This window comes from Talpa europaea (assembly GCF_964194135.1).
Source record: "Talpa europaea genome assembly, chromosome: 10".
NCBI lineage: Eukaryota > Metazoa > Chordata > Mammalia > Eulipotyphla > Talpidae > Talpa > Talpa europaea.
In genome coordinates, this window is record NC_140077.1 from 60,213,513 (window position 1) to 60,357,691 (window position 144,179).

A 144,179-nucleotide genomic window follows, 5' to 3' on the forward strand; every position below is an offset into this window, starting at 1 on the left:
TGCCATGTGTGTTAGCTCCCTGGTATGGCATCAAAATCAGGCCTCAATGACTGTTGTTAGCTTGATAGTGCTGAGACTTTAACCCCTGTGCCATTAGAGGTCCTGCTCTCATATTTTATTTTATTTTTGTTCTTTAAAGATTTATTTGTTTATGCATACAAGAGCTGGGGTACAGGCCACAGGTGGTGGGTCAGATACAGAGTGGGAAACGGAACAGGCAGATTGACCGAAGTACACTGTGGAGGGGAGCAGTGGGCGAGTCAGGAGAATCTGCAGCACCATGTAGGTCACGTCCCTGGTCAGGGATTGAACTGGCTGTGGATAGCTTCATAGGGTGCATCTTAACCCTTTGTGCCACCAGGGAGGCCTGTCTTTCTCCTTTACAGAGGGAGAAAAGGGGAACTCCCTGGTGGCACAAGGGCTGAAGTATCAGCACTATGAAGCAATCCGAGCTACCGCGGCACAAGTTCGATCCCGGCCAGGGAGTTGACCCATATGGCACAGCAGACCTCTCCTGTCTCTACCTTGCTCCCCTCCACAGTGTGTTTCAGTGGATCTTTCTGTTCTGTTCCCCACTCTGTCTCTCATCCTCTTATCCCCCACACCTCTGGCTTGTACCCCGGTTTTTGTATGCATAAATAATATATCTTTTAAAAAAAGTTTAATAAGGCAGTAATCAAAACACTTAGGGCCTCTCTGGTGGCACAAGGGGTTAAGCACAGCACTGTGAAGCTATCCGCAGGCTCTGCAACATGAGTTTGATCCCCCACCGGCCAGGGATCTACCCACATGGCACAACAGACCTCTCCTGTGTTGCCTGCTGCTCCCCTCAGCAGTGTATTTCAGTTTATCTGCCTGTTCTGCTCCCTACTCTGTCTCTGGTGAATCCTCTCACTCCTTGCACCTCTGGCCTACAGCCCAGTTCTTGTATGCAAAAATAAATCTTTAAAAAAATAATTTAAAAAATCTTTTAAAAAATAAAAAAATAAGAGGGAGAAAGGGCCACTTGTGGAGTAGGGCCACTTTACTACACTAGTTTTCAGGTAGGTGAAATTTATGTGTAGAAATCAAAAGCCTGTGGGCCTCCCTGGCGGCACACACGGTTGAATGCAGCACTGTGAAGCTGTCCACAGCCTTTGCAGTACCAGTTGGATTCCCGCCGGCCGCAGAGATGCCCACATGACAAGGCAGGCCTCTTCTGTCTTGCCTGCTGCTCCCCTCAGCAGTGTATTTTGTCACTCTGCCTGTTCGGTTCCCCTCTCTTTCTCTGGTGAATCCTTTCACCTTCCTGCATGTCTGGCCTATACCCCGGTTCTTGTATAAATAAATAAATCTTTAAAAAAAAAAATCAAAAACCTTGAATTGATCCCCTTAAAACATTCTGAGTGCCTCAGTTTTCTAGTTTGAAGACTACTACTACGAATTTTATTTTTTTCCTAAAGATTTATTTATTTATGCATATAAGATCTGGGGTGCAGGCCAGAGATGCGGGGGGTAAGAGGATTCACCAGAGACAGAGTGGGGAGCAGAACAGGTGGAATGACTGAAATACACTGCTGAGGGGAGCAGCAGACAGGAGAGGTCTGCTGTACCATGTAGGTCACTTCCCCAGCCAGGGATTGAACTCTTCCTGCAGTAGCAGCAGATTGCCTCATGGTACTAATGCTTAACCCCTTTTGCCACCAGGGAGGCCCTCTATTAATTTTATATCTAGAAGTGGACAGTGTTGGAGTTTCCTAAACTGTATGATGACTGTTCCACTGAATTCAAATCCTGGAGGATATTGCTGTGCTACTGAAGGACTTGGGAGAAGTCCCTGTAAACCTCCCTGTAAAGGTTTACAGGAGTTTTCTAACCTTAGGGAAGTCCCATGTTGACTTTATTTAAAAATTGATGACCAATGAGTAGTAACTCACCAGAGTTTCATGAAACACTTAATTTATTTCTGTAATTTGCTTTGTGACGTATTTGGAAGTATTTTACTCATGACTTTATTTGTTCAAAGGGCATCCTTAATCTACCTCAATCAAGATAATACAACCTAACTTTTTTTTTTAAAGATTTATTTATTTATTTATAGAAGCACTGGGTACAGTCAGAAGCGCAGGAGGGTGAGAGAATTCACCAGAAGGAGGGTGAGAGAATTCACCAGAGCCAGAGCTGAGAGCAGAACAGGCAGACGGATGAAATACACTGCTGAGGGGAGCAGCGGGCAGCAGGAGAGGTCTGCACGCTGTGTGGGACCATTGCCGGTGGCCAGGGATGGAACCAGTGCTGCGGAGGCTGCAGGCGGCTTTGTAGCCCAGTGCTCAACGGCTGCACCACCGGGGAGGCCCCTATACAACCTAACTTCTGATAGCAAACCCAAGCCAATTAAGCTATCAAAGTAAATATATTACTAAGGAAGCTTACTCTTAGAGCAAGAAATTTCTGGTTTGCAAATTTCTGTATGTCATTGAAAAGAACAGTATAGGAGCTCCCTAGTGGTGCAGGGGTTAAAGTCTCAGTGCTATCAAGCTATCACCAACCACTGCACATGAGGCATGAGTTAGATCCCGGGCCAAGGAGCTAACCCACATGTTGCAGCAGACCTCTCCTGTCTCACCTGCTGCTCCCCTCAGCAGTGTATTTCAGTACATCTGCCTGTTCTGCTCTCCACTCTGTCACCCCTCTGGCCTATAGTTCTGCTATGTATAAATACATAAAATAAATCTTAAAAAAATAAAAATAAAAGATTATTATAAAGACTTAAAAATAAAATATAATATTTTATAGCTAGCAAGTCCAGAAGAACACATTAATAATAAAAGACATCTTGGGCCTCCCTGGTGGCACAAGGAGTTAAGACGCAACCTATGAAGCTCTCCACAGCCATTGCAGCACGAGTTTGATCCCTGGCCAGGGAGCTACCCACACACTGCAGCAGACCTCTCCTGACTCTTCTGCTGCTCCCCTTAGCAGTGTACTTCAGTCAATTTGCCTGTTCTGTACCCCACTCTGTCTCCGGTGAATCCTCTCACCCCCCTGTCTCTCTGGCATATACCCCAATTCTTGTATGCATAAATAAATAAATCTTTAAAAAATAATAAAGGACATCTTTTTTTATTTTTAAAGATTTTATTTATTTATTTATTTATTTATTTATTTATTTATTTATGCAAGCTCTGGGTACAGTCAAAAGCACGGGAAAGTGAGAGAATTCACCAGAGCCAGAGCAGGGAGCAGAACAGGCAGAAGGACCGAAGTACACTGTTGGGGGTAGCAGTGGGTGCAGCAGGAGAGGTCTGCACGCCATGTAGGACCCTCGGTGGTTCCACCGGGGATAGAACCAGTGCTGCGGAGGCTGCGGGCAGCTTCGCAGGCCAGCTCTCAATCACTGCGCCACTGGGGAGGCCCTAAAGGACTTTTTAATGAAGACCTGATAACTTGCTTAAACAGGTGGTATAAGAAAAGAGAGGTCCTAAGGGCTTCCTTGCCCCTCCCTGGCCTGGTTCCATCGGCCTGGGAGTCCCACTTTATTTCTGTTCCTTTTCTCCTCAATAAACTTTTTCTTTCTCTAAACAAAAAAAGAAAAAGAAAAAGAAATGAGTGGTCCTATGAACCAACAACCAATGACCTGGGACTACACTTTGGGAAGCAACCAAGACAAAGGCTCTATTTCTAGAAAAGAAATTTCATATAGAACTTATGACTCAGAGCAAGATAAATATGTTTTTTTTTCCTTTAGAAAATAGGCTGCTTCTATCCACTAGTCTTCTTCCAGTTCCCTGTCTTCATGAAATTTATGTAAAAGATTTGAAATATTCCCAAATTAATTTTTAAGTATCATAACCTTTACTTTCAAACTTCCTTTTCTTTTAGGATTTCCTGAAATGTAAAACCTATGTATCTTTTTAGGAAATGCAACACATTTAAAAGTATAGTTAAGTAGCAAAAATACATAAAAAAGAACTATTCATCTATTATATTTAGAAAAGATAAAATCTCACTTCTAACTTATGACTAACAGTATTAGGTCTTTCTATGGTATCCCTTCTGAAGTTCTTTCAAAATAGAAACCCCTAAATCACAATGAGAAGAGTACCTTTTGAATTTGTTAATCCTAAAATATTGTTAGTAAGAAACTTATAACTGATAGGGTATAGAATTTTTTTTATTTGTCATTAAATAAAACCATAGAATGAAATAGTGGTCTACCATTGGATCATTAAAGTTAGCTTTAAAAAATTAAATATGAATAAAAGATGTTACATTAATGCATTGAAAAGTTCAAAAGCATGAAGCAGTATCACATACAAGGTGAATTGTAACCTTTCAAATGATTTAACTTGTCAGTCCTCTAAATGTCACCTTCACACTTGGTCTCCAAACCATATCAGTTTCTGTATATTAATGAGAATCTCTTTTAAAGTTATGGTTATTGGGCCTCCCTGTTGCGCAAGGGGTTAAGTCTCAGCCCTATAAAGCTATCCTCAGCCACTGAAGCAGAGTTCCATCCCCAGCCAGGGAAGTGACCTCCATGGCACAGCAGACCTTTCCTGTCTTGCCTGCTGCTCCCCTCAGCAGTGTATTTCAGTCAATCCACCTGTTCTGTTCCCCAGTCTGTCCTCTCATCCCCTGCACCTCTGGCCTGTACCCCAATTCTTGTATGCATCAATAAATAAATCTTTAAAACTTTAAAAAATAATAAAGTTATGGTTATTGAGGTACCATTGATTTACAACACTGTATAAATTTTAGGGTGATTGGTTCATATCTCTGCAAAGGTATATATTTTTTTTTATAGAGGCATGTTTTTATTTATTTATTTATTATGTTTGTTTGTTTGTTTTGTTTATACATGCACTGGGTACAGTCAAAAGCGCGGGAGGGTGAGAGAATTCACCAGAGCCAGAGTGGGGAGCAGAGCAGGCAGAAGGACTGAAGCACACTGCTGAGGGGAGCAGCGGGTGGCAGGAGAGGTCTGCGCGACGACATGTGGGATCCTCCTCCCGTCTAACCAGCGCCGCAGAGGCCGCGGGCAGCTTTGCAACCCAGCGCTCAACCGCTGCGCCACCGCCACCGGGGAGGCCCTACAAAGGTATATATATTATCACGCCACACCCACCACCACCACCACAGTACCAATAACCTTCCAACATAGTAATGAGGAGAATCTTGAAACGCAGAGGTGAGGAGGAGGAAAATGGGAATAGGAAGAAAGAGAATGGCAAGAAAGAGGGCAGAAGAAGGAATTGAAGGACCTAAGGAGTGTGTCTTAGTTGTTTTGGCTGCTATAATAAACTACCACAGATTGGAGGATTTAACAACAATAGAACTTTATTTCTCTGGAGGCTAAAAGTTTGAGGTCAGGTTGCGAGTATAATCAGGTTCTGCTAGTGTGGGCTGTATTCTAGAGGCATCCTTACATGCTATGATGTAGGGGAATAGAGTACTCTTGGGGCCTCTTTATAACAGCACTAATCCCATTCATGAGTGTGCTGTCTTATGATCTTAATCACCTCCTAAAGGCCACTCCTAATCATCACTGGGGGTTGGATTTCAACTTAAGAATTTGGGTTGGACCAGGTTCTGAAAATTCTTTCACAGCCCAACTTCATTATTCTTTATAATGAGGACTTCCCCATGCATTGTCATAACATTTGCAGTGAGAGAACTTGTTTCCCTGATTTTGAAAGAGATCAATAAAAACAAATTGAAATAGAAAAAAAAATAATTTGGGGTGGGGGTGGGGGGAACTTTCAGACCACAGCAGAGAGGTTGTATGCAAAGGATAAGCAATTTTTCCATTCCTCTTTTATGTTGTCCTTTCTTTGTAGAGCTTCTCCCCACTTCCCAAAGTAGAACATTCCTCTTCGGTATATTATTTTTTGGGGTCTGGGAATGCTCAAAAACTTTCCCATATAAATTAATGGTAACAGTGTTCCCAGGCCCAAGAAATAACCTATAAAATCATATAAAATAGGAATGTTCTACTTTTAGATAGCAGGGGAAAGTGGTATGTATATCTTTATATGAGTAGAAGAAATGAAAAAAAATAAAAGGGAAAGAAACATTTTTCTGGGGAAGAGTAGTAGTGAGCCCCTGGGAAATTTTTACCACATGAATGTATTACTTGAATAAACTTTGAATTGTTCTTTTCTTTCATAGCATTCTTATCTAGACTCAAGCACATATATTTTATTATTTTGATATTTAGATTTTGGGGGAAAATTCAGAGCTATTAGGCACATATATATTTGTGTAAGAAAAAAAAGCAGGGATTACAATTTCATACCAGACAGAAACAGACCTTTCTCTGGAAAGTTGGCCTAAAGAAATCGAGAATTAAACTTTATCTCTGCACTGACCTGCTCAGACTACAAATATAATACATCTGTTAACTGATTTCAAGCCCTGCTAAAGTTGCTGCCTCTAACTTTGTGGAACCATTTTCATTGTCTCCAAATCTTCAGCAGGTGGCAGTGTTCCCCTCTACTCCCTGTGGGTTTTGGCGTTTCCTTCCTTTCAAAAGAGCATATTTCTTTCTTTTTTTTTTTTTTTTTTCCAGTTCACATATAATGGCTGCCTCATTTACATCCTTATTTTGGAAGATCCTCTTCCAGTGATCTTAGGAACTGAGGAGGAGAAGCAAATTTGTAACAAACATCATGCAATTCATGTTGTTAAGTTTGATCTTTTTTTTAAAAAAGATTTATTTTTATTTATTTATGCATACAAGAACTGGGGTGTAAGCCAAAGGTGTGGGTAGTAAGAAGATTCACCAAAGGCAGAATGGGGAGCAAAACAGGTGGATCTACTGAGATACACTGCTGAGGGGAGCTGCAGGCAAGACAGGAGAGGTCTGCTGAGCCATGTAGGTTAGCTCCCTCCCTGACCAAGGATCAAACTCATGCCACAGTGGCTGGTAATAGCTTGATAGTGCTGAGACTTTAACTCCTGTGCCACCAGGGAGGCCCATGTTTGATTTCTAAACCCTAATACTGTTACAGGGCAGGGAGAGAGAGCAGGAAACCTGGAAACTTCCCCCTTCCTGGAGACCACCCTGTTACAATATTCATGGTGTAATTTCAAGATACTTAAGAGTAGAGAGGGAGCTTATTGTTTATTCTTATTGTTCACTTATACCCATCTTTCCCTATTCCAAACCCTATATATCGTTTCTACTTGGTGTAATTGTTCCCTTCATTCACCCCTGTCCAATTGTTCCCTTCATTCACCCCTGAAATGATCATTATCATTGATATTATCATTAAAAGCCAGCATAGTTAAATTTCTTTCTAATTAACTTGTTTAGGCTTCTGTAAAAGGAATATTTTTATCCCATCTTTGCCAGATGATGGGGTATCAGGATCTAATTCAGTTTCCGTCACTGAACAGTTATGTAATTTGAACATAGAAATCCATTGGAACATCAGTTTCTTCATTTGTAAAATGGGATTAGTGAACTAAGTGATCTTTGAGGCTACTTCTAGCCTTTATGCACTTGGATCATAAAGTAGTTTGCTGCTGCCTTGAATGGAAATGGCACTATGGTACCAGATTATTTTCTGGAGGATCTTTTCCTTGAGCAGCATTAAGTAGTACAAAAAATGAAGAGTAAATCTAGAAGAGGAAGGAAAAAAAGGTGCTCAGAGTAAGATACAACCCATCACTTGACAGTATCTCTACCAGACAGTATTTTTTTATTTAAAGATTTATTTATTTATTTATTTATTTATTTATTTATTTATTTATTTATTTATACAAGAACTGGGGTACAGGCCAGATACACAGGCAGGTGAGAGGATTCACCAGAGACAGAGCAGGAAACAGAACAGGCAGACCGAAGAAATACACTACTGAGGGGAGCAGCAGGCGAGACAGGAGAGGTCTGCAGCGCCATGTGGGACCCTCGCCACTGGCCTGCATCGGACCGGCGCTGCAGAGGCTGTGGAAAGATTCACAGCATGGCGCTCAACCGCCTGCACCACCAGGGTAGGCCCTCTACCAGGCAGTATTTATGACAGGTATTCTCCTGTATTTCTGTGCTTCAGTAAATACCAAACAGACCTTTATAGAGATTACTTTAAAAAGTGAAATTAGAGTTGAGTTCTCTCCTGGTTTATTTGCTATATATTTTTTTAGAGATTTATTTATTTATGCATACAAGAACTGGGGTACAGGCAAGAGGTGCGGGGAGAGGATTCATCAGAGACAAAGTGGGGGACACAACAGGTGGATCTACTGCAACACTTTGCTGAGGGGAGCAGCGGGTGAGACAGGAGAAGTCTGCTGCGCCATGTGGGTTACCTCCCTGGCTGGGGATGGAACTCATGCTGAGGAACTCATGCAGCGGCTGAGGTTAGCTTCATAGTGCTGTGACTTAACCCCTTGTGCCACCAGGGAGGCATCTTATTTGCTATATTTTTGTTAATAAACATTTAGTTTTAGTCTTAGTTCTGTTGGATTAAATTGTTTTACCTTATGAAAATAATAAATGATCATTGTGAAAAATCTTTAAACCATGTGGAAAGTAATAAATGAAAAGAGAAATTTCTTTCCCTTTGAAGCCTCTGCCCCTATCCTGTCCTCAGAGATAATCAGTGGTATAAAACTTTCAAATATTTTCATTGTGTTTATACACACATTCCTACACATCTCTATTTAATCATTTTTGTTTTATTTCACTGAAATTTAATGAAAGCTATTGTGAACTATATTAATCCTGGAATAGAATTATGCATTTAAAATAAATGAGCAGGGCCTCCCCTGGTGGTGCAGTGGTTGAGTGCTGGGCTGCGAAGCTGCCCGCAGCCTTTGCAACACCAGTTCGCTCCCCGGCCACTGGCAAGTGTCCCACATGGCGCGGCAGACCTCTCCTGCCGCCTGCTGCACCCCTCAGCAGTGTATTTCGTCATTCTGCCTGTTCTGTTCTCTGCTCTGGCTCCGGTGAATTCTCTCACTCTCCAGTGCTTCTGACTGTACCCAGTGTTTGTATAAATTAATTAATTAATTAATTAAAAAATTATTTTAAAAATGAGCAAATGAAGAAACTACAGGATTAAGAAACTACAGAACATTCAGTTACTAATTAAATTTCAACTGATAGTGAGGATTCTTAAATGATAGGTTCTACATAGAATCCACTATGGGAAATTGCTTTGATGAGGAGAGGGCAGAGTCATGGTAGTATATGACCAACAACAATTTCTCCATCTCCCTACTTGCTGGACGGTGATGGAGTCCATTTCCTTTCCCCTGAAGTTTGACAGCCTCTGCTACTTGCTTGGTCAATAGAATGAGGCAAAAATGATATTTTTGCAGTTCTGGGTCTAGACTTGGCAACTTTGCTTTATTCTCCTGGGAAAGAAACACCATGTAAAGATATCTGACTGATCTGCTGAAGAGAAAAACTGGCAGCCGTGGATATGATGCTAAGGAGAGATCCAGTCAGCCCCTAGCAATACCAGTACTCCAACTGAGTCCTAAGCATGTAATTCATGCTATCTTGGGTCCCACTGAAGCATGGTGACCTGAGATAAGCAACCTGAGGGTCTTAATAACAACCTTTTGCTTAGTTCCTGGTATGCAACTTAGTCCCTGGTGTGAATCTTGCTTCATGTACCACTATGAGGCAGAATGGACCTGGGGGGGGGGGGTCCCATGACTACTGACCCTTTACTCACTCCTTGGTATGCAACTATACAACTCACCTCTTGGTATGTAGCCACATCATATCTGACTAGGTGCAGCTGCCAGTGCAAACCCACCCAGAACCTTGTGGAAACTGAAAGTGTATATAAGTCCCTGACTTCCTACAGACAGGGCTCAGCCTTTGGATGAGAATCTGCTGAGTCAGCGCCAGTGCAATTAAACCTGTTTCTTCTTAGCCCTAGTGTCTTAAGTTTCCTTTGTGCCACATAACACCACAACCCAAATCAAGCCATCTCACCAATACTACATGAAACAGAGACAAGTTATCTCCAGTCACCTGTCCATGTGGCAGAATAGTGAGCAAGAAAATTGTTGCTGTTTTATGGTAGTACATTTTAGGATAGGATGAGTTATGCCCAATAGCTAACAGATTCATATCTGAAAGTTGGGTACTGGCATAACAAAAATCTAAAATCTGTGGCACTGGCTTTGGCACAGGGCATGGATAGAGGTTGGAAAAGCAAAGCGGAAACTAACTCTCTTGAAAAAATTAATTTGATTTTTAAAAGTGTTATTTTGAAACACCTGTAGATTTACAGAAAAGTTGCAAAAGTGGTTGAGTTCATGTACACTTCTTACCCAGCTGTTCTAATAGAAATAAATTATATAGCCATAAAATAATTATCAAGGGCCTCCCTGGTGGCGCAGGGGATAAAGACAGCACTACCAAGCTATCTGCAACCACTGCAGCACAAGTTTGATCTCTGGCCAGCCAGGGAGCTACCCACATGGCACAGCAGACCTCTCCTGACTTGCCAGCTGCTCCCGTCAGCAGTGTATTTCAGTCAATCCACCTGTTCCGTTCACCCCACTTTGTCTCTGGTGAATCCTCTCACTCCCCAAACCTCTTGCCTATATCCTGGTTTGTGTATGCATAAATAAATAAATCTTTAAAAAAATAATTATCAAGGGCCTCCTGGGTGGCACAGTGAGTTGAGTGCAGTGCTGTGAAGCTGTCCGCAGACTCTAGAGCCCCAGTTCAATTCCTGGCCGGCCAGGGAGATTCCCCCATGCTGAGGCAGACCTCTCCTGTCTCACCGGCTGCTCCCCTCAGCAGTGTACTTTGGTCCTTCTATCTGTTCTGCTCTGTACTCTGTCTCTGGTGAATTCTCTCACCCTCCTGCACCCCTGGCCTGTACCCCAGTGCTTGTATAAATAAATAAATCCTTAAAAAATAAAAAAATAATTATAAAAACTAGGAAGTTAACATAAGTCTTTATAAGATTCACCTGTTTTTCTAGTGATAGTCTTTTTCTGTTCCATTGTCCAATCTAGGATCTCAGGTTTCCAAGTGGTTATGTCTTCTTAAGCTGGGGAGGAGACTCTTAATGGAGGTTGTAAAAGTAGCAAGGAAATTGCTATCCAGAGGGTGGAGAAATGGTGTTATGTAGTGGTAAAATGTTTGGCAGCATTTGTATGCAGTAAAACATAGACGATAAAACATGTATCTAATGGACTTACAGATTTCGCAAGGGAGATTTTTCAGATTGAATGTTCAAAGTGTCATTTGGCTTCTTTCAGTGACGCATGATAGTATCACCAGAGAGAGAGATGTGTTAAAAACAAGAAAGGAACTATTCAGTTTTGAAGCAGAATGGTAGAGAAAATATACAGGACCTAGGAGAGTAAAAAAATGGCCTTGGTGGCCTGCCTTGTTGCCTCAAGGTAAAGATCAAATCAAGATTCTGTATTAAGACCTTTAACATTTTTAAGATAGTGCCCCATAGACAGTCTCATTTAGACAAAAGCACTTCTAAGAATCTTAAGGTGGCCCAACAATAGATACCTCAACAAGATCCAAAGTAAATTAAGGTTTGTTTCTGAAAAAAATTGTATTTGTTGCTTTGTAGGCAAGAAATGAACTCTTAATTAGAGCCATAGACCCAAAAATTTAAACAGAATTCTATTGATAAAACCATCACCAGCTTAAACTAAAGAAGAATGACACAGTTGAAAATGAAACAAAGCAGGAAGCTATAGGCATGAAAAAGGCTGAGAGAGCTATTCAACTGTAAAGGGCAGGCAGTTTCTTATGGAAATGGCAGATTGAGTCAGAAGCCCTGGTAGTTAGGACCCCAGTGGGAAGCCAAAAACAATGAATTAGGGCTGGATTCCCAGGGAGAAGAAACAGGCTCTACCGGAGAATTAGATCCTTCCAGTCAGGGGGACAGTGCTTGACTGGCTTTCAGAATGCCAGCCTGTTATGTGCCTTCTATTTTCCCCTTTTTTGATTAGGAGTGTCCATTTCAGTTATCCCTGTTTCAGCACTGTATCCTGTTTATCTAACTTGTCTTTTTAGTTCACAGATCTCTAGATGAAGAGGAGCAGCTTCTGAAATGCCTCGTCTACATCTGGGTCTATGTATATTACTAGGTCCTGGGTCTTACAGCCAGTGCTATACAGAACAATAATTTGGGGAAGGAAGTGAGTGTATTTTGCATGTTTGCATGTGGGCATATATGTCTGAATTATAGTGGTCAGAGGGTGGATTATCGTAGTTTCTAAACATGATTGCTAATTAATTCTTTCCATTCCAGTCACAGTCCATTAAAAAGCAGAGTAGTAGTCTCCATCTTCTCACCTTGGATTCTGGCTGGTTTTCTGATTTGATTTGGCTAAGAGAATACAATGAAAGCCATGTTCTGGGACTTCCAAGTCCTGGCTTGTAGGGGCCTTATAGCTTCTGCTTTCTCCCTCTTTGGAACTGGCATGATGTAAATAAGTTTGGTTTGGACCACTGACTGGTGAGTGATCTCACAAAGAGAGGGAGACCTGCAGCCCTTTTGTTATAAGGCAGCCCCGATATTGAACGGGTTGCCTGGCTGTGGGTCCTCACCCGCGCGCTTAAAAAGGACTTATTAATACTCCACTACAGGCATACACAAAAGGTTAATAAAAGGTTTATTTACAAGGGAAAAGGAAATAAGAAAAAATGTACAACTCAGGGGGAAAATAGGGAAATAAAGTCTTTAATGCGTCCTACCCGATCCACCGACCTGGAAACCCAAAGGCACTCTCAGAGCTGGCCGGACGCTGCTAGCTGGTGGAGAGCCAAAATAGGGGGACCCCTCCAAAGCCCACGTGTCTGCCTTATATCAACCTGGCTGCTTAACCCCACCCTCAGGTCCCAGCCACCTTCCCTTTGGTGGTGATGGGATTTGGAGTTCCCAGTGTCTTTGGCTTTGGCCTGGGGTGGGGGTGGAGTCCACAAAGCCTGTATGGAATTAGCTTTAGGACATCCTTTTCCCCCTAACACTTTCAGCTGCCCTACTTGAGGTGTCAGACATGGGGAAGTCATCTTGGCTATTCCAGCCCCTGTCACATGCATAGCTAAAAGCAACCACATTTCTGACTCCAGCTGACATCATGGGGGAACAGAAGAACTGTTCAGTTGTGCGCTTCCCAATCACAGAATTATGAGAACATATAATATATATTGTTATATTGCAATGGGTAATTGAATCAGTTATTAAATATTAGGATGCTTTAACTTTATACCATTGGCAGTGAAAAGGTAGTAAATATCAGACCAAGAAGTCACGTTCTCATGGAGACTAAATTCCATAAGGCTGTACCTGTATGCTATAATTATTGTTCTGTCTGCAGAGCTTGGCATAGTACTGACATATTATGATAGACTCGCAAATGTTTGTTGACTGAATCATTAAGTGAATGAATGGAGGCAAGCCCAATGTCATCAAGAAGACAGATTAAAATTCTTTAAACATAATTTGTACAGTGCAATTTCCCTTTCAAAAGGTGTTCTTTCTTAGGAAAAAAATGAAGCCTCAGCTGGACTGTGATGGAGGATTATTTGGGCTTTGGTGGTAGGTATAGTGTGATAATATACATTTATAAAGGCGTGAATCATATACCCCTAAAACACATACAGTATTGTAAACCAACCAATGTTCTTCAATAAACATAATTTAAAAAATAAAGAGGTCATGTGAATAAAAGATTAAAGATGGGTGGCAAGAGACAGTAAATGGAAGGTGTAAGTAGAAGGAGGGAAGGTGGGGAAGATTGAATACGAGAAGTTAGAAATATTGGGCCTCCCTGGCGGTGCAAGGGGTTAAGCGCAGCCCTGTGAAGCTGTCCGCAGCCTCTGCAGCCCATAAGATCCCCGCAGCCCATTAGATCCCCGCCCTGCCAGGAAGCTACCCACATTGCGCAGCAGACCTCTCCTGTCTCACTCACTGCTCCCCTCAGCAGTGTATTTCAGTAGATCTGCCTGTTCTGTTTCCCACTTTGTCTCTGGTGAATCCTCTCACCCCCCACATCTCTGGCCTGTACCCCAGTTCTTGTATGCATAAATAAATAAATCTTAAAAAAAAGAAGTAAAAAATATTTAGCACTTTTAAGGACATTTTTGTGTTTTGGGGGGCCTATAATAGAGAATTAGAAGATACAAATACAATAAGTGAGGGCCCAGAAGCCATAAGGATGTTCTGAATGGAAAGATTTGTAGGAGACAGGCCATGGTCATCACTGACTCCTTCTCAATATCCCTCTTATAGCTGGACAAATGAGAGCTATTCTTTTTTTAAAAGATTTATTTTTATTTAATTATGCATACAAGAACTGGGGTATAGGCCAGAGGTGCCGGGTGGGGAGAGTGAGAGGACCCACCAGAGACAGAAGGGGAGCAGAATAGGTGGATCTACTGAAATACACTGCTGAGGGGAGCAACAGGCGAGGCAGGAGAGGTCTGCTGCGCCATGTGGGTTAGCTCTCTAGCCATGATTAAACTCATGTTGTAGTAGCTGGCAATACCTTGGTGGCACTGTGTCTTAACCCCTGTGCCACCAGGGAGGCTGAGAGCTACGCTGTAAAGCACCTGGTTAATGCCCATTGCCTGCTGGAATATAAAAACTATCCTTTTATATTATTGAAAAAGCAGAAAAAGCAAAATATGCGTTCCATAGGGCTAAAGTTAGAGTTAGTATTAGGAATATCTACTATTCATTGTTAGATCGGAGACTAAAATATCAAAGCTGGGACTTCCCTGGTGGCGCAAGGGGTTAAGACGCAGCACAATGAAGCTATCTGCTGCCATTGCAGCACAAGTTAGATCCCAGGCCAGGGAGCTAACCCACATGGCGCAGCAGACCTCTTCTGTTTCGCCTGCTGCTCCCCTCAGCAGTGTATTTCAGTACCTCTGCCTGTTCTGCTCCCCACTCTGTCTCTGGAGAATCTTCTCACCCCTAACACCTCTGGCCTGTTCCCCAGTTCTTGCATGCATGCATGCATGCATGCATGCATGCATAAATACATCTTTGAGAAAAAAATAAAATAGTCAAAGCTGTCATGTCAGGTTGGGTCTTTTTTCTTATCACTCTCCAAATCACATTTCTTTAGTAATTCTTATTATTTTTTAATTGAAATATATTGAACATAATATGTAAATTTAAGGTATACAGCACATTAATTTGCTATACCTATATATTGTAATATATTGCCATTATGATGACAGCGAGCACCCTTATCATTTTATATAAATACTATTTCTTCTTAATAGCTGGCATAATTAAGTTCTAGTCTCTTGGCAGGTTTGATTACAATACTGTTATGCATATTCACTGTACTATGCATTATACATACTCATTGTCAGTTTGTACTCATAAACACATCTGTCCTATCCTTTACCCTTCATCCTTTATATACTTCTTTTTATTCTTTGTTATCACAAGTTTGGCTTTTTAAATATTACACTATAAGTGAGATTATACAGTGTGTGTCTTTCTTTGACTTATTTCACTTAGCATAATGCCCTCAAGGTCTATCTATGTAGTCTTAAGTAGAAGGATGTCCTCTTTTCTCAGGGCTTTCTAACATTAAATTGTATATATGTGGGGTGCATGTATTCTTTTTGAGTTAGTGGTTCATTTTCTTTTGCTAAATGCCCAGAAGTAGAATTGCTAGATCATATGGTAATACTATTTTTAAATTTTTGAGGAACCTTCATACTGTTATACATAGTAGTTGCATGAAATTACATCACCACTGACAGTGCACAAAGGTTCCCTTTTCTCCACATTGTCACAAGCACTAGTTGTCTTTTGTTTTCTTGGTAATAACTATTCTAACGTGTGAGGAGATAACTCATTGTGTTTTTTTTTCATTTCTCTCATATTTAGTGATGTTAAACATTTGTTCATGTACTTAGTGATCATTTTATATGTCTTCTTTAGAGAAACGCCTTTTTAGTTCTGCCCATTTTAAGTTCAGATTGTTTTTAAAATTGAGTTTTATGAGTTCTTTACATATTTTGGATATTAACTCCTTATCAAACTTATGGTTTGTAAAAATTATCTTTTATTCTGTAGGTTGTCTTTTCATTTTTTGAATTGTTTCTTTTGCTGTGCAAAAGCTTTTAAGTTCTATGCAGTCCCATTTATTGATTTCTACTTTTGGTGTCCTATCAAAAAAAAATCATTGCCAAGACCAACATCGCGCAGCTCTTCCCTACATTTTCTTTCAGGAGTTTCATAGAATCAGGTCCAGTGTTTAAGTTCTTCATTACAAGTAATTTTTTTGTGAATAATGTAATGGGCCCAATATTATTGCTCTGAATGTGTTCATCCAGGTTTTCCTAGCAGCATATTTTTTTCTTATTTTATGATTTTTTTTTTAGATTTATTTATTTATACAAGCACTGGGGTACAGGCCAGAGGCGCAGGAGGGCAAAAGAATTCACCCAAGACAGAGCAGGGAGCAGAACAGGCAGAAGGACTGAAACACACTGCTGAGGGGAGCAGTGGGCACCACAGGAGAGGTCTGCCATGCCATGTGGGAATTGAACCTGCACTGCAGAGGCTGTGGACAGCTCCACAACGCAGCGTTCAACCGGCTGAGCCACCAGGGAGGCCCCCCTAGCAGCATTTCTTAAACACTGTCCTTTCCCTGCTGAGTGCTCTTGGCTTCCTTGTTGAATATTTGTTGAACTGTATAACATGGTTTTAATTCTGGCTTATCTGTTGTGTTCCATTGCTCTATACTTCTAATTTTGTGCTGGCACCATGCTGTTTTTATTATTGTAGCTTTACAGTATAGTTTGAAACCAGGAAGTAATGATACTTCTAGCTTTGTTTAGGATTGCTTTGGCTATTTGGGGTCTTTTATACTTTTATACAAATTAGAAATTTTTTCTATTTTCTGTGAAGAATGCCTTTGGTATTTTGATAGGGATTGCATTGAATCTCTAGATAAGGTTGAAGAGAATGGATATTTTAACAATATTGATTCTTTTGACTCATAAACATGGGACATCGTTTCATTTATTTGCTTCTTTTTCAATTTCTTTTTTTTAAGATTTATTTATTATTTATGCATACAAGAACTGGGGTACAGGCCAGAGGTGTGGGAGGTGAGGATTCACCAGAGACAGAGTAGGGAACAAAACAGGTGGATTGACTGAATTACACTGCTGAGGGGAGCAGTGGGTAAGTCAGGAGAGGTCTGCTGCCCCATGTGGGTAGCTCCCTGGCTGGGGATCAAACTTGTGCTGTAGTGGCTGCGGATAGTCTTATAGGTTGTGTCCTAACCCCTTGTGCCAACAGGTAGGCCCACCAACAGTTTTTTTGGTTGAGTCTTTTGGATTTTATATATACAGAATCATATCATCTACAAATAGTGTTAAGTCATACTTTCTGACCAGTTGGATACAGTGAGTACCTGGTATGCTCTGTGGGTCCTTTTTTTTTTTTTTTTTTTAAGATTTATTCTATTTATTTATGCATACAAGAGCTGGAGTGTAGGCCAGAGGTGCAGGGGGAGAAGGAGTGAGAGGGCTCACCAGAGATGGCATGGGGAGCAGAACAGGTGGATTGTCTGAAATACACTGTTGAGGGGAGCAGCAGGCAAGACAGGGGAGGTCTACTGCCCCATCTAGGTTAGCTCCCTGGCTGGTGAACTTGTGCTGCAGTGGCTGGTGATAGCTTCATAGTGCTAAGACTTAACCCCTTGTGCTACCAGGGAGGCCCTGCTCTTTGGGTCTTGCAGGAGTACCAACTTAACCCTTATTTCTCTGAGAGTGATACTTTCATATAGCACACCTTTCTACTAACTTCTGAAAAGAGACACAAGAGCCATCCAAAATAGCTCCAGAAGAGATACAGGACAATAGAAGATTCTAGACAAAAATGGAAAATTCTCTTTTTGGAAATATTTTCTTGTATGATCCATAGCGGTGCCTTCTAGAGAAATGTTCTGGGCAAAATATCTCCATTTAAAAGAACACCAATTTTTGTAATTAGGATAAATGAAATAATAGAAAAGCTTTCAGACCATTGCAAGAATGGGTGACATAGCTAAACCTATAATTATAATATTTTCTATTCTGTATTGTTTAGGAAACAGAGGTTAAAGAGATAAAAATAGAGAAGATTGCTTAAAAATTAAAGCCATTGATTTAGATCTCTATATGAAAGGTCAGTGTGTGGGAAATGAGAAAGGCACTAAAGCGATCAGAGTGTTCAACAAAAGACGTTTTAGCAGCAGTACCTACAAAGAGCACATCAACTATTTATATCACCCACATCAAGTTGCTGGTCATTTCACTTATCAAAGAAAATAAGAAAGGAATTTTCCTTGGACAATTTTTTGGGTAGTAACAATACAGTTTTGGAATCAGCTATTAGAAACTATAATTAAAGCTGATTTATCACATTCACTAATTATTCTATATAGCTAGCTTCCCTGAAGCTTTATATCATTCTCCCTTTTATAAGCTCTGTTTCTCCCTAGGGCACTCTGAATCCAGACAGGTAAATAACTGAGGTACTTGGAAACCAGTGTATTGTCATATCTGTCAAACAGATACTGAACTTGAAAAATTATTTTAAAAGTTTTCTGTACATTAGATAGGGTCAGCTATTTAGAAATTTTAGTTCTACTACCTGGGTTAGGAGATCAGGTGAGTAGAAGGAAAAAACGAAGAAAAACAAAAATTTAAAAAGGAATCATCAGTATTCCCTGAGGAACCTGCTTAACACTGAGAAGGAGGGGCAGGGGGCGGGGAGACTTTTATTTAGATCCAAATAACCACTTGATGTTACTGTCAGACTGGCCAAATATCTTCCAACTGTGGTGATCCTTTCTTTTACCGCTAGAGAGAAGTAGAGGGACCTGATGTTTAGAGTAGCAGCAAAACCCATTTCTTATTTTCTTTCTTTTGCCAAATGGAAGTGGTTGTGGGCTAGTTTCATATTGCTGGCTGTCCACACTCTTTCTTCTCTGGAATAACTATCAAGGGAATTGAAAAGAATTCCCTTTTCTCATACCTAACACCAGCAGGGCAGGAATGAACCCATCTTCAGGACTTTTCAGATGCTGTGAGACTAATCTCACATAGGGTGGGCTCCCAGGGAGAACAAATCAGGCATTGCTAATGACGTTGACTCTGGGAACTAGCTCAGTGCCCTGAGAAACAAACGTGGCTGTTCGTTTTTCCTTCTTTAAACTACTTCCCTTCATTATACTTCGTCTTCATTTTTCCTCTCCCTACCAAGCAGTAGCTGAGTCAATTGAGTATAGCTTAGGTTCTTATCATGACGTCTAGTGGAACACCTAGAAATCTGTGAACCCTTTATTATTATTATAATTTTGTCTAGGATCCTTGATTATTTGTAAAGAAATCCCTGTTTCACACTAGCTGTATGGACAGGATTTGCATCTTTGGAAACCAAGTGGAGCCCTTGTCCTCTTTTCAGGTTGCTCTTCATTTCCTTTTCCACTTGTGGTCCCTGCCCTCCCCCGCGCCCCCCGCCCCGGCCCGCGCCCGCCCCCCCCCCCAACCTGACCGGAATCATGCACAAAACCAGTTTCCAATAAACATCAACACTGAAGATTGAGCAAGTTGCTAACTCATGTGGCGCTATCTTAAAAGGACGTTGTATATAAATGCAAAGTTTTATGGAGCCTCAGAGAACTCTAAGAACACTGTAAATATCCCTGGTTTAATTAGTAGTCTTGGAGTTAGGTAATGGCCTGTGGTTTCTAAGTTAGGTCTCTTGGGGTTTCTAGTCTTCAGGGGCTGCCTGCAACTATGATGTGCTCATATACAATCTTCTGTCTCATACACCACAGAAATCCTCTTTAGACCTTCCTATGCACCTACTCACATTTATTATAACACACATGCAAATGAGTCCCCAGTCTCCCAGATCTAAAAAGGATCCCATGCCTCAGTATGGGTCTCGAGTCAGGTAATTCCTGACTCATTTTTTTCCCCCTGGAATTCTAGTTTCCAGGTGGGGGGAAAAAAAAAAGGAAGAAATCCCGATTGGTGTTGATTGATGCCCATTCTCTCCAAGCAGAGGGTGGACAACAAGCTTTTGTCGTTGATGAGCTCCAATTCTCAGCGTTTCTGAAGCAGCTCTCTCCCGGAGTTAGGTCAACCAGTCGGGGTTGTAAGCCGACTTGACAGGTTTGTTCTGGGCTGACGGCCATTGACGAGGTTCTGCGACCAGAGAACTCACTTGGCGGAATCTACAGTAGGTGGGGCGCGCTCACCAGCTGTGGGGCAGTGATTGGAAGTTTGTTGCAATACCGGCGAATCCGAGCAGCCGGCTGCCGCAGGAGATACCCTTTTGCCCCTGGAGCACAGAACCCAGAGTTCGCCCTAATGGGCAGGGCACTAGCGGGGGAGAAGCGCCAGCCTCCGGGCCCAACCCCTTTTTCCCACAGTTGTGTTAGCCGGGCGGGCGCAAGGAGCCTCCGGTCTCAGCCCTTCGGCTCGCTCTCGTGGGCAGCAAGGGGGCGGTGGGACCACCGCTGGGGAACTCTCGCTCCCTGGTCTGCAAGAGTCAGCGGCGGCCGCCAGCGGTGAGGGAAGGCGGGGGCACGTGCTTGGATGTGGGTACTTGTGTAACCAGCTCCCCGGGCGCCAGCCCCGCCAGCGCTCGGGCGGAAGGCTCGTCTGAGCCTGCCTGTCCGCCGCCACCGGGAAGGCTCCGGGGTCCCGCCGCCCGCGCGGGGCGGGAGCGACCCGGGCGCGGGGAGCGACGCACTTGCACCGGGAGCTCTCACAGGGGAGTGGGAATTTGGAAAGTTCCCCAACTAGGCGCCCACGTGACCCCGCGAAAGTAGTTCCGGCCGCGCTCGGTATCCCTCCACCTCCTTTTGAGCGCTCCTCGGCCTGCTCGGGCCCGCCCACTCGCAGGGGGGAAGCGCCCGCCGTGCGGGACTCCACTCGGGCGCTGCAGCCCGGCGGCCGGCGTGCACGGCGCCGCGGGCGGGGGGCGCGCCGCCAGGCCCCCGCGCGATCCACCCGGCCGGGTTTTCACGCTGGTCCAAAAGGGGCGGGGCGAGGGCGCCTCGGAGGACCGGGCTTGAGTGAGCTCGACGCGGCGGCCAGAACGCGCGCCTCGGGGGGCGGAGAGGGTCGGCGCTGCGGGCTGCGGCCCACCCTGGGGCGCCCGCCTCCAGTCCCCCGGGACGGCCGTCCTTTGAGACGTAGGGCTTCAGGGATGATGGGCTCACACTTGACGCGCTTGGGCGGGAGCTTTCATTTTTAGGGCAAATCAGGCTAGTTGCCGGGGAAGCGGGAGGTGGGGCGGCGCGAGGAGCCGGATGAGGTGAGATGCGGTGGAGACACAATAGGGGGTTGTTCTTTGTGCCGAGACTGACACCTGAGGACCCGGCCTGGGGTGGGGGAGGGGAGGCGGGCGTTCTTGGCAAAGGCTGCGGCAGGTAAATGCCCGCTCGCGGCTGTGACCCGGCCACGGTGCCGAAGGAGAGCGAGGGCGCAGGCCGTGCCGGGGAAATCTGGGGGGCAGGGGGAGGGGCGCCCCCGCTGCGGGGTCCGCCCCAGCGTGTCCCCGCACACCGCCCAGCGCCGGCCCCCGGTCCTTTCCACCTGCGCGCCGGCAGCCCCGGCCGCCGGCCAGTGACACTCCTCAACGCACCCCCTCAGCTTTCCCCTCCGGTTCCCCCCGCCCGCCCGCGGCAGCCCACACGCCCCCGGGCTGGGTTTCTGGGCCCAGGCCGAGGCCCGGCACCCTCCCGCCGCCCTGCGTAGCCGCAGCAGCCGCGGCCAGCGCAGTCACCGGCGGGCTCTCCCCGACAAGCCCGAGCGAGCCCCGGGCAGCCCCACTGGGCATGCTCAGTGGCGCCCGCAGGTCGCGGACTGAGCTTTCGCACCCGGCGCGGCCGCTTCTGCCCCCTCCCTGCCGCCCCGGCCCGGCCCGGCCCGGCCCGTCCTCCCTCCCCTCGGCGCGGTGCCGGCCGCCTCCCGCCGCCCCTGGAGCTCCGGCGGCGCCCCGGCTCCCCGCGCGGCGGCGGAGGGGGCGGGCAGGCCGGCGGGCGGTGATGTGGCGGGACTCTTTGTGCACTGCGGCAGGATACGCGTTCGGGCACCGGGACGCGGCTGCGCTCAGTTCTCTCCTCTCGGAAGCTGCAGCCATGATGGAAGTTTGAGAGTTGAGCCGCTGCGAGGCGAGGCCGGGCGCAGGCGAGGGAGATGAGAGACGGCGGCGGCCGCGGCCCAGAGCCCCTCTCAGCGCCCGTGAGCAGCCGCGGGGGCAGCGCCCTCGGGGAGCCGGCCGGCCGGCGGCGGCGACAGCGGCGACGCTCCTCGCCTCCTCTCGGTCTTTTCTAACCGTGCAGCCTCTTCCCCGGCTTCTCCTGAGAGGGAAGGTGGAAGCCTTGGGCTCGGGCGGGAGCCGGCTGAGGCGCGGCGGCGGCGGCACCTCCCGCTCCTGGAGCGGGGGGGAGAAGCGGCGGCGGCGGCCGCAGCTCCGGGGAGGGGGTCGGCGTCGCCTGTCACCATTGCCAGAGCTGGGAACGCCGGAGAGTTGCTCTCTCCCCTCCTCCTGCCTCCAACACGGCGGCGGCGGCGGCGGCACGGCCAGGGACCCGGGCCGGTTCTAAACCTCCCCTCCGCCGCCGCCGCACCCCCCTCGGCCCGGGCTCCGGAGGCCGCCGGAGGAGGCTGCGGCTCCGAGGATTCTGCGTCTTCTCCCCGTTCCGCTGCCGCCGCTGCCAGGCCTCTGGCTGCTGAGGAGAAGCAGGCCCAGCCGCTGCAACCATCCAGCAGCCGCCGCAGCAGCCATTACCCGGCTGCGGTCCAGAGCCAAGCGGCAGCCGAGCGAGGGGCATCAGCCACCGCCAAGTCCAGAGCCATTTCCATCCTGCAGAAGAAGCCCCGCCACCAGCCGCTTCTGCCATCTCTCTCCTCCTTTTTCTTCAGCCACAGGCTCCCAGACATGACAGCCATCATCAAAGAGATCGTTAGCAGAAACAAAAGGAGATATCAAGAGGATGGATTCGACTTAGACTTGACCTGTATCCATTTCTGGGGCTGCTGCTGCTCTTTGCCTTTCTGTCACTCTTGTCTCCTACCGTGGGAGGAGAAGGATGCGAAAATTTTCCGTAGTTTGGGTGACTATAACATATAACCCTGGTCGAATTTCTAGGTCTTAGGTATTTTGTGTGTCTCTTGAAGGCATTCACGCTAGGGTGTGTTCGGCGAGACCGAACTCTTCTTGCCTGGTTGCAAGTGTCAAGGCGCCGACTGGCTTCTGGGTCTGTCTGTGGGGTCTCTTCCGAAGGGCTATTGTCCGTTAATGCAGAATACAGTGCACTGTTAGTGGATTAGCCAGCTCGGTAATCCGGTCGACTAAGTGAACAGAAAAGTAGACGCTTTGAGGTTCAGCATATTTCGATTAAATCTTGGCTTTAGGCCCTAGATCAAGGGTATAGATCAGATTAAAATGAAAATTAGTGCTGCACGTACGCATATTGCATCAGAATCTTGCAGTGATTGTTTTTAATTTCCTGGGTTGCATCGATAGGTTTTTTTTTAAAAAATGTGAGTTGTGAACTGATTTGCATAGCTTTAAAAGGAGAATCATGTCCTGCATATATGGTGCTCGTTTGAGAGCAAAAAGTAGACTTGTGTGTTTAAACCTCGTTAATTAGAACTTTGAGCTGCATTTCGGAAGTTTGAAATCAATAGTGCAGTAATAAGCCTCACAGGGTGCTCTTGTTAGATCTTTGTTAAATTTGCCTTTTCCTCTCCTGATGGGGTGAGGTAGGATAGAGCATGAAATTTGCAGTAAGGTAGCATTTTTCTATTCAGGGCTCCTGTCGTACTTAATAGAATGGCCATTTAGTGCTTTTTGATCTCATGATAATGTGGTGTAGGTTCAGGGGTATTTTGTATAGCAAATGGTGATTGCAGAGATTAAACTTCAGTTTTCACTTGAAATTTCAGTAGTGCTGTGATGCCAGAATTGCCACTCATCTCACTGAGGTTTCTGGGCCCCGACACCTTTGGGTAGCTGTTAATTTTACTCTGACTGGTGCAGAATGTCCAGTGTAATTGACCAGTTAAAATCCAGAAGTGGTGGCAAGAGTGGATGACTCCAGCTTCAGATTGTAGGTGTCTTAGTTTTTATCTGTAGTGTTTTAAATGTACTGAGTCAGCTTGTCGAATAAGACAGAAACCCAAGAATTTTAACTGTGTGTGTATAGTTTTGGTTATCTCAAAGTTTGGTGTCTGTACTTCAAAAGATAGTGGTTATTGAAAGGCAGTAATTTTTGCAGTTTCAGGTATAACAAACTGGTTTTGATCAAAGATGGGGATAGAGCCCTCTGTTTTTGCAGAATAGAAAATATCAAAGGAATTGAGATTTACTGGTAGGCAAGTGTATAAGGCATGAAAAACAGAATTAAATTATTGGCCTGAGGTGACTGAAGCATTATATTAAGGGCCCTATTAAAGACCAAAAATTTGGTGATATGAATTGTAGCAATGGACAGTATTTAGTTAAAGTTACATAATTGTGTGTTAATAGAGTACTCTTAATGAAAGTTAATTCTTAACAAATGTAAGTAAACATTTTGCTTTAAAGAGTGATACTAAAGTGTCTATGTCCTAAAATTGTGGGGCAGGTTTTTTTCCTTCGGAGAAAATATTTTATATCAAGATGTTTTATTTCTTTGTATTATGTAGCTGCACAGAAGTGTGCAGAGCTAATTTTGCGCACATTTTTGTTGCGAAATGAAGATAAAAGTTACAGAAGAAGTAGCAATACACAAAAGTTAACAGTTCTCTGTTAAAAGAATATTGTTAAAGAACAGTGGGAAATTTTCAAGATTGCATTAATTGAAAATTTTATTAAGGCTGAACTTGATCTGCTTGTCCAGAAGATAATTAACTATGGAAAAACTCCTGATTTCTAACATATTTCAAAGGTAGTCAATTGTTAGTGTGAATAAATGCCTATTTCATTTAAAGTTTTCATGGTATAAGACTAATAATATTCTGGCAGGTTCTTAAATGTGAACAGTAAGGTGATTGACAGTTTCTCCTTTGAGTTCGGAGTATGTGTGTCTCTAAGTGAAATTCATGTGACTTAAAACTTTCTCTAGAACTGTGCTTTTAGTTATGGAATGCATAGAAAGCGTTATCAAATTCTGCATCAAATGACTAATAACACTTAATTTCTAGAGTTGTGGTTTTATTGAGCCAAATCTTGATATGAAAAAAAAAAAATCGGTTAAGGAAAAGTCAGTGGAGGGCTTGCTTTTTGTGACAGTTGTTCTTCCAATAATTTTGATATACCAAAGTACTTTGATTTGCTTGGTTTCACTTTGGTATTTTGTGTTTATGGGGGGAAAATTAAAATGGTCATGAAGACTGTCTCTGGCAGGTTGTAAAGTTATCTATTTCAGCAGCTAGTCTGTAAGAAGTAAATTCCTTTATGAAAGTAGTGATTGGAATACTTTTTTTCTGAGGAAGATTAACAGTGAAGTGATTTCTCAGAGGAGGATTGAGGACCATGACTCAGATTTAAATATTTTTGAAAAATTGATTATTCTAAAAAGCATTTGTTGGTGAGGTTTTACACTTACTGTTTATCTACTAAACATGAGTCTCTAAAAAAATTAGCATCTTTAGATCCCACAGGAAATTTAGTGTTTTTTTTTTATTGTTTGATAAGTTTGTATCTTTATTCCCCTTGTAGAGGATATTTTTAATTTTAGAGTATAATGACAATTGAAGTTAACTGTATTATCTCTTAAGATTAGGGATTACTAAAATGACCATATTGTGTGTGTTTGTTTTTATAGATTGCATTTAGTTTTTATTTTACACTGTTATGTGTCTGCTAAGTTGTATTTCTTTCCTAAACAACACGATGGGGACACCTAACTTCTACATGAAAATTTACAAACTTCATTTTCGTAAAGCTTTATGTAAGAATAAAGCACACCTGAAAAGAGAGTTATTTACAATTTATATGACTCTTAATCTAAGGAAAAAGAACTTTATAGCTGTGCCTGTAAACGTTTTCGCAGTTGTACAATCAGTGCAATTTTATGTTGCGTATGATATAAATAATTAAACATCATAAAATATGGTGAAATATAACCATGTTAATTTTAAATTTAGGTTCAGAAAGATAAATACACTTGAGTGTCTTACTTTTTAGCATTTCGACATCAGAAAGGTAGCTGGTGCTATTGTAACTTTTATGTGGAAGAATATCACTTTTTGTGCTTTTTACTGGTAATTACATAAAATATGCAGACTTCTTAATAGGAAATTCCTTCCTTTTTGGAAGCAAAGTCTTTAGTTCCTATTTTCACATGTGCTCATTTTGAAATTTGCCCTATTTACTGTTTGTTCATTTAGTGATAACTTGAAGCTTAATAACTATGAGGTATTCTCTTCTGTGACTTTCAATGGAGAAATATTTACTATGGAAAATCCATTAAAAAATTTCAGCATTAATTCACTCTTAGTTAACGTTCTATTTTTAAAATTTGTACCTTAGCCTTTTTAGTAAGGTGAACATGTAGGAAATGATTTAATATTGTATATGAAATTGGAGTTTTTAGAAAGTAGGTTAGAAGTGTGCATGCGTAGTAAAGGTTTTTGCTGAATCAAAATGTTAGGGGTTGGCAGAGCTGTAAGGATTTAGCTTCCATAGGTGCTATTAATTATAGTAAAAGAAATTTATTTGGTTCCATATTTTTTCCCTGTATTTATTTCTTAGAACCTGCCTTCCATTTCATCTCCTTTTCTGTTAAATACATTGGTTTTACATCAGCATTGGAAAATTCTTTTGTGGCCTTTAATGATAAAAGTGTTAGAATTTGTTCTAAGGATATATTTGTATCTACTTATGAGATTGGGGTCAAGAATAATTTCAGTTCTGTTTTACCATTGCTTTCTCATCTGCTAGCTTTGGAATTAATGCAGTTACTATCAGAAATATCAGTAATGTTGAAATTATACTGAGTAATCTTAAATTGGAAAGGACTTGGGGAACACAATGATAATCTTTATTCTTTTATATAGGCCACATTATAGCAACATGCCTTCTTTCTTAGGTGATCAAAAGTATTTTGGTTTGTGAATATTAATTCATTCTCTTTGTAACTATTGAATACATGCACTTATCAATGTACAATATTTTCAGTTGTTAAGTGTGAAATTAGTATATTGGTTTTGACTACTCATCTATTCCCTAGTTTTTCGATTTTTTCCTTACTGGTTATAGAACGGGTATTGGCATTTTGTTTCATTTAAAATAATTTGTCCTGAAATAAAAAACAAAAGACTGTTGGGAAATACTAATATAAGAAGGATAAGCACAGTTTAGGTGAAAATAATAATAATATAAGAATAACAATTTATGTGAATTAGCTTTGAGTGGGAAGTTTTTATTTAACTCTAGGTAAAGGCAGATTCTCCTCATTTGCATCAGTTTGTGTTGAGATGGATAGACAGTGTCAGGGAAATACCATTGGTAGTTTTCTGAATATTGTCAGAAATACTATGACAGCATCTGCCAGCGAAAAAATTTTCTTGTGCATAGTGTGGAAAAGAAAGACTCTGTATTATATTTTTCTTTTTCTTTTTCTCTCTCTTTTTTTTTTAGATTTATTTATTTATGCATACAGACCAGAGATGCTGGGAGTAAGAGGACTCACCAGAGACAGAGTGGGGAACAGAACAGGCAGACTGACCGAAATACACTGCTGAGGGGAGCAGCGGGCGAGACAGGAGAGGTCTGCTGCGCCATGTGGGTTTCTCCCTGGCCGGCTGGGGATCGAACTCATGTTACAGAGGCTGTGGATTGCTTCATAGTGCGGTGCTTAACCTCTTGTGCCACCAGGGAGGCCCTGTATTATATATTAAGTGGTTATACCATTATCAGTAGTCATCACTTCAAATATGATCAGTGATTCTAACATATGTGTAAGTGTTTGAATATTCTTTGTGTGTATATATAGGTAAACATAACGCATACTATCATTTCTAAAAAGAGAGTTTGGTGAATATTGTTTCCTAATTTTCAAATATCATAAGATATTTAAACTATATTAAAATAGTGATTATTGCTTTTCTCTACATATTGTATATTATTTCATTTTAGATTTTAGGGTGGCAGAGTTGACTGTAGACCCAGATTGCTTGAGTTGGAATCCTGGCTCTTCCACTTAGTATCTGGATGATTTTGAGTAGGTTATATAGTCTTTCTCGTTACATAGTCTTTCTCAGCCTATTTTTTCCTGTAAAGTGGAGATAATGTACCTATCCACATAAAGTTTATTTTGAAGAATAAATGAATAATATAAGTAATTTACTTTGCATACTACTTGTCACATTGTAAATATTTAATGGTAACCTCTGCTCTTAAAAATTATAATTTCAGATTACCCTGGCATAAGAAATTACTTGTATTTTCACTTATGGGAAGAGCACTGATTATAATTGAATTTCCTCTTTTGGGAATGTTAGAATTTTAATAGGTTTAAGCTATAGTTTTTTTTTTTTTAAAAGATTTATTTATTTATACAAGAGCTGGGGTACAGGCCAGATGCGCAGGAGGGTGAGAGAATTCACCAGAGACAGAACGGGGAACAGAACAGGCAGACTGACGAAATACACTGCTGAGGGGAGCAGCGGGTGAGACAGGAGAGGTCTGCCACACCATGTGGGACCCTCACCTGCTGGCCGGGATCGAACTGGCGCTACAGAGGCTGCGGTCAGCTTCACAGCATGGTGCTCAACTCGCTGCGCCACCCGGGAGGCCCAAGCCTTAGTTATTTTTTAAAATAGTGATGGTTCTTTAGGAGCTATGGTGTAATGTGTCTGTGATTTTTTTTTTTTTTAAGATTTATTTATGCATATAAGTACTGGGGTATAGGCCAGAAGTGCAGAGGGTGAGGGGGTTCACCAGAAACAGAGTGGGGAATAGAACATGTGGATCCATTGAAATAACACTGCTTATGGGAGCAGTTGGTGAGACAGGAGAGGTCTGCTGTGCCCTGTGGGTTAGCTCCCTGGCTGGGGATCAAACTCATGCTTGATGGCAATGACTTTAACTCCTGCTTTAACTCCTGCGTCACCAGAGGCCCTAATGTGTCTGTGATTTTGCTGTTATATCACAAATAGAATGCAAAACTTGGTTTACTCAGGATTGAGTAAAGAAAAGCTAATCATGCTAACCAAGAAAGATGGAAGCTTTCTATTATTTATTTATTTATTTTTGCGGGGCCCTTGCCGGCTGCTGGGGAATGAATCGGCACTGCAGCTTGCAGCCCAGCGCTCAACCACTGCGCCACCAGGGGAGGCCCTCCTATTATTATTGTATAAGAAAGTAGAAGTTGGAAAATAAAAATTTTTTTAATACTAAATTTTCTTGGGCCTCCCTATGGCGCAAGGGGTTAAGCACTGCACTGTGAAGTGGTTCGCAGCTTCTGCAGCACGAGTTCGATCCCCTGGCTGGCCAGGGAGCAACCCACGTGGCGCAGCAGAACTCTCCTGACTTGCCTGCTGCTCCCTTCAGCAGTGTATTTCAGTCAGTCTGCCTGTTCTGTTCCCCATTCTGTCTCCAGTGAGTCCTCTCACCCCCCCACCCCCAATCTCTGGCCTGTGCCCCAGCTCTTGTATGCATAAATAGATAAATCTTTAAAATTTTTTTTTCTTACAATATTAAAGATAGGTCAGCTTAAATATTACATTTTTATTCAGAATAATCTCTGCCTCAAATGAGAGAAAACTGTCCATGTAAATTTGTGTAAAGTACTTTTCAATAAAGGTGTATTTCTTAGCATTTCTTTTTAAGTTCATATTTTTGGAGGAGTCATAAAGCTTGGAATGCCACATTATATTTATTATAACAAAATTTGCATTTAGTATAATCTGGCAACCTTTGATATAAATTAGGAGATTATTGTTAAACTTTTAATATTTTTACATTTGATCAAGATTCTTTTATTTGTTGGTTTTTTTTTTTTTTAAAGATTTATTTATTCATTCAAGAGCTGGAGTGTAGACCAGAGGTGCAGGGGAGAGGGACTGACAGGATTGACCAGAGAGAGAGTGGGGAGCAGAATAGGCAGAATGACTGAAATACACTGCTGAGGGGAGCTGCAGATAAGACAAGAAAGGTCTGCTGTGCCATGTGGGTGGCTCCCTGGCTGGGGATCAAACTCTGTGCTGCAGTGGCTGAGGATGGCTTCATAGTGCTGAGACTTAATGCCATGTGCACCCAGGGAGGCCCCAAGATTTCTTTTAAGATTTATTTTCATGCATTCAAGAATTGGGGTGTAGGCATTGAGGAGTAGAGAGTGGGATTTGAGAGGATCCACCAGAGACAGAGTAGGGAGCAGAACAGGCAGATTTACTGAAATACACTGCTGAAGGAAGCAGTTGGTGAGACAGGAGAGGTCTGCTGAGCTATGTAGTTTAGCTCCCTGTCCCGGGATCTGAACCCTTGCTGCAGTGGCTGCTGATAGCTTCATAGTGCTGAGATTTAACCTCTTGCACCCCCAGGGAGGCCCAAGATTCTTAAAATTATTCCAAGCCCTTGGGGGGAAGAGATAACAGACTTTTTTTCTCATTCTTATGTGGAATAATGGAATAAGCTCTGTTGAGATCTGATTAATAAAGGCCAGTATGTGCATAGGAATATTCTTTTTTTTTTTCTTTTTTCTCTTTCCTGTACTTGTCTCCCAACTATGTTCTAGTACTCTTAATAGTTAAAGCATTTGATTTTCAGTGAGGTTTTTTTTATTTTTTACTTTTCATGTGTTTGTCTGTCTTTGCAGAATGCATGAACAGCATGGTTGATGTGCTCCTTCCATTTATGTATGTAACTATTTGATTATGTAACTATTACTTATTTTGTTATGTGTTGTATAAGTTAGCTGTAGTTTTGGTCCAAGGGAAGGTCGTAGTATTGAACTGTGCATTTTGACATCTTATGGAAAAATTGAGTTGTCTAAAACACTTACTTTTTCTCGTTCTTTAATGTTACATGCCCCTGTATTTGCTTTATATCATTATGCAAAACTTAAAATTGGTTTAGTATTATTAAAACCCTTCAGCATGGTTCTGAATTTTTTTGTTTGATTTTTGTAGATTTTTCAGCCTAAAATAAGACTCTAGTTATGGCCAAGATTGCATTCTGCTAAATTTTTTTTAAGATTTATATTTTTATTTATGCATCCAAGTACAGGGGTATAGGCCAGAGATGCTGGGGGTGAGAGGATTCACTAGAGACAGAATGGGGAGCAGAACAGGCAGATTGACTGAAGTACACTGCTGAGGGGAGCAGCAGGTGAGTTAGGAGAGGTCTGCTGCGCCATGTGGGTAGCTCCCTGGCCAGGGATCAAACTCATGCTGCAGTGGCTGTGGACAGCTTTATAGGTTGCGTCTTAACCCCGGAGAGGCCCTAAATTTTTTTTTAAAGATTTATGTAGGGCCTCCCCGGTGGCGCAGCGGGTTGAGCACAGTGCTGTGAAGCTGTCCGCAACCTCCGCAGTGCGGGTTTGATTCCTCGCAGGCTAGGGAGATACCCACATGGAGTGGCAGACCTCTCCTGTCTCGCCCGCTGCTCTCCTCAGCCGTGTGTTTAGGTCCTTCTGCCTGTTCTGTTCTCCGCTCTGTCTCTGGTGAATTCTCTCACTCTCCCACGCCTCTGGCCTGTACCCCAGCTCTGTATTACATAAATATGTATGCAAGAACTGGGGTATAGGCCAGAGGTGTGGAGGGGGCGTGTAAGAGGATTCACCAGAGACAGAGCGAGGAGCACAACAGGCAGACTGACTGAAATACACTGCTGAGGGGAGCAGTGGGTGAGGCAGGAGAGGTCTGCTGCATCATGTGAGTACTCCCTGGCAGGCTGGGCATCGAACTCATGCTGCAGAGGCTGCGGATAGCTTAATAGTGCTGTGCTTAACCTCTGTAGCCACCAGGAAGGCCCTCTGCTAAATTTTTGTGTTTAATATGTTTGTTCTTTTGAAGAGGATGTATTAAAGGTATGAAAAGCATTGTGATTTGAATTAATATAGTGTATCCTATAATTACAGAAAACATGTTCAGATTTGCACATAACTGCTTTAAAATGCATTTTCTTCCTATTTAAAATTCTTTTGCTCTCATGTACTAGTGACATTCTTTTTTTTTTTTTTTTTTTGAATATTGTAGTTACTCTGAACTGATTGGAAAGTAAATAAATAGAATTGAACATTTTTTTCTACTTTTAAAATGAAATTTGGGGCTTGATTTTTAGATGCTTATTTTTAGACATGTGTTTATGGATTACTTGACTATGAATCTGTCAGGATGAAATGGAATGCCTGTGCTTTTTTTTCATGTGAAAGTGGTGCTTTGCCAGGCTTAAATTAGCCATGTTGTAAAATTATTTAACATTTTCATTGAATCATACTGAAATATGAAAGAAGAAAGGACTTGAGTCAGGTCTTTTAATGAATGGAATAGAATCAGCTTTCTGTGCCCTAACAGTGTCTTATATTTGTTTAGTACTTTTTTTTTAATCATCAGCTAGTTTAATTTTGCAAAGAAGAGGTAATCTAATTGATAGAGCAACCTTTTTTTTTTTTTTTTTAAATTTTTTTGTAGTACACTAACCGTAGCTTCAATAAAATTAGTAGAAAATTGAGGCCAAACAAGGATTCGGGGTTTTTGGGCACCTGGTGGAGTATTTTCCCATTATTTTTTTTCTTTTTTCAAAAAATTTTTTTTTAAAGATTTATTTATTTATTTATTTATTTATACAAGCACTGGGTACAGTCAGAAGCGCGGGAAGGTGAGAGAATTCACCAGAGCCAGAGCGGGGAACAGAACAGGCAGACTGACGAAGTACACTGCTGAGGGAAGCAGCGGGCGGCAGGAGATGTATGTGCTCCGTGTGGGACCCTCGCCCGGTGGCCTGAGAACAATCTGGCGCTGCAGATGTTACAGGCAGCTTCGCAGCCCAGGGCTCAACCGCTAAGCCACCGGGGAGGCCTCAGTTGTTCTAATTTTAGAAGTATCTGGAGGGCTTCTTAAATCATAGGATACTTGCTCCACACCTCACAATTTCTGATTCACTGGGTTTGTTTTGGAGCCTGAGAATTTGTATTTCTAGCAAGTTCCTAGGTGATGCTGATACGGGTGGTCTGGGGATCACACTTCATGAACCCATCTATTATATGATCTTCCTTTAAGCAGATCTGTAATGTGTTATCTTCATTAGATTAATAGAATTACACATATATTATCTTACTGGATTTGTAAACTCTAAGTAGCTGAGCATGGCAAATACTGAGTATAAAAAAACAGTAAAACGGAATTAGAAGGAGTATGTGTAAGTTTGGGAGTCAGCTAGATCTAAAGTCTGGCATAAATCCTTGCTCAGCCACTTATCAGTTGTGTAATAAAAGACACTACTTAATAAGCTTTAGTTTTCATATTTCTAACTGATTGTAAAAATCCTTAACCCGTGAGGTGGTTATTGGTTTGTTCGAAAAATAGGTTAGATGTTTTTCAGATTATTGGCTGCCAACTAGGGGTGAACCTTTCCCACTTGAGGCATTTGGCGACCTTTTTGGTTGCAGTTGAGGTTATGGGGAGAGAGATACTATTGGCATCTGCTGGGTAGAGGCCAGGGATGCTGTTAAACATTTTATAATGCACAAGACAACCCTACCACAAGAAAGAATTAGCAGGCCCATGTTAACTGATAAGGCCGAGGTTGAGAAACCCTGGTTTAGAGGTATAAAGTGTCTGCTGTATAAAAAGATAAGCATAATATTTGATAAAAGTCAGTACCTTTGCCCTTAGGTTGTAGTATGTAAGAAGGTCAAATTGCTAATAAATAATGAAGCTAGATTCAATATCTAGGTTTTCTGACTGCTGCTAGGCAGCATTCTTTACAAGAACTTTGTCCACAAAAAAATATTCCTGGCAACAAAAAAGATTTATTTGAAAAGGGCTTATGTGTTATTTGGCTGATTGTGAAAATGTTCCTTTGAACTTCTGTTAGAAATGGGTGAAAATGTTTTCAGTGAATATGTAAGGGTAATGCCTGGTGCGAAGATATTCAGAAGGATGTTACCTAAAACTGTCCAAAGAGGATAGTAATGCTTTATTAAAAGAAAACATTTTTTTTTCATTTTTATAATTGCCAGATATTTTATAGCTTTAATTAGGTTGTTGAGCTGTTGGGTCAGGATGCAATACTCCCAGTATACTTTTTGTTGTCTAAAGAACTTTCTACTCTCTTTTTCATTCTATAGTCAGCTATGTTGTTATAGTCAGATATATTGAAGTTAAATGTGCTGATGTAAACTGGCAAAATTCTGTTAGGCAAACGAGATAACTACTACACTATGGAAACCGAAAATGGCTGATTCTGACAAATTGTAAAAAAGTTTGTTACCTTTCCAGATGAAGAAAGTAGGTCTGACTTTGAGGTTCTTTGATAAGGAGGTTCTTTGATATGTCTATTACCTTCTTTTTGAGATGCTAAATTTGCTCTCAGCCTGCTGGATTACAGTAATTATCTAAATTAGAATTTGTTTTAAAGTGAAGTTTTTAGCATAATTTTGATACAGTTTTGGATTAACCTGGAGATAGAAAGATGCCAAGGGAGTAGTTTTGTGGATTCCAAAAACTATTGTTTTTAAGGTAGACAAACATAACCACAAAAGTATTCTAGGAATAAATTGATTGCTATCGTCTTTTTCTGTTTCCTTGATGTAACAGTTTGCCTCTTTGCAGGAAAATGTCAACCCCTATTTTAAAACTTCATATGAAATTTTGAGTTTCTGGGTGTTAAATTCTTTTGAAATTATAGGAGATATTCAGAAATACTGGTAAATATTTTAAAATTGGGACTGTTAATCGGATGATAGTGAGATTTTTTGAAAACAGCATTTCTTGTAATTTAATTGAGTAAGGCTTATAGTGTTTATTTCAATATAAATAATTTCACTTTTATAAAATAGAATTCTTTTATGAAACATGACTAAAGAGAATTTAAAAAATTACCACTGTCCTGTTTCTCTAAAACTTTGTTCATAATAGTTTCTCATTTGTTCATAAGCATCTTTTTTGTTTTTTATTATTATTTTTAAAAGATTTATTTATTTTTATACAAGAATTGGGGTACAGGCTAGATATGCAGGAGGGGGGGCAGTGTGAGAGGATTCACTAGAGACAGAGCTGGGAACAGAACAGGCAGATGGACCGAAGTACATTGCTGAGGGGAGCAGCTGGTGAGACAGGAGAGGTCTGTCTTGCCATGTGGGTTTCTCCCTGGATGGCCACTTGCTGCAGTGGCTGCGGATAGCTTCATAGGTTGCTTCTTAACCCCTGCGCCACCAGGGAGGCCCAGCATCTTTTTTAAATGTATTTTGTCATAGTGAACTTAAAGGGGTGTTTATGTTTTAACAATCTCCAAAAGCACCTTACAGTTGCCTTAATCATTTTATTTATTTAATAGAGGCATGTTTTATTTATTTATTTACTGATTTATTTGTTTGTTTGTTTGTTTGTACATGCACTGGGTACAGTCAGAAGCACGGGAGGGTGAGAGAATTCACCAGAGCCAGAGCGGGGAGCAGAGCAGGCAGAAGGACCGAAGTACACTGCTGAGGGGAGCAGCGGGCGGCAGGAGAGGTCTGCCTGCCATGTGGGGACTCTCCTCCGGTGGCCGGGGAGCAGCCGGGGATCGAACCTGGCGCTGCAGAGGCCACGGGCAGCTTTGCAACCCAGCGCTCAACTGCTGCGCCACCGGGGAGGCCCATGCCTTAATTATTTTAAATGGTGAAGTCATCAGAAATATTTATTTGCCTGCAGTTACATGTGAAACTTGTTTCCAATATGTGGTTAGTATTTTTCTCTGTTCTTTTTAAATTTTTCTTCAGGGCAAATTAAAGATGACATAAAAGTTTGGAAATGTTGAAGACTTGAAACTTTTCCCCCTCATTGGAAAGCTATTGCATATTTAAAATTTTAAGCATATTTTAGTTACTTGAGACAAAAATTTATCCATATACTTTTGATAGGTTAATTTTTTCCCCCGTATTGTATTGAAATTGAAGCAGATATAGAAGTAATTTGACTAAATGATCACATTTTATACGAATGTGCTTATAACCCTTGAAATGTTGTTTTCCTATCATAAATCAGAAAGATTATTGGCTTGTCATGATGCTACTCTTCCCTGAAGCATATTTATATTGCTTTTTATTGAGGTTACATTGGTTTACAACATTGTATTTGGTTTAAAGGTATAAGCTCACACCCTTCTGGTGTATGTTACCACACCACACTCACTATCAAGTCCCTGAAAGTCTTCACCATAGTCCACTGTGCTCCCTCCTTACTTTACTTTCTGCCTTTGGTAGCCTCAGTTCTACAGTCAGATTTCTAGGGTTTTATTATTGGTTTGGTTTTATTTGACCCTTTGCCTTGTTTCTCTCTGTCCTGGAACATATTTTGAATGATATGTTTCATATTTACATAGTTGCCTTATTAATTAATGAAGTTTTGCCATGCACTTGCATTTGTTATTAATGTTAAATTTTAGTCCTCAAATTTGCCTTTGTTAGTTTATGTCAGATTGTATTTGTAAGGGTCAGATATTAAAATGGAAATAATTTTAACCTTAATAGCTAAGTGATAATTCTGTCTCAGTGAGTTTACTAATTCATATAGTGGGAAAAAATGTGGGAGAAAACTTCTGTTTTTTAAAGAAAATTACTTGTTAGAGTAGCTTTTTTCCAAATGAGATAAGATTGTTAAATGTAAGGAAATTTTGATTTAGGTATGGTATTTTCCTTGTTGTAATATACTTAGTGCAACTGAAGTATGATATAATTTTGCACATCTAGGTTCTTTTCATTGTGATCAAGATTATCTTTAATAATGTAAAATATGCTAAGGTACTGGTTATTAAGGCTATTTGGATTTTTTTTAATACTGAAAAGGTCACCCAGATTGAGATTATTGCATAGTGTCCAAGAACGAAGTCTTGCCATCTGTTACTCAAATATAGGAAAAAGTTAAGATAATCTAGTGATATAAGTGGTTTTGACACTTCTGTTTTTGGAATCATCAATTACGATTTTTAAAGACTAATATGAAATTTTAAACTTTTGCAAAAACGAAACTTAATAGTGATGCTGGTGTTTATATTTTTCCTTCTAACATAAAGGTACTAGTCAAGAACTAAATATTATGTAACGAAATTCTGGTTGTTAGTCATTAGCTTTTACAGAATTGTTTGGCTATTTAAGTGGAAACATGTTTTGACCTGAGACATTAATTATGAAAGATTTGGTATTTTTAAGCTGTAGTTTTTCTAATAGTTGATATATAAAAATTCATTTTTATAGGAATTAAGCAGGGGATTGATTTAAAAAGTATTCCTTAAAGATTTGCTTTAGGGCCTCCCCGGTGGCGCAGCAGTTGAGCGCTGGGTTGCGAAGCTGCCCACCGCCTCTGCAGCGCCAGTTCGATCCCTGGCTGCTCCTCGGCCACAGAGGAGGGTCCCACATGGCGCGCAGATCTCTCCTGCCGCCCGCTGCTCCCCTCAGCAGTGTACTTCTGTCCTTCTGCCTGCTCTGCTCCCTGCTCTGGCTCTGGTGAATTCTCTCACCCTCCTGCGTTTCTGGCTGTACCCAGTGCTTGTATAAATAAATCTTAAAAAAATATAAAAAAAGATTTGCTTTAAATATTTTTTAGATTTTCTGCTTTTTTCTACAACTCGGTTTTTGTCTGCACACTAGCAAATGAGTTTCCCCATTTAAAATTTTGCTGTTGCATTTTGAACCACTCCAGAAGTTTTTTTCATCTGCCCCAAGAACTTGATCTTCCCAAGTTACATTTAAATCTTGAAAATTGCCTGTTGGGCTTGAAAATATCTGTTTAATTTTGATCTATGTTGTTTTATTATGTTGGCTTTTATTTATTTATTTATTTTTTGCTGAGAAGCTTTCTGTCATGCAAAATAATTATTACTGAAAATATTTCAGTTTAGCTATAATTTTGAATTTATGTTCTTAAATGTGACTTTTTGTCTGGGGCCTCTTTTTTTTGTACAGGAAACATCTTGCCAATTTCAAATTAATGTTGGGTGAAAGTTGATTGTTTCACAAGCATCAGTTTATAAAATTTGCTCAGATCTGAATTGTAGGCCATGAAAAGAATGATACCTTTTTGAATAGACAGCTGTGTATATAAATTACATTTCTTACATTAAGTGAAACACATACATACATGAGATTTTTATCCAAACCTTAAAATTTTAAGTCTTTACCATTTAGTTTGCATAGTAGTATTTAAAGAATATGAGGTTCTTAGGAACTCCTTTCCTTTGTTTTAATTCTATCCCTCCCTTCTTCTATTGTTATGTTAAATTTTCATGTTTCTTTAAGTTTATTTGCAGTTGAAAAAAATGTACTCCTCAGATTGTTTTCTTTGCTCAGCTTAACTATTTTTCAAGATTTTTAATTTGTCCTCCTTTAACTGTGAAGATTCCAAAACTAATTGTGTTGCAGTAACTGGATTCATATTAAAATTGTGTCCCTTGAGGGACTTACTCTCACATTAGTATATTTTAAAATTGCGTATTATTAAATCTGTAAAATATGAGTTTTGACTAGTATTTTAATATATATAATTTCAGATTTTTTGGTAATCCATTTATTCAAGTGACTTACAAAATTGATGTAATGATTAAAATATCTTCAGTGGGAATATGAATCATGTTTTGCAATATTACTTAACAAGGCAGTCATAAAATCAGCCTTATGATTCTTCTCGATACAGTAATGAATACTAATGTGTGCCTTCATATTTAAAAATCCATATGTATTTCTAGTTTGGTTTTTTTTTTACTTTTTTTTTTAAGATTTATTTTTATTTATTTATACAAGCACTGGGTACAGTCAGAAGCACGGGAGGGTGAGAGAATTCACCAGAGCCAGAGCAGGGAGCAGAGCAGGCAGACTGAAGTATACTGCTGAGGGGAGCAGCGGGTGGCAGGAGAGGTCTGGGTGGCAGGAGAGGTCTGCGTGGCAGGAGAGGTCTGCGCGCCATGTGGGACCCTCCTCTGGTGGCCCGGGAGCAGCCGGGGATTGAACCAGCGCTGCAGAGGGTGTGGGCAGCTTCGCGACCCAGCACTCAACCGCTCCGCCACCGGGGAGGCCCTCTAGTTTGTATTGTTTTGACTCACTTTAAAATATTGCAGTTAGGCAAAACTGAAAGAAAAAAGCAAATAATTTCCAAATGTTTTCCTAGCTTAAAATATGGAATAAAATTTTTTTTTAAGATTTATTTATTTATGCATACAAGAGCTAGGGTGCAGGCCAGAGATGCGGGGTGCAGTGGTGGGAGAAGGGGTGGTGGGGTAAGGGTGAGAGGATTCACCAGAGACATAGTGGGGAACAGAACAGTTAGACTGAAATACATTGCTGAGCGGAGCAGTCGGTGAGACAGGAGAGGTCTACTGTACCATGTGGGTAGCTCCCTGGCCTGCGGGGATCAAACTCCAGAGGCTCTGGGGATCGAACTCCAGATGCTGTGGATAGGTTCACAGTGCTGTGCTTAACCCCTTGCTCCACCAGAGAGGCCTTAAAGAGACTTGTTTTTCTATTTTTTTCTAAATATACTTTTTACATCATTGTTCATTTTTAAACAAGGTTTGCGTTCCCTCACCCCCTCAGGTGTAGTCCCCATAGTGTTTCCTTCACCAGTGCACTCATTCACCATCACCAAGAGACTTGTTTTTAAAGCCTAATACAAAATGAAGTTAACACAAATTTGTTTGAAAGTTTTCAGGTGGTTTTTTTTTTTTTTTTTTAAGATTTATTTTATACAAGAACTGGGGTACAGGTCAGAAGCACGGGAGGGTTAGAGAATTCACCAGAGCCAGAGTGGGGAGCAGAACAGGCAGAAAGAGCGAAGACACTGCTGAGGAGAGCAGCGGGCGAGGCAGGAGATGTCTGCTGCGCCATGTGAGGTTCTCCCTGGCCAGCAGGGAATTGAACCTGTGTTACAGAGGCTGCAGACAGCTTCACAGCGCGGCACTCAACAGCTGCGCCACCGGGGAGGCCCTGAAAGTTTTCAGTTTTAAAATGGTTTCAAATTAACAGGGCTTTTTTTCTTTGAAAGATAAATTTGTTAGAAGTGTGTTTAAAAAAAATTGTAATTTTGACTTAATAAAGAAAACCTACTTGTAGAAGACACAGTTGTGTTAGAACTTTGTTTTCTTAGTGTCTAGTGTGTGTAGTAGTTTTTAAATACTAGGAAATCATGGTTGCATCTGAAAGATCAGTACAGTTGGAAATTTTGGAATCTATTATCTTTTCAGAATGCAGTTTGTTTGCTAATATTGAGTGAATTGGCATTAAATATTACTGAGTCTTTGTTCTCAAACTACTGACACATCACTTGGCATCTTTTCTATGCCATAGCCGTTTGAATGTCTTTTCTGTAAAAGTTAAAGGCCTTATGTCTTTTTGCATAACTATTGGGCAGCCAAAATCTAGTGTTTTAGATAGATAGTTCTGGTAAAATAAGTGATAAAAGCCATACTTTTATGATAGACTGATATTAAAGAACTTACTTATAAATCTAACATTCACTATAAAGATTAGAGCATAAAAGATACTGTTACATACTTTCATTCTGAATAAATGTCGCTTAATGATCTTTCATATGCTCTATCATGATTTTATTGTAGAAAATGAGCTAGCATTTGACTTAGGTCACGTTTCTAATGTTGACAAGTATGTCTGCTGTGTGTTGAACAATTAATTTTTGGAAGATATGTAAGTTAAAGCTGTATTTTGTTTGATTTGCTATTGGTGGTCAATCTTAGATGTTTTTCAGTAGGAGCAAAACTGTAGAGAGAGTAAGAGCCTGCGTGCGTGCGTGCGTGTGTGTGTGTTAACAGCAGTAGACTTCTGTAATAGGAAATCAGTCTTAGAGCTTTAATCCAGAGGCCTAGGAAGAAAGTAATTGTTCTACTCATTAAAACCAGTTAGTCCAGCAACTTATTTTTTAGAGGCTCACAGATACAGGTTTGAACACTTGTAGACACATTATTTTATAATTAACACCTACTAATGAAGAAAAATTAAATTTGTTGAAGGGACTAAAATTCCTCAGTTAATGCACTAAAATTGTACTTTGGATTATAAGGTGTTGCTGAAATCATCAATGACTTGAGAACAATTTTCTGTTGTTCTAATTTGCTTAAAGTTCAGAGTGCTTTGATTGTTTCTTTTTTTTCTTTAAAGTTAATTTTTTGTAACTGAGTATAGTCTTTAATATATCTGCCTTGAAATGCCTTCACTTCAATAGAAAAAGTTAATTCTATTTCAGATATTTGTCATTGGAACTTATTTTTCCCTCTTCATTAATAGACATGATGCTCATAAGTACACATTTGTAATCAGTGTTTTCATACTGTTGTCTGATTTTTTTTTTCCTTGCACAAATTCATTCTTTTTTTTAATGAGCCCTGAGACAAGGACTCGCGAGGAGGTAGCTTATTTTATTTTATTATTTTTTTAAAGATTTGTTTATTTATTTATACAAGCACTGGGTACAGTCAGAAGCACGGGAGGGTGAGAGAATTCACCAGAGCCAGAGCAGGGAGCAGAGCAGGCAGAAGGACCCAAGTACACTGCTGAGGGGAGCAGTGGGCGGCAGGAGAGGTCTGCGCGCCATGTGGGACCCTCCTCTGGTGGCTGGGGAGCAGCCGGGGATCCAACTGGCGCTGCCGAGGCTGCGGGCAGCTTCTCAACCCAACGCTCAACCGCTGCGCCACCGGGGAGGCCCCACAAATTCATTCTTATCTGTCAGCTACTTGTTATTTTTCAAGTGACATAGGTAATGTTTCATCAGACTAAATTCTGAAATACACTGCTGAGGGGAGCAGCGGGCAAGACAGGAGAGGTCTGCTGTGCCATGTGGGTTGTTCCTCGCTGGGCAGGATTGAACCGATGCTGCAGGCTGCGGACAGCTTCACCAGCGCGGCGCTCAATCGCCTGCGCCACTAGGGAGGCCCTTAAAATAAGATTTAGTCTACATGTTGGGAACACATAAGAAAGGTTTAGGGAGTTATTTTTGGTTATTCTACCTATTTAAAAAATCCAGTTAAATTTTGAGATAAGGTAGACTTATGAGATCTCAAAAGTTGTTTCCTAAAAGATATTAATTAGCTATAACTTACAATATATTTTTACTGTTAAGCTATTATTAGATGCTTAAAATAGCCAATAAGAATTTATTTAGGTCATATAGTAACCACATTGTTTTAGAATAAGCCAGTTATATTATAGGTTAAGTTAACATCTGTGGATAGACTTTAGAACTGAATTACCATTTATTGGTTTTTTTGTTTGGAACAGTATATTTGGTGAGAAGGAACTGGCACTTGAACAGACTATTTGTCTAAATATGAGATCTTTGTATATCTTTACCAGTTTATCAAGTAATTATTTAAGACCTTTATTTTATTATATGTAATTTATGTCTCACTTAAAACACTTTGACCATGTTTGTGTAAAGGGGCTGGAGAGATATTGTTGATAGTATCTCAGATCTCCTATATCTATGGTACCCATCCAACTTAGACAAGATAGAAAATGCCATGTTTGCATTTCTTACACTTCCATATTGTATGTATGGTTTTCACTGATATGGGCAAAGAAGGTTTTTGTTGGAGTAATGTTTTACATATGTTCTCAAGTTAAAGCAAATACTTAAAGGCAAATTGAATAGTAAAGATTTCATAGAGTTAGTTTGTTAACCTTGTTTTTTCAGAAGGATTAGATTATTCAACAAGGCAGTGTCATTAAAAAAAATAGTTGTGATGGTTACTTAATTCTAGGACTGTGCCATTTCTGTTGATAAACAACTATCACTATGTTCTAGACATTTTTCATATATTAACTCCTTAACCCTGTAACAACTGCATGTGATAATTTTATTAGCCTTATTTTACATAGGAAACTAAGGTATAGGATATATAACTTTCCCAAGGTTACACAGGTAGTAAAGCTTATTGTGTCTAGGCAGTGTGAAATCTGGAACAGATGTTCTTTTTTTTTTTTTTAAAGATTTATTTATTTATGCATACAAGAACTGGGGTATAGGCCAGAGGTGTGGGGGGGTGAGAGGATTCACTAGAGACAGAGTAGGGAACAGAACAGGCAGATTGAAATACACTGCTGAGGGGAGCAGTGGGCGAGTCAGGAGAGGTCTGCTGCACCATGTGGGTAGCTCCCTGGCTGGGAATAGCTTCATAGGTTGTGTCTTAACCCCTTGGGCCACCAGGGAGGCCCCTGGAACAAATGTTTTTAACCATTGGGCCATACTGCCTGTGTAGAGTAGATCACTAGATGGCAAAAATATTTCACTTCCTACCTCTATAGTACTTATAAGTCACTAGAAAATTTCATGTTAAATATTATTCAAAAGAATGTCTAGTAAGTGTTGGTTAAGGTTATTCTATATTAGAAATGTATTTTTCTCAATTATTTGATTTTGATGATCTTAAAAATATGTAATTAATGTTTAGGGAAGTCTGATTTATTTAAAGATTATCCAGCATATTGCCTGCTTTGTTAAACTGTATCTGTGCCCCTATAGAATTCCTCTTTTTTTTTTTTTTTTTTTTTTTGTTAAAGAAGGCCAGTTTATTTATCTTATTTTTTTTAAACACTTATTTATTTACTTATACAAGCACTGGGTACAGTCAGAAGCGCGGGAGGGTGAGAGAATTCACCAGAGTCAGAGCAGGGAGCAGAGCAGGCAGAAGGACCGAAGTACACTGCTGAGGGGAGCAGCCGCGGCAGGAGACACTCTATGGGGGACCCTCCTCTGGTGGCCGGGAGCAGCCGGGGATCGAACCGGCGCCGCAGAGGCTGCGGGCAGCTTCGAAACCCAGCGCTCAACCGCTGTGCCACCGGGGAGGCCCTAATTCCTCCCTCTTTAGCTCTTAAAACATCTTTCTCTTACAGATAATAGGGCCTTTGGCACAATTATAGGTTTGTCTGTATGTCTTCCCTGATAGGAACTCCTTGAGTGCAGTAGCCTTTGCTTACTTACCTTTATGTTCTCAGTGCACAGACTGTTCAATATGTGTCTGATTAGGTAAGTGAGAGGGCCACCTGAGTTTTCTGAATGAGTATGTAACATTCCCACTTATGTGAGTTACAAATAGTTTTCTTAAGTTAATTCCTTTGCAACTTTATTATTTTCATAATGCAAGAACAAATTTTAGTTTAGTCCTGGTTAAAATGACTGTATTTTAAGAGATTATATATGTCTATACTTAATAGTTCTTTAAGGCTAAACTCTTACTAGCACTCATCAAAACTAGTGGCTAGGTTTAAGTTTTTTAACAGTAATTATTTCTTTTAATAATAATAGTTCTCTAGTTTTGCTCAGAAAAACTTTGATGATTTCAATTTATATTTTTAGATAAACTATCTTCATAATTTTTTTAGGGAGAAATTCCAGATTGATGACAGTTGCCTCTGCTTTGGGCTTCCTACTGCTGTCTCATTGCTTTCTGGTTGTTCTTTCCCATTTTCTTATGTCTGAACTCTTGACAATTTAAAAAGTGAAGATTATTCATTTTTAGGAATTGTACTATTAGTATACTTGATTGCTCCTTCCCCCCCCCCCCCCCGATGAATGGAAATAATACCTTAAAACTTTTTTTTTTTTTTTAAAATTCTTAGCAGCAGTACTAAGAGTATGAGATTTGGAGCGTCATACCAAATTTTGCCATGTATTGGTGGTGACACCTTGGGTAGTTCTTTTTTTTTAATTTAAATTTTATTTTTATATTCCTCATACAATTACAACCCCCTTATTTTGACCCCAATCCCTCCTTTCCCCGCCCCCAACCCCCATAGAGTGTCTCTGGTTCATAGTTGGTTGTTGATTTTGTTATTTTCTTTCTTAAAGTTGTTCTTTTTCCTGGTCCCTTATTTAAGTTTTCTAAATTTCTGCTATGAGTGAGACCATCTGGTATTTTTCTTTTTCTTTCTGGCTTGTTTTGCTGAGCATGATCTCTCCTAGCTCCATCCATGTTGCTGCAAATTGCATGTGTTTATCTTTTTGAATGCTTAGTAATATTCCATGGTGTATATGTACCACATCGTCTTGATTCAGTCATCTATTTTTGGGCATTTGGGTTGTTTCCAAAGCTTAGCTATTGTAAATAGTGCTGCTTCTGTGTCCTTTGCGTAAATACCTAGGAGTGGAATTGCTGGATCATGGGTAGTTCTTTTAACATCTATTTTCTTTTTAAAGATTTTATTTATTCATTTATACAAGCACTGGGTACATTCAGAAGCACGGGAGGGTGAAAGAATTCACCAGAGCCAGAGCGTGGGGCAGAACAGGCAGACTGATGAAATACACTGCTGAGGGGAGCAGTGGGTGGCAGGAGAGGTCTGTGCACCATGTGGGACCCTCGCAGGTGGCCGGGGATCGAACTGGTGCTGCAGAGGCTGTGAGCAGCTTCGCAGCCCAGAGCTCAACCGCTGCACCACCAGGGGAGGCCCAAAAGTTTTTTTTTTTTTTTAAAGATTTATTTATTTATGCATACAAGAGCTAGGGTACAGGCCAGAGAGAGATGTGTGTGTGTGTGTGTGTGTGCGTGTGTGTGTGAGGGGTGGGGAGAGGATTCACCAGAGACAGAATGGGGAACAGTACAGGCAGGCAGGCTGAAATACACTGCTGAGGGGAACAGGAGGGTTCCGCTGTGCCATGCGGGTAGCTTCCTGGCCAGCCGGGGTTCAAACTTGTGCTGCAGAGGCCGTGGATTGCTTCATAGTGTGGTGCTTAACCCTTTCCGACACTAGGGAGGCTCCCTTGAAACATTTTTATAATTGAACAAAAGCTAAGTAAGTTTCTAGGAAAGCATATCTTCTTATTTGTGGATAATAGATGCTAGGTAATTTTGTGATGTTAAAAATGATAGTCCTAGTAGTTTTCTTTTGGACACTTTATAGTAGAGGAACCCTTTCAGATTGTGTGTGAATTATGCATTCCTTAAATAACAAAAATTGTTCCTGGCACACAGTGAATGCTTAATTACCTGAACATTATTACTTGCAGTGCCTTAGTTTGTAACCTTTTTCTATATTGGATATATGTATTTACTAAAATGATACCACACCCTCTGATCATGTTTGAAGCCTTTTTATCAGTTAATCACATTTACTTTTCCATTTCCGTCAGTTTTCATCTCATCCAATATCCTTATTACACTAAAATTTCTCTTGTTGACTTAAAGATGTCTTTTACGGTGGGTTTACCAAAAATAGCATCTGGAACAGCATTGTACCTGTGAACTTGGCTGTTAAAACCCGTAAATCCTTTGAAATCAAGAAGAGCTACCTATCCCTTCCCTCCCCATCTTTTAGAATGTACTTGATTTTTAAAAGATATTTGAAAAAGAGACTAGGTTTTGTTCTTTAGACCTTTTGAATGTGTCCTGATTACTTTGTTATGATGTCATTTAGCTTGTTCTATCCCTTGTGTTTTCTTGAAATTGAAATTTATATACTTGTTGGATTCTCAGGAAGATAACTTGGCTATCATAGATGATACTGTGTCAAATTGAAAACTGATACATTACCTTGGAAGTCTGTGATTGCTGCTTGACTTTCTTGATGCTGAGATTGAACACTGAGATTGAGTGATGGCAATCTTCTCTGCCCATCATTCAATTACATCTGTCTCCTTATATTAGAAAGTATTTTTGTCAGGTGTTATTTTAGCTCTGTAAGTATGTCCAGTTCCTTTTCATCCATTCATCTGTTGGTTTTTTACCATTTGTTGATTCTTGTTTAAGTAAAAATTTTATTAGGGCTTGCCAAAAAGATTTTTCTAATTTTATCCATTTATTTTTATTAACTGGTGTTTGTGAAGTGCAATTTTATCTTGTGAACTGGGGCTATTTGTTTACCCTGGAATCCAGTTCCTCCAGGTAAAGCATGATAACTTAAGTCTCCCACTTCACCAATTTTTAAAGTAAACAATTATTGAAGTGGCCATTTAAAAAAACAGTGATAAAAGGATTTTTTTGTTATCTTGCTCTATCTTCTGTTTGGGTGATATATTTTTTAAAGATTTATTTTTTTAATGCATACAAGAGCTGGGTGTAGGCCAGAGGTGTGGGTGTGAGAGAATTCACCAGAGACAGAGTGGGGAACAGAACAGGCAGATCTACTAAAATATACTGCTGAGGGGAGCAGCGGGTGAGTCAGGAGAGGTCTGCTGCACTGTGGGTAGTTCCTTGGCTGGGGATCGAACTTGTACCGCAGTGGCTGTGGACAGCTTCACAGGCTGCATCATAACATAACCCCTTGTGCCACCAGGGAGGCCTGCTGGTTTTCTTTTTTTTTGTTTGTTTGTTTTTTTAAGAGATTTGGATATTTACATTTTATCCAGGATTTTTTTTAATTGACTGCTATTTAGTTTTTTTCCCCCTTGGTGCTCAGATTGTTACACCTTTAGTTATTAGTGTGTCATCATGCTTTCTCTAAACACCTTCCTTGCTTTCTGGCACAGACAGATATCCCAGGCTAGCCATGTACCTTGTCTGTCCTAGACCTGGTATTCGCTCTTTTTTTCATGGAGTTTGATGCCTTTCAGGATTTCATATTAGATGAAATCTGGGTTCTAAAAGAGTTTATTGCTGGTAAGGGGACATGCTTTTAGACCATTTAGTGAAAAGACCTAGAAAACAGTGTTTTATGAGCATAAATTCATATTGGTATCCAAATAACCCTTGAAATAAATCCTTTCTCCTGGTCACCAGCTTGGTATTAAATCAGGTTTATTCTGATTGTTTTAAACAGATGAAATTAAAAAAAATTTTTTTTTCATTTCTATAAGGTCAAAACTAAACAAACATAGCAATCTTTTTTTTTTTTTTTTTAGAGATTTGTTTATTTATGCATACAAGAGCTGGGGTACAGGCCAGAGGTGCCGGACTGGGGGTGTGTGAGAGGATTTACCAGAGAGAGAGTGGGGAGCAGAACAGGCAGAGTGACTGAAATACACTGCTGAAGGGAGCAGCAGGTGAGACAGGAGAGGTCTGCTGTGCCATGTGGGTAGCTCCCTGGCCTGCCAGGGATTGAACTCATGCTGTAGAGGCTGTAGATAGCTTCATGGTGCTATGCTTAACCCCTTGTGCCACCAGGGAGGCCCCATCTGTAGCAATCTTACTGTTCCTGCTATGCTTCTCCCCTTCTCCCCTTGCACTTCCCTTATTTGTGAAGCAAGTTTCTCTGTGCATGTGCATGCCTCTGTGTGTGTGTGTGTGTGTGTGTGTGTGTGTGTGGTTGGGGGTAGTATCAAAATTTGAGCAAATATAGATTTAAATATTTCTTTAGTCCTGTCCAAAAAGTAGCTTACTATATACAGCACTGTGCATGTTTATTTTATTTCCCATAAAATATTCTATTGATTGGTCCAATTACAACATAGTAATTTGGGGTGCATAAATGGAGTGTAGACCAGAGGTGTGGGGAGGGAGTGGGTATGACTGAGAAGATTCACCAGAGAGTGAGGAGTAGAACAGGTGGATCTACTGAAATACACTGCTGAGGGGAGCAGCGGTGAGAGAGGAGAGGTCTGCTGTACCATGTGGGTTAGCTCCCTTGCTGGGGATCGAACTCATGCTGCAGTGGCTGGCAATAGCTTGATAGTGCTGAGACTTGAATCTCTGTGTCACCAGGGAGGCACTTGATAATTATTTTTTAATTGAAAATAATATTGGAATTAAGTCAATAAGTGAATGCAGCAGGAAGTAAAGAAAAAAAATCTTGAAAAGAGCTCTAGATTTGGTGAATTTTGTATTGTGTTTGGAAGATGACTGGGTTGAGAAGTAGGTGGGCAGAAAACTCTAGAGATATTCTTGAATGAAGGCATTAGGCAGATTCATTTGCCGGGAGTGAAAAGATCTGTGTCAGAAAATCATTAGATTAGATAAGATTGATGGAACCTAAGAAAAATTGATATTTGGTATCTTGGAGAAAATACATAGAAATGTTGCTTAGTGAATTTTATTGTATTTATTAAAAATATTTATTTAAATATATGTTTTTTTTACGTCAGACTTTAAACCCTGAGCCACCAGAAAAGTTCTACATCTTTGGACATTCTTGCATAATGTTTGATTTTCCCTCTCAGGTATAATCCCCATAAAATTCCTACCATCATGTCGCTAGTGAACCATCACTATAGTCACTTGTGCTTTTCCCTTCCACTGCCTTGCTGTATGTCTCCAATTTATAGTTTGCCTACTAGTTTTGTCTTTTTTTCTTTACGTACCCCTTGTTTGGTTTCCCTAAATATCTCCTATAAATTTGACCATCCAATATTTTTGTTTCTTCTGACTTATTTCATGATGAATTTTTATAGTTTGATAAATTCTTGAATAAGAAATTTGTTTTTATGCCAAGTATAGTGTGTAACTTAAGTGAATATAATGGGCATGCTGAATATTGATTACTTTGATTGGAAATAAGAAAAAGTTTTTACCTCTGCTTAGCATTAAGTAATCAGTAACAAGGGCTGGAAGAGATCTTAGTGGTTGTCTTACCCTAATCATCATACTAATAAGAAATTGAAGCCTAGTTGTCATAAGCAACTAGTTAGAGGCATAGCCACTTCCTAATCTGACATCTTGACCTTTAGTTGTATCTGCTTTTTATAACAGTGAAAAACGAGAAGTTTGTACAGCCTTTTTATTTTTATCTTTTATTTTTTCCTCAGGATACTTTATTTCTATGTCTTATGCCTGAGATCTTTCTTAGTTTTTTCATCTACATCAAAGTACTGTCAATATGGAAGTTACTTTTTATCGTGGGTGCATATTTAATATACTAAGTAAAGGGATTTAAACATTATTTTGACATTTGTTTTTGAAATTAATGTGTTTTTACTCATAATAGTTTACAGATAGATATATTTGACAACATTTTATTAGCATAGCTATGATGATGGTTAAACCTTGCTTTCTATAATCAGCTGATGTTTAAAACATGTACTTGTGGTATTGTTGCATGTTTCAGATATTTCCTTAATTTAAATGTGCAGATATTTATCCAAACATTATTGCTATGGGGTTTCCTGCAGAAAGACTTGAAGGCGTATACAGGAACAATATTGATGATGTAGTAAGGTAAGAACACTTAATTTTCTATTTCAAATATTTATGTGTTATACATTCATGTTGTATTTTTATTTAGAAAATAAATTACAGAAAAAGATGGAATTTTAATGTAAACTTTATTGTTGTTTTGTCAGTGCTCCATAACTCCATCCCCCAAGCCCCTTAATGAATCTAACGGACTTTAATAGGATATAACTTATTTGATAAGAGCTGACTTTTTACATAGTCGGATATATTTGATATGATTATTTATTTATTTATACAAGCACTGGGTACAGTCAGAAGCGCGGGAGGGTGAGAGAATTCACCAGAGCCAGAGCAGGGAGCAAAGCAGGCAGAAGGACTGAAGTACACTGCTGAGGGGAGCAGCGGGTGGCAGGAGAGGTCTGCGCTCCATGTGGGACCCTCTTCCGGTGGCCTGGGAGCAGCCGGGGATCGAAAAGGCGCTGCAGAGGCTGCAGGCAGCTTCGCAACCCAGCGCTCAACCGCTGCGCCACCGGAGAGGCCCTATTTGATACGATTTTATGGCCTCCATAAAATGCCTCTTACCAGATTAATTCCTGGGTCCTATTACAATATGATATTTTAAAAAGATTTACTTTATTTATGCATACGAGACCTGGGGTAGACCAGAGGTGGGGGGTGTTTGTGAGAATATTCACCAGAGACAGAGTAGGAAGCAGAACAGGCAGATCTGCTGAAATACACTGCTGAGGGGAGCAGCAGGCAAGACAGGAGAGATCTGGTCTGCACCATGTGGGTTAGCTCCCTGGCGGGGAACTGAACTCACTCATGCTGCAATGCCTGGCGATAGCTTGATAACATTGAGACTTTATCCCTGCCACCAGGATGCCCTACAATATGATTTAACTGCTGCCACCAGGAGGCCCTACATATGATTTTTTATCTTTTATTTCACAATTGGGGCTTAGGTTTAAAATCTTTTAGTGATTTGTTCACTTAAATTTATTCATCCTAAGGCATAGATAACTGTGTTTTTATACCATGTAATTTTACATAAAACAGTTTTAATGGGGCATAAGTGTACCAAAGTAGTGTTTTTTTTTTTTTTTAAGAATTTATTTATGCATGCATATAAGAGCTGGGGTAAAGGCCAGAGATGCGGGGGGTGAGAGGATTTATCAGAGACAGAGTGGGAAACAGAGCAAGCAGACTGACTGAAATACACTGCTGAGGGAGCAGCTGGTGAGACAGGAGAGGTGTGCTGCTCCATGTGGGTTGCTCCCTGGCTGGCCAGGGATTGAACTCGTGCTACAGAGGCTTCAGATTGCTTCATAGTGTGGTGCTTAACCCCTTGAGCCACCAGATAGGCCCCAAAGTAGTGTTTGATACAAGAATCTAGAAAGGAATTGCCAGGCATAACAAAGTCTCATTTTGTCTATTTTATAATTTTGATTACACGAGAGTACATGATGTATTTTATGAGTTTGTCTATTATGTAAATATTCTTAATATTTTTTTTATTTCAAGAAAATGTATGAATAACTGAAAATTGTCAGGAAGACATTTAATTACTTTTAAAAGTAAAATATGGAGTATTCTTTTAAAAGTAAAATCTGGAATATTCCGTTTGCCTTCTTTCATAAGTATCTTTCTTGGAGACTTTCAATTTAAATATTTGTTGGTTATCAGAATTAAATGTTGTAACATGTTGGGTAATAAGCACTTTTTAAAGCACAATGCAGATGTAGAATCATTATATAATAGTTGTATTAGGATATAGGGGCCTCCCTGGTGGCGCAAGGGGTTAAGATGCAACCTATGAAGCAATCCACAGCCACTGCAGTACAGGTTCAATCCCTAGCCAGGGAGCTACCCATATGGTGTAGCAGACCTCTCTTGACTCGCCCGCTGCTCCCCTCAGCAGTGTTTTTCAATGAATCTGCCTGTTCTGTTCCCCACTCTGGTGAATTCTCTTCACCCCCCCCCCCAATACCTCTGGCCTGTACCCCAGTTACCCCAGTTATTGTGTGCATAAATAAATCTTAAAAAAAATAGTTATATTACGATATAAACCTTCCTCAGTGGTTATTGTTTAGCAGTTTCCTTTGAACCATTTTTGCAGTACATTTGTCCTTTAATATCTGTGGGGGATTGGTTCCAGCATTCCCTTGGTTACCAAAATCTGTAGGTGCTCAAGTCCTTTATATAATAAAATGGTATGGTATTCGCATGTAATCTACATACATATCCTCCCATATACTTTAAACAATCTGTGTAGTACTTATATCTAATATAATGTAACACAATGTAAATTGTTATTGTTTGGGGAGTAATGAAAAGCAATGCTCTAAATCTTCAGTACAGCTGTAGGCATTGCAGACCTAACTATATATTATGTAACCATTTGTGGTTGGTTGAATTTGTGGATGCAGAAGTTGTGAATATGGAGGGTCAACTGTGTTGAATTGTGTGCACTTGGTTTTGTATGTTGCTTGTATTGATAATTAAATTTCAGTATCTAAAAAAACTAAAATATCTCAAAACTACTTCTTACAGTTTTATTTCTCTTACAATTATAGGTGGTTCACGAGACTGTCAGAGATACTATTTAAGAGCTTATAAATAGAGAAATGAATTTGCATTCTTATAGTTTAGGCAGGACACAGCGGAATGGTACTTACCACTGCAGATCCATGCAAAGCAGCAGTTTTATATAGCTTAGTCATTGATAATACACATTTACAGAAAATTCAATAGGGTAATAGAAAAAGAATGAGGGAATTAAACTTTGAATCAAGAGTTGAGAATCTGAGAAATCAGCAGGACAGTCACCAGACATGTATTCTCAGCTTTGGTGCAAAAGTGTTTGTTAAACCTCTTTATGACCTAGATGAAATATTGTACAAGGTTATTTCCTTCACATTACTGTAATTTTGAATTCAACCAAGTACTGTCCTATCAAGTCGGATTAATATACGAAGAAAGAGTGGTAGTGGTCTGTATAGAGAACATGTTATCTCTCGTTGTAAAAGTGAACTTGTGGTAAATTAATCTGGTGTGCTAGTTGTTACAATGGTCACTTTTGAATGTGAAGTAGTCTCTTCTGTGAATTAGTCATTAAGGTATAATGATAATTTTTAGGATAATTGCTAAAGTCCAGTTTTTGGCTCTATACATTTGTGGGTTTTTTTTTTAGATTTATTTATTTTTTAAAATATTTATTTATGCATACAAGAACTGGGGTATAGGCCAGAGGTGCAGGTGTGTGTGTGTGTGTGTGTGTGTGTGAAAGAGAGAGAGAGGGAGAGGATTCACCATGCTGCAGTGGCTGCGGATAGCTTCATAGCGCTATGCTTAACTTAACCCTTGTGCCACTAGGGAGACCCCAGACTCTATGCATTTGTTTATCAGAACATAATGTAATTTCATGGAGAAAGCACTGTGTTGAGTATTTTCATCTGTCGTGTTTAGACTTTATAACCCCTGCCTTCATGCCTCTGAATGATTCATACACTTAAGTTTGTAATCAGTAACCAGTGCTTCTATGTATCTGGTTTATTTTATCTAGCCTTAAGAGTTTCACACTTGCTATTACAAAGAAATTGTTTATGCATATGGATTGTTATTTAGCCAGTGGTTGCTTTAGTCCATTGTGGTAATAGTTAAAGATAATAGCATATAAAAATGAAGAATTATCAGCTGAGTATAATAGCTATGCTGTGCTGTTTTTCTTCCTTCCCTCTTTTGCTGCCTGTTTCTATCCCTCCCTTCCTTGAGGAATACATGACCAGTAATGGCTTTGATGGCTTCTGTTGTTCTCCCCACTTCCCTTCATCCTGGAAAGGATTAACTAGTCACCTGGGAAGGAAACTGTAGTCTTTCCTCTGAATTAACAAGAAAATAAATAATTCCTAAGTAATTTGCTTATTAGAATCAACCGCTCAAAGGGAATGATTGTCTTCAGTATATAAATGATTGATTTGTTTGGCTCACACTATATTAGAGATAGTAGTAATAATTGGTAGTTACTCCTTTTTGGTTCAAAGATGATGTCAAAAATATCTTTTTTTACACCTTTTATATGAACAATGTTTTAGTTACTGTTTACTTTGCTCTTTCTTCTATAATTTCACGTATTTCCTGTGATTTCCCTCTCAAATAGGAAAAATTTCAGACATTTTGTTGTTGTTACACATTGTAACAAAATTGATGCATCATGTGTTTAATAGCCATGGCTTCAAAACTCCCCTAATAATCAGAAAAAAGGTTTAAGTAGAGGTGTACTGATTTTTTTTTTAAAGATTTATGTATTTATGCATACAAGAACTGGGGTATAAGCCAGAGGTGTGGGGAGGGCAGGTGAGAGGATTCACCAGAGACAGAGTGGGGAGCAGAACAGGCAGATTGACTGAAATGCACTGCTGAGGGGAGCAACAGGAGAGACAGGAGAGGTCTGCTGTGCCATGTGGCTTACCTCCCTGGCTGGGGATCGAATTTGTCTACAGTAGCTACGGATAGTGCTGACCGTAACCCCTTGCGCTACCAGGGAGGCCCTGAACTGATTTTCTTACTGTAGAACCTTCAGTGTGCCATTGTACATTGTAAACCCCCGAAGATTTAATTCTTATATTCTGCTTTCCTTTTTCTTTTATTCTTTTATTCCCCTCCATGTCTCCCCCCGCCTTTTTCTTTTAGTATATCAAATGCTATCTCTAAAGAGTGTTCCATGCAGCATAATTTGGGAAATATTAAAAATTAAAAGGAATGCATATAACAATAGTTTCCCCTCCTCTGAATCACTAGGAAGTCATTTACTTCTTTATTTTTTATTAGAAAGACTTTAGACGTGGGAAGATTCTCATTTTATTATAAAGAAATGTAAGAACTCAATCTTTTGATGCCTAGTGATTTTATTAAAAAAAAAAAAAAAAAGACTCTCCGTTGTCTTGTATAGTTTAAGTTTTTTTACCAGGCAACTGTACTACAAATTCAAGAGTCCATCTCTTTCCTTTTACATTGTTTTATACATTTTCCTCCTAAAGAAAATATTCAGTGAGTCTTTCAATTATATATTGATCTCTCAGTCAAGTTTAATTGTGTGTTGATTTTTAATAAAAAAAGGAAATGTGTGTCAACATGATCATTATTGACTATTCAGTTAAAAAGAATTAGAAAGATTATTTAGAGGAAAGCTTCAAAATAATTTAGAGGAAAGTATCAATTCCTTTCTTCTAACAACTTTGGCTTCTCCTCACATTGCTGCTTATTTTTTCCTTTTTATTTCTTTATTGAGGTTATCATATTTACTTAAAATTATCCATTTTAAAATGTACAATTCAGTAACATTTAGTATCTTCACAGTGTTTATAAACACCACCTTTATCAAGCTCCAAAAGCATTTTTATCACCCCAAAAGAAAATCTTGTACAAATTGACTGCCTCCCAATTCTTTAGTTTTATTTCTTTATACTTAGCAAAGCCTTGATAGATTTGACAATGTGCCTATTACCTACACCAATTTTTGCGATTTTACTACTGGGTAATATTTATTGTACATTTATTTACATACATGTGTAGCTGTTGTATAAGCAGTTTAAGTGTGTCATCTTATTAAATCTAGAATGTAAACCTATCCTAATTTCATAGATGGCTTTAAAGAAGTTAACTTCCCAAAGTGCCTCAGTGAGATTGAGGTTGATTCCAAGTCTGTCAGATTCCATAGCTGATCCTTAATAACTATATAATGCTGTATAATGGAGCATAAAAACTGGGAACTCTAGAACTACTCTAAACTGCTGATGTCCTTTAACCTAATACAGTGCTGATCTACACACCAGTGTGTGAATCATTAAGAAAGGCATTTTTTGGTACTACTACACTAGAAAATATCTTTATGATTTGATTTTTGTAGACAGAGAAGAGATATATGTGTGTGTATATATGTGTGTCTATATATCTTTTCAGTCTACAGATACATAATACATATATATATGTCACCAATAAAGGAAAATAGGCCAAATACCAGGCAACTTATGAAATTTCTATAAGAACATCAGAAATAATGTCTTAGAAGTGTTTAGGGTTAGATAGGAAGGTTTAGGAATATGAATGGCATCTTCTTGGCCATAGAATTAAAAATAGAAGATGGTGGAGCACTTTAAAGGTTCTGTGTTCAGCCATTCTCTCCAGCCAAAACTCAATCAAGTGCACAATTAGGGGGAAAAAGGCACTCAAAGGCTCAAAAAAAAATATGTCCATGCAGCATTTCTTAGGCGATTACTAGTAGATGTGCTTTAGTAAAACACGGGAATATATAATGGAAGAAAAGAAAAGGTCTTTAGTAAACACAGGATCCAACTCAGAAGCAATAAAGGAAAATCCCAGTATGACAACTGAGCCTTGACCTGAAAACAACCAGTTCTCATGGTAATGTCAAACAGGGAAAGACAATTTGAACTGAAGGGTGGATATTGAAATATTTTTGGGGAAAATGCACTAGATTCTTAGAAAACTAGATGAGTTAAGAACAGGAAGCAAATATTAATTGATTTAACTGAAATCGTGATACTGTCATTTAAGGATGACTAAAAAAGGGAAAAGTGTTGGGGGTGCTACTGGTTTTCTAAGGTTTCTCTACCACGACAGAACATATATAGGTAATTGTTCAATTTATAGGAAGTAGTAGTATGCATATTATATAGGGAAGCAGAATGAAATATCGGGAAAAAGAATCCAAGTAGTTGAGGGTGGATGCTTTTGGGAGAGAAGCAGGATAAAGGTGTGAGAATGAACAGAGCTGGAAAGGAGTAATTTTTTTAACTATGCTAAAATACACATAACATAAAATGTATCATTTTAACCCATTTTTACATGTTCAGTGGCATTAGGTACAGTCACATACCACCACCACTAAAACTTTATCATCTATACTGAAACATTATATCCATTAAACAGTGACCTCTTCTCTCAACTGCTGGCAACTACTGTTCTATTTTTGTCTGTCTGTATTTGACAAGTCTAGGTACCATATATAAATGGGATCATACAGTATTTGTTTTTTTGTTACTGACTTATTTCACTTAGTATAATGTCTTCAAGTTTCATCCATATTGTAAATTCGACCTTCCATCATATGTATATACCACATTTTGTTTATCCATTCATCCTTTGAGAACCTTTGGGTTGCTTCTACCTTTTAACTGTTACAAATAATGTTGGCATAACATGGGTCTACCAGTATCTGTTTAAATCCCTACTTAGAAATTCATTTGGGTTTTTACCCCATAGTGGTATTGCTGGATCAAAGTATGATTCCATGTTTGAAGTTCTGAGGAATTTATGGAATACCATGTAGTTTTCTACAGTGGTTAAACTTTTACAGTCCCACTGGTCAGGCACAAATATTCCAAATTTCTCCACTTTCTGGGCTTTTCATTTTTGTTTTTTTTTCCCCTGATGGTAGCCAACCTAATGGGTGAGCGCAGTGTTTCATTGTGGTTTTGATTTCCATTTCCCTGATGGTAAGAGAAGTTGAGTTTCTTTTCATGTGCTTATTGACTATTTGTTTATCTTTGGAAAAATATTTATTCAAGTCCTTTTCCCTATTTCTGAATTGGATGGATTTTTTTGGTGGTTATTGCATTTTAGGAGTTCTTATATATTCCTGATATTAATCCCTTATCAGATATATGATTTGCCAATATATTTAATGTTTTATAGTTTTCCTTGCACAAGTGTTTTCACCTTCTTGGGTATTCCTGTATATTTTATGCTTTTTGATGCTATTGAAAATAGAATTGAGGGCCTCCCCGGTGGCGCAGCGGTTGAGCGCTGGGTTGCGAAGCTGCCCGCAGCCTCTGCAGCGCCGGTTCAATCCCCGGCTGCTCCCCGGCCACCGGAGGAGGGTCCCGCATGGCGCGCAGACCTCTCCTGCCGCCCGCTGCTCCCCTCAGCAGTGTACTTCGGTCCTTCTGCCTGCTCTGCTCCCCGCTCTGGCTCTGGTGAATTCTCTCACCCTCCCCCGCTTCTGACTGTGCCCAGTGCTTGTATGGATAAATAAAGAAATCTTTAAATAAATAAATAAAACTTTATCTCCCACTTTAAAAAAAAAAAAAAAGAAAGAAAATAGAATTGATGTCTTTATTTTCCAGTTTGGGTTGTTCATTGTTACTGTGTAGAAACCTAATTGATTTTTGCATGTTAATTTTGTAATCTGCTAGTTTTCTGAATTTATTAGTTCTAATAATTTTTTGCATGGAATATTTATAGTTTTCTACATAGAACACAATGACATATGCAAGCAATTTTGTTTCCTTTACAATTTTATGCCTTTTACCTTATTTTTGACTAATTACCCCAACTTGAACATTCAATACTATGTTAAAAAGAGGTGGCAAAAGCAACCCTTCTGTCTTGATGTTTATCTTCAAGGAAAAACTTTTAGTCTTTTACCATTGTATATAGTATTAACTGTGAGTTTTCTTAATAGACTATTTTTTAGAGCCATTTTAGGTCATAGTTTTATTGAGCAGAAGGTGCAGAGGTTTACCATATGCCCCCTGTTCTCACATTATGTGTGGCCTTCCTGCATTATCAATGTCTTCCACCAGAGTGGTGTGTGTGTGTGTGTGTGTGTATATATATATATATATATATATTTATTTATTTATGCGTAGAAGAGCTGGGATACACACCGAGATGGGGTGGATGGGGGGATGAGAGGATTCACCAGAGTGGGCAACAGAACCAGCAGATTGACTGACATACACTGCTGAGGGGAGCAGGTCTACTGTGCCAGGGTGGCCGGCCAGGATTGAACTCGGATTGCTTCATAGTGTGGTGCTTAACCCCTTGCGCCACCAGGGAGGCCCCTAGAGTGGTATATTTATTTATAACTGATGAACCCACATTGACATGTCACTCATCCATAGTTTATATTAGGATTCATTCACTCTTTGAATGGTGTATTCGATGAGTTTGGATAAGTTTATATTGATTTATAATCCACCATTATAGTACAATATAGTTTCAGTGCCCTAAAGTGATCTGGTCCTCCTCCAAACCTCTGGCAACCAAAGATATTCTTACTGCCTCCATAATTTTGACTTTTCCAGAATGTCATGTGGGTAGAATCATTCAGTATGTAGCATACATAAACTCTGCTGCTGTACAATACGGCAATATAGGAGAAGCCCAGTATGTAAAATAGTACTGCCACTTTGGAAAGACAGTTGGTGGTTTCTTACAAAACTAAACATATGCTTACCATGCAATAAGACAATTGTCCTCCTTGGTATTTACTCAAAGGAGTTGAAAACTTATGTTCATACAAAAAAACAACTATACATGGATGTCATAGTTTGTAAATCTCTGGCTTCCAAAAGGTGGGAGGGGGGGAGGAATAGGCTTCATATCTTAAAACCTCCAGAAGCCATTTCAGCATTTCAGTCAGTGGGGATTGCAGCAATGGCAACCTGCATCTGTGTCCTGTATTTAAAAAAACAACAACCAGTGATCAGAATACAAATCTCTGATGTTTGTAAGACAATGTCCCACAAACTGGTGCAGGCAACTCTACAACAGAGTTGCATGGATATCTGCTGGGTGAGGGTCAGGAGTGGTGATGGTGAGGAGTAGGTAACCACTAGCATAATGAGTCAGAATTGACTGAAATGAACTGGTATTTTATGCATGTCTTTTCCTGGAAGCTGCAGACTCTCTAACAGACTCCAGAGTTCCAAGCTAGTTATATCAGATAGATTATGCTAGTACAATTTTTATCTAGATGAGAAGATGGATTCCTGGTGCTTCCTACTCTGCCATCTTCCATTGACTAATGTTTTATTACAAAAAATATAATTTGAAATATGTTTATATATTATTTTGACAAAATATTTAATTTTAAAATGCATTTTTATCGCTTATTTAGAACTATTTCTTGGGGGTTTGTTGAGAGAAGCAAAGACTTTGTGAAAAATACAGACAGTACTGATTCCCAAAACTGCTTTAATGAATTTAGGTTTTTATTTATTGAAATTATTTGAAATATAGTTGTGTTAGAAATATTTGTACTCTATACTTTCCGAGTTTTAAGGGTATTAACTCACTGCTGTTGTCTATCTACATTTTTAGTTTCTACTTTCCAAGTATCTACAGTTAGATTTCCCCATTTCCCTTTGAAAAGTGCAATTTTCTGGCTTTTTTCCGCCTTTCCATTGTATCAAACTTATAAGGCAGTCAGCCAGTTGAGGGCATGAAATACTTGGGAGGAGAGAGGAAGAAGTGGGAGTTGCAGCTATGGAGAATGTTTCCCTGAGCAATATTCAAGTTCTTTGAGAGAACTTCCCCACCCCCCCTTGTAAAAAGCTGTGACTTTTTTCTTTTAATTAGATTGTTTATTTTCCTGCCAGTCTCACTTTGCTCAAGTTCAGATATTAAAAGGGAGTGTACAAAATAGTATGGTTTCACCAACTCTCACTCACAAATAAAAAACCTAGGAAAGTACTATGAAAGAAAAGAAGTCAGGTTCTTGGTTTCACATGACAAAGTAACTAACTTAATCAGAATATTTTTTTTTGAGAAATATTATGTAGCTCATAGCTAGAAAATCAGGCTTGGGAGATTTTCAGAAGATAGGGGCAACAAGACCTGGTCAGAAGCTTGGACACTTCCTGTCCTAGGGGAATGTTTCCAAATTGGATTTGTATTTGGATACTGAGTAATTTATATATTTATTTATTTTAAGATTTATTTTATTTATGCATACAAGAGCTGGGGTCTAGGCCAGAGATAGGGGGGGTGGCGTGGGGTGAGATGGTGAGAGGAATCACCAGAGAGAGAGTGGGAGCAGAACAGGCAGCTCTACTGAAATATACTGCTGAGGGGAGCAGCCAGGAGAGGTCTGCTGCAGCATGTGGGTAAGCTGCCTGGCGTGGTATAGAACTCCTACTGCAGTGGCTGCAGATAGTTTCATAGTGCTGAGACTTAACCCCTTGTGCCACTAGGGAGGTCCTGGATACTGAGCAATTTAAAGATGGCAGATACCCCCTACACATTTCTCGTACTTTACTTATCCTCAGATCTCTTTTCAACAATATCTACAATGAAAAGTTTCATGTTTTTTTCTTAAAAAATTGTTTCCATCTTATCCCCAGTTTCTAAGAAAAACAAACAGGAGCTTACTGCCTCACTTCTCTACGTATTGCTTTTTTTCATTTAATATACTTAGGGATTTTCCTTATCACCATGGGTATACAACTGATTCTTTCATTCCTTTATCTGATCATACCATAATAAATAGTCCGCTTTGACACATATTTGGATTATTTATAGTGTATTGCTATTGGAAACAATTCTCTAACAAACATTTTCAATCTTGGATCTTCATGTCATTTTACAGTTATATCCTTTAAAGGTAAATGCTTAGCAGTGGAGTTGCTGGGACCAGTTGGTCCAGGTTTAAAGTGTTACCCTCAAAAAAGATAATCCTGGGCCTCCCTGGTGGTGCAAGGGGTTAAGACTCAACCTATGCAACAATCCGCAGCCACTGAAGCAGGAGTTCAGTTCCCAGCCAGGGAGCAACCCACATGGCGCACCCACTGCTCCCCTCAGCAGTGTATTTCAGTCAATCTGCCTGTCTGTTCCCCACTCTATGGTGAATCCTCTCACCACCACCCCCACACCTCTGGCCTGTACCCCAATTTTTGTATGCATAAATAAATAAATATTTAAAAAAAGAAGATATTCCCACCAACATGTGTAAAAGTGTTTTTCACCCCTCACAACCTTGGCAAACTGGATGTTATCAAACTTAAACTTGTTTTTTTTAAGTTTGTTATAATTTGATTTTCGATTGCATTTCTTAAGTTGCAAATTAAAGATATTTGCATTGTGATGTTTAATTTGCCACATAGATTTTCTTTGGTTTTCATGTGTATAATGATTGTACCTTCAATTTAGTTTTTTTTTTTTTTTACTTTTCCCTTTAGTCTTTTTTATGAAGTCTTTGAAAAATAAGGAAACTAGTAGTATTCTTTCTTCAAAAAACTTTGTAACACCCTGCCTCTCTCGCCATTTGAATTTTATGACTACAAGATTCAAACAATTGTGACCAAGAACTTGGTGGGTTATCTCTGTTTTGAATTGTTAACTATCTCCTTTACTAATCTGTCTAATCACAGAAGAACAAAGGCTTTTCTGCTGATAGGTATTTGTTTAAGAAATAACTCATTTTAAGAAATGGCCTTGCTTAAATTGCAAGTAGAAAATGCTTTTAATCCAGAGAAATGTCATTCACTCACTACTATTAACTGAACCAGAACAACTGTCTCTTGGATAGAGAAGATTTAAGTGTAAAAGGAATTTTAGTAGTTCCTGCTTTTTTTCCCTGCGTCTAGCATTATATAGCTGTCTAACTTTTTGAATTCTGCCTCATTGCTCTTTTCAATCTAAACATTTACCCCTACTCCAAGGAGTCTTTTTTTTGTTTGTTTTTACCATTTTTATATATGTTGCTCTTGTATTTATCTGATTATTTCCCCCTTTTTAGATATATCTTTTAAATCTGAGCTTTGTTGGTAAATTCTGTGCAGTTGTATTGACTGGTCTTGGATAATTCCTTTCTTTCCTCTTTTTGTCTTTTAAACGAGAATAATTTGTAATTGTTTATATGGAATTTTAGTTTTAAAAGTCTATAGCTTTCCTTTCAGATACGGAGTTATGAATTCAAAGCCTGTTATTTAAATGAAGCGTTTGAAATCCGTTTTACTGATCTGTATCATATCTAACTATGCCAGTATTTCCTTCCTTGTCTGACGTGAACTCTAAAATTATATGAACACTTTCTCCCTGTTTCCTGGCATTTCCACTAAACTTGTTCCTCATTCTTGGTTTGAAATATGTCCAGAGTTGTAGTTCCTCTGTTAATTTTGTTAATGTATTAATGAAATAAAATTACTTAAGCATATCCAAAATTTATTATAAAACTGCATGTAGTAGAAAGTACTTTTTCAACAGTTATTTTGACAGTGTGAAACTACCAGTTATTACTGTTATCTTTTTTCTGTTTCAATTTTTTGTTCTATTCTAAGAATATACTCATTTGCACTGCCTTACTACATAGCACGTGGATTGTGTTTCAGTAGATTTTTTTCATACATACGTATCTTTCAGACTTAAGCTAGCCACTGTGTAGCCACTAGCTACTAGTTATTTATGTTTAAATTTGTCAATTAAAATAAAAGTACTCATTTATTATCATTTGCCTAGTCACATTTCTGTCTTTTTTTGGACTAAGCACATTTCATTTGGCTTAGAGGCTACTCTGTTGGACAGCACAGATGTGAAACATTATCATCATTGTGGAAAATTCTGTTGGATAGTGCTATTTTAGACAGTCCTGTTTTGTTTTTCATCTAAGAAGGCCTAATTCCTAAAGATGTTGTACTATTTCTTTTGCCATCTCTGGTATTAGAGTAAATTTGAGATTTTTAAAAGATAGGTTGCATCTTATAAATTGATAGCCACTTGTGAAAGTCAACTTTATTGAGGTATAATTTATATGTAGTACAATGTCTATAACTCTAGTGCAGTTCAGTGAGTTTTCACATATGTGTATATATATTTATATAAACATCAGTGTAATCAAGATTTTGGACGTTAGTATTACCATAAAATATTTTCTCAGGCCTCTTTGCAATCAGTTCCCAATCCTGGTGCCTGGCAACAATATCTACTTATGTTTTGCCTGTACAAGAATTTCATATAAATGCAGTCATTTTGTATATGCTTCTTTGTGTTTGGCTTCTTTCTCTTAGCATTCTTGAAATTTGTCCCTGTTATTACTTTTATTAATAATTTGTTCCCTTTTGTGCTGAGTAGTATTCCATTGTATGATATGGAATATATAGTTCCATGTCAGTATTATGTACAACTTGTGTTGCATAATAACACAAGTTAGTTTCTCACTTTTGTTGAAATTTGGTTGATTTTCAGTTTGGGCATATTATGAACCGCTATGAGCATTCTGTTTTTTTTTTTTTTTTTAAGATTTATTTATTTATGCATACAAGAACTCCTGTGTAAGCCAGAGGTGTGTTTGGGGGGGGGGGGTGAAAGGATTCACCAGAGACAGAGTGGGGAGCAGAACAGGTGGATTGACCGAAATATACTGCTGCGGGGAGCAGTGGGTGAGTCAGGACAGGTCTGCTGTGCCATGTGGGTAACCTCCCTGGCCGGGGATTGAACTTGTGCTGCAGTGGCTGTGTATAGCTTCATAGTGCAGTGTTTTAACCCTTGCACCACCAGGGAGGCCCCTGCTATGAGCATTCTTATACAAGTTGCTATGAGCATTCATGTGCAAGACATTTGTGGACATATAGTTCTGTTGGTTAAATATCTAATGAGTAGAATTGCTAGGTCATAAAATACGAATCAGTGGAACATGATGGAGATTCCTAAAAAACTCAACATAACCTGTTTTTTTGACAAAGGTGCCAAGATACTTCACTTGGAGAAAGGATGTCTTGATGATAAACATGATACTGGAACACTAGATATGTATTTTACAAAAGAAGATATGTAGGTGGCTAGTAAGTACATAAAAAGATGTTCAAATTCAGTCATCAGGGAAATAAAAATTAAAACCCAACCAGATGCTTTTTCATACTTACTGGCTAAAACTTAAAGGGCCGAGGTTGGCAAGCATGTGGATTAACTGGCACTCTCATCCATGTTGCTAAATGTGCAAAACAATTTAGGAGAAATGTTTCTAGTTCATGTTACTTTTATTTTATTTTATTTTTTTTATATATATAGAGGCATGTTTTCGTTCTTTCTTTATTTGTTTGTTTTTGTTTATACATGCACTGGGTACAGTCAGAAGCGCAGGAGGGTGAGAGAATTCACCAGAGCCAGAGCGGAGAGCAGAACAGGCAGAAGGACCAAAGTACACTGCTGAGGGGAGCAGCGGGCGGCAGGAGAGGTCTGTGCGCCATGTGGGACCCTCCTCAGGTGGCCGGGGAGCAGCCGGGGATCGAACCGGCGCCGCAGAGGCCGCGGGCAGCTTCGCAACCCAGCGCTCAACCGCTGCGCCACCGGGGAGGCCCTCATGTTACTTTTAATAGCCTGATTTTTTTCAGTGAGTTATAGGTCATTTTCTCTACTGATTATTTCTTTTGCCTTTAGTGAGAGAGAGAGAGTAGATTTTTTTGAGTTACATATCACTTCTTTCAGTATGATTCAGTATAAAGCTCTTATTTTTGCTTTTCTATTTAGGAGAAAGCATTTTTTAAAAAAGATTTTTATTATTATTATTTATTTATACAAGAACCCGGGTACAGACCAGATGTGCGGGAGGGTGAGAGGATTCACTAGAGACAGAGTGGGGAACAGAACAGGCAGGCAGACCGAAATACACTGCTGAGGGGAGCAGCGGGCAAGACAGGAAAGGTCTGCTGCACCATGTGGGTTGCTTCGTGGCCGGCGTGGATCGACTGGGCACTGCAGAGGCTGCAGACAGCTTCACAGTGCTGCGTTCAACTGCCTGTGCCATCAGGGAGGCCCCAAGAAAGCATTATTGTGCAGGAGCTAGAAGTACATTTTAAAGGAGATATTTTCCATATATGGGATATATAACTGATTTTAATTTTAACAGCCTGAAGATAAGTAGGTGAAAGTAGTTAAGGACTAGAATATTTGGAGCTTTTCTGAGTTAATGGGATAAAGGCAGAGATGATTTATTTGTTAAGAAAAAGAGCAACTTGGTCTCACTCATAGCAGGAATTTAGAAAACCTAAATAAGGGACCAGGAAAAAGACTAATTAATACAAAGTAAAAATCAAAATCAACAAGCAACTATAAACCAGAGACACACAGTGGGGGGAAGGGAGGGGAGAGGAAGGACTGGGGGGGGGTGCAATTATATGGGGAATATAAACAAAATGATAATGCATACATTGTGCAAAAATGAAAAGTAATGTAAGAATTATATAAAATAAAATATTATTTTAAAAAAATTGTTGAAACACACAATTTGGATGAATCTTCCAGAGAGCATATTAAAAAGTCACATACACAAAAAAAATAATAATAAAAATAAAATGAAATAAAAATTGTATTTTTTCTTAAAAAAAAAAACCAGCAGCAACAGTGGTAAATATATAATATTAGGATTGGAAGATCAAATGTTGATTTACTGTGAATTCAGTAGAACTATAGCTACCAAATAGTAATTAGCTAAAGAAAAATGTAGCAAGTAAGTTACGTGCTTTTTTCTTTTCAGATGCTAATTTTTCTTTTTTATACTTCTTTAAAAAAATTGTATCTCCTTTGTTTTTTCACAGAACAGGATTTCTCCTTTCAGCTGTGGTTGCCATAGTTTTTCCACTCCCCAAACACCTATAGTCCTCCACCATAGTCTGTGTGCTCCCCTCACCCTCCACACACTGCTTTATCCTTTCCCTCTCCTCCTTCCTTCCTGTATGCCTTAGATCTGTGATCAGCTTTCAAGGGTTGGTTTTAAAGTTTGTCTTCGTCTGATCCTTTGTTTGGTTTCTCTATGTTCCACATATAAGTGAAACCATCTAGTAATTATCTTTCTCCTTCCTAACTCACTTCACTTAGGATACGTTTCTAGTTCCATCCATGTTGCTGCAAATGGCATGAAATTTATATTTTTGATTGCTGAGTAATGTTCCATCTTCTTGATCCACTCATTTATTTGGGGGCATTTAGGTTGTTTCCATTTCTTGGCTATTGTAAATAGTGCTGCTATAAACATAGGAGTTAAGGTTTCCTTTTGATTTTAGTGTTTTTGTGTTCTTTGGGAAGATAACCTACCAGTGGGATTGCTGGGTCATATGGTAGATCCACCTTTAGTCTTTTGAGGAATCGCCATACTTCTTTCCATAGAGGCTGGATTAGTTTAAATTCACCAAGAGTGTAAGGGAGTTCCATTTTCACAGGTGTAAGGAGAGAGGGCATTGTGGTTTTGATTTGTATTTCCCTGATGTAAGTGATGATGCACATTTTTTTCATATGAGCTCTGGCCATGTGCATGTCTTCTTTGGAGAAGTACCTGTTTAGTACACCTGGCATTTTTTAAATTGGGTTGTTTGTTTTGTTGAGTTGTATGAGCTTCTTGTAGATCTTATATCAGTCCCTTGTTAGATGTATGGTATGCAAATACTTTTTCCCATTCAGTATTTCAGTAGGGTGTCCCTTTGTTTTAGTCACTGTCTCTTGCTATACAGAAGCTTTTTAGTTTGAAGTAATCCCAGCTGTTTATATTTTCCTTCACTTTCTTTGCTTTGGGGCATGAGTCTGCAAAGTTGTTTATGAAGTTTATGTCATGGTGTGTTTTGCCTATTCTATGTTATTTTATAGTTTTATTTGCTCTTATTTCCAAGTCTTTTGTTTATTTTGAGTTTATTTTCATGTATGGAGTGAAATAGTGATGTAGTTTCATTCTTTTGTATGTGGCATTCCAATTTCCCCAGAACCCCTTATTGAAGAGTCTTTCCTTGTTCCATTGTAAATTCTTCATTCTTTTGTTGTACATCAGTTGTCCATAAATGTGTGGTATTATTTCTGAGCTCTCGGTTTTATTCCACTGGTCCATGTGTCTGTTTTGGTTCCAGTACCATGCTGGTTTTTTGTTTTTTTTTTTTTTGGAACAGTTTTTTTTTTTTTTTTTTAATTTTCTAGAGGCATGTCTTATTTATTTATTATTTGTTTGTTTGTTTGGTTTATACATGCACTGGGTACAGTCAGAAGCGAGGGAGGGTGAGAGAATTCACCAGAGCCAGAGCAGGGAGCAGAGCAGGCAGAAGGACCGAAGTACACTGCTGAGGGGAGCAGCGGGCGGCAGGAGAGGTCTGCTCGCCATGTGGGACCCTCCTCTGGTGGCCGGGGAGCAGCCGGGGATCGAACCGGCTGCAGAGGCTGCAGGCAGCTTCGCAACCCAGCGCTCAACCGCTGTGCTACCGGGGAGGCCCCCAGTACCATGCTGTTTTAATTATTAATGGCTTTATTGTAATTTGAGGTCCAGAAGTGTGACACCTCCATTTTTCACCCTTTTTTAGTCAGGAGACTAAGTCTCCTGATCTCCATTTTCACCATTTTTATAAGTCTTCTGATTAAAAAGCGTTTTTTTATTTTTTATGGTTCCATGTGAACTTTAATTATCTTTGTTCCACTTCTTTGAAGAATGCAGTTGGTATTTGCATTTACATTGGGATTGCACTGAAACTGAATTGCTTTGGGTAGGATTACCATTTTGACAATGTTGATTCTTCCTATCCATGAGCAGGAAATATCTTTCCATCCCATGTGTTTTATATTTAATTTAACATTGTTTTATAAAGTTTTCTTTTTATGGGTTCTTCACCTCCTTTGTTAGGTTTACTCCCAGCTATTTAATTTTTTTTTTTTGGGTGAGATTGTAAATGGGATGGCTTTCTTAATTTCTTTTTTCCCTCTAGCTCATTATTTGTATAAGAAGGCAATTGTTTTTATTGTTGATTTTGTATCCTTCTCCTTTGCTAAACTGTTTTATTGTTTTGATTAGTTTTTCCATTGAGTCTTTGTGGTTCTCTCTATATGTGATATCATCTTCAAATAATGGTAGCTTTACTTCATCCCAATTTGAATTGCTTTTATCTTGCCTAATTGCTCTACCTAGAACTTCTAATACTATGTTGAGTAGTAGTGATGAGTGTGGATATCCTTGTCTTGTACCAGATCTTATTGGAAAGGTTTTCTGTTTTTTACCATTGTTACTAGTTGTGAGGTTTTTATATATGGCTTTTATTATGTTAAGATATGTCCCAGTTATCCCACTTTTTTCATGGGTTTTAATCATAAATGGATGTTGAATCTTATCAAATACTTTCTGAGCATCTATTGATATGATCATAGTTTTTTAATAGTTTTTTTCTTTTTGTTGATGTGGCGAATTACATTGATATTCAGATATTGAACTATACTGTGTTACTGGTATAAATTCTACTTAGTCATGATATAAAATTCTTTTAATGCATGGTTGGATTTGATTTGTAAAGATTTTATTGAGAATTTTTGCATCTGTACTCATTAGGAGACTTGTAGGTTTTATTTTTTTTTGTATTGTCTTTGGTTTTGGTATTAGCATAGTGGTGGCCTCATAAAATATGTTTGAAAGTATTCCTTCTTTCTTAATTTTTTGCAAGAGTATGAGCAGGATATGTATTAGTTTGTCATTAGAAGTTTAGTAGAAGAATGAGTTAGCATTGTAACTTTGCGAAAAGTAAAAAAGATCCTAAGCACAAGGTGAAAGTATATGGCATTTTCATGATCTAGCCTTAGAAATCACTTAATATTGTTTCTGCCACATTCTGTTTGTTGAGGCAATCACCACAGAGGTGTGCTCAAACTCAAGGAGAGACCATAGACTCCACACTTGATGGGAGTAATGCTGAGGTTATTTTGTATGGTGAGCATGTGGGATAGAGATGTCGCAGTTCTTAGTAAATATCGCTGACACATCTTTCTTCTCCTGCCTTCAGTCTTCTTTTAAAACCATGCAGTAGGGGCCTCCCTGGTGATGCAGGGGTTAAAGTCTCAGTGCTGTCAAGCTCTCACCAGCCATTGCGCCATGAGTTCAGTCAACCCACATGGCGCAGCAGACCTCCACTCTCTAGCCTGCTGCTCTCCTCAGAAGTATATTTCAGTGGATCTACCTGTTCAGCTCCCCACTCTGTTTCTGGTGAATCCTCTCACCGCCACCAACGCATCCCCTCCCCCACATCTGGCCTACACCACAGCTCTTGTATGCATAGATAAGTAACATAAAATCTTTTTTTAAAAAGACCATGTATGGGGCCTCCCCGGTGGCGGCGCAGTGGTTGAGCGCTGGGTTGCGAAGCTGCCCTCAGCCTCTGCAGCACTGGTTAGATCCCCCGGCTGCTCCCCTGCCACCGGGTGAGGGTCCCACATGGCGCGCAGACCTCTCCTGCCGCCCGCTGCTCCCCTCAGCAGTGTACTTCGGTCCTTCTGCTCTGCTCCCTGCTCTGGCTCTGGTGAATTCTCTCACCCTCCTGCGCTTCTGACTGTACCCAGTGCTTGTATAAATAAATAAATAAATCTTTTAAAAAAAAACCATGCAGTACATTTTTCTTTTTTTAGATATTGTATTTTTGAGGCCTAGAATTTCTTTTATAGCTTAATCTTTGCTGAGATTTTTGTTTTTCCCTCATTTACTATGGTAACTTTCCTTTACATTCTTGTATTTATTTATTTTTAAGATTTATTTATTTATGCATATAAGATCTAGGGATAGGCCAGAGGTGTGGGGGTGAGAGCATTCCCCAGAGACAGAGTGGGGAGCAGAACAGGCAGATTGACTGAAATACACTGCTGAGGGGAGCAGCAGGCAAGTCAGGAGAGGTCAGCTGTGCCATGTGGGTAGCTCCCTGGCTGGGGATCAAACTCATGCTGCAGTGGCTGCGGATAGCTTCATAGGTTGTATCACTAAGGACTCCCTCTTGTATATATTTATATTAGCTGCTTTAAAGTTCATGCTAATACTGGAGTCTGTTTCTTTTAATTGCCTTTTCCCCCTTGGTCATGGGTTACTTTTTCCTGCTTTTCATATCTAGTAAATTTTAATTGTAGATTATTGTAGATGAAAGGTTGTTAGGGAGTCTAGATTGTTATTTGTTTAAGGGTGCTGAGTTTCATTTTCATAGGCATTTAAATTAATAGATAATTTTCCAGTATTGTCAGGCTTATTAGTTTTCTTTGTTAAGGTAGGTCTAGTTCAGTTTTGGTTTTTTTTTTTTTAAATTTTTTATTTTTTTGTTTTTTTTTTTTTAAAGATTTATTTATTTATACAAGCACTGGGTACAGTCAGACGCGCGGGAGGGTGCAAGAATTTACCAGAGCCAGAGCGGGGAGCAGAACAGGCAGACTGACGAAATACACTGCTTGAGGGGAGCAGCGGGCGGCAGGAGAGGTCTGCGCGCCATGTGGGACCCTCGCCAGTGCCCGGGGATCGAACCGGCGCTGCGGGCAGCTTAGCAACCCAGCGCTCAACCGCTGCGCCACCGGGGAGGCCCTGTTTTTTTTTTTTTTTTTTTAAATAGAGGCATGTTTTATTTATTTATTTGTTTGTTTGTTTGTTTTGTTTATACATGCACTGGGTACAGTCAGAAGCGCGGGAGGGTGAGAGAATTCGCCAGAGCCAGAGCGGGGAGCAGAGCAGGCAGAAGGACCGAAGTACACTGCTGAGGGGAGCAGCGGGCGGCAGGAGAGGTCTGCACGCCATGTGGGACCCTCCTCAGGTGGCCAGGGAGCAGCCGGGGATCGAACCGGCGCCGCAGAGGCCGCGGGCAGCATCGCAACCCAGCGCTCAACTGCTGCGCCACGGGGGAGGCCCGGCCCTGTTTTTTTTTAATGGACAGTTTTATTTAGAAAAGGGGGAGAGAGAGGCACCTGCATAATTACAGGTGGGCAGGAGAGCTGCTGCCCTTGCTTTGCAAAGGGAAAAGGTTTTTCTGTCTTCTTTCTTAGGGCATAACCTTTCCTCCTAAAATGTAGCCTTTCTTTGGTCTCAGCTGAGTATGAGGGAACTCAGTGATATCTCTTCACTCTGGATGGGCCAGAATTCTTTTTCCCAGTACTTTGTACGTCTAATGTCCTCTTCATTATGCTTTCAGATCTTGAACATATTTTAGCTCAACCCTTGCACAAAGACCTGAGATGAATTTCCTTACAGACTTCTGAGGCCCTTCATTTGTTCATCACCTTTTCTTTGGTACTATGTTATACAAACTGTTTACCCAAGCACCCCAGAATGCCAATCTCTGCCTGTGAAATCTTTATTCACTTTTCTTCTGCTCTGTCAGAAAGAACCTGCAGGCTGAAAGCAGGACAATCATGGTGGTTACCTCATGTTTTTCTTTTCTTAAGGACTGTAAGCTTGGTCTGCCTTATTTGTTAGTGTCAAAAAATGATTGCCTCATACATTCTGTCCAGCTTTATAGTTGTTTATAACAAGGGGAAAATTCCTACACCAGATAATCTATAATGGTCAAAAATGTGTATGTGCAACTGACAAAAATTTTAAGGGATGGCCCCTTTATATTAACTATCAACATAAAGAAGGAATTTTAGAAAGAAGTTCTATAAAACCTATTAGAAACAGAACTTTAATCTGGTAGCAGTGACTTTGCTATTGTATAATAACCTATAAAGTTCAAAGTTTACTTCATTGAATTTTTAAAAAAAAAATTTATATGTACAAGTAGGGGGGTGTAGGCCAGAGGTGCAGGGGTGGGAGGATTCACCAGAGATAATAGTGGGGAGCAGAACAGACAGATCTACTAAAATACACTGCTGAGGGTAGCAGCAGGTAAGATAGGAGAGGTCTGCTGTGCCATGTAGTTAGGTCCCTGGCTGGAAATGGAACTCATGCTGCAATGGCTGTTGGTAGTTTGATAGTGCTGAGACTTAACCCCTTGCACCACCAGGGAGGCCCTGGGTTATTTAATTTTATGAAAGGTTACCCCAATAAATATTTTCTTTTCTAGAACTGAAATTTTTTAAAGGCATGTTGTAAATAGTCAAATTGAATAATAAGTCCTTACTACTTTCTAAATGGAAAGTAGATCAGGGATACAGAAATTCTCAACAGTTTTGCACAAAATAAATGTAAGTAATACTTGGGATTTAAAAGTATAAAAAGTGACTCTGAATATACATTTATAGACATGTAATAAAGTAACAAATGAAGTATCTTGTAGTTTAAGAATGTTCTTTCTGTGACTGGAGCCTGTAAAAGGTATCAAATGAGATAACATTAGCATTTTTAACAAATTGTTTGTTTTGTTTGTTAACCATTTCTCACTGAGGTCATATTTGTGATTTTGTGATAATTTATGCCAGTAATTTTTTTAAAAGTGTCCTCAGGTTCAGTATGAATGAAAATATAGTAGAAAAACACTAGAAGATATCAACAGGAATTGTGTGAGTCCCACTAATAAAAGTAATTTTTTTAAGATTTTTTTTTTATTTATGCATACTAGAATTGGGGTATAGACCAGAGGGGGGGGCGGTGAGAGGGTTCACCAGAGACAGAATGGGGAGCAGAACAGGCAGAGCCACTGAAATACACTGCTGAGGGGAGAAGCAGCAGGTGAGACAGGAGAGGTCTGCTGTGCCATGTGGGTCAGCTACCTACCTAGAGATTGAACTCATGCCTGCAGTGGCTGGCAGTAGCTGGCAATAATAGCTTGATGGTGCTGAGACTTTTTACCCCTGCATCACCAGGGAGGCCCTAAAGGTAATTATTTTTCAAGGTAGCCATTGTCACATATAAATACCTCTGGTTCTTATTTTTTCCTAATTTAAAAATAGTATATGAAAGTGTGAATGTTACACATACTTTTAAAAAATATTGTTCGAAAGGAGTTGGACTTCTATTTTTAGTTCCCAAGCTCACATTTTAGAGATAAAATAGTGTGATCTGACTATCAGTTATGTACTTTTTGGGAAAATACAGTATAACAGAAAACTCTTTTTTATTTTTTTTTAAAGATTTATTTATTTATTTATACAAGCACAGGGTACAGTCAGAAGCACAGGAGAGTGAGAGAATTCACCAGAGCCAGAGCGGAGAACAGAACAGGCAGACTGACAAAATACACTGCTGAGGGGAGCAGCAGGCATGGCAGGAGAAGTCTGCATGCCGGTGGCCAGGGATCAAGCTGGCGCTGCAGAGGCTGCGGGCAGCTTTGCAGCCCAGCGCTCAACTGTTGAGCCACCAGGGGAGGTCCAAAAATTCTCTTGTTAAAATAGTATACATTTATGGAAAGTTTTACTAATTACAGAAATGTAGAAAATGAATAGTGGAAACCATATCTCCCTGTAAATCCTTGATTAATCACTAATGACTTTGTTTGTATGTATTCTGTCCATCCTGAGACATCTAGTTTAATAAGTATGCAGGGATGCCACATGTGAATAGAATTCCCTGCACTTAAAAAGGAGTGTGTATACAGCTTAATAAATGTTGGTTTATATATTGGGGTTGAAAACTTAAAGCTGCCAGACAGAATGAACCAAAAACGAACTGTTAATCCTCCCAGAATCTTTTCTTCTGCTCACATTTACATTGTAGGTTTTTTGTGAGAAAATTATATTTTGAGATCAATTCTTTGCATGTTTATTTTCTGTTTGAATAAACACAGGGAGGAAGATATGACAGGTAGCAGTGATGGGTTGTTCTCTGAATTTTATAATCACGATTTATTAATATGAAATTCAAGACCAACATCAAACCAATCTCTGATTATTATAGTAATTTTCTGAGGGTGGTGTAAGTAAGTGGTCTGTTTCTTGATTGGGGTGGTTGTTATAGACTTATGGAATTATACACCTAAGATCTGTATATTTCACCATCTATGCAATTTATCCAAGCTTAAAGAAAAATCCAGAAGTACAAATTGACAAAGACACAGGAATAAAGAGGGTAAAAAGGATACATGTGAAATGTGTAACATAGCACTTTTACCCTAATATATTCATAGTTCAGTAGAAATCTTAGTAAAACTTATGCTTGTTTGGTTAAATGAAGTAGTAGGTTAAAACAGAGAATGCTCAGAAGTCACATTTATCATGAGTATTTACTTTAAAAATAAAAGATGCACATGAAATATCAGAATCCGATAGAGCTACCAGATTTATTACCACCACAACAAAAAAAAGGTAAATCTTTTGTTTTCTTTGATCCCTTAGAAAGCGTTCTTTTTTTTCCCCTTTTCTCTGAAGATTTATTTATTTATTTATACAAGCACTGGGTATAGTCAGAGCGTGGGAGGATGAGAGAATTCACCAGAGCCAGAGCGGGAAACAGTACAGGCAGACTGACGATACACTGCTGAGGGGAGCAGCGGGCACTGCAGGAGAGGTCTGCCCACCATGTGGGACCCTCTCCGGGGGCCGGGGATCGAACCAGTGCTGCAGAGGCTGCGGGCAGCTTCGCAGCCCAGCGCTCAACCGCTGCGCCACCAGGGGAGGCCCAGCAAGCGTTCTTAATCTTACTTTTTTATGCTATGTACCTTTTGGTAATCCTGTGAATTGTATGACCCTTTCTTACAGTCATTTTAAATTTATAAAGTAAAACTTATGGTATTACAGATATACCTATTACATTGATTTGGGTTATAATACTTATGAAAATATTGAAAACCAAGTATATAATAATGTAATGATTAATACAATAAATAACAAAAATCTATTGGTATTCTAATGACTGTTAATTTTGAGTGTTAATTATAAATAACATTTGCAATGTCTGTGCATCTGTATGATAAAAAAATGTGTTTCAGTTAATGACAAAGCTACAAGTACTTCATGTATTACTTGTGTAACATGATTTTTCATATTGACTTTATGAATACTCCGTTCCCCCATAATTCCCATTCAACAACATATATATCTTTTTAACTTTGCCTCCATAAATTGCATAACTTTTTCTCCTACTAGTTGTTATCTTACAATTTTGGCTATATCAGTTTTTTTTTTTTTAATGTGATTATGACTGGATAAATACTATTCTCAGTTAAGTGAGGAAGTATGTCTTGCTTTTCTCACATTTTTCTCTGGAGTTAGAATTCTCAGTTTAGTTTCTAATTCTTAACTTTAATTCATCCTTCATCTTATCCCCAGTTGTATAAAGCTCTTGGCATGTTTGAGCACATTTGGTATTATATCAATTTTATCTTCTCTGCACCTTCTGATCGGCCCTGTTTTGGATGAGTTGTTTCGTAGACTTGCCGTATATGGCTGTCTTTACCATCATTTGAGGACTTTCTGTTCCTCTCAGAAGTTGGATTCTTTAGTTTCTGGAATTTGTCATCACCTTTCATGGTTTCCCACCTTTGTTTTGGTGGAGCACTTCTAGTAACTTCTGTAGAGAAATTATAGACAACAAATATTCTGAGAAGCAAAATTATTTGAGGTTTTGCTTGTTTAAAAATGCTTTTATTTATACAGTCACACTTGATTTACAGTTTCTTTTCAAAGTCTTAAGGTTTTATCTAATTGTTTCCAAGCTGCCAGTTCTGCCCTTAAAAAAAGGGTGGGTGATACTCTGAATCCAGATTCTTTTTATGAAAACTGTTTTCTCTTAGGCAACTTCTAGAATTTTATTTTTGTCTTTTCAGTATTCAGAATTTCCATTAAGATATTTGTGCCTTTATTTAGGTCTATTTTCATCATTTTTGCTGAATATTCAGCGTCTCCCCTCTCAGTTTAGAAATTCATGTTTTTTTTTTTCAGTTGTGGGTATTTTTCTTGAGTTATCTTGGATTTCTTCTGCATTTTCTGTTCTTCTCTAGAACTCATATTTTGAATCTTCTATATTCTGATTTTTAAAAATCTTTTCTGTTTTTTATGTTTTTATTCTGTTTAATCATGTCACTTCCTTATCTTTATTCCTTCTAACCCTTCTATTACCGATCTCATAGAATTAAACACATTTGTATATATTAAGTACTTAAATTAGAGCCTGGTGTGTAATAAGTGCTTGTGTTAGCTGTAACTGTCCTTGCTGTTTAGTTTCTTAAACTAATTGTTCCGGGGCCTCCCCGCTGGCGCAGAGGTTGAGCGCTGGGTTGCGAAGCTGCCTGCAGCCTCTGCAGCGCCGGTTCGATCCCCGGCCACCAGGCGAGGGTCCCACATGGCGCGCAGACCTCTCCTGCTGCCCGCTGCTCCCCTCAGCAGGGTACTTCGGTCCTTCTGCCTGTTCTGCTCCCTGCTCTGGCTCTGGTGAATTCTCTCACCCTCCCGCGCTTCTGACTGTACCCAGTGCTTGTATAAATAAATAAATAAATAAATCTTTAAAAAAAAAAACAAAAAAAACTAATTGTTCCGAAGGAGAGGTCTTTGGTCTTGATTCTTCTACTTAATACCTTAAACAAGTTCTGTAACTTCTTTGCTACCTACTTCCCTCATCTATAAATTGTGAATAAGTTCTACCTCCTATATGTTTGAGAGGCTCAAATTATATATATGTGAAAATGATTACTAAACTTTGTACAAAGTTAATAGTTACTGCTCCCATCTTTCAATTAGTAAAAGCTTTTAATTTGAGAAAAAATAATGACTGAATTTTCTGGATTATTTTGAAGATTATTATTTGACGGTATATGGTTTTCTCAAATCTGTAATAGCTAAGTGAACTTGCAGAATATTAATGTTGCCTTTTAAAATAGTTACTTTGTAACACTCTTCATTAGACTGAAGACTCATATTAGACTGAAGAGAGATTATAAAAATATTCTATTAAAAATCTAGCTTTACTTCAGATTGTATAAATCTGTGTAATGTAATAATTATTAGAGAATAACCTGATTAATAATTTAAACCCATGGAGGGAATATTCATTGGAGTTTATTTATTTGTTTTTCTTAAATGGCATATGAGCTTAGGAAAAATACAATTTGTCTTTTGGGTTTTCTTCAGTAGTATTAATGTAATTTCAAATGTTAGTTCATTTTTGTTAATGGTGGCTTTTTGTTTGTTTGTTTTGTTTTAAGGTTTTTGGATTCAAAGCATAAAAACCATTACAAGATATACAATCTGTAAGTATGTTTTCTTACTTGTATGCTTGCAAATGACTTTCTAAAATAACTATTAAGTGAAAGTTATTTCCTTGTTAAAGTAAGGTAGAATTAAAGATATATTTTGACAGAATTATATTCATAAAACAATTATTTCAAGAAGTCTTATTGAGAGCTTTGTTAGGTCATTTAGACAGTGTAGAAGTCAGGTCAAAAAAATGCTGGCACATATTCATGTTACTTGATCTGCTTTAAATGATTTGGCATCTAGCCCACCTTTGAGCCCATTACCATGTGGTAACTGAAGTTAATTCACAGCAGAGCTTCTGTTAAAAGTATTAATGATATCTTTCATGAGGGTGTGCTCCACAGTGGATATAATGTTTGTTTTGTCTCTTGGTCAATTGATTTAAAAGCCAATAGTGTATTCTCCATCTGTGTATAGCATAAACATAATAACCTAAAATTGTTGAACTGGGTGGTTTCTTTTGTTTGGGGCAGTTGTAAGGATTGTCCGTTTTATTCAGCCTGGTGACTTTACCTTTAAGCATTTGTTTTTTTTCTTTTGACTTTTTGGGTAGAGATGTAAAGAGGAAAAAAGAACGAAAGAAAAATGGAGAAAGTATTTTACCATTTTTGTCCTTGAAGCCTTCTTTTTTCACTAATAAGAAAACCTTTGTTGAGTGCTTTTCACATGCTAGGCATTATAAAACATGGTGGATGTACAGAGATGAATAAGGCGTAGTTTCTGTCCTCAGGTAGCAAGTCTAATGTGAAAGTTAGACAAAATATGGAAGACTGTAATTGTTGTCTGGAAGAGAGCTATGTAAAAAAACAGTAGGATTAGTAATTGTTCTCTATAGGGAAGGTATTATTAAGAAAGTCACATTTGACCTGGAATAAAAAGGCTCAATAAAGGTTGATCTGCAACCTCTATTGTGGCGAAGGGGAAATGGCCTTATAGGCCAAGAGAACAGTGTGTCTGTACACTAGCTTCTTGTCAGCATAGTGTTTAGAATGTGGCACATAATCCATTATGGTCAGAGGATGGTGTGTGTGAATATGTGTGCAATGGGTAAAAAGGTGAAAGAAAATGAAAGGAGCTATAGAAACAAGTTTATGTAGGCCCTAGCTTACAATGATCTGTGCTTGTATCTTCCTCTTTTCTTGATTAACCTCTTCTACAATTAAACCTGTTGCAGATACCGTAGTATTTCTATGGAGGAAAATAAAAACCACAAGGCTTTTTGCTTTTGAACAATTGGATTTAGAAATTAAGTTAAAAAAAGGACAAGAACTGTCAAAAGCTAGAAACCATTAAATGAGTCACTTCAGGCTTAGACTTAAGATTAGGTATTTAGAGAGTATTTAAAAAAAAAAAAGGTCAAAAGATAATAAAGATAAATTCTGCCTTTTTTGAAATTTTATTCAAGTTTAACATTATATCCAAAGAAAAGGGGAAGGAAATTCTTTTCATTCCTGGATGCGGCAGCTTCCTGTTTCTAGAATTTAGGATTTAGGTTTGTACTATCAGTATTGTGAGTTGCTTAACATGATTATGGTGAAAGTTGGCATTAGGATTTAGCCTAGGAATTTGACTGCCTGTTTTTGTATTTGCAGACGTCAGATTCTCAAGTTAATAAACTGTCCCACTATTAGTTGAGAGTTTTTTGTACCTGTATTTTAACCCCATTCCTCCCCATTCCATTTAATGGAGTCATAAACTTTCAGAACTAGAAAATTTCTGAGAGAGATCATTTAGTCCAGCCTTCTCATTTTACAGATGTGGAATCTGAGGCCTAGAGAAGTTAAGTGAGTTGAACAAGGTCACACAGGTACATATGGTAGTAAATCACTCATTGTTTAGTCCAGTATTCCCTTTCAGTTTGTTTTAACCTCCCCAAATTTTACTTCAGAAGTTTCTAGAGCTACCAAGTTGTAGCATGCTTTGATTTGTGATGTTATTTCCCAATCTTTTGTTCACCTTCTTTTCTACCCCGTTTATTTTTCTGACTCTGGATAAGTGAGTCTGGCAAGCAGCAGCAGTTTCTATTTTATTTATTTTTAATATTAATTATATATATTGTTCTGTCTTTGCAAACGAATTGCAAGGTATTACAATATTTGCATTAGATATACCTGTATTAATGCTGTATTAAACTTTTTATGAAAATTATGATATGGAAGAATTTTTAGTGTGGACTTTTTAATAATTGACAATATCGCTTTATCTCTGTATTTTCATTGGGCATTCAATAAGTTATTTTAAGTAAGGACAAAACTAGCCTCATATTAACCAAATTTGTGTATACATATGAGCAAATGAATCAGTCTTATGCAAGAGTGTTTCATTTTTGTATGTTCCTCTGTATAATCTGTATTTTGTTAGGTGAAGAGGAGGAGTAAGATAGGGGAAAAAAGGCATAATATAATTCTCCTCTTTGAGGAACTTAAATATTCACAGGATGCTGATTTTTATAAGGTTTATTGTATCTCATTGTAGATTCTATTTGACATACAGTTCTCCATTATTATGTAAACCCTTAGCTGTTGTTAATGTTATTCAAGTTTTTTATAAGATACAGAGGTCTTCATTGAAGAGAATAAGGAAGGGACTTAAGCATGCCTAGCAGGTTATATGAAAACTCTCACTCTTGGAACTTTTCCTGTTAATCTTATCCCTTTCTTCACTTTCTACTGCCTCTTAAAACCTCCCTCTTCACTGCTTCTTTATTTTTCTTACAAATATTCTTTCTTATTTCTCTTACAAATATGTATGAGGTAATAATTAAAAATGGTATCTTTTAAGTTAAGATTAAGTTATAAGAAAGTATAAATGATTAGATTTACGCGGCATTTGTCTTAGTCTAATCCCGTATGCCATTTGTGTACCTTACCTTCAGTATTGGTTTGCTGAGAGACTTGCCTTATCACTGACATGCTGCAAAAAAAAAAATGTACAAGAAACTTTGTGTATGTGTGTATGCACATGTGCATGCAGTTATCAGAGGTTTTAATTAAGAAGAGAATTTTGATTTTTACCCTACTAGTGCTTCCCCAGGTCGCTTTCATTACCACCAGTCCCGGTATATGGTCATACAGACTCACTATATAGACACCTGTAGAGATTTTTATGACATTTTCATGTTTGACATTATCATGTTGGTTCTGTCATTTGTGCTAAATATTGTACTTTTAGGAAGACAGAATTTACCTAAAATTTATTATTGCTTTTGTTTTTAAAACTTTTCTATTTTTTATTTTAATCAGAATTATGGAGGAGTAGTGGGAAAATTTAGCTTTTGTAATGAGAGATACTGACTTGAGTCCTGGCTCTAGCACATACATGTTATGGTTTGAGGGCATTTTTAAATAATCTTCTAATTCTTAGCATTCATATATATATATTTATATACATGCCATATATCTATACCACACATGCACACACACACACACACACATATAGATAGATATATGGTATATATTAACCACAGTGAAAATTAATTACTATCATGGTTATGAGAATGAATCAAAGAACACGGAAATTTCTTTATAAGATACGCACATCTAGTAGACCTTTAATAACTCATTATTTCTGTTTTCTTCTCCATCTCTTTGAGAATCAGTTTAGAGAGTAATCTTAAGCATTGTTTGTCAAAATTCAAACATTTTGAGTTCCTGAGAAAGCATGGAAATTTTAGAGAAAACTAAAGCTGCCTGAAACACAACATGTTTATTTTTTGTTGTGGTGTTATGAGCCAGCTTCTTAGAATTGTTTCCTACCCTGTATCTCTCCCCTCACCTCTTAAGTCCTTTCTTTATATAATTAATTATAAAATACTCAAGTTTGCATTTTTTGTTACTGATCATAGCTCTTTAATCTATAACAGAAAAAGTTTAAAATGTGGCGGCTGTTATCATTTTTATTAAAGTAATGTTAGTTTACCACACTGGGTTTTAGGCGTATAGTTTCTCACTTCAGCAAATATACGTAACACATCATGCCTACCACCAAATGTCCAAACTCCATCCACCACTACCCTTCCACCTTTTCCCTTTCTCCCTTCCCCCTCTGGTCACCACCATTCTGTTGTCACAGTATGTGACTATTTTCTTGATCAGTGCTCTATTACTATCTGTCATGTTTTTTATGTATGTATGTATGAAATTAGCAAGGATGCATTTATGTGCATATATTATTAAATTTTCTTTTTAGCAAAAGGAGATATATTGAATATACTAAAATGAAAAGGTTTGTTTTGAGTAGTAATATGAAAGTTGATTATTCTGTCTGACCACTTAGAAACCAGTGGATTGCTGTTTATAATTAGTTCAACCTTCACGTAGATTTTGTTTTACTTTTTAAAACAGAGGAACTGTAGATATTTTCACAATTTCTAAATGCTTAATACAGGTAACTGGTTGTTTATATGAAGCTCAGTCTTTCGGGTTTTTCATTTTTCTGAAAAGTAAAATGGAAGCTTAAACTTTGTATTACATAACTCCCCAGTTTGGTTTGGAGCAATAACCTAGAATGAATGTTTGACTCTTCACTTGAAGTGTATTAATTAAGGGCTAAGTACAATCTCATAAGCTCAAAACAGGTTTCAGTATTTGAGTTTGTTGTAAACTGAAGAAAAATGTTAGATGTTTCAGACTTTGGGATTTTGGAATTGCTAAGGAGCTGTAGAGCTTTATTGGGTTTTAAAATGTAATTTTTTAAAATTATATTTTTAGTATTGTTTGGCTAAGAGTTAGAGTTACCAGGTTGCTGCTTAGCACAAACTAATGTATAAAATTTCTTTCTGAGCCTATGAATGTTTATAAACATGACCTGTTAATTATGAGTAAGCCAGTGCATGATAACAAATGGTCATTACTGTTAAAAACAACAAAACTTTTGCATGTTTTCAATAATGCTAAGTTGACATTTTACTGTTCTATATTGATTTTACTTAGTACTCTTTCTTTACTCTCAGACTTTAGTTAATTAAAACTTGTAACCTGGGAGATTAAAAAAGATGACCTTTGACTTATCTAAAAAAAGAAAGGTTTGATTTTAAAAATTTTATTAAGTTTGTGTCTTAGTAGATAAATATTAAATTTCTTTACTTTTCCTTTGCTCTTATGATTTTACTGTTTTGGAAAGGTGTCTTTTTAAATAATAGTTTAAATAATAGGTTGTGTATGTTCAACTGTGAGGTAAATATAATATTGAAACTAATTAGTTGTTTTTACATACTTGTGAAATCAAAAACAATTTCCACTAGTTTATAGAATTTCCTTAAAGGAAATTTGAAGATATAAATGCAACTACATTTGCAGTGCTGTGTATTTGTGGCATAGCAAGTTTTGTTAGCAAATGTATAAGCTCTAATTGTATACCCTTAACCTTTGAAGTCTTGGTTTCCTTAATTGTAAAATGAGGTAATAACAGTACCTACTTCATCGGATTCTTAGGATTAAAAGAAATAGTTAACCTAAAACACTTAGTATAAGTGTTGTAGAGATTCAAAAAAGTTTGTTACTATAATATTTTTTTCTCAAGCGCAAAAGATGACTTTTTATTACATTTAAACTTTTCTTTTAGATGTGCTGAAAGACATTATGATACCGCCAAATTTAACTGCAGAGGTAGGTATAAATGTACTTTATTGTGTAATTTAAAATCAGTGGACTAAATCTTAACTGTACAGTGTTTATGCACTGAGTATAGTAAGTACAGTAATAATTAATGTCAATTATTAAATTAGATAAGTATCTTAAAGATGTTCTTAGAAAATTTGAAAAATGAATTTTGCTGTTGTGTTTAGGAAACAAGTATCACATAAACATGCCAGTAGTACTAGAAAGACTACATTGCAGAATAGACCCAGATTATGAGAAATTCTTAGACTAGCAATAGAATAAGGAAGGGATTATTTATATCTACTGTTGAGGCATTTGGAGTAATAGTAAGAGATTCTAGGGTGAGAACAGAACAATTTAGGAGCATGACCTCTGAAAGGTGAAAATACAGATAAGACAGCCTTATTGGTGAGAGCAGGGAGCTGCTTGAAATGAGTTCTTCACAAGTGTAGGAAATTCTGTTTCAGAGCCCACAAAAACTTCCACTTGTATTTGTGGGATCCCTTGAAGTCGTAAGAGCTGTAGAGCTGAGACACTGCGGATGCTGCTGTGATAATCAAAACAAGAAAGGGGGTGCCAGGAGTTGCAGATTGATTTATTTGCCATTGATCCCTCCCAAAAATCTAGAATGAACTTTCAAACAGTTGGTTTGAGTCACAAGCATTAATGCTGTGAGCCAATATAAATTCACTAAGAATGTTTCTTTTCTGGTGAATTTAGGTTACTGCTTACTAGGCAAAGCATGGTGAGGTTGAGACACCTAGTTTAAACAGACATTTAACAGATTTTTCTGAGCTTATTTTTATGGTAGTGGGGAAATGAGGATGGAATGATAGTAAATAGTTAGGTGGAGGACTAAGTGAAAGCTGTAATGGTAGTCATTGTCTAAGGGGAGGAGCCCTGCTGACACACGAATGAACTGGATTGTACCCTGTACCACAATATGCATGGCATGGCTGAAGATATAAGACCTACTTTATGCAGTTAGGTGACATAGAGACTAATTGGGTACATGGATGTCAATCAGGATTTTTAAGAATCTTAATAGAGTGGAACTGAAGTAGAGTCTAATAACTTAAAATTTAATAGTGATCTACTTACAGTCTGGTTTCTAGACAAATTTATTTAAAACTCAACTCGAGACTGTAGGGAACAGAGAATTTTTGGGTTCTTAATAATGTGAAAGGACCTGAAACATCATTTAATAAACTTTACTATAATTACTTTTTACAAATAAGTGTTTTTTATAAGTGCCTTCAAAGTCTTGTGTATACAACATTAAGGTGCACAAGACCATCCTTAAAAACCACGTTAGCATTTTTATTTAGTATAAAGTGTAAAATGCAGCCCTTTCCATTATTGTATTTATTAGTAAACCATACTTTATTTGGGAGATATATTTTGTGATGATACAATGTAAGTCTTATTAATCCTGTGTTAGAAAGTACTGTGAGAACCCTGACAAGAGGCCCACCAGATGTTTTATTTAAGGTTTATCTCCATCTCTGTTATGTTGTGACATGTGCTAATTCTCCATAGCAGTTTCCTCCTTTATAAAGAAGCAGGAAATAATACTTTGGCCTCGCTGTCTAATGAATAAGTTTGAATTAATTATAGATGATTTTCTATTCAAAAATCAGCAAATTATCAGGCAATAACTTAGTTTTTCTCTAGAGTTCTGTTTTTCTTTTAAATATGTTAAGCTTGTGCAACATTTTTAAAGTTAACCTACTTTTAATAAAACAATTTAGAGAGATTTCTTATTCTGAGGTTATCTTTTTAATGCAGTTGCACAGTATCCTTTTGAAGACCATAATCCACCACAGCTAGAACTTATCAAACCCTTCTGTGAAGATCTTGACCAATGGCTAAGTGAAGATGACAATCATGTTGCAGCGATTCACTGTAAAGCTGGAAAGGGGCGAACTGGTGTAATGATTTGTGCATATTTGTTACATCGGGGCAAATTTTTAAAGGCACAAGAAGCCCTAGATTTCTATGGGGAAGTAAGGACCAGAGATAAAAAGGTAAGTTACCTTTGATGTTTTTTCACTTAGAGATCTCTTTTGTGGTAGATACCATAACCTCTTGTGAATATTTTATTCTACTTAATAATTTTTGAATCAGGAATGTTCTCTTCCAGTTTAGCTATTTTTTTTTTTTTTTAATTCAACTTCAAACAGAAACTTAGTGATTTTACTGATCATTTCGTACTGGGTACTTGTATTGATTTCTGGTTCCTGTTTTTTTCCTCATGTTTTATTTGTCTTTGCAATTTTTTTAACTGTATTTAAGGATGCCAAAATATTATTTACTGGTGATACTTTGAAAATTAAATCTTAGGTATAATTTTGGTGAATATTGATTATGGTAGCTTGCTTTACATTTCTGTATATTATGTGTACCCTATAATGATAGCGCTGCAATGAATTTCAGCATGGAGGACCTTAAATGTTAACTTTGGATCATCCCTTCATCATCTAAAGGGAAATAATTGCTTTCACTGACTAAAAATATAGAAGGTACATTGAGCAACAGCAGCTGAGGAAAAAGAGTTTGAATTGGAAGAAGCCCATAGAAAAATGGGTCAAATTAAAAATACTGTTACCCAAAAGCAGTGGTAGAAATGTAAAACAAGGTTGAACAGCAGACATTTTGATAATGGGGCAAAAATCAGGTGGAAAGAATTTAAAAAAAAAATGGGAAGTTGTGTAATGTGGAGTCAGAACACTGGATTTAAGGTAATGGCTCCTAAGCTGTTTGTTTTATACCTTGTAGAAATATGTTGAAAGCTATAAATACTATACCACCAAAAAAATGTATATGGTATACATGAGCAAAAAACTTTGCTCTGAAAATTATTTTTTTAATATAGAATGTAAAAGAGATCTTTTCTAAGAATCATGTCACATTTTTGTTGTCATGTAAAAATCTTGAGGGCGATGTATAAGTTTAAGTGGTACAAATTAAGTGTTAGTGCTGTTCAGTGGTAAATTGTAATGAATGGCTGCTGTTATTTAACTTTTAAGTAACATGTTGAGACTATGCCATTATCTTTGACTTGGGCAATTTTTAGGTCATCTTTGATAATCAGTTTTGGCTTTGCTTTTGATGAAAACAGGTGCTGAAAACCCTATCTTAGAAAAGAATAAAAGAGCAAATGGAATCTGTAGATTCTTTTGCCAGATGAAAGTAGGCTTGTGTCAAGAAACAAATCTCTAAGATTCTTTAGATAAATTCATGTTGCATCATTTTCTTTGCTTTCAAGTTAATGAGCTCATTCTTTGGCAATATCCTGACATAATGCTATGTTAGAACAGGATCATCACTCCAATTTTAGTTTTAAGATTTAGAAGTTAAAATCTATAAACAAGTTTTTATTTTATCCATGAATAGCAGTCAAAATTCTGACTGTAGAATTTGTCTTCTGAAAGCCCGAGGACTGACAGGTGGCAAAGAACTTGATAGTTGCTCCCACTTCTTGACAAAACCTCATGAGAAGTCCCTAATTGTAAGTCTTGGCTTTCATGAATTTGGCAACTTCCACAGCACATTATTTCATGACAAATCCTTTGTACAGGCTATGATTCAAGACTTGCCACTCATAAAGCAGTAAAATACTTTCACAATAGATAAGATTTCTCTCAGGATTGATTGTGAAGTCTTGCATTCCAGTGTACACTGATAAACAAAGCAGTGAGTCACAATGATAGTAGGGCTTCTGTCTTTTCCAAAGCAGCAAAACCATAGTGTTATCACAGGTACTTAAGTGTAGATCTGCTCTGTCTGTAGAATATTGGGTTTTCTTCAGCAGATTTTTTTTTTTTCCAAAATGTTCATGTCCCCCAAAATTTCCTAATAGGACTCCAAAATTGGAATTTGATGAAAAGTAGTAGTAAGTAAATTAAGGTGGGACCTGAGGTAAATTGAGAAGTCATATGTAAAAGTGTGGTATTTTAAATCCTTGTTTAACCTACTTTGTTGTTTTACCAAAAAAAAGTGATTTTGTTTTTGTATAAAATTGTGATGGAGATACTACAATAGCCCCTTTTTCTAATCTACAAATATATTTGACCATTTCTAAGGCATTTGCCATTACTGTATTCAACTGTGTGGCCATTTTGTTTGTTTGACATCACAGCCAACAGCCTTGTTAAGTGCTTTAATCAAGAAATTTGAGTTGGGGGGAGGAAATAAAAATTCTTGTAATGGTTTAGCCTTCTAGCCTTTACTAACTAAGCTGTGATCTCACACATACTTTCTTTCCTCCCTCTTATACTCATCCACCCTTACACACATGTAGGTTGATTTTTGATGTAGGTGCTTCATCAAAATAGTTGGCTGTATATTTCAGATAGTGAAAATTATCCATTAAGAAGTAATTGGAGTATTCCATCCCACCATGTTGAGGGAGAAAGGTAAAATTCAAGGATATTAAAACTTTATTTTTTGGGTTTCCATTTAGCTTAGATTTAAGAGAAGTTTCCATAATAGAAAAGTAAGGACATATTTTAATTTGTCAGAGGGAAAATATTTTAGTCATCACAATCTGGTAATATTGTCAATGCTGTTTCTCTCGAGGGAGGAAGATACTTAATGAAATGGTAAGCCCAAAAGGATTGTGAAATAGGACCAAAGTTTAAAAGATAGCAAGAAAAGTATTTATGAAAATAAAACATAAAACCTAAAATGTAGTAGTATGAAATAGTACCTATATATCAGCAAAACTGCGCTTTCTGGGCATAGCATATCCTCCATCCTCTAGGAGGTTGGGGTTTCCCCCAAGTGAAAGTGATGGACTAACAGTAAATAGAAAATGGAGTTCTTTATATATTGGTTTTTTTTAAAGATTTATTTATTTATGCATACAGTAGCTGGGGTACAGGCCAGAGATGTGTGTGTGTGTGTGTGTGTGTGTGTGTGTGAGAGAGAGAGAGAGAGAGAGAGAGAGAGAGAGAGAGAGAGAGAGAGAGAGAGAGGATTCACCAGAGACAGAGTGGGAAACAGAACAGGAGGACTGACTGAAATACACTGCTGACAGGAGCAGCAGGTGAGACAGGAGAGGTCTGCTTTGCAATGTGGGTTGCTCCCTGGCCGGCTGGGGATCAAACTCATGCTGCATAGGCTGTGGATTGCTTCATAGTGTGTTGCTTAACCCCTTGTACCACCAGGGAGGCCCCTCTTTATATATTGTTAAGGAGGTACTCAGAAAAACTATGTTTAGTTGTTACAGGATATGAAGACTCAGAGTTAGGTGATTTAACCAAAATTGGTCACTTTTAGCATCTTGGAGTCTACATAAATCATTGAGATCTGCTGTGCTTAACTTATGATTAATTAGTATACTTAGGCCATATTTCTGGATAAATTATATAGAGGTCTAAAGGAGTATCCTAATGTTCTCCTACCTCTAACCCTGCTTGTTTAAAAAGGTAAAAAGAGGAGGAGGAAAGGTGGGAACAAGGAGGGAAGGGGGCACATTGGTCTATGGTAAAGGACTATGGGTGCTTTGATGGTAGAGGTGCAGTGGTAACATACACCTGAAGAGGTGGGATCCTGTATTTCTGAATGCTGTGTAGTGTGGTTAGCCAATGTTACCTCAATAAAGGAAAAGAAAAAACAAAGGCAAGAAGGAATTTATGAGCAGATATTGTTGGCAAAGTTGTCCATTTGCATTTTAGGTTGAAACCACGTTAGAAAGCTCTAGATAGAGTTGATAGAAATGTTTTCTCAAAAATGTTTGTGGGAACATTTCTTTAGCTGATGACAAATCTGAGGCCCCAAAAGATGAAGTGCTGTGATCCAGGTTATCTAGTTAATAACAGCATTTAGAGTAAAATTTGAGTCTTCAAATGTGCAGTTGAATTTATTACTACACTGTCAAGTCCACAAGTCCTAGAACTGCAAAAGAATTTTGAAACCAATCATAATTAATATCTGTGAAGGTGAGATTCTCCTGAAAGGTCATGTAATATAGAGGAAATTGGCCTATTTAGATAGGACTTCTCAGCTTATACCCCTTTTGCAGATGCTGGGACATAATCATGTAGAATGAAATAAAGCGGTGAGGTTGTTGTTTTTATAAATATAATAAATACCGGGCCTCCCCGGTGGCGCAGCGGTTGAGCGCTGGGTTGCGAAGCTGCCCGCAGCCTCTGCAGCGCCGGTTCGATTCCCGGCTGCTCCCCGGCCACCAGAGGAGGGTCCCACATGGTGCGCAGACCTCTCCTGCCGCCCGCTGCTCCCCTCAGCAGTGTCCTTCAGTCCTTCTGCCTGCTCTGCTCCCTGCTCTGGCTCTGGTGAATTCTCTCACCCTCCCGCGCTTCTGACTGTACCCAGTGCATGTATAAACGAAACAAACGAACAAACAAATAAATAAATAAAAAAAAAAAAAAAAAAAAAAAAAAAATATAATAAATACCACGGGTCTCCCTTGTGGCTCAAGGGGTTAAGACGCAACCAATGAAGCTATCTGCAGCCACTGCAGCACGAGTTCAATCCCCGGCCAGGGAGCTGCCCACATGGCACAGCAGACCTCTCCTGATTCGCCCACTGCTCCCCTCAGCAGTGTATTTCAGTCAGTCCGCCTGTTCTGTTCCCAACTCTGTCTCTAGTGAATCCTCTCATCCCCCACATCTTTGGCCTATACCCCAGTTTCTGTATGCATAAATAAATCTTTAAAAATATATATATAATGGGCCTCCCCGGTGGCACAGCGGTTGAGCGCTGGGTTGCGAAGCTGCCGGCGACCTCTGCGGCGCAGCGGTTCGATCCCCAGCTGCTCCCCGGCCACCGGAGGAGGGTCCCACATGGCGTGCAGACCTCTCCTGCCGCCCACTGCTCCCCTCAGCAGTGTACTTCGGTCCTTCTGCCTGCTCTGCTCCCCGCTCTGGCTCTGGTGAATTCTCTCACCCTCCCGCGCTTCTGACTGTACCCAGTGCATGTATAAACAAAAACAAAAAACAAAACAAACAAATAAATAAATAAAAACATGCCTCTATAAATAAAAAATATATATATATAATACTACATTCTCCATTAAAATCTTTAAAATTTAATTGTCTTAAAACTTTCAAGTATATCACATTTACCTAATGGTTAGAGTGCTAGTGAAATAATGTATTTTTAAAAAAAGATTTATTTATTCATCTTAAGAACTGGGGTCTAGGCCAGAGGTGTGAGGCATGAGAAGATTCACCACAGACAGAGTGGGGAGCAGAACAGGATTGACTGAAATACACTGCGGGAGAGACAGGAGAGGTCTGCTGCACCATGTGGGTTAGCTCCCTGGCTGGGGATTGTACTCGTGCTCCAGATAGCTTCTTAGTGGTGAGACTTAACCCCTTGCACCACTAAGGAGGCCCTAAAATAATGTATTTTTATCCTTTATTGAATATAATTAATTTCATCCTAAGAAAACTTAGCTGATGGCAAAGTTGTTATACAACTGTGGAATTCTGTCATCCAAAGTAGTTTTATTCTGGAAACATTTGCTAATAGATTTATTCTCTTGTGAATATTTCCTTTTAGATTGAATATGTGGATTTCCATTTTTATAATTGTGAAGTGCTATTATAGGAGATACATTTTACCCATTTTTCATTATCATAAGTTTTAGAACTTTTAATGTTGTTTTGCTTGTATTGTTAATTTTAGTTATAGAGAAACGTTAAGAAGCTGAAGAAAATTTTGTTCTGGTGACAACTGTATAGGAGCAGAATGTCTCTTCTACTCCTCTTACCTCTCCTTCCCCTCCCATTTGTTTTGAAAAAAGAGGAGCCAGTTGTCATGTTTTGGTGAAGAATTTGTAGACTTTGCAGATTACTAAAAGTAATCTGGAGAGGCTTGACATTTCCTCAGCAGACTTGGTACAAATTAGATGACATGGTGGGTGCCAGCTCACCAGAAAATATGTCATTGTGTTGGTAATGGCCAAATAGTATTATAAGTTTTGAATTTTGCAGAGAAATCAAGCTACAGTTGATAATCTCTTGTGAAGAATGTTTTTTGACATGGGATAACTGCTTGAGAAATGGCTCTTTTTCAATAATTTATAAGATGGCAACAATGTTGTACTCTCCTAGAAGTCATTCTTCGCTGTTTAATCCTTTTACTTCATGAGCATATGGCATATTATTCCAAAGCAAACCTGTCTCTTCCATTCCCACCTCCCATCTGTAAAAGCTTCAGGCACCATAATTCCTGGGTTGGTTCTCTTTTTGTCCAGTGTCTCAGACTGCTCATATCTATATTTATGTTTCAGAATTATAATCAATAACTTGCAATATTTATTGTACAGATGGATAAGAATTAAAACATTCCATGACTGGTTGCAAATATGTATTTTGAAATAATTGTCAAAATTTCTGAATTTAAAGAGGCAAAGGAGTTTATTTTGATTAAAAACTTCAAGGACAAAAATTGAGTTTATAAATTTTTTCATTTTCAAAGCAATTACTAGACTTAAATATTCTAGAAATAACAAAAATGCTACCTTTATTGTAAATGATTACAAGAAGAGGGAATTTTCTAGTTTCTCTAGGAATGAATTTTTTAATGGCCTGGTCATATTAATCAGGTTATTTTTTAAGTAAAACATTTATGAATAAGTGGTTGTAAGGGGCCTCTCCAGTGACGCAGTGGGTTGAGCACAGCACTGTGAAGCTGTACGCAGCCTCTGCAGTGTGGGTTCAATTCCTGCTGGCTGGTGTGATTCCCACATGGTGCGGCAGACCTCTCCTGTCAGGCCCGCTGCTCCCCTCAGCAGTGATTTTGGTCCGTCTGCCTGCTCTGTCTCTGTCTCTGGTGAATCCTCTCACCCTCCCGCACCTCTGGCCTATACCCCAGCTCTTGTATAAAAATAAATAAATCTTTAAAAAAAAAATCAGGTTATTTTTTCTAATCTCTTTACCAATTTTCCCTTATGAGAACCTTTGTAGATGATATTTGTAGATGGGAAAAATAAGAGCCCAAAGATGTTAATGACTGCCTTTGGATCATATCAACTGGTCAATATATGAGATATTGATAAAACTTAGAACACGTAGGTGTTTGAGAATCAGATTCACATTTAGGTTGAGATACTGGTTTTTAGCAAGATGATTATGTGCACTGGGATTATTTTCTTATTTTTAAAATAGAGATGATAGTATCTAGCATAAAAAGTTGTGATAGTGTGGGCTCTATATACTATGTCTAACACAATTCTTTTTAAAGATTTGTTAATTAATTGATGAATTAATTAATTAAGACAAGCACTGGGTACAGTTAGAAGCGTGGGAGGGTGAGAGAATTCACCAAAGCCAGAGCAGGGATCAGAACAGGCAGACTGACGAAATACACTGCTGAGGGGAGCAGCGGGCGTGGCAGGACGTTGCGCCATGTGGGACCCTCGCCGGTGGCTGGGGATCGAACTGGCGCTGCAGAGGCTGCGGGCAGCTTCACAGCCCAGCACTCAACCGCTGCGCCACCAGGGGAGGCCCTGACACAAATCTTAATATACAATAACTATTGTTATATGTTGCCATTGGATTAATAATCAATTCTGAATCATATGTCTTCCTTTGTTGAATTATTTTCATTTAATCTTACTGTGATCATTGTGAATTGTAGATTTCAACGCAGCAAGCAAACTCTATTATTATTTCTAAGTTTAAACGTGCTAGTGAAAAAAGTACAGTAAAGTAGAAAATTACTTTTTAAACTGTGGAATTTAGATTGTGAATTTATCATAGAAAGGATGATCTGAGTGTATTGCTGCACAGACTATGAACAAAACATTATGTACTTTGTGTTCTGGTATCTAGGTAATATTCTATTCTGGTAGTAGTATGGCAGTATTCTAGGTTTGAAAGGTGTATAACCAATACTTTTAAGTTTCTCTCTTTTAAGAGATTAATCATGTACAGGAGATTTACAGAAAACAATTCAGGACAAAATTGATGTTTCATTCAAAGATAGATTCAGAAAAATACAGATTTCTAGGGGAAATTTGAAACTGACAGAATATCAGTATCAAAGTATATTTACAGCAGTAAAGTGTAAAACCAGATCATGACTGTCCTTATATTAACACAAAGTACATTTCACAATGAAGATTTAAAAAGTTGTGAACTATTATGTGTTAAACATAATATCAAAATACATGAAGAAAAAGCTGGAAGAAATGAAGAAAAAATTTATAGAAAAGCAATTATAGTAGAAATCTTCGATGTACTTTAAGATCAAGAAGATATATGACTTAAATAATACAATAACACTAACATATTAGAATTTGTCTTTTTTGATCAGCCACACGACATTTACCAAGGTTAAGACTTTGTTAGGCCAATCACAATCTTTTTTTAAGATTTATTTTATTTATGCATATAAGAGCTGGGGTGTAGGTCAGAGGTTTTTTTTTGGGGGGGGGTGAGAGGATCCACCAGAGACAGAGTAGGGAGCAGAAGAGGCGGATCTGCTGAAATATGCTGTTGAGGGGAGCAGCAGGTGAGACAGGAAAGGTCTGCTGTGCCATATGGGTTAGCTCCCTGGCTGGGGATCGAACTTATACTGCAGTGGGAAGGAGCTAAAATAATTGTGCCGATAACATACTAATGAAGTTGAACATTTCCAGAGGAAATGGGCAGTTTTAAATTACAATGTTCACATAAATGTTTCAATATGAAATCTTAGTAATCATTCAAGAATGAAATATATAAGTGCCTTCAAGAAATACCTCATCTGAAATGCATTATGTGACCGCGATCAAACTTTGAAACATCAAGTACTTGTTATCTAAATTAGTCCAGGTGTTAGGAAATATATGAAACTTGCCAGGTGTATTAAAGAGAGCATATTTAAAAAAGCAGAAAGTACAGTATAGGGGAAATGAAATGCTTCAGTTTGGCCAAAAGTTAGTGTTTATGCAAGGGAATTTTAAGAGGTAAGAGTAAAAAAAAGAATTGGACTGTTTTGTATGTTGTTTGGGTGATGAATTTGTTCTTTTGGGGTTATGCTTTGAGAAACCATTTAACATTTTGAATTAATTGATAATGTGATTAATTTCATTCTTTAATAAAACTTAATAAATTGGAGAACAGATAAAGATGGATACCAATTGGCTATTTAAAAATTGCAGGAGTGTAGGTGGGGGGAAACAAATATTGTCTGAAAATGAACAATGATGTAAAAAATAAATTAAAATAACAACAAAAAATTGGCAGGAGTTGACCGAACCAGAATGACCACAGAAAACCAGAAATAGTATTTTGGGAGGTATTACAGTGTAAAAATAAGGGTTTTGACATCTGTATAGACATGTAGAAATCTAATATGAGTATTCTACTTGAGGTTAACCTCTGGCACAGTATGTGTGCATGCACATGTGTGTTCATGTGTACATATGCATGTGCATAACGTGTATGCACACAAATGCTATGTAGTTGATATGTTGACTGACAATACCAATCTCTGCCTTCACTCTGCTACTTGGACCTTTGCTATAGTCCTGCAGTTCTCTTATTTTTCTCTTTAGTAATCCTGTGTATATTGCTGCTGTCTATTGTTTTTCACTATAGTAGGTAGATAATGACTGTAGCATAGTGAGTTGAATACAAACTATGAAGCTGGACTGCCAGGGTGAAATCCAGTTCCATTACTCTTAAGATGTATGATTTTACTTCATCATTAAAGTGGCATTACCAGTGATACTCATTATATGTGTATTAAACTATTTATGAAAGCATTTAGAACAATGCGAAGGAACATAGTAAGAGTTGATTAAGCAGTGATGGTATTAGAAGAGCTTTCAGGTTCACATACTGGAGAAAAATAGTGAATATCATTGATTAAAAATAACAGGGTTGGCATAAGCAAAAAATATATAAAAGCTTCAGTGTTGGGGTATGTTGTGTGTTAAGTGCTTCTGAGATTACCAGATAGAAATGTTGCCAAGAATTGGAAATTTTGAAATGGAATATAGGTGTATAGTCATATTGAGCATTAATGTATAATATTAATAATTAAACAACTGTAATAGATAGGTCTGACCTAAAGAAGAGATAGCCAAGACCAAATATTTTGAGATACAGCGACATTTAAGGACAAGAAAAGGAGAGAGATCCAGTAAAGACACAAGAAAACCTTTACAGAGTGCCCTATGATAGAAGTAAGGGATTTTTGGCATGGAACCAAAAAAAGAAAAATGAGTCAGGACGGGATTAGGAAAACAGTAAGAAATTTGGTTGTTAAGAAAGCACTAATGACCATTAACAAATCAGCCTCATAGTAATAGATTTCCATGTTGTTCAAGAGTAGAGGCTTCTCCTTTAGAATTTGCTCTTATATAGAAGGAGAGGGTAGATTTTTGAGAGATATGGGGAGAGTTTAGGTTTTTGGTCTTTGAGTTGTTAGCTTATTTTGGATAAGGGATAGGGTTACCTGAGCTGCTTATTAGGAGGATGTAGGTGGAGAGAATAAAAGACGAATGTCAGAGAAGTGATAATTAATAGAACCAAAATAGAACCTAGGTAAACTTGAAGAAGATATTTTATAAAATATCAGGAGTGAAAAGATTTTAAGATGAGAATAGAAAATTTTGTGAGTGCCCATACTGGTTCCCAGTAAAATTAGGGTAGAATTTATTGAAGGATGAAATCTGGTATAAAATAGGGAGAGGTAGTGTGAACAAAGTGCTGAAGTCATTGTGGTCAGGAGCTTATAAGTGCATACCAGAAGAAAGTTACTGAGTGATAGAGATTTGGAATAGGTGAAGACTGAGTATTGTTAGTGGAAAAGGGAATTGAAAGAAATATAGTGGAAGGTACACCAGATATCCTAGTCTGTGAACTTGAGTAATGGCTGCCTTTTGAGATGATGTCCAGGAATGGTGCTAAATTGGCCTGAAGAATCCTAAGTGTAGCTAAAATTAGAATGTTTTGAAAGTTATATTTAAGGGAAAAAGGTTAAGAGTATAAGCATTTTTCTTCACAATTAGTGGAAAAGGGAAATCATTAGTGGCAGAGAGTAAAATGGTACCTTTGTGATACAGTTATAGACCAGTTTTGCATAAAAGTTCTTGGTTAGAGAATAAAACTAATTTTATTAGTCTTAATTTAAATGAGGAATGGAAATTTAAAAAACGTAATTTAAAAAATTTCGAACAGCTTTAAAGTTCAGCCCTTTTTCATATATATAAAGTAATCTTGAAGATGAATAAAATGTTCATTTTTTTAGATATGTATTTTAAATTAAATCTTCATATTCAAAATACTATAGTTAAACATTCCCATAAATCACTGTTTTTGGTATATGCATTCAGGAAATATATTTGAAATGTTGTAAATTGCATTGTCAATTTATTGCAATTTTAACAATTTTATTTCAAATCCTAGTTTATAGCATGATTCACTATATTGTTAAATAAATTTCAGTAATTGTGCATGAGAGACAAGAATAGAATGAAGAGGACATATTAAGATTTATAGTCCATATTCATTTGTGCCTTCCAATTTTTTCGTTTCTGTTAATCTGGACACAGTGAATTTGAGGTGCTGTAATTTAACAGATAAATAAGAATTTCTAAGTCAAAATACAGAAGCCTAATTTTATATAATTTGATAGTGAGATGATTAAGTTTGCAATTGTTTTTAGTGCTTTTCTTGGAATTGTGTAATTTTGGTTCAAATCATGTTGGTACATAAATTACTCATCCAGTGTTGACAGACTAGTAGATCCAGACATTCTCTACGCAGTGTGCTTAGCCCTTTCTCGTAAAGATTAATTGGGTATGTATACACCCGAACTAGAGAAAATGCTATTAATCTTTGCTACTTGGGATAAAGTAAAACTTCGAAAAACTTTTTGTAATGACATACAAACTTATATCACGAGTGGAGATAAGGAGGAAAATATCATCATCATTCTGAACCCCAACAAATTATTTGACAACTTGTCTATTTATAGACTTGTAGTTATTTAAAATGAAAAAAAAATTGTTTAATTTTTGACTAGATAAAACATTCACATAGTTCAAAAGATTTCTTTCCACCCCCATCTTCCATCTGCCATATCTCTCAATCTATTTTGCAATTCTGCATTTTATTTTGATGAATATGAATGACAAATTGTTGGCTGAAGTGGCATTAAGTAATTGGTATAAAAACTCATTTTAAGTATAAATACTTTTTAAACTTAATAATTTTTAGTATTGACTTTTGTAGCTACTCTTCAGATAATACTGTTCTATTCTCTATTGCTGATCTTTAATAAAAATACAGAGAACTAAAATTCTAACTCTCCCAATTTATTTTTATAATTTAAATATAGGTAGAATTTCAGAAACTGTTAATTAGTATTTGTGTAACATTTTGTAATGTTAGCATGCTTTTGTGTAATTGCATTTGGTGTTTGAGATTCAGGAGAATATTATGAAGAAGGTGGGTACATATTATTGTATTTGTATTTTGACTGTCAGCATTTAAATCAAGTCTACTGACCACAAATTATATGGGCTTTTCACTATGATCAAAATCTTAAATCATTTGTCTTAATTTGAAATGACTTTCCTTTATTTTTGACATTTGTTATATTTTAATTGTAATAGTCATGCTAACTTAAAAAATTACTGCGAATACTACAGTGAATAGGTACATACCTGCTGTTCATCTTTTCAGTAGAGAGAGGAAAGGTATTTGTGTCCAGAGCTTTTAACACTTTGGGAGATTTAGAAGCCAATAGTAACTTAGAGAAGTATTACAAATTCTTTTTTTCTTGAGCATACTTAAAACTTTTTCATGTTATTATTTGTCTTATGCTTTGAAGTTAAATGCTTGAATTTTTCTGAAGTCACATTATGTAATTAAGAAATCTTAAACAAGTGCTCGAATACCTCCTTTACTAAGGAACTTCAGTGATTACATTGCTGCACACATTAGATTTTTTTCTTTAGATAAGTCAGGATCCCCTTTCAAATACCATGTGAATTATATGTTTTTAGCATTTATCATACTTACATTTTCAGAAACGTATTTCCCTGGTTTCTTAACAAAGAGGTATATATAGCTCGGGGACCTCTGTAATTACCTCAGTTAAAGATTATTGCTTGCATTTATGTCAGTGGCACGATTCTGTTTTGTTGGCAGCTTCACTTTTTTACTATTGCTATTTCTGCCTCTTAAAGGCAGTATGCTTATGTGTAGTTTGCCAATTCTGATAATGTTTTTGCCTGGAAAATAAGGTAACCAGGTTTGTAAGGAGTTATGTGTTTAATAAAAGTCCATAAATCCTTGTGGGGAACATAGTCAGTAAAAAGTACAGCTACAGTAAAGAGGCTTTTGGATATGTATTGGCCTTTGCTTATTGGATTCATGGGTCAGACCATTGTTGTGACCATTGAATAGATGGGGGCTTTCATAATTTTAAGGGAGAATAGTTATTCTGATTATTTTTTTGCATTCATGTTGCTCTGATTTACTGTTACTGAGTTAGATTTAAATATTAATCACTTAGGTCATATTTCTAATGTACATGTGTTATTCAGCGGTTACAACCCAGTTACCATAACAATTTAGTGAGATAACTGTAATGGAACTTTTCTTTTGAATTCAGCTTTTCTTTTTTTTTTTTTTTTTTTTTTTTTTTCTGTCTACCAGGGAGTAACTATTCCCAGTCAGAGGCGCTATGTGTATTATTATAGCTACCTGTTAAAGAATCATCTGGATTATAGACCAGTGGCACTGTTGTTTCACAAGATGATGTTTGAAACTATTCCAATGTTCAGTGGCGGAACTTGCAGTAAGTGCTCTAAATTCTCATCCGTATATTGGAATACTTTTCTTAACATGTAAAAAAGTTTATATAAAAATCTAGAAAGAAACTTACCACACTTAAAATGTATGCGGGAATATATATTTCTGAAGTATCCAAACTAATTAACTAGCTCAGTTGTTTAGTGCATTGGGCTAAGAAGGTCATGGTTTTAAATGTCTTTGGAGCCCAATTATATTTATCAAAGAATATTCTGTGCTGTAATTACCAAATGCAGCCTAAATTCTGATCAGATGACTAAAACACCTGTCCTCTCAGTGATCCAGCATGAGAGGGATTTATCAGTTTACTGACTCTGGGGCAGAGATCAATTCCTTAATATTTTAAGAAGACCAAGCTAGTGATAGTAATGTGACATGCACTATAAAAAGAAAAAGATAAAATGGTAAGACATGGTGACAAGCTGAAGTGTTTTGAGTGAATAGGGTTGTATCAAGGTGTGGGTTGTTAGAAAAAACCTGGAGTTAGATCCAAGTTTTAGTCTTACATTTTTCATTAATGTACAGTATATCCTTGGGCACATCATGTACCTCTCTTTGTGTTTGCTCGTCAATAAAATGAAGATATTTTGATAGCTGAAACTTTCTAGATAAGTGCTAAGTAGAGATCATGTCTTTGATGTCTGCCTCTGTTTACTTCTCTTACACTAACCTCTGTAAGCCTGTCTCACTCACCATAATTGTACTCTATTTCTTTGTTATAGTTGGCCAGAGTTCTTGACTAGACAGATAGGAACCTTAATACCTGGTTATTCAAGGGAAGATGACTGAGAATTATTTCCAGTCCTGTAAAAGACTGGACTATTGCTGCTTTTTTCTATAGCAGAGATAGTTTAAATTAGTTTTTACCTTGGAAGTGGTCAGTCATGTTTTCATGCTTAAGTATGTTTTATTTATTTATATTTTGTAGTTTATAGATGAGGTATTACTTTAATATTTAATGCCTCTAGTGATATATCAGTAATACTTTACAATTTGTTAGTGGTTTTAGTTTTTGTGTTTTAAAAATGTTCACCTTTGACAGATAGGTTATGATCACCTTCATCAGCTCTTCCATGTATTCTTAGAACAAGGCAACTTTATGAAAGACTACAGATTTATTAATATAGCATGTTAAAGACTTCTAAGAGTGTCGTTGGTGTTTCTGTCATCTCATTGAAATTTTAAAAACTGCTGCATGGAAGGCACTGGGCTGTTAGAGATGATAAACACAGGAACTTAGATTCATAGAGAGGGAGGAGAAAGAAAGAAAAAATACATGCTCTTCCTGTAGTATAGATATCTGTGAAAGAAAGGTATAAAATATCAGGGAGATAATAAGGTAGAGAAAACACTTAGTCCGATAATCATGTCTAGTATAATTTTTATCACATTGACATCGCTAGCAAAAATTTCTTACAGTTCTGTCCTGCCTGGCTGTATTTAAGTGTATTTTTTTCTTCTTAATATTACATTTAAACTTCTCAAGTTATTGATTACTGAAACTCTTTTAATCTTTATTAATTTTCTAGTTGTCTATGTACTGTGATGTAACATATGTAGTGAAACTATTATAACTAGTGTAATTAAGTCAAAGGTTGTATGTATAAATGATAATTGGTACATTCAGAAAAAGTTTCAGGGAGTTGCTCAATCGCTCTCTTTACTGAATATTGAAAAAGCATATAGTTTAGATTGGCATTAAAACTGAAGGAATAGGCAATAGGAATAAAACTGAAGGTAATAGGACAAGAAAAATAGAGGCAGCAAATAGAATAATAAAGGAATGTGTGGCTGGCTGTTTAAGAGGACTCTGAATGTGGGTATATCATACTTGATAAGTATTACATTGTCATTGGTAATACTGGAGGTTTAAGCAGTGTTTTTAAAGTACAATTACACGGGAAGTGGTATTTGCAAGAGGAAGAAAAATGATGGAAAGGAAACCAGTTATGTGATTTGCTTTAATTTCTGTAAGTCGGATGTGTTAGGGCACTCAAGTGGGATTTGATTAGTATTTCTTTGTCATTTATATTTAAATATTTTGTTAAAGTTTTTATTCTGGTCAGGTGAGTAATTCACAAGAGAGGCAAGAAGAAAGAAAAGTAAATCAGATTTGGTAAAATAAATGTTGATATTTTTGGTTTTAACATGTTTTAAATCAAGTAAAGGTGAGCTATTCATATGAAGAGATCCAATGGGTACTTAAAAGTACTCTCTAAGGTGCAAATTAAAATGAATATTTTGTGAAGCAGTTGAACAGAAATGGCAGTTGTAAATAGGGTGTGGGGCTAGGGAAACTCACCTTCAGCAGAAGGTGAGGAATTTCTAGGGCAGCAGTTGGGTTGAAAGAGAAATCAGTGAAGGAAAAAAAATTAGTGGTGACAACTTCTGCAAAGGTGTTAGAGCTTAACAGTCATTATTTTTTATTTGATTAGTGTATTAATAATTCTAAGTAAAGGAAAAAGAATTCTTCATGTCAAACATATGTTCTACAGTCTATAATATATAGTATTACCTGTTATACTATTTAAAAATGTCAATAAAAGATGGTCAAGACTATATCAATATGCGTATGTCCAAGAAAATTTAATCTGAATTTTATTTATTATGTGTGGATTTTGTCATTGTTTTAGAACATAATTGTATCAAAGGAAATATATCAGAATTATGTCATAAGTAATCAAAACAATACTAATAGACTTCTGAAAAGTTAGGTCTCAGCTACCTAAAATGTGAAGTTCATATTATGAACAATTATTTTCTTTAGTGACTTAATAAAATCTTTTTCTAAGGTTTATTAAAACTCTAGCTTAGTTTCTGGGCAGGATTCTAATAACACTGATTTTGATTAGTTTATGAGTTGTTTATATTCTAAAATTCCTTAAGATACATATTTAGGTGTAGTTTAATTGGAATATGGCTTAAGCAGTTAATTTTCTTTTTAAAGTCTAAGGTCAGAATTATAAGATTCTGAATTAGTGGAGTTTGGGTTAATAAGATTACAAGACATTTTCATCGTGACTGATTTTTATCACAGCTTTGAAATTATGCCTTGTTTGTTTGCTTTTTTCATGGTAGACTCCCTAGTAAAATGTTCACTACCACTTAAGCCTTATCAAATGTCTCATTGTACTTTGAATCTTAGTCAAGTAAGTGAAATTTATCAACAGAATGTTAATATACTGTTTCCCTATTTTTGGTGCCCTTTTCTCATCATAAATGTCTCACAAATCTACAGTAGAATAATCCTACATGCTTTTATCAAGCCTATTACTTGTCAGGTGGTTGTTGATACTACATAGATACTGCATAGAGGAGTCATTAGATGTTTATTAAACTGGAAGTTCACCTAGCTTGGAGAAACTTTTGGCCTCGTTTTTAGTTTTTTAAATTTTTTGTTTTTGTCACATTGATAATGTGATGCTTCCCCCCCCCCCCCATCTTTAAATATGATGATTTTGGTGGTGAGGATTTTACAGCTGTTACATATTTCTCATGCACTTTATGCAAGCTTATGTTTTTGTTTTCTTGATTGTCTTGGCATGCTTCTTCCTTCAAGACTCATGTTCTAACTTCTAAAGTTAATTACTGTCTTTTTAAGGAACTCTTGCTTTTTAACTCGTTAGTACACTACAAATGTACATATTATTCATGTAACTTTGATTTTCAAAGTCATAGCATCTTAACATTCATGTCCCTAATTTCTATCATTAATGTAAAGTATGAATGTGTTTAGAAATAGATTTTTAAAATAAAACATAATTCTTCCCTTTCTATACTTAGAGTTTGAATTGTTAATATAAAAGAAGGATACATTTTTGAGAAGTCATATTTTTCCATTTATTTTAAAATATATGTGAGTCAAAGCTAAAATAGTTGTTAAAACAGGGAGTGTCTTTTGGAGGGAGATAATATGTGCTACAATTTTCACTTGATGTCTGTTGCATTTCTTTGCAGACATCTCAAATCTTTATTCTGTTTATCATGATGATGCCTTTGTACACCTTTAAAAGTAAAATGTGAATAATATGTAAAATGAATGATGTTTAATATTTTTATAAATATTGAGACTTGTGTTTATGGAATTTATTATCACATAATTATAAATTATATTTTCTGTTGTGAGCATGTAATGATTTGTATTTTGTTACACAATACTTTATAATACATAGCAAATATGTTTGAAAAGTTGCTTTATTTGTAGTTCATAAAATGTGCCAAGAAGTTATTTTAACTTTTTTATTCTTAAGGTAGTGTATGTAGTCACATGTCACAATATTGGCATTTTGGTCAACATTGGACTCCATAGACGATGATGGTCGCAGAATTCCTATTACCTGGTGTTTTATTCTAGCAACAGCTTCACACCTCAGATTGTTTACTGTTTTTCATATTTCCTTGTGTTCAATTTGTTCTTCATGGTCCCTAAGTGTATAAAATCCTAGGTGTGTAGTAGGCTGTACCATCTGGGTTTGTGAGTACATTCTGTGACATTTCACACAACAACAAAATTGTCTAATGATGTATTTCTCAGAATATTCCCATTGTTAAGTGATGCATGACTGCTGGGAATTTTAGCATAATTTTAATAAAGTTAATTTTTTGATGTTACTGTTCTGCTAGAAATCTAATATTGGAATTTAAACTGTTTATGAAATAGAATTGACTTTACCAGTATTACAACCTTCTACTACTACATACAGTATTATATGCCATAATTTTAACTTTCTAGTACTACATACAGTAGTTATATATAGGTTGGTTATATATTTTTTTTACCCAGTTCTTGCAGTTTATTTTACATCAGGGTTACAGAAGCAGAATTGCTATTTTCTGTGTATTGCTAATGTTAATCATAAAAACAGATTTTGACAATTTTACAGTTAAAGGCATTTCATGTAAAATGATACTAGTATGTATTTAACCACGCAGATCCCCAGTTTGTGGTCTGCCAGCTAAAGGTGAAGATATATTCCTCCAATTCAGGACCCACACGACGGGAAGACAAGTTCATGTATTTTGAATTTCCTCAGCCTTTGCCTGTGTGTGGTGACATCAAAGTAGAGTTCTTCCACAAACAGAACAAGATGCTAAAAAAGGTTTGCAACTTTACTTTTATTGGGAAAAATATCCAAAATTGCCTTACCATGAGGCATAACCTCAGATCTTTTGCTTAAATCCTTTGGCTAGGCAGAAATCAGGTTGTAAGGAGAGATTAAAAGATAAATATATTTTTTATCACTAACATCTAATGAATTATAATTGGTTTTCTATTAGACCTGCATGTGCTTTGCTTACTGTGGCATTGACGAACCATTATAATGTTTTTTTTTTTTTTAAGATTTATTTATTTATGCATACAAGAGCTGGGGTACAGGCCCGGATGCAGGAGGTGAGAGGATTCACCAGAGACAGAGTTGGGTACAGAACAGGCAGACTGACTGAAATACACTGCTGAGGGGAGCAGTGGGTGAGACAGGAAGGAGAGGTGCTGCAGCTGCTGGCTGCTGGATTGCTGATTGCTTAGTAGTGTGGATTGCTTTGTAGTGCAGTGCTTAACCCTTGCGCCACTCCCTTGAACCATTATAATGTTAAATAATTTTATTACAAGTAAAAGACCATATGGCATTATAGTTTGAAATTAGTTTCCCTTAACTTGGGTTATGAAAGAAATTTTGTGCAAATATTGTAAATTCCATACATATCCCAACAGTTAATTATAATCTGCTAAGAAAGGGTGATTATTTAGACAACAGGAAGTTAGCATGGGACCATGAGTTGAAAAAAAATTTGGTCTATATGTATAAGTAATACCTGTTTCGTGGTCTTATTAATGACTCAGATCACTTTTCCCCCATTTTGGGTTTTTATCTTGAGCCTGGGAATTTTATATTTTGCTTCCTCAATTTACTGAGTTTAGAGCTTTAGTTATAAGAGAAATAGGTTTGAAGAGGAAGTAATAAAGACTGGAAATGTGGTATAATTTAAATATTCAGGTTTAGAAAGTTAGTGAGGTTTACATCTTATTGCACTATATTTAGATAATGCAAGAGCTCATTTTAAACAAACTATCTTGGTTTGAAATATTAAGTGTGAACATTTAGGGTGTGCCTACTATCAAAATTTTTAGGTAGTAACAAAAACCTGAGCTTTGTATATATTTGCACTACTTTATTAAACATACTAGGTAGTATATTACCAATCTTTGGACATTCTGATGGGATTTTGTTTTCCTGATTTTTAACTTTTTAAAAAGTTTCATTTACAAAAAATCATACTCTACTTTGACTTACCAGAAGAAATATAATTTCCATTAACCAGAATACAAGTAGTTGGAAAATCACAACATGTTAACCTGATTTTTATTTTAACCAAAATCCCATTTCCTACCTCTCCTGTATAACTGAAAGTTAAATATATCTCAATAATGTTGAAAAAATATATAATAATTCAATAAGGGTTAGCAAATGTTTTAAAGTTAGCGTATTAAGATTTTTTTCTTTTATTCATTGTAAGATTGGTACACATAAAATATTTAGTTTGCTTTTAAAAATCGATATCTGTATCACTATTTCCCTATGCTTTTAGGAATGTATTCTTATTTTAGTACTTATCATCTGTACATTACATTAGCACAATTGAAAATTAAATATTTATCTTTAATTACGGTACATATATTTTCATTTTATGTGTTTTTTCCTGGTCGTTACAAGTTTTTGCTGGGATTTTAACAAAAGCGGTTATGATACAGTCAGTACATATATGGAATTTATGGCTTTGGGAATTTATTACTAGCTTAGTGTCCTCTGACTCTAAATAAAAGATGTATATAGTTACTAGGTCAACCACTTTGCTAAAATAATTGAAATTCACAAATATTTTTAAAATATTTATATGTGAGACTGCTTTGCCAGCTAGGTACAAGGTACAAAGAAATTTAAAACATAGGATACTTTAAAGGTCTTACCATCTTTCTCAGAAGAAAACAAAACTTGAAAATAAATTAGAATAAAAGATTTAAATAGCAATTTAAGGTGCCAGATAAGATGTCACAAGACTGTGTACATCATTAATTGCTAAATGATCCAAAAAGACTAAATTCCAGTAATTACGAGAAGAAAAAGAACATTTTCTATGTTGGCTAGATAAGGTTTAAAGGGATGAACTTCTGATACTGTTTTTGATTAACAAGACCTCATAATATTAGTAGGAAATGATTTTTTTTAAAAAATGGGCATTTTATAACATAAGAAAGGTCAGAACTGCCACCCCCCCATATTTATTATGAAAGTTTTCAAACATGCGTTACTATGCAAGAAACTAGAGCTACTTAATGGTTTGTATTGCTGTAGAAGTAAAAATAATATGTATCTTGCTTCATCAGGAAGTTGACCTTTCAAAAGGAAGTTGATATTTTGTTAATGTAAATTTTGTAATCAATAGCTTGTTGAAGTAGAGAAAATTAAATCTATTTCTGAATTTTTAAAACACATGAATTCAAAAGGTTTTTTTTAAAGCTAATTCTAGACTAGCTAGGAGATATCTTAAGGTTTTGAAACAAAAATAACTTATCTTAGAACTATGGAATTACTTGTTTGGTGTAAAATTTGAATAAAGGAAAAATCACGTGAATGAGAGGCAGCAGAGAACCCATAGATTGCCAAGTGTTAGTCTTTGTGTGGCTATTCAAAATATGAAATGCATGACATTCTTTTTGACTTCTTAGGGCAAATGTTGAAGGTAAATGAGATTTTCTTCTTTTTACAAAAAATTTTAACTAATTTTTTTTTTTTTTTTTTTTTTTTTTAGGACAAAATGTTTCACTTTTGGGTAAATACATTCTTCATACCAGGACCAGAGGAAACCTCAGAAAAAGTAGAAAATGGAAGTCTATGTGATCAAGAAATTGATAGTATTTGCAGTATAGAACGTGCCGATAATGACAAGGAATACCTAGTACTTACTTTAACAAAAAATGATCTTGACAAAGCAAATAAAGACAAGGCCAACCGATACTTTTCTCCAAATTTTAAGGTCAGTTTAAAATGTTTTGAGAAATTACGGTGTATATGTTTTATTCTGACTGTATAGCTAGTGACAGACTTGCTTGACTAAATATTAAATTATTTTGGAAGGAGTATTTATGTTATCAGTAATTTGAGAGTTTCTAATAAAGTCTAGGATACACACAGAGTCCAAAACAGCTGTGTTTTTATTACCCTATTTTTTGTTGTTTGATGAAATTTGGGCAGAGGTTGGGGAGGAATAAGTGAATATGAAATAGGAATGGGGGGAGAAAAAAGTGGAAGGGAATGCAGTCATTTGGGAGTGATTCATATGGAATGTTCTTACTGCTCTACTCTTATCCCTCTCCAGTTTGTTCTCACCCTGGCAGAGCAGTCTTAAAAATAGATTTGATTGTGTCACTCCTGTTTACACTTTTAAGAAACTGTTTTGGTTTTTTTTTTTTTTTTTTTTTTTTGATACGAACTAAATGGATCTTCACAATTTAGCACAACTCTAGCCAACATTCTCTTCCCTGCTCCCTGAGTTTGATCCATAGTCTCTTTTTAGTTCTTCAGATTGATGTTTTTCTGTCTCTAGTCTTTCCCATTTTTCTCTTTTCCCTATAAATCTTAACACATTTTCCTTTAGTCTAGCTTTAACTTCTGTCTCATCTGCTTTGAAAGGCTGTCTCTGATCATCTTACCTGTTACTCTCTTTATAAAAGTATGCCCTTCCTCAGTTAATATGTCTTGAAATTATTTGTCTTGTTTTACTTTTATCTGTATCTGATCTGGGTATGTATTGCTATTCAATTTATGAGATGACAGAAATTCTCCAGGTTAAAAAAATCTAACTTGTAAACACCTTTTTTTTTTTTTCCTTTTTAAAATTCCCTTTTACATTTTTAATTCTACTTGATTTTCCCCCTTCTTTTTACTGTCCCTGTCCTTCCTCGCTCTTAAATCTCTCATACTTTTTTGGGCTTCCTTCCATTTTTATAACATGTAACATATGTAATCATAGCTTATAAGAATATTGCTAGTAATAATTTTTTAGAAGGGGGGGGCTACATGTTTTAAATGAAAATAGGCCTATTGTTAAGTACCTTTAAATCTTACAGTTCTTTTAAATGGTTAGAAGAGTCTTAGAATCCATAGGTTTCCATTTACTTTTATGTATGTCCGCATTTTCCTTAGTCATTAACTTTTTTTTTTTTTATAGAGGCATGCTTTTTATTTATTTATTTATTATATTTGTTTGGTTTTTTTTTTTTTGTTTATACATGCACTGGGCACAGTCAGAAGCACGGGAGGGTGAGAGAATTCACCAGAGCCAGAGTGGGGAGCAGAGCAGGCAGAAGGACCGAAGTACACTGCTGAGGGGAGCAGCGGGTGGCAGGAGAGGTCTGCGCACCATGTGGGATCCTCCTCCGGTGGCCGGGGAGCAGCCGGGGATCGAACCGGCGCTGCAGAGGCCGCAGGCAGCTTTGCAACCCAGCGCTCAACCGCTGTGCCACCGGGGAGGCCCCTTAGTCATTAACTTTTAAAGTGTGACTTCCCCTAGTTTTATTATTTTCTATTTTAATATTATAAGAGGTTTTATATTTTTTAATTTTTAATTTTTTTAAAGATTTCTTTCTTTTTTTTCTTTTAATTTTTTGATTTTTTTTTTTTAAACAGTATTTGCTTCCCCCCACCCACTCTGGTTGAGTTCTCATAGAATTTCCTTCCCAAGGCACCTGTGCACCATCACCACAGTCCCCTGTGCCCCTCCCTCCTCCCCTGCAGTATGTAGAGGTTTTATATTTGTAATTAAGCTTTCAGTTGTCAGTAAACAAATATATGGTAATGCTATGAAAAAATAAAGCAGAGATGGAGCAGAGAATGATCTTGGTGTGTTTTAACTGTATAGTTATAGAAGGCTTCTCCAAGCAGGTGACATGTAGTCAGAGTCATAAATAAAATGAGTGATCTATACTATTATTGGGGCAAAGAGGGAACAGCAGGTACAAAAACTCTTGCACTAGAATGAGGTTGGTATATTTAAAAAGTGATAAGTAAGAAATCATTTTGACTAAAGCACACCATCTCAACCACTGCGCCACTGGAGGAGGCCCTATAGTATTCTTTTTTTTTTTAATAGAGGCATGCTTTATTTATTTGTTTGTTTGTTTGTTTGCTTGTTTGGTTATACATGCACTGGGTACAGTCAGAAGCGCGGGAGGGTGAGAGAATTCACCAGAGCCAGAGCGGGGAGCAGAGCAGGCAGAAGGACCCAAGTACACTGCTGAGGGGAGCAGCGGGCGGCAGGAGAGGTCTGCGCGCCATGCGGGACCCTCCTCCAGTGGCCGGGGAGCAGCCGGGGATTGAACCGGCGCTGCAGAGACCGCCGGCAGCTTCGCAACCCAGCGCTCAACCGCTGCGCCACCGGGGAGGCCCCCTATAGTATTCTTTGTTATCAGAAAATACATTGAATTTCAGATAGTACATGAAATATTTTTTTGAAACTAAACTATTTGTGAATTGAATTTCGTGATCGAAAATATATGAACTATTGGTGAACTTCAGTCTCAGTGCATTAACTGTTGTAGAATTATATAATTCTTACAGGTTATCCTTATTTAAAAATAGTATATCATTTGAACTTTAAGACCAATTAGTGGTCTTACTAGTGGTTACCTGAAGGGAAGGGAAAAGATGGGTAGGTAAATTATAGTGAAGGATAGAATTAGACTTTTAATGGTGAATATAATGTATATTCAGTGATATTCAGTGATGCACACCTGAAACATACAATGTTACAATGTAATGTTACTTTAATAAAAAATAAACTTTGGGAAAGGGAAAAATGTATATTAACATCAGTTTATCTTTTCAGTTTATAACAAGAAATTGTAGGAAATCTTGGGAGTCATTTAAAAGGCTTTTAAAGATCATGTTTGTTATAGTACTTAAAAATGAATCTGTTAAAAAATTTTTACCAAGTAATTTAAGATTAGTGAGATTTATGGATTTTCCATTTAAACTTTTTCTTTTTCTTTCTTTAGGTGAAGCTGTACTTCACAAAAACAGTAGAGGAGCCATCAAATCCAGAGGCTAGCAGTTCAACTTCTGTTACACCAGATGTTAGTGACAATGAACCTGATCATTATAGATATTCTGACACCACTGACTCTGATCCAGAGAATGAACCTTTTGATGAAGATCAGCATACACAAATTACGAAAGTCTGAATTTTTTTTTTATCCAAAAGGATTAGAACAACATGAAACAAACTTGAATAAACTGATAATGGACCTTTTTTTTTTTTTTTTTTTTAAATGGCAATAGGACATTGTGTCAGAGTACCAGTTATAGGAACAATTCTCTTTTCCTGACCAATCTTGTTTTACCCTATACATCCACGGGGTTTTGACACTTGTTGTCCAGTTGAAAAAAGGTTGTGTAGCTGTGTCATGTATATACCTTTTTGTGTCAAAAGGACATTTAAAATTCAATTAGGATAAATAAAGATGGCACTTTCCCATTTTATTCCAGTTTTATAAAAAGTGGAGACAGACTGATGTGTATACGTAGGAATTTCTCATTTTGTGTTCTGTCACCAACTGAAGTGGCTAAAGAGCTTTGTGGCTAAAGAGCTTTGTGACATACAGGTTCACATCCTACCCCTTTGCACTTGTGGCAACAGATAAGTTTGCAGTTGGCTAAGAGGAGTTTCTAAAGGGTTTTGCTACTTTCTAATGCATGTATTTGGGTTAGGGGAATGGAGGGAATGCTCAGAAAGGAATTTATTTTATGCTGGACTCTGGACCATATACCATCTCCAGCTATTTACATGCACCTTTCTTTAGCATGCTACAGTTACTAATCTGGACATTTGAGGATTTGGCCGCTGTCACTGCTTGTTGTTTGTGCATTTTATTTTTTTAAGCATATTGGTGCTAGAAAAGGCAGCTAGAGGGAGTGAATCTGTAACGGGGTATAGGAATGAACCTTCTACAACATCTTAAGAATTCACAAATGAAAGCATATAAAAATAATGTGGTCATAGATAAGAAACACAGCAACAATGACTTAACCATATAAATGTGGAGGCTATCAATAAAGAATGGGCTTGAAATGTTATATAAATTGACAATGATTTATTAAATGTTTTCAATTGTAATGACTGCTCCATCTCCTGTGCAATCAAGGCCAGTGCTAAAAGTCAGATGCTATTAGTACCTACATCAGTCAACAACTTACATGTATTTTATTAGTTTTCAATCATATACCTGCTGTGGATGCTTCATGTGCTGCCTGCAAGCTTCTTTTTTCTCATTAAATATAAAATATTTTGTAATGCTGCACAGGAAATTTCAATTTGAGATTCTACAGTAAGCGTTTTTTTTTTTTTCTTTGAAGATTTACGATGCACTTATTCAATCCAATAGCTGTCAGCCGTTCCACCCTTTTGACCTTACACATTCTATTACAATGAGTTTTGCAGTTTTGCACATTTTTTAAATGTCATTAACTGTTAGGGAATTTTACTTGAATACTGAATACATATAATGTTTATATTTAAAAGGACATTATTTGTGTTAAAAGGAAATTAGAGTTGCAGTAAATTTTCAGCGCTGCACAAATAATAAGGCATTTACATTTCCAGTAGAAATTGTCCCACATAATGCTTTATTAATTTGCTATTGAAAAAGTTTTTTTTTTTTTTTTTTTTTAAATGTGCAGTGTTGAACCATTTCTTCATAGTGCTAGAGTTAGGGCTAGGGCTTCAGTTTCATTTCTTAAATATATATTTGATATGCCCAGACTGCATACAATTTTTAGCAGAGTACAACTATTGTAAAACTAATGTGAAGATACTATTAAAAATAATTTTTCCCAGAAATTTGGTGTCTTTCAAATTATATCTTGACCTTGAAACATTTGAATATCTAACCAATTTCTTTCTTAATGGTGTAAAAATCTCATTTTCGATAACTTATTGGTGCTGAAATTGTTCACTTGCTGTGGTCTGACCTAGTTAATTTACAAATACAGATTGCATAGTACCTACTAGAGCAGCATTTATAGCGTTTGATGGTAAATAGGCAGAACTACATCTAAAATATTCTTAGTAAATAATGTTGACATGTTTTTTCCATACCTCGTCAGTTTCATTTAACAAAGTTTTTAAAATTTTAACAAAGCTCTTAGGATTTACACATTTATAAACATTGATATATCGAAAATTGACTGCTCATAAGTTAAATTGGTAAAGTTAGACAACTATTCCTAAGATATCACCATTGAAATTTATATGCCACCATCTTTCATAAAACCTGAAAATTTTTGACTAAAATGAGAATCAATTTTGAAGATATTTTAGTTATTAATACTGTTATTTGTTATAGTTTTGGGCACAGTATATTAAAAAAACAACCACCACCTTGTATTCTAGTATGTAACATGGAGGGCCAGGTCATAAATAATGACATTATAATGGGCTTTTGCACTGTTGTTTTTCCTTTGGAATGTGAAGGTCTGAATGAGGGTTTTGATTTTGAATGTTTCAATGTTTTTGAGAAGCCTTGCTTACATTTTATGGTGTAGTCATTGGAAATGGAAAAATGGCATTATATATATATTATATATATATAAATATATATTATACATACTACTACTACTCCTTTATTTCAGTTACCATCCCCATAGAATTTGACAAGAATTGCTATGACTGAAAGGTTTTCGAGTCCTAAGTAAAACTTTATTTATGACAGTATTCATAATTAGCCTGAAATGCATTCTGTAGGTAATCTCTTTGAGTTTCTGGAATGTTTTCTTAGACTTTTTGGATGTGCAGCCGCTTACATGTCCGAAGTTACTTGAAGGCATCACTTTTAAGAAAGCTTACAATTGGGCCCTGTTCCATCTCAAGTCCTCTGTAGCTCCTCTTGAACGTTTTTTGCCATAATTATTAAAGGGTAGTTGAATAAATAGCATCACCATTCTTTGCTGTGGCACAGGTTATAAACTTAAGTGGAGTTTACCGGCAGCATCAAATGTTTCAGCTTTAAAAAAAAAAAAGTAGGGTACCAGTTACATGTTTAGTTCTAGGAAATTTGTGCAATATGTTCATAACGATGGCTGTGGTTGCCACAAAGTGCCTCGTTTACCTTTAAATACTGTTAATGTGTCATGCATGCAGATGGAAGGGGTGGAACTGTGCACTAAAGTGGGGGCTTTCACTGCAGTGTTTGGCAGAGTTGCCTTCTACCCTGCCAGTTCAAAAGTTCAATCTGTTTTCATATAGACTATATATACTAAAAACTTCAGTCTGTTAAACAGCCTTACTCTGATTCAGCCTCTTCAGATACTCTTGTGCTGTGCAGCAGTGGCTCTGTGTGTAAATGCTATGCACTGAGGATACACAAAAAAAAAATACGTGTACAGGATAATGCCTCATACCAATCAGATGTCCATATGTTATTGTGTTTGTTAACAACCCTTTATCTCTTAGTGTTATAAACTCCACTTAAAACTGATTAAAAGTCTCATTCTTGTCCTTGTGTGGGTGTTTTATTAAATGAGAATATCATTTAAATTGTTGAAATTAATTGGAATTTTAAATAATGGACAACCAAATGTGATTAAGAGTTTGCTGTAAGGTTTATCTTTTTTTCTGTCTTACAAAGCATATGATTATAAAAATGGGGTATGTCAGCGTGGTATCAGTCACTACTCATGTTTAGAGGCATTTTTTAGGGCCTTAGTCAACACTTAAAAATTGTCTCAAGCACATAAAATAAAATTCTAATTCTGAAAAAAGTTCATGATTCTTGAACAGTTGTACATATTTTTTAAATTAAGCAAGATGTCTAAAAATAGTTCCCCAGAATGACTTTTGATATTTCAGATTTCAATTTTGTGGCTTTTCCATTCTTTATTCTATATTCTGCAGCCAACATATGTGAAGCCTCATCTATTCATTGTGACTTGTGCCATATAAAATTGATACTCTAGTCTGAAGGACTTTGTATATTTGAATTTAATTTTGTTTCTAATATTCTTTAAAGCTTAAATACTAAGGCATATCCTTTCAACAAAGCATAATAAGGTAATTAGTGAAAGTATAGCTTGTACAAATGTTTTGAAAATAACACTTGGTGGAATTTGTTATTTCAAGTTTACATTTTTCAAGTTAATATTACATATGACTTACTGAAAGTAAATGTCATTAATGTATAACAGACGTATGGAAAGTATATACCTTTTAGGAATATCGATAAGTATAGTTGAAAACTACTGAAGTCAAATTCTGATTTGTAAGAATAGTCAGATGGCAAAAATAGCAGTTGCTGGCATTTTTTCCCTTATTGTGCTCATTACACTAATTTAAACTACTTGGTTGAGTGAATGCCATCATCATTTCCATTGAGAATTTTAAAAATCACCAGTGTTTAACATGCAGGCTTCCAAAGGCTCACAAAAAAATCAAGACCCTTTAGTTTATTTGTGAACTTTTTTTTTTATTCTTGCCAGATAGTCACATATCTAAAACTTAGATGGCATGACTTGATTAGCAGTGCCACTGCTAAGAGGTTTGTGAATGGAAGCAATAAGTATTTAATCTTACCTAACTGGTACAAGAAGAGTCCATAAAATATAAGCAAGCAATATAACAGGAAAGAATATTTTAAAAGATGACATGGCAGGGGCTGATTTTCCTATAGAATTACATAGCTGTAGGAAACCTAATGGTTGAGTTGCTTATCAGCGGTTTTAAATTTTAGAGCAAATCTATTCTTTCATGACCATGATTATGCTATTTTTCCATCTTTAGAAAGATTTTCCTTACAGGTATGTCAATGTAAATAGCTACTCTGACATACATATTGGTTGACAGCTTTAAAAGTTTATAATGTGAGCTTTTCCCTTTTGGGGCCATCGCTGAAGCACTGGCGGCCAAAATGAAGTTCAATCCCTTTGTGACTTCTGACCGGAGCAAGAATCGTAAAAGCCATATCAATGCGCCATCCCACATTCGTAGGAAGATCATGTCTTCCCCTCTTTCCAAAGAGCTGAGGCAGAAGTACAATGTCCGATCCATGCCCATCCAGAAGGATGATGAAGTTCAGGTTGTTCGGGGACATTATAAAGGACAGCAAATTGGCAAAGTAGTCCAGGTTTACAGGAAGAAATATGTCATCTACATTGAAAGAGTGCAGCGGGAGAAGGCAAATGGCGCAACCGTTCATGTGGGCATTCACCCCAGTAAGGTGGTTATCACTAGACTAAAGCTGGACAAAGACGGCAAAAAGGTCCTAGAACGCAAAACCAAATCTCGCCAAGTAGGAAAGGAAAAGGGCAAATACAGGGAAGAAACAATTGAGAAGATGCAGGAATAAAAACGTCTTATATACAACTTTCATTAAAAACTGTTAAAATGAAAAAAAAATTTTAAAAAAATAGAAGTTTATAATGTGAAGACAAGAAAGAACAAATTTTCGTTGGTAGTAATATCTTTAGTTCTTAAATTAGCTATTTTGAGAATACCCAAGACAACAAAATCACTTTTAATCCCACCACCTGGGGAGATAGCCTTTATTAATACTTTAGTTATTATACAATAGTTTTTTTTTCTGTAAGTATTTAAAACTTGTGTGTACTCAAAACGATTGAGCTTTTGTCATGGATTATTCGTAGTATGTTAAATCAGAGTGGACTGATTTGATTCTAACACTACAAATGAAGATTATATGCAATTAGAGACCCCTTTTCACTTTAGTGGGTTAATGGGGAATGTTTAAATATTGCTGGCATCAGAATAATATATGTCTAGTTATATTTATTTAGCACAGACAAGCTTAATATTGTAGATATTTCAAAAACCATTTTAAACATTTGCATTTGGAAATATGTGTTACTAGGTTAAAGAGAATGTGTAAAGCACTGTTTTAGTAGTTAACTTCATCACCTTTTATTTCCCTTATAGGTTGGAAAGAAAAGATGAGCTTTGTAGTTCTTATAGTTCCCACACAGTTGCTCAAGTTAAAATGAATTACTTTTAATTCCTGCAAAGAAAAAGAAGAAAGAAGAGCTATGGCTGGTTTATCACCTGGTGGTTTTTATGTGCTCATGGACTTCCATCACTTCAAAAACAATATTTCACAAATGGTTTACTTCCTTTAGCTATGGAACTTAACATGTTTAGTATAATGGGGGGGGTCTAATAACATGCAAAATTCTTTTTGAGCATTTGAGAATTTTATTGGAAATTTAGCTGGAGAGCACTATATAACTTATAAACCAATATATTGCTATTTTAATATTTTTACATATATGAATAAAATCAACTGCCATCTTAGAGCATTATCACATTTTAAAATAAAGCATATTTTTAAATGAATTGTTTAATAAGGATTTACATTTTTCATTTTTTGATGAAAAATAATTCATAACATCTTTGATGTGTATAGATTCCCACCTGTCATTAAATGGTTAGAGATTTTATTTGTATGTACTAGACCATGTCATGACTCTAGTGCTTCAATTTGTCAAATCTATTTACTGCAGTGAAATTCTTAAAATGTTTACGTGTGGCTTTTTGTATCATATCATTTATTGGCTTTTATGTGCACCGTTAGGAATTTCTGCCTACTATACAGTTGTCCAAATGATAACCCACATTTACAAATGCTCTTTAAATTTCTATTTTTTTAAATTGTTTTAATGCCCTAGTGGGCAGTTTATAAGTGTGTTGGTGTGTGCACAGGTGTGCATGAATTTGCATGTGTGTGTGTGTGAATTAGATTTTTGAGAGTGCTGGACTCCAACATTAGCAATTAAATAGTTTAATTCAGGTGAACAGTTTTCTCTCTTCTCACTGGAATGTCACAGTTCATTGTAATGAAAATAATGTTAATCCTGAATGACCTTTAACATACAATAATGAATCTTGGATATTAATGAATTTGTTAGTAGCATATTGATTTGTGCATTTGTGAGTTCTTTTCAAAGTTGTGCATTTAACCAAAGTTGGCATATTGGAAGTGTTTGTGTTAAGTACTATTTGCCTACTGATGGACTTAAAAATAGAAATGCTTTCCTATGGAGAGTATTTTTTCCTTTAAAAATTAAAAATTTTAATTTTGAGTTTTTGGTTTTAAACCTTTTATTCAACAAATATAAGTTCCTGCTATCTGTAACAGATTTTTGGAATACACTAGTGATCAAAACACACACCCTATCTTACCTTAAGAAATCTCTTCTTTAATAGAGGAAATACTATAAATTATTATAATGTGCTATGAAAGGTACATGTGAGACAGTAATCACAAAACATTTCATGTTTTCTTCTAAACTTCTACCCACTTAAGTTAGATGGGGCCATTGTTACCAGTATATTCCAATGAAATAGTGAAGATTAGGTAACATTTCCAAAGAAAGGCATTAAAAATAAATCCCTTGTAAAATTCTTCAGCTTCTCTTCCTCTACCGCAGTGACGGAGGACTTGTCATGTTCCAGATTGTGAAGTTCTGTCAGTCTGGGTCTCGAGCGATCATATGGAGACTCCCTCAAATTCTTTTTTTTTTTTAATTTTCTTAAAGATTTATTTATTTATTCATACATACATACATACATACATACAAGCACTGGGTACAGTCAGAAGCGCGGGAGGGTGAGAGAATTCACCAGAGCCAGAGCGGGGAGCAGAGCAGGCAGCGGGAGGAAGGAGGGGTCTGCGGGCCATGTGGGACCCTCCTCCGGTGGCCGGGGAGCAGCCGGGGATCTAACCGGCGCTGCAGAGGCGGCGGGCAGCTTTGCAACCTAGCGCTCAACCGCTGCGCCAGCAGGAAGGCCCTCTTTTTTTTTCTTTTTAAAGATTGATTTATTTATACGAGAGCTAGGGTATAGGCCAGAGGTGCGGGAGGGTGAGAGGATTCTAGAGAGAGAGAGAGTGGGGAGCAGACCAAGAAGACGGACCCAAAGCACTGCTGAGGGGAGCAGCAGGAGAGACAGGAGAGGTCTGCTCACCATGTAGTCATTTCCCTGGTCGGCCAGGAATCAAACCAGCGCTGCAGAGGCTGCGGAACAGCTTCACAGTGTGGTACTCTACCAGCTGCGCGACCAGGGAGACCCCCTCAAATTCTTTCCCTGCACTAAATATGTAGACATTTACATATGCAAGAAAGAAACTTAATTTACATTCTAGGGCTTTTGTTATAGCATAATTATATTCAGTGATTTGGAAGAACCATGGAAGGGTTTCTTGAACAACAAAGAAGGAGTTTAGAATAAAGCAAAATGAAAAATGACATCTTTAAACAACATGATGCAATAAGAGACTAAATTGCAAGTTAATAGTTATTGAGCAACTGATGTGACAGGCACTATTTTTTTTTTAAGATTTATTTTTATTTATGCATACAAGAACTGTGGCATAGGCCAGAGGTGCAGGGGGTGAGAGTATTCACCAGAGTCAGAGTGGGGAGCTGAACAGGCGCATCTACTGAGATACACTGCTGAGGGGAGCAGCAGGCAATACAGGAGAGGTCTACTATGCCATGTGAGTCAGCTCCCTGGCTGCACAGTGGCTGGCAATAGTGCTGAGTCTTTAACTCCTTCGCCACTAGGGAGGCCCAACAGGCACTATTTAAATGCTTGAATATGACAACTAAATGGATTAACAGTAAGACTCCTGCCCCCATGAAGTTTATATTCTAGCAAGGAATAATGATAAACCAACATACCATATATAAAGTTGTGATTTGGGGGTGGGGAGGGGGGTTGGTGCCCTCCAAATGTGGAACAAGGTTAAGAAAGATCAGGTTTGCAGAAATAATTGTGTTGTTGAATAGTATGGTTCAGAATAGGTCTCTCTGGGAAGGTGAGATTTGAACAAACCCCTGAAACAGTGCTATTAAAAATTTCTTAAATCCTTTCAACTAGCAAGATGCACTCATTTTCCTTTTGCAACTCTGTATTAATTCCTGGGTTTTTAAGATTGTTGCTGGTATGTATAGGGAGGATTTTTTTGGAATGCCACCCAAAATAGTCTCCATGTTCTAAGTTATTTAAATTAGTTTGGAAAAATCTATACAATCGAATTTTTTTTTTTTTAGGTTGCAGCTTTTATTTTATTTATTTTTATTTAAATATTTTATTTTATATAATTCTTACATCTTTTTTCATCTTTGCACAATGTATGCATTTTCATTTTGCTTATATTCCCCCGAAACTTTTTATTTATTTATGCATACAAGAACTGGGATACAGGCCAGAGGTGTGGGGGGTGAGAGGTTTCACCAGAGACAGAGCAGGGAACAGAACAGGCAGATTGAATACACACTGAGGGGAGTGGTGGGCAAGTCAGGAGAGGTCTGCTGCGCTATGTGGGTAGCTCCCTGACCAGGGATCTAACTGGTGCTGCAGTGGCTGCGGAGAGCTTCATAGGTTGCGTCTTAACCTTTTGCGTCATCAGGGAGGCCCCAATCTGCAACTTTTTATATTCTGAGTTGAATTCATTTTAAAAATTTTCTTACCATCTTACTGTGTATGATAATATTTTTAAAATATTTGCTATCACTTTTTAGTAGAAGTTAAAGTTCTGTTACAGTCTTAAACATTTCTGTAAAGCTTAAAGGAAATATTTATGATTTATTGAAGGTATAAATTTTGAGTTACTTGAGAAACAAAAAGATGAAATTTATGAACTAGTGTTATATGTTTTCATTCTTAACTCAAATGCAAAAACCTCTGGAAAATACCAATACCTAAGGAGTAAATATTATTTTCACCAAGTAAATATTATTTTCTCCCCTCTTCTACCCACTTCAGCATCCAAGAAAAATAACTTTGTAATTAAGGGAAAATGGCATAATTAACTTGATATAGTGGAAATTTGCAGCTAAATTAGGGTATTATTTGGTGTTTACTAGTTATTAGTTTCTTTCATCAGGGCAGGTATATCTAATTAGGCATGAAAGTTTGAAAGAAAATGTTAACTTTTCCTTTCATAATTCTTAATTTTTAAGATGTATTCAATGACATTTTCCTTGGCAGTGTTGCATTTTGCTTTTCTTCTGATTTAATGAGATTTATTTTTTAATACTTTGGTTTTGAAAGAATTTAAGGTAGCTGAATGATTTCTCTAAAGTGTGGACAATTGTCATGTAAATTTAGAAATCTTGTATGTATGTTTTGGTCCTGAACTAAAGTTTAAAGACTTTATTTATTTATTTTTTTTTATAGAGGCATGCTTTATTTATTTATTTGTTTGTTTGTTTGTTTTGTTTATACATGCACTGGGTACAGTCAGGGTGAGAGAATTCACCAGAGCCAGAGCGGGGAGCAGAGCAGGCAGAAGGAGCGAAGTACACTGCTGAGGGGAGCAGCGGGCGGCGGGAGAGGTCTGCGTGCCATGTGGGACCCTCCTCCAGTGTCCGGGGAGCAGCCGGGGATCGAACCGGCGCCGCAGAGGCCGCCGGCAGCTTCGCAACCCAGCGCTCAACCGCTGCGCCACCAGGCAGGCCCCTGAACTAAAGTTTAAACTTCACTTAATGAGGCTGTCTCCTGACCCTACCTCAGTGGAATTTGCAAGTACATTCCAGTAGTATTGTGAATTGTTCTTTTAAACATTGATAAATAATACTCAAACTAAATTTTTATGGAAATTAGCCATGTTTTTCTGTAGTGTTTACTCTTCTTGAAATACTTGAGACTAGGAAATAGTTTAGTTATGCTTTTCTTTTTAGTAATCTTCACAGTTAAATGTGACTTGAAGATAATGTGAAAATTATCAAAAATAGCTATGAAAACTGTGTGAATATTCTATGTAATAAAACAAAGTAGTTTGACATTAGATATCATGACACATAAGTTACTATTAGCACATTATTCATGTTTCTGCTTGCCTTTTCAACTATGATCATGTTTTCATTTTCCAATCTTTATTATCTGTAAGGAATAGAAATTTTTTAATTTATTTAAAAATTTTTAAATTTATTATTATTTAAAATTGATTATTTTTTAAAATTTATTTATATATATTTTATATCATTGTTCCTTTTTAAACAAAGGTGCACCATCACCACAGTCCCCTGTGTTCCTCCCTCCCTCCCTCCTTCCAATCCCTCTCCCTCCCCCTCCCCTGATTTATAATTGTCTGTTTTTGTTTTGTTTTGTATTGTTATCATTTCCCCCCTGATGTCTTATTTGGTTCCCTTATATTCCTCCTATAAGTGAAACCATCTGATATTTTTCTTTTTCTTTCTGGCTTATTTCACTGAGCATAATTCCTTCTAGCTCCATCCACATTTCTGCAAATGACATGAGTTTATCTTTTCTGATTGCTGACTAGTATTCCACTGTGTGTATATACTGCATCTTCTTGATCCATTCATCTATAGAAATGTATTTAAATTTACAAGCAGGTGCGAAAATTTAGCAAACTTCTTAGTTTTAGTCAATATTTTCATGAAGGTAACATCTTGGCTGGAAAATGCAATATTCTACATGGTTGTTCACAGCAGGGGACTCAGGTGGTTCATTAATTACTTAGCTAAGACTGTTTACTGTGTAGAGTCATCACAGTTCTTTTAGCTAATACATGGGATTCTTGGGATTGATAATACTATCTATTAAATGAGTGTTTTAAAGGGAAAATAATGTTAGTCTTTGGTGAAAGAGTAGATATGAGGTAAAATTTCTCTTCTTCCAGACTCACTGTATGCCATTTAATGTGTTTGACTGTCCTTGAGAAAACTGAAGCCATTGGTTTCTTTAAAAATACAATAAAGTTAAAATAAAAATATTACTCTGAACATGATTTACTGAGAGAAAAATCTTGGTTAAAAGGTATTTGAAAATTTTAAGTCACTTGAATCTCTCTCAAAAAAGTTAAATACAGTTCTAACTCTGAAAAACTGAAGACATATTTAAAAATCATAAAAGGAGCACACAAAAAAAGAAAGTTGAAGGGGAAAAAAAACCAAGAAAACGGGAGGAAAAGAAACTGGCCAGAGTACAAACTAACTTACACTATTGGAGGACTGGTGGAGAGATAGGAAGTGAATAAATATCATTTGCCTGTGGTAAATGTCAGACACTCTAGTAGACATTTCACAAGTTTTACCCACCCTTTAAGGAAAGTGGCTTTACCTCATGCTTGAAACTGAAAGAGTACTTAAAATACTCAGGTCTCACAACTTATAAGTAGGGAACTGGATTTGACCCCAGGTTGGTCTGCCATCCTTTAAACAGATTCAAATTTTATACAGAAAAACAAAAACCATTAATGGGTAATGGAGACATGCCTGTATTCTTTATTACTAACTGGAGAAAGGCAAACTTTAGTACAATGTACAAGTCCTGTAAAATGAATAACAGAAATATTTAATAAATGCCCAAGCCATAAAAGAGAAAACAAACAACTCTATGTGTCTTGCAAAGTCCTTGACAGATAAGATGTTGGCACATATTTTTATATTAAGTCTCAGAATGAGAGCTCTTTTATTTGCTAGTTTGATATTAAATCCATTGATAAACTTGTACTACTTCAATTTTGCTTCAGCTAGAATACCCAGACTGTTTAAAGTTTTTAGTTAAGCGGGTCAACCGCTCATCTAATAATTACGTGTTGTATGCCTGCTGTGTCCAGATGGAATTACAGCAGTGTAGATATTGGGAAAGGTCAGAGAGTTTACATTTTAGAATGGGGAAACGGATTTTACACAGAGGGAAGAACAAATGTAGTGGCCTGTTGTAAAAAGTAACTTGGCCACTTAGAAAACTGTAAGAAGAGAGAGGTAGTCAGGGAGGATGATACCTCCATTCTTTGCTTTGTCTTTTCTTTCTTTTTTTTACAGAATTACTTTGTCTATTCAGGGTCTTTTGTTGCCCCATATAAATTTCAGTAATGTTTACTCTATTTCTTTGAACAATGCCATTGAAACTTTGATAAAGATTACATTGAATCTGTATATTGTTTTGGTAATAATTGTTTGGAAAGTTAGGTATTGTATCATGTTATTCTTCCAATCCATAAGCAGGGACTATCTCTCCATTTCTTTGTGTATTCCTTATTTCTTTTAATAATGTCTTAGCTTTTTTTTAAAGATTTATTTATTTATGCATACAAGACCTGGGGTACGGGCCAAAGGTGGGGGAGATGAGAGGATTCACCAGAGACAGAGTGGGGAACAGAACAGGCAGATTGACTGAAATACACTGCTGAGGGGAGCAGTGGGTGAGATAGGAGAGGTCTGCTATGCCATGTGGGTAGCTCCCTGGCATTGAACTCTTGCTGCAGTGGCTACGGATAGCTTCATAGGTTGCATCTTAACCCCTGCGCCACCAGGGAGGCCCTGTCTTAGCATTTTTGTTGTATAGGCCTTTCACCTCCTTTGTTAGTTTTATTCCTAGGTATTTATTTTTTATGTAATTGTAAATGTGATTGTTTTCTTGATTTAATTTTCTTCTAGATAATTGTATCACATAGGAACACAACAGATTTTTGTATATTGATTTTGTACTTCACTGTACTGATTGTTTCTTGTACCTTTTTTTAATGGAGTCTTAGGGGTTTTCTACATAGATTATCATGCTGTCTACAAGTACTGATTGGTTTACTTCTTTTCCAATTTGGATACCTTTTGTATTTTTTTTCTTGCTTAATTGCTCTAGCTAGGATTTCCAGTGCTTCAAATAATACTACAGTGTTCTAGTAATCAAAACATTATGGTATTGGAATAAAAATAGACTCATAGATCAATGAAATAGAATTGAGAATGCATGTAAGTCCACACTTATATGGATAGTTAATTTACAACAAAGTAGCCAAGAGAATACAATGAAGAAAGTGTGTTCAACATTGGTTGAAGTGTTGGGGAAACTGAACAGACATGGGGGCTTCCCTGGTAGCACAAAGGTTAAGATACAATCTATGACTCTATCTGCAGCCTCTAGCAGCATGAGTTTGATTCCCGGCCAACCAGGGAAGAACCCACATGGGGCGGCAGACCTCTCCTGTTTCACCCTTTGCTCCCTTCAGCAATGTACTTCGTCTATCTGCCTGTTCTGTTCCCTACTCTGTCTCTCGTGAATCCTCTCACCTCCCACCCCATGCCTCTGGCCTGTACCCCAGCTCTTGTATGCATAAATAAATTAATCTTAAAAAAAAAAGAAAACTGAACAAACACTGCAAAAAGATGACGCTAGACCACTATCTCACACCACACACAAAATTAACTCAAAATGGATTAAAAACTTGAATGTAAGAACTGAAACAACAAAAATAGACTGAAGAAAACATGTGCAAACACTTCATGTTATTGGTTTCAGGTATGTCTTTCAGGAATCGACTCCAACAGCAAAGAAAACAAAAGCAAAATAAACTGTTGGGACTATGGCAGAATAAAAAGCTGCTGCACAACTAAAGAAACTATCATAAAAATGAAAAGATACCCTGCTGAGTAGGAGAAAATATTTACACATCATACATCTGACAAGAGACTAATAGCCAAAGTCTGCAAAGAACTCATACAACTCAACAAGAAGAAGACAAATATACCAATCAAAAAGTGGGACTAAAGTAGACACTTCTTCAGAGAAGACATCCACGTGTCTAACACTTGCATGAAAACTGTGCAGCATCCCTTGTCATCAAGGAAATGCCAATCAAAGCCATAATCACACACAACCTCAGACTCAGGAGAAGGATTAGAAACAAGGGTGGTGAGGGGCTGGTGAAAAGCAACACTTGTACAGTGTTGTTGGAAATGTGACTAGTCCAGCCCTATAGAAAACAGTTTGGACGGTTTTCAAAATATTACAAATGGATCTGCCATATGATGGAGCAATTCCACTCCTTGGTATCTATCCAAGGAATGCAAAAACACTATATTGAAGAGTTGTATGCATTCTTATGTTCATTGCAGCATTATTTAAAATAGTCAAGTTATGGAAACTTCCATAAGTGCCCAAAGACAGATGAGTAGATCACGAGGATGTATTATATACGTGTGTGTATGTGTATAAAACTTGGATGTAAGAACATACGTGTGTGTGTGTGTATATACTCTCACACAATGGAATACTACTCAGTTATTTTTATTTTTATTTTTTTTTAAAGATTTATTTATTTATGCATACAAGAACTGGCGTATAGGCCAGAGTGTAGGAGGTGAGAGGATTCGCCAGAGACAGAGTGGGCAACAGAACATGCAGATCGAATGAAATACACTGCTGAGGGGAGCAGCAGGTGAGCAGGAGAGGTCTGCTGCGTCATGTGGCTATATCTCCCTGGCCGGGGATGGAATTCGTGCTACAGTGGCTGCGGATAGCTTCAAAGGTTGTATCCTTTTTTTTTTTTTTTAAAGATTTATTTATTTTTATGCAAGAACTGGGGTATAGGCCAGAGGCGTGGGAGGGTGAGAGGATTCACCAGAGGCAGAGCAGGGAGCAGAACAGGCAGACGACAGAAATACACTGCTGAGGGGAGCAGCAGGCAAGACAGGAGAGGTCTGATTTGCCATGTAGGATTCTCCCTGGCCGGGATCAAACCCGCACTGCAGAGGCTGCGGACAGCTTCACAGAGCGGCGCTCAACCCGCTGTGCCACCGGGGAGGCCCCATAGGTTGTGTCTTAACGCCTTGTGTCACCAGTGTTGTAAACCAATGTCACCTTAATTTAAAAAATCGATACAATTAAAAAAATGCTAGAAAGTGACAGAGGAGAGTGGTGGTATAACAGGGTGGTCCCCAGGAAAAGGAGAGGTTCCAGGTTCCCGCTCTACCCAAGGGAGGGTGGAGCTGAGCAGGGAGGAGCAGCTGGAGAGGAGACTGGAGAAGGAGGTGGAAGGATGGAAAGCCAGGAGACCTGAAGCGGGCACATGGAGCAGAGACATGTGCGCTTGTTTTTTGGTCCTGGACTGATTGAAACATGTGGGTGAAAGACCCATGGGGAGGTTAACAATGGCAGCTTTGAATTTGATTTTGATCTTTTCCTCCCAGACTTGTCTGACTGTTTCTGACCCTTTTCTATGGGTCCCCACTGGAAGGTGCTTTAGACTCGTGGCAGGCTTTTGGGCCTCAATGGCCCTGCTTTGGGCCTATCCTGTTTGGCTGGACATGTACCCATAAGGGAATGGGTAACTTTGGTTGCTAGATTTGGAAACTATATTCTTTGTCTTTTCTTTGTTGCACACTATTTGTATTAAAGTTTCTTTCCATCAAAAGTCTTATATATTTTGTCTTGATGTGGCAGATGGGAGAACATGTTTAGAACAGACAGGTCTGGGTGTTCTGGATGCCCGTCTTCCTGTCCTGTAACAGTGGGACATAAACTCTGAAGATGTAGGCAGGGGAACTTCTAGTGTCAGTCAAGGTGGGGTAAAATCATCCAGTCCTATTTCTCCTGCTGAAGACATGAAAATCTCTGGACCCAATATAAAAAGCAAATATCTAAGAACTCTGAAAAGTCAACAGAAGCAGGCAGGTTGTGAAGGAAAGTCAAAACTTGGAAAAGCAACCTGCATGAGGATGTTCTCCATTTCTTTCTTTTTTCTCTTATAGCTTTGCCTTAAGATTGGGCCCCACTTTTGGGCACAGGGGTGGTCACACGAGTAGCTAAAATTCTGCGAGAAATCAAACTTTCTGGATAAAGTGATCAGGAGAGGCTCCTGTGGGTCGGAGATCATGGAGTTGGGAGAATGTGAAAATCCTATTATCTAGAAAAGGAAATTCTCTTATTCTCTGTATGAATTTCCACAAGGCTTGGGCTTAGTCCTGAGTGAGCAGGCACAGGATAGATCCAAAGAACTCGAGCAAAGTCTCCAAAAGTGAAACTGAAATGTGAACCACCAACTCATAGGTGATAAGACAGACTTTGCAGTCTGAGCCTAGTTGGATTGATTACCTGCTTAAACAACCAAACAAACAAATATTTCCCAGGGTATTCTAACAAATACCCAGACCTGATACAATGCAGTGTTCAAAATTCTGTAACTAGGAAGAGCCAGGAAAGTGTGACCAACTCCCAGAGAAAGAAAAAGAGAGATAGCAGCCTTGAGATAACCCAGATATTGAAATTATCAGATGTAAAAGCAGCTGTAATAATTATGCCCATGAGATACACTCACTTGAAATGAATGGAAAGAAGTTATCAGCATAGAAATTATAAAATACCACATGAAAATTTAATTGTAAAAAAAGTGCAAATCTGATAATAAAAATCACTACATGGGCATTAAAAAGTAGAAGGACAGGAGAGAGCAAACTTGAAGATAAATTAATAAATGTTCAATTGCAATGACTTTAAAGTCCTATGGATGGCTGAAGTTTTGAAAAACAAAATGTATCTGATTGTAATTAGCTACAGAGATTCTTAAGAAGATTCATTCAAGTACATTCATGGTTTCCTTGGATACATATGAAGAAGTTCCTGCTGTTTGTCAATTACTCTGAGTAAGGAATAAGCATTATCTTAAGTCCAACTATGATTGTGTGAATTTCTATTACAGTGTTTTATATGGGCTGGCTATGGAAAAAACATGTTTCAAATGTTCCGTGACTTTACATCGTAGAAAGCGATGCATTGGCAGGAAAAGTTTTCTGATTGGGTCCGTTAAGTTTTTTTTTTTTAAAGATTTATCCATTCATGCACGCAAGAACTGGGTAACAGGCCAGAGGTGGGGGTGGGGCGGTGAGAGGATTCACCAGAGACAGAGCAGGGAACAGAACAGGCAGCTTGACCGAAACACACTGCTGAGGGGAGCAGCGGGCCAGTCAGGAGAGGTCTGCTGTGCCATGTGGGTTGCTCCCCGGTTGGGGATCGAACTCATGCTGCAGAGGCTGCGGAGAGCTTCATAGGCTGTATCCCAAGTCCCTGTGCCACCAGGGAGGCCCATGGGTCCATTAAGTTGTGTACCTACAGGAATACCAATTTTGAAATATAGGAGAGTTACTAATTTTTTTTTTCTTAAAAAATTAGTCTTTAAGGCCTCCCTGGTGGCGCAAGGGGTTAAGCACAGCACTATGAAGATGTCTGCGCAGTCACTGCAGCACGAGTTCCATCCCTGACCAGGGGGCTACCCCCACGGTGCAGCAGAACTCTCTTTACTCACCCACTTCTCCCCTCAGCAGTGTATTTCAGTCAATCTGCCTGTTCTGCTCCCCACTCTGTCTCTGGTGAATCCTCTCACCCCCGCCCCCGCACCTCTGCTGCACCCCAGCTCTTATATGCATAAATAAATAAATCTTTAAAAAAAATTAGTCTTTAGACCTGAAACCATAAAATATATAGAAGAAAATATAGGTAAAATACTACAAGACATACATCTCAGAAACATCTTTAAAGACTCATCACCCAAAGCAGTGATAGTGAAGGCAAAGATAAACACCTGGGGTTACATCAAACTGAAAAGCTTCTGTACAGCAAAAGAGACATTAACCAAAACAAAGAGACACCCCACTAATTGGGGAAAAAATCTTTGCACTCCAGTCAACTGATAAGGGACTGATCACAAAGATATACAAAGAACTCACATGGCTCACTCAACAAAAACAAAATAAATAAGCCAGTCAAGAAATGGGCAGAAGAACTCAAAAGGCATATGAAAAAATGTTCAACATCCCTTATCATCAGGGAAATGCAAATCAAAACCACACTGAGATACCACCTTACACCAGTAAGAATGGCACATATCAAAAAAAGAAGCAACAACAAATGTTGGCGAGGATGTGGTGAAAAAGGAACTCTCCTACATTGCTGGTGGGAGTGCAAATTGGTCCAACCACTGTGGAAAGCTGTCTGGAGTTTCCTCAGTCTACTAAAAATGGACTTACCATACGATCTGGCAATTCCACTACTAGAGATCTACCCAAAGGACACAAAAACAGTGAATCAAAAGAACACCTGTACACCTATGTTTATTGCAGCACTATTTACAATAGGTAAAACCTGGAAACAACCCAAATGCCCAAAAACAGATGACTGGATCAAGAAGATGTGGTACATATACATAATGAAATATTATTCAGCAATCAAAAAAGATAAACTCATGCCATTCACAGTAATGTGGATGGAGCTAGAAGGAATTATACTCAGTGAAATAAGCCAGAAGGAAAAAGAAAAAATATTGGATGGTTTCACTTATAATAGGAATATAGGGGAACCAAAAAAGACATCACTGTAAAAAAAATTAACAGTACAATACACAACAAAGCAAAAACAGACAATTTTAAACCAGAGACATCCTGCAGGTGAGGAGGAGGGAGAGGGATCAGAGGGAGGGAGGGAGGAGCACAGGGGACTGGGGTGATGGTGCACGGGTGCATTGGGGAAGGAAATTCTATGGGGACAACACCTGAGGGGGTGGGGGGAAGCAAATATTGTTTAAAAAATAAAAAAAATGGATAAATGTCAAAATAAAAAAAAGATGAATTAAAAACAAAACAAAACAAAACAATACAAAATTAGTCTTCAAATTGGAATGGGTACAACAATGGTGTAAGCAGAGATTCTCAAACCTTTTGGTCTCAGGATTCTATTACAGTCTTAAAATTTATTCATAAATGGATGTCAACTCTTATCAAAAGCTTTCTCTTCATCTGTTGATATTATCTTATGATCTTTATGTCTGAATGATTATATCGATGGATTTACCTATATTAAACTATCTTTGCATCCATGGGAAAAATTCCAATTGATCATGATGTATAATCCTTGTAATATATTGTTGAATTCATTTTCCTAGTATTTCTTTTTTAAAGATTTATTTATTTATGCATACAAGAGCTGGGGTACAGGCCAGAGGTTTGAGGGGTGAGAGGATTCACCAGAGGCCAAATGCGTGCTGCAGAGGCTGCGGATTGCTTCACAGTGCTCTGCTTAACCCCTTGCGCCACCAGGGAGGCCCCATTTTGCTAGTTTTTTTTTTTTTTTTTTAAAAGAGGCATGTATTATTTATTTATTTGTTTGTTTGTTTGTTTGTTTGTTTATACATGCACTGGGTACAGTCAGAAGCGCGGGAGGGTGAGAGAATTCACCAGAGCCAGAGCAGGGAGCAGAGCAGGCAGAAGGACCCAAGTACACTGCTGAGGGGAGCAGCGGGCGGCAGGAGAGGTCTGCGCGCCATGTGGGACCCTCCTCTGGTGGCCGGGGAGCAGCCAGGGATCGAACCGGCGCTGCAGAGGCCGCGGGCGGCTTCGCAACCCAGTGCTCAACCGCTGCGCCACCGGGGAGGCCCGTTTTGCTAGTATTTTGATGAAGATTTCTGCATTGATTTTTCATCAGGGATATTGGCATGTAATTTTCTTGTCCTTTGTCTGTATGGTTTTGGTATTAGGAAAATGTTGGCATCATAAAATATGCCAGGGAGCATTCCCTCATCTGCATTTTTAAAAATGATTTGAGCATGTTGGCATTAGTTTTTCTTTAAAGGTTTATGAAATTCTTATGTAAAACTCTCTGGTCTTGTGCTTTTGTTTTTGGCAGACTTTTATCACTGTTTCAATTTCCATGCTTGTGATAAGTTTGTTCAAATAATTTCTTCCTGGGTTACTCTTGGTAAACTACTTTGATCTAGAAATTTGTCCATTTCTTCAAGATTATCAAGCTTATTGGCTTATAGTAATCTCTTATAATCATACTTTGTATTTCTGTGCTGTCTGTGGTAATTTCTCTTTTTTCATTTTTAATTCTGCTTATTAATATTTTCTCTGTTTTTTTCTTTGTTAGACTAATTAGCAGTTCATCATTATCTTTATTTTATTGAAGAACCAGCTTTCAGTTTCATTGACTTTTTTTTTTAAGATTTATTTATTTATGCATACAAGAACTGGGGTACAGGCCAGAGGTGTGGGGGGGTGAGAGGATCCATCAGAGACAGAATGGGGAGCAGAACAGGCAGACTGAATGAAATATACTGCTGAGGGGAGCAGCAGGCACACAGGAGAGGTCTGCTGCACCATGTGGGTAGCTCCCTGACAGGCCAGGGATCAAAATCAGGCTGCAGAGTTTTCGGATAACTTCATAGTGCTATGCTTAACCAGGGAGGTCACAAGGGAGGCCCTTCATTGACTTTTTTTTTTTTAAAGATTTATTTATTTATTTATACAAGCACTGGGTAGAGCCAGAGCAGGGAGCAGAGCAGGCAGAAGGACTGAGCACAAAGAACAAGGAAAATGAACTGAGGGGGGCAGCAGGAGGGGTCTGCACACCATGTGGGACCCTCCTCAGGTGGTCGGGGATCGAACCGGCGCTGCGGAGGCTGCGGGCAGCTTCTCAACCCAGCGCTCAACCACTGAGCCACTGGGGAGGATCCCCCTTCATTGACTTTTTGAGGGAGTCTTTTAAATCCATTTATTTCTGTGATTATTTTAATTATTTCCTTTCTTCTAACTTTGGGTTTTATTTGTTTCTTTTTAGGTTATTTATTTTATATGTTTTTTGCTTCTTAATGTGGACCTGTATTGCAATTATCTTCCCTCTTAGGACTGCTTTTGTTATATCACATAGATTTTGGTAGCTTGTTTCCTCATTTTCATTACTTTCAAGGTATTTTTTTGATTTCTGTTTTAATTTCCTTTATCCAATAGCTATTAATCAGCAAATTGTTTAGTGTCCATGTATTCATAGTTTTTCCTTATAGTTGATTTCAAGCTGATTTCAGAGAGAATACTTTGCATAATTTCAATCTTTGTAGTTTTATAGATAATTGCTTGTATCCCAACATATAGTCCAGTCTTAAAAATGTTCCATGAGTACTTGAAAAACATTGTATTTAGTGGTTGTTGGGTAGACTATTCCACAGATATCTGTTAAACTTATTTGGTCTAGCTCCTCATTTAAGCTACTATTTCCTTATTTAGTCTCTGTCTTGTTGATCTGTCCATAGTTATGAGATATTAATATCCCCTAGCATTATTATGCTGTCAGCAACTCTCTTTAGGCTGTTGTCTTATGTAACTTGATGCTCCACCATTCAGTGCATGCGTATATATGAATGATATTTTTTGTTGCATTAGACATAGCATAATATTTGTCTCTATTTCTTATTACCTTTTTAAATAGTCTAAAAAATCAATTCAAGTATATTTGCTCCTGACTTTTTTTGACTGTCATTTGCTTGTAAGATTGTCTTCCAGGGCCTCCCCTAGTGGTGCTGCGGGTGAGCACTGGGCTGCGAAGCTGCCTGCAGCCTCTGCAGCATTGGTTCAATCCTTGGCTGCCGGCAAGGGTCCCACGTGGCGTGACAGGCCTCTCCTGCCACACCCGCTGCTCCCCTCAGCAGTGTATTTCATCAGTCTGCCTGTTCTGTTCCCTGCTCTGGCTCTAGTGAATTCTCTCACCCTCCCGCGCTTCTGACTGTACTCAGTGCTTGTATAAATAAATAAATCTTGAAAAAAAAATTTAAAAAAAAAAGAGATTGTCTTCCAGCCTTTAAATCCTACGTCTGTGTCTGTGCTTATCTTTATTGATAAGATAGGTTTCGTGTAAACAACAGAAGGTTGAAATTTGTTTTGAAATCCATTCAGCCACTCTATGCCTTTTGCTTGTGAATTCAGGCCATTTTAATGTGATTATAGAAACACTGGGATGATTTTTGGTTTGTATTTTTTATTTTCTGAAGTCTTTATGCCTTGTTTATGTTTCATTTCTGTTGTCTTATGTGTTACTTCTATTGACTTTTGTTGGAAAGTTCTGCTGAGGCTAGAATATGACTATTTGTGTGACCTTGGGATAGTCTGGTCACATACTCACTGTCATGGGCCACATTGTTAACTCTCTTCCTCCTCCCTTATATTCTTTTTTTTTTTTTTTTTTTTTTAAATAGAGGCATGTTTTATTTATTTATTTATTTGTTTGTTTGTTTATACATGCACTGGGTACAGTCAGAAGCGCGGGAGGATGAGAGAATTCACCAGAGCCAGAGCCGGGAGCAGAGCAGGCAGAAGGACCGAAGTACACTGCTGAGGGGAGCAGCGGGCGGCAGGAGAGGTCTGCGCGCCATGTGGGACCCTCCTCTGGTGGCCGGGGAGCAGCCGGGGATCAAACTTGCGTCGCAGAGGCCGCGGGCAGCTTCGCAACCCAGCGCTCAACCGCTGCGCCACCGGGGAGGCCCTCCTCCCTTATATTCTATAATTTAGGTGTCTGTTACCTATATATTTGTTGTTCTGTTGCTTTATAAAACCCCTTTAGAACGTCTTTCATTTTCAACTTGGTGTTGATAATTTTTTTTTAGTTTTTGCTTTTCAGTGAAGCTCTTTACCCTTCATTCTGTCTTAAATGTTAATTTACAGGGTAAAGGATTTAGGCTGGAAATATTTTTTAAGTACTTTAAATATCTCATGCTCTGCGCTTCATGCCTATGATTCTACTGATAAGTCTGACTGGTGTTCCCTTAGAAGTCAACCTTTTTCTCTCGATGTTTTTAGTATTCTGTTTTTGTCATTGACTTTCAGCAGTTTTGTCATAATATGTCTTAGTGTGTGTCTGCCTGGTATTATTTTGCTTGTCACTTTTTTGGGGCCTCTTAGATCACAATATCTAAGGTTCACTTTCCAGACTGAGATGATTCTCAGCAATTATTTCTTTAAATAATTTTTCTATACCTTTCTCTTTCTTGTCTCCTTCTGGGACCCTGGTGATATGGATGTTATTCCTTTTTTAGATTATCCCAAAGGGCTCTTGTATCATTTTTATTTTTTAAATTCATTTTTCCCAATATTGTTTTATGTGTGAGTTTTCTATGATTTTTCTTTCAAGCTCATTAACTCTATTGCTTTACTTTGTCTGCTGTTGTTTATTTTTTTACTCAATTATATATTTAAACTTGGTTATAGTATTTTTTAGATTCATGACTTCTAATTGTAACTGCATCATATTTTATTGGTCTTTATTTTATTCCTGTTTTACATCATCCATTGTTCTTTAGTTTAGTAAAGTTGTTATAACTTGTTACCTTGAACTCTTCATCAGGCATGTTCCATAGTTCTGCTGGGTTGACACTCCTCTCGGTTATTTTTTTTTTTTTTTTGCCAGCATTCACAGTATGTTCTTTTGTTTATTTTTCACTTTTATGGTTTGTAATAAGGCTAGACTTTAAGGCTTCTGCCTTTACAACTGTTGGAATGATTGGAGAACAGGTACTGGCAAGGGGCAATAAGTATTGAGTAAAAAGAATTGGGGCAGGAGGGCACCCAGGGACGATAGCCAATGAGTGTCAGGGATTCGGGTTTCCTCTCTGCTGTGGGTACCATCGCTGTGTGGTGTGGATCCACATTAATCCCCTCCTCTAGGCTAGCTCTTTGGTCTAAGAGTCTCATATAATTTTGTGTCAGCCTCCACCTTTAGGATATATTTGAGCATTGGATGCATGGGCATTAGATACTGGGCATGGACAGGGTCAGTAGCCTGAGATTATTGTCTTTTCTCTCCAGCTCACAGCCTTATTCTGAGGGGTGCATGCTTAGTGTTAGCAGGTGCTTAAACTCTGACTAATGAAAACATTCATTTGTTATCTTGGATTTAGCCCTAGATAGTATGATGGCAGGTGTTTTGAATATCTCAGTCTAGATTTTGAGCAGTAGGTGCCTCTATGAGGAGACACTGATGATCACTGATCAAACCTGGTTCTTCCCAGTGGATTGAGCTCCTGTTGTTTTTATACTGGGAAACTCAGGCTCAAGGCAGTAAGTTTTACTCTATACTCCTGCTTCTATAATTCACCCAATAGTGCACCCTCTGGACAGCAACTCTGTGCACCCCCTTATCCAGTGCAGTGCCAGGTCTCCCAGGTCATCAATGTTGGAGTATGCTTCCCTTTTGCAACCATCTCAGGCTGGGTAAATTCACCATTGGTTTCAGTGATTTGAAGGAGAATTTTGGAGCCCTTGGCATCATTTTCACAAGTTTTTTTTTTTTTTTTTAAGAGAGACCAATGGATTTTTTTTTCTTTTTTCTTTTTTAAAGATTTATTTATTTATTTATACAAGCACTGGGTACAGTCAGAAGCGCGGGAGAGTGAGAGGACTCACCAGAGCGGGGAACAGCACAGGCAGACTGACAGAATACACTGCAGAGGGGAGCAGCGAGCGCGGCAGCAGAGGTCTGTCGCGCCATGTGGGACCCTCGCCAGTGGCAGCTTCGCAGCCCAGCACTCAACTGCTGTGCCACCAGGGGAGGCCCCATTTTCACAAGTTTTAATGGTAAGCAGTTTTAATGGTAAGCCAGTAGGGAGCCAGCAGCAAATTGACACCCCCCTACCCCACCCCACCCCCAATCTCTATATTCTCTTTTCTCTGGGCTTCCTCTTGTGGTGGTATCTCGTAGCCATTCTGCAGTCATCACTGAGTATAGCCCCTCTCTCCTAGGCAAAGGTGTGCACACTTGCACATGCACACATACCCACCGTCAGGTGTCCATAGTCAGGCATGTGTGCCGACACCCACTGTCCTCTAGGTTAACAAGATCAAGGCTGCTGGTGATAGCCACAGAGGCCCATGGCACAAAAGCCTGATCAACTTTATTTATTCTACAGCCCTTAAGTCAGCAACTGTGGGGGGTTCCACATGGCAGCAGCCCCTCCCTTTTATGGGCTGTATTGCTCTGATTTCACTATAAACACAGTTCCTGGATGTCCATTTTCCTGTCAGGGGTTATTGGCTTTGTTCTGCTGCAATCTACTTAGCAGCATATAGAGGAGGTGAGTCCAGTATCTTCACTCTGCCACCGTCTAGCTGGACTGTGATATACTTCTATTGGATAGCTGAGTTCTAGCTACTCTGTTCTAGCTAACAGAGTTTCTAATAAATGAATTTGGTTCTTAAAGAAGAACCTAATTTGGTGCCTCCCTGGTGGCTCAAGGTATTAAGTGTCAGCACTGTGAAACAATCCACAGCTACTGCAGCAGGAACTGTACGAGTTCGATCCCGGGCCAGGGATCGAACATGGCGCAGCAGACCTCTCCTGACTTGCCCACTGCTCCCCTCAGCAGTATATTTCAGTCAGTCTTGCCTGTTCTGTTCCCCACTCTGTCTCTGGTGAATCCTCTCATCCCCCACACCTCTGGCCTGTACCCCAGTTCTTGTATGCATAAATAAATCTTTTAAAAAATCTAATTTTAATTTTACCTTTCAAGGTATAAAAACAGAATGGGTCACAGTTTTGGTCTATGCTGTGTTCTCATGCTGTACTAGATGACAGCTTGTAGCTGCAGGAAGTGTACAGTGCAGGATCTCTACGATTCAAGCAGATGGGGTAAAGGAGTCCTGGAGACCTCAGTGACTTTTACAGGCTTTTATTGGGATTTACCAGGTACACAGCAGGCAGGGATGCTGCGGGGCCGGGAGGCTGGCAGACCTCCCAGCCCCAAGCAAACCTTCACTGTTTCTGGGCTCTCCGGCCTTCTCTCGTGGCCGCTGCTTCTCGCTTGTTGTGATCTCTCTGCTCTTACGTGCTCTGCTGTTCCTCTTGCTCTGTTCTCCTGGCGTCCCCATGATGCTGCCCTTATAAGCCCAGTCTCAGCCCAGGTGAATCCCTTCTACATATGCCCACGCCCCCCTCCAGGGTGTGGTGCTCACCCTCAGGCATGCATTCAGGACCTAAGATCCATCATCAATCCCAATGGCGGGAGGGCAGAAAAGCCTGATACTTTTTACCTACCCTACACAGCTGAAGCTCCCTGAGCTGTGCTTCCTGCATTTGTCTACAGTGAGTGAGGGAAGGACCAACAGGGAGTCCCGGTGAGGGACTTCGGGGACGTTCTCCCCTTGATTCATAGAAGTGTTCAACATGTATTGAGTGAATGGATGAGTATAAAAATTACATGTATTCATTTCATGTAAAATGGATAATGATTTAGGGCTCAGACTTTGAAACAGACTGATCGCTAATGCTGCTGCTTGCTACCTCTGTGAACACACTTATCCACTCTGTGCCTCAGTTTCTTCTTCTGTAAAATGTGGAGTTTGCATGTACAATTTTGAACAGAATACAGTAGATGTTCCTGGAGTTGTGTCCTGTCACTTAACTTATTTGGTCATTACCAATTACATCTTGCAGGAGAAAACTGAACACGAAACAACCAAAAAACCCTTTATAAAATGTCTATAAACAAGTTGTTAAACATGTTCTCACTTCCTTGCCTTCAGTCACCACCTGTGCAGCATGTTTTTGAAGCAATTAAGGCAGATTTGGATACTGCCTGAATACCCTTGGCCACTTAATCTTATGATGGAGGAGAAATCTGTGGGAAGTCAAAAACTGTGTTTATTAAGGACCTGTTTGGTGCAAAAAGATCCATGATGTTTTCTCTCTCTACTTCTTTCTTTACCATCCAAGCCTGTACCTGGCTGTCCTGGCAGCATGGACAGGTGAAGTAAAATGTTTATCTCATATACCTTCTAACTGAATCTCAGGATTGTAAAACTTAAGACTGGATGGTGAGTTGTGATGATTTTTGTAACCCTGGGCTATTTGACAATCCTATTATACTACTGTAAGGTCAGGAACTGACACGGGGCAGGTTTTCTGATCCCATGCAGACCGGGTAAAGGAGAAGTCAGAGTCCTCAGTGGTTTTGCAGGTCTTTTATTTGGGGTTCACCAGGCATATGGCAGGCAGGGGTGCTGGCTGGGGGGCTGGGAGGCCGGCCTCCCAGCCCCCAGCAAGTCCTCACTCTATCTGGGCTCTCTGGCGTTCGTTCTGCTGCTTCTCTGCTTTGGCTTCTGCTTCGGCTTCTACTGCTGCTCTGCTGCTGCTCTGCTGCTGCTGCTGCTGCTGCTGCTGCTGCTGCTGCTGCTGCTGCTGCTGCTGCTGCTGCTGCTGCTGCTGGCGTCCCCGTGACGCCGCCCTTAAAAGCACAGTCTTAGCTCAGCTGAATCCCATCTACCTATGCCCACACCCTATTCCAGGTGCCCGCCATCAGGCATGCATTCAGGACAAGGATCCATCATCTATCCTGATGGTGGAAGGGCAGAAAAGCCTGACATTTTCTTTACCCTACAACTACTGACCCAGACTTTCACTGCCTTTCTCAGTCCATCCCTCCTTCTTCTGTTCTCTCTCTCAATAGAGAGAGAGAATATTATATTAAGGTTATATTATACTAAGGCTATTATAGAGAGAATATTATACAAAGGCTATTATACTCATGGATTGTCCCAACTTCTAGCCTTCTTGTCTCCATCCTCAACCATACCTCCCCTCTCAATCTGCCTCCCTCTAATTTCATTTTTTTTAAGATGTATTTATTTATATATATATATATGTATTTATTTATATAAGAACTGGGGTACAGGTCAGAGGTGCGGGACAGTGAGCGAATTCGCCAGAGGCAGGGTGGGGAGCAGAACAGGCAGACAACCGAAAACACTGCTGAGTGGAGCAGAAGGCAAGACAGGAGAGATCTGCCACGCCATGTGGATATATCTCCCTGGCCAGCCGGGAAGCGAACCATGCTGCAGAGGCTGTAGACAGCTTCACAGCGCTGCACTCAACCTGCTGTGCGACTGGGGAGGCCCTCCCTCTAATTTTAAAGCAAAATATGTTTCTCTTCTTGTTTAAGTTTAAATTTTCTACTGTGCTCTTACTCTTTTCTTTCCCAAGACTAAGGTCATATTTTATTGGTCTATCTCTTTCTTTTCTTATTTCCAACATTTTAGTCTCTTTTGGCTCATTTAAATCTTTCCACTGTTTTTAATTTTTAAATTAAATTTTTTTTTAGTAACGACAGGTTATAAAAGGATAGTCTTCTTTAGCTTGCATATGTTTTATTTCTCAATCTCCTCTCTTTTTAAGACCAAGTTTAAGAGGAAGGAGGGAGGCAAAGGGACACAAGAGATTAGTGGTGAGGGAACACATTTGGGATTAGAAATAAAAAAAACTCAATGCCACTTGTAAAAAAATAGTAGAATCAAATTCAAAAAGAAATTTTATAGTAATCTCTGATTATTCTTTTGATTTCTGCTGAGTCTGTTGTGATTTCTCCTCTTTCATTTATAATCCTATTTATGTGTTTTCTCTTGTTTTTCTTTTTTCTTTTTTTTTTTTTTCTTTGTGAGCCTGGTTAGAGGTTGGTCTATTTTGTTTATTTTTTCCAAAGAACCAACTTTTGGTTTCATTGATCTTTTGGATTGTTTTTTTAATTTCTATTTTGTTTTATCTGCTTTGATTTTTATTATTTCCCTTCTTCTACTGGCTTTAGGGTTTTTTTGTGTGTGTTTTCCAAAATTTATTTGAACAATATTCTTTTTACCGCCTGAGTAAGTATTATTTTGTACAAATGTGCCAACAAATATTTAATCAGTCCTCTTGTGAAGGATACGATTATTTTCAAGTCTTTCACATGTTGACTGTTCAGATGCATGGTATCTCTGCATCTTTTCGTACTTATCATTTCCTTAGGATAAATTCTTACAGGTGAAATGAATGGGTTACATAGTATCCTTTAATATATTGTTCTTTTACATTTTAGAGAGATTGTATTAATTTCTTTTTTATTTACTATATTTTATTTTATATAATTCTTACATCATTTCTCATTTTTGCACAATGTATGCATTGTCGTTTTGATTATATTCCCCATACAATTCCACCCCCCTTATTTTGACCCTAATGCCTCCTCTCCTACACCCTTCCCCCATAGTGTGTCTCTGGTTTATAGTTGTTGATTTTGATTTTTCTTTATTATAATTAATGTATTTCCTGGTCCCTTATTTAGGTTTTCTAAATTCCTGCTATGAATGAGATCATCTGGTATTTTTCTTTTAATTTCTGGCTTATTTCGCTGAGCATGATCCCTTCCAGTTTCATCCATGTTGCTGTAAATTGCATGTGTTTATCTTTTTTGAATGCTGAGTAATATTCCATGGTATATATATACCACATCTTCTTGATCCAGTCATCTATTTTTGGGCATTTGAGTTGTTTCCATAGCTTTGCTATTGTAAATAGTGCTGCCATAAACATAGGGGTGCAGGTGCTTTTTGGTTGGTCCAGGGGTCTCCCTTGCCTCTTCTTCTTCACACTGCTGGGGCTTCAGGGGGTTTATAAAGTTTTTGGCTTTAGGGTTTTTTTGTTGTTCTTTTTCTAGCTCTTTGAGATGTGAGATTAGGTTGTTTCTTTGAGTTCTTTCTTGTTTGTTGATGTGAGCCTGTATTGCTATATATTTTCCTCTTATTACTGCTTTTGCTGCATCCCATACATTCTGGAAAGCAGTGTCCTCCTTGTTGTTCAACTCAAAGTATTTTTTTTTAAAGATTTATTTATTTTTATACAAGAATTGGGGTACAGGCCAGAGATGCATAGGAGGGTGAGAGAATTCACCAGAGACAGTGGGGAATAGAACAGGCAGACGGACCGAAATACACTGATGAGGGGAGCAGTGGGCAAGACAGGAGAGGTCTGTCCCGCCATGTGGGTTTCTCCCTGGCCAGCTGGGAATTGGACTCCTGCTGCCGTGGCTGCGGATTGCTTCATAGGTTGCGTCTTAACCCCTGCGCCACCAGGGAGGCCCTCAAAGTATTTTTTAATTTCTTCTTTGATCTCCTCATTAGTCCAGTGGTCTTCCAGTAGAGTGGAGTTCAATCTCCATGAAGTGGGAGGGTTCCCTGTTTTCCTTTCATGATTTATTTCTACTTTGATTCCCTTATGATTGGAGAAGATGGAATGATTTTTATCTTAATGTATATGTTGATGTTTGTCTTGTGACCCGGTATGAGATTGATTCAGGAGAATGATCCTTGTGTGCTTGAGAAAAATGTGTACTTGGATATTTTGGGGTACAGTGTCCTAAAGATGTCTGTTGAGTCCATGAGTTCTATGTCTTTATTTAGGGCTCTAGTGTCTTTATTTACCTTTTGTCTGGTTGATTTGTCCATTGGTGATAGTGGGGTGTTGAAGTCCCCCACTATATATATATTTTCTTTAATGTTCATTTTCAGAGCTGATAATAACTGTCTAACATATTTTGGTGCTCCTTCATTTGGTGAGTATATATTGATGAGTGTTATATCTTCCTGATGTATTGTCCTCTTGATCATAATGCAGACTCCATCCATGTCTCTTTTTACTTTTTTTAATTTGAAGTCTATTTCATCTGATATAAGTATAGCTGTTCCTGCCTTCTTTTTTGGTCCATTTGCTTGTAGGATTGTTTTCCAACATTTTACTATCAGTCTGTGTTTATCTTTGTGGTTAAATCTGTTTCCTGGAGACAGCAGAAGGTTGGATTTTGTTTTTTTTTAATCCAGTGTGCTACTCTGTGTCTTTTTATTGATGAGTTTAATCCATTTACATTTAGAGTTAATATCGATATGTTGGCATCTGTATTTGCCATTTTGTTTGTCTTTTTTGATTTTATTTCTCACTTTATTCTGTTCTTCTTGATCATTCCTCTGTTGGTTTTGGCTTTAGGACTTCCTATATAATTTTTTAGAGTGGGGGTTTAGTTGTAATGAATTTCTGGAGTTTCTGTTTGTCTGGGAAGGTCCATATTTTTTCTTCATAGAGGAAGGAGAGCTTTGCAGGGTAAAGTATTCTTGGTTGGCATTTGCTGTCTCGAATATGTTACTCCATTCTCATCTTGCCAGTAGTGTTTCTCTGGAGAAGGTGAGGTTAACTGGATTGTTTTTCCCTTATAAGTTATCAGTTTCTTCCCCCATGCCAGTTTCATTATTTTTTCTTTGTCTTGGATTCTTGCAAGCTTTACTATTATGTGTCCTGCTGTAGTTTTCTTTTTCTTTCATTGCAGTAATTGGATGTTCTTCTTGCCTTTTTTTTTTTTTAAAGATTTATTTATTTATTTATACAAGCACTGGGTACAGTCAGAAGCACAGGAGGGTGAGAGAATTCACCAGAGCCAGAGCAGGGAGCAGAGCAGGCAGAAGGACCGAAGTACACTGCTGAGGGGAGCAGTGGGCGGCAGGAGAGGTCTGCACACCATGTGGGACCCTCCTCTGGTGGCCGGGGAGCAGCCGGGGATTGAACCGGTGCTGCAGAGGCTGTGGGCAGCTTCGCAACCTAGCGCTCAACCGCTGCGCCACTGGGGAGGCCCTCTTCTTGCTTCTTGTGTGTCTATATTTGTCTCCTTTTTCATGCTTCACAAGTTTTCTTCAATTATCTCCTTGAATAATTTCTCAGATCCTTTGTCTCTCTCCTGACCTTCTGGAATGCCTCTAACTCTTATATTTCCTCTCTTCATAGAGTCTGATAATCGTCTAAGTGTAGTCTAATTCTTCCTTTGCACTTTTCTCTTTTGGTTCTTTTGATTTCTGTATCTTCAAGAGTACTGATCCATTCTTCCATTACCGTGGTTCTGTTTTCAGTGCTTTTAAAGAGCTCTTTGTCTCCTCCAGTAATCTTTTAGTCTCCTCATTTTCTTTTATTTCCTTTCTTAAGATCTCACTTATATGCATATAAATTCAACAACCTAAGATATGGACAAATTCCTAGAACGATATAATCATCCAAAGCTGGACAAAGAAGAAATAGAACACCTAAACAGACCAATTACAAGCAGTGAAATTGAGGCAGTAATCAAAGCACTCCCCAAAAACAAAAGCCCAGGCCCAGATAGCTTCACAAATGAATTATACCAAATGTTCAGCAGTGAATTAATACCTATCCTACACAAACTCTTTCAAAAAATTGAAAAAGAAGGAATACTACCAAATTGATTCTGTGAAGCCAACATTGCACTAATACCAAAACCAAAGACAGCACAAAAAAGGAAAATTACAGGCCAATCTACCTAATGAATTCTGCAAAAATGCTCAACAAAATCCTTGCCAACAGAATCAACAATGCATCAAAGGGATAATACACCACGATCAAGTGGGATTCATCCCAGAGGCACAAGGATGGTTCAACATACGAAAATCAATCAGTGTAATTCAACACATCAACAAAAAGAAAAATAAGAACCACATGATCGTATCAATAGATGCTGAGAAAGCATTTGACAAAGTCCAACATCCATTTATGATGAAGGCTCTTAGAATTCTCAGGATAGAAGGAACATACCTTAACATGATAAAAGACATATACGACAAACCCACCACCAATATTATTCTCAAGGGTGAAAACCTGAAGGCCTTTCCTTTAAGATCAGGAACAAGACAAGGATGTCCTCACTCACCACTGCTCTTCATACTGGAGGTCCTAGCCAGGGAAATAAGACAAGAGAAAGACATACAAGGAATCCAGATAGGGAAAGAAGAAGTAAAACTATCAGATGATATGATAATATATTTGCAGATGATATGATAATCTGCACAAAACTACTCAAAATAATCAACCAGTTCAGTAAATTAGCAGGATATAAAATCAACATACAAAAATCAGTGGCCTTCCAATACACAATCAATCTAAAGAAGAAGAAATCAAGAAAACCATCCCTTTTATAATTGAAACAAAAAAAAATTAAATACTTGGGAATAAACCTAACAAAAGAGGTGAAAGACCTATACAAATAAAATTATAAAACACTGTTAAAAGAAATAGAAGAAGACACAAAGAAATGGAAAGACATCCCTTGCTCATGAATTGGAAGAATTAACATTATTAAAATGTCCATTCTACCAAAAGCAATATACAGATTCAATGCTATCCCAATAAAAATCTCAGTGACATTCTTCAAAGAAATAGAACAAATACTGATGAAATTCATATGGAATCACAAAAAAACATGAATAGCCAAAGCCCTACTAATGAAAACAAAGGAGAAAGGAGGTATCACACTTCCAAACTTCAAGCTATACTACAAAGCCATAATAATTAAAACAGTTTGCTATTGGAACAAAAACAGACACACAGACCAATGAAACTGAATAGAGAGCCTAGAAATAAAACCACACTTATATGGACAACTGATCTTTGACAAAGGAGCAAAGAAGATGCAATGAAACATGGACAGTTTGTTCAATAAATGATACTGGGAAAACTGGACCACCACGTGCAACAAAATGAAACTAGACCACTACCTCTCACTGTGCACAAAAAACAACTCAAAATGGATAAAAGAACTGGACATAAGACCT

General features: G+C 37.9%; 2 protein-coding genes across 3 annotated transcripts; both read left to right on the plus strand.

Moving 5' to 3' along the window:
- Nucleotides 1-22,904: 22,904 nt before the first annotated feature.
- PTEN (phosphatase and tensin homolog) lies at nt 22,905-110,389 on the plus strand (the record flags this gene model as incomplete). 2 transcript variants are annotated; one of them, XM_084244440.1, is made up of 9 exons in its annotated part: nt 22,905-22,983; nt 50,096-50,180; nt 77,711-77,755; nt 83,325-83,368; nt 85,151-85,389; nt 98,995-99,136; nt 104,083-104,249; nt 106,960-107,184; nt 110,204-110,389. In XM_084244440.1, the coding sequence occupies 9 exons, from the start codon at nt 22,905-22,907 to the stop codon at nt 110,387-110,389; spliced, it is 1,212 nt and encodes a 403-aa protein (XP_084100566.1). The 2 variants fall into 2 exon arrangements, with proteins under 2 accessions (XP_084100566.1, XP_084100567.1); XM_084244441.1 differs by lacking the exon at nt 77,711-77,755.
- A 4,680-nt stretch (nt 110,390-115,069) lies between these two features.
- On the plus strand, nt 115,070-115,543 carry LOC311178377 (large ribosomal subunit protein uL24-like; the record flags this gene model as incomplete). Its single annotated transcript, XM_084244914.1, has 1 exon — nt 115,070-115,543. Exon 1 carries the CDS (start codon nt 115,106-115,108, stop codon nt 115,541-115,543), a length of 438 nt encoding a protein of 145 aa, XP_084101040.1. The 5' UTR covers nt 115,070-115,105.
- Between the last annotated feature and the right edge of the window lie 28,636 nt (nt 115,544-144,179).